Genomic DNA, 144179 nt, shown 5'->3' with positions numbered 1-144179 from the left:
TCACTAACATAGAAAACAAGTTAGAATTTAAGGTTTTTAATTTACTTCATTCAAATCAAATATGGATTCAATCAGAAATACTTCAGTATATTTGTAGTGTCCGCAACAATATAAAATCTGAGAGAAAACAAATAAGAGTCCTCAGTAAATTCTTTAATTTATGAAATTTACTCTATAAAATCATTCCTTAGAACATGTTTAATAGAATGAACATCTGTGATACCATCAATATTTTTTGAAACTGCATAACAATGTATAGCAAAAAAAATTTAATGGTCAATGTTATATGGTAGTTCCCATCTCAAAAAAAAAACACCCCACATTCTACAACTTTTGATATCTAATTTTCCAGAGTTGATCCTATGGCACATGAATTAGTCGATCAAGAAACATTCATCAACATTGATTTTAAAATAAATGACAATATATTAGATATGTAATGTATGATAACCTGTAGTGTCCACAACAAAAATATCTATGTATTTTCAAAATTTAAGAGGAATGAAATGTTCTGGAATGGACGTCTGCCACATTATGTCGAAGTTGGTTTCTAAGGGGACTAGATGTGCCTTTTGTTGTGAGTTGTAGAATCTGATCAGATTTACATCCGTTAAATCTAACTCACGGTCTTCACTCCAATTAGAATTCTGTGATACTGATTGGGAGTAAGACTCTTGACTGTCCCTCATTGTCTAAAGAAAGGGTATATATGTATTTCAAATACTTGTGAAAGCAGTTATAATTGTAACGGGACAGTTACAAATGATCCTTAACAGCAACAACAACCCCACCCTAATTTAAACAAAAGGCCCATGAGCCACATCACTCACTTGAGTCACATTGACCTGCCATTGTTCAGCTGATGTGAATTTTCAAAGTTCACTGGGTTTTAAAAATGATTGAAATTAAACATTTTATTCATATATAATGATTTCCATATCTAGTTACGGAATGTATAAAAAAAAAAACCTGGTTTGTAAATTGACAGTACACATTTTAAACACAGGGTGTCATACATGTATGCTTATAGTAGTTGTACAGTTGTTACCTGTATGTAAAATTGTTCGATTTTATTTTATCACTATCATCATCATAAACCAATTTAAAGTTGTCACTTAATTATGTGTACTTTTGTATAATATTCTATTGATAATCTTTTGTTCTAAATGTTCACACCTGTATAGTGGCAATACTCTAATATATGGGCAAAAAAAAATCTGAAAAATTGATAAGTTTCTTACACAAGAGAGAGAGAGAGAGAGAGAGAGAGAGAGAGAGAGAGAGAGAGAGAGAGAGAGAGAGAGAGAGAGAGAGAGAGGGAGAGAGAGAGTAAATAAATAATAATAAAAAAATCATTTTGATGAGGTAAACAGGTATATATTTTTTTAAACTTCACTGTAGCGTGAGTTATCTTTCCTTTTTATATTGACTTGCAGCTTCAGTTCCCTTTACTTCTTAGTGCATATATTTATATAAAATTAGCTACTGAGTTTTTATATTAATTAAATTAAATCAAATTACTTCCTATTAATTTTATGCTATATTTTTAAACATTTACACAGAAATGAATATGCATTCATTAATTATTTGGTAAAAAAAATTAATTTAATTTTGTTAAAACCTTCGGAAAGTTACAATTTTATATCACGAAACTTAATTCAACGTGAGGATTTCGATGTTGCGAAGTGCAGGCGTGTGGCGCAGAATTGTTTAACATATATATCCCATTCATAAACTCTATCTAAATCAAATTGAATTCTACTTATAGTTCAATTACAGGAGTCGGAAATTTTTCTGTAAAGGTTTACAATGTAAACAACAATCAGTGAGCTTTCGCTTTTCTGGCTTAGCTCAGTGGTTGTTGTTGGCGACTCGTGTAATCTCGATTGTATTTAGATCCGCTGTTATATTCTCCCTCACTTTGTTCGTCCGAATATAAATTAATTAGATGCTAATTACCAAAAAACAAGAAACTATATAGTATAAGTAGGATGGCAGCTCGCTAGCACTTTATTCATCACTCGTAATGTCCTTAAGAAATATATCGCAAACAAAACTACTCATGTTAATACACATCAATATATACACAGATTAATGTCATCTGATAAATGGTTACTATCCGCCATAGAAATATTGTAAAATTTACCTGTACGTAGAACTAGCGAGCGTGCTTAGAATGCCGCACAAACACATGTTCGCCTATTTATATGCCTTCACCACGTGACCAATACAAATGATATTCGAACCCGACTACCTATAAAACACCCGCATATAATTATAATTATACTGTACATGTACTCATTTGTTTCTATTTCTTGGGGGCACTGCATTGATCAGTGTATGTATGTCAGGTGTGCGTGTTTCAATGTGTTCATAATATAAATGACCGACACTACACTTTTCCATTGCAAGGCTCTATTTAATTTTTGGATCGCCGCGATTTTCACGCACCAGCGTTCTTAGTTACGGTGTGCCATCTAGCGGTGTTTATGAAACTTCCACGAACGATAACTAAAACTCACGATTATTCAGCGATTATTTTATTATTTATAAAACCGGAATGAAAATTTTCCACACTTTTGAAGTTTTAAAATGGTGATTGAAGATTTTACCTTAAGATATGTGTAAATGGCTCTTTATTTCAGTGTTGCTGTTTTGAGAATTTCCGTTTGGTATTCCCGACATTTTGTATGAATTAGTACACAGTAACAACTTTTCGATTTTTTAAATAAAAATTATACTGGGTGACAAAAAATGAAAATAAACAGATTGTCATATATTATGCACCCAACTATTTTTTTTCTAAAAGTTTGGCCCAATTTCGTAACATTGGATGTGCCGCGGAAATTCAATTTTGCATGATTCTTACGTGGAATAGCACTTAAAACACCAATTTAGTGTCTAGTTAATATTGTATAAGGTATTTTGAAACATGATGGAAATCTTATTTCCGATAACATAAATACTGAAAAACCGAAGTTTCCGATAACATTTACCTAATTCCCGAAAACAGGTTTCCGATAACATTTACCTAATTCCCGAAAACAGGTTTTTATCCCACCCGATGTTTTTAATAAACTCTATGTTCTCTTACTGTTAGTTTATTTCGATCTAACATTTAGTGTACAACTACATATGCCAGAAGTGGTGTTAATCAAATGTGAATTCTAAAATGTTCTAAAGAACTTTTAGTAAACCTGAAATCGCAAAACTTTTCCCAAATCAATAACATCAAAACCTACGACTTTTCAATACTTTACACGACCATTCCTCACGATAAATTAAAGGCTAGAATTTTTGACATCATAGACAGTTGCTTCTTCAACAAAAATGGAAAACGGAAATATTCATATCTATGATCAGTCATCCAAAAAATTACTTTGTTAAACACCACTTTGATTCCAGGCACAAGTACTCTGAAGATGAAAGAAAAAATATGCTCGAGTTCCTCATTTACAGTATCTTCGTGGTCTTTGGTGATCAGGTCTTTCAACAGTCTGTTCGAATTCCCATGGGTACGAATTGTACTCCTTTGTTAGCTGACCTGTTTCTATATTCATAAGAAGCAGCATTTATTCAAAACTTTTATGTGAGAAGAAAAAATATCTTGTTCTGGCCTTCAATTCGACATTTAGATATATCGACGACGTTTTGTCTATTAACAATAATAACTTTCATCGGTCTCTACAGCTCAGTAGCTAAGTACTTCGTTACTAGCTTGAAAATACGGATGTATATTTAATTGCTGTTATAAAATTTAGAAATTCATTTTAAAATTAAGGATTATCTCCCTCATGCATAGCTCTTATCCTTGGACGAATTTGGCTCCACTTGTTTGGCACGCTGTTTTGGGCTATCTTTAGCTCTAAAACTTCATAGTTATTTCGGATTTCAAACATTTCGGTTGAGCATCACTGAAGAGACATTATTTGTCGAAATGCGCATCTGGTGCATCAAAATTGGTACCGTATAAGTTTTACATTCATATGTCGATTCGATATATTCCTGTGAGCTCGAAATAAAAGACACCACAGAGTCGTCCGCTTCTGCTTCATACTTAGCTATTTTATTGAAAGTAGACATTAATGACAAATGACAAGTCAACTGTATGACAAAAGAGATAATTTCAGCTTCTCCATCGTCAACTTCCCATATTTATGTAGCAATATTTCATTATCACCTGCATATGGTGTTTATATATCTCAACTGATTCGATACGCAAAAACGTGTTCTGCGTGTGGTCAGTTTTTAAATCGAGGCAAGCTACGGACAAGCAAGTTGATGGTACAGGGGTCCCAACAGTCTCGATTGAAGTCATCATTTCGCAAATTATATGGTCGTTATAACGATCTAGTTCAATACAACCTAGCATCGGGTCAAATGTTGTCTCATGTTTCATACCGATTGTTAGGCCGTTCTTGGCACACTGGCTTTGACTACTTATAACTCCGTATAACTGATCAGGATCACGTCGGGGATGCTTACTCAGTGGCGGATCTAGAGGGGGGTTACGGGGGTTACAAACCCTCCTTTGGATTCGCTAAAGAGAGAGAGAGAGAAAGAGAGATAGAGAGAGAAACTATAGAGTTATTAAAATCCTAGGCGATGGAAATTGTGTATACAATTGTGCGTCAACATTTCTATCAGGTAGTGATAATTCATATTATCTTTTATATAGTTTGTATCTGTTATATTACATTTTATTCTTTAAAAATGAATTACTGGGAGTAAATCGGAATGTATTTTAAAACAGGATTCATTTTAAAATCAAGAGTGACAGATCTACGTCTGATAATTATACAATAACATTAATCCAAATTTGAATTTTGAAATACAAATTGATAGCATTCCTGTTAAGTTGTCGTTTAACTATGTTAACGTACCTTATAACAACTCTCATTTCAGTGGCGGATTTAAGGAGGGGCGCAGTCGGCGCCTCCCCTAAAATTTTCAAATTTAAGGTAAATCGTGGTATCTTGTTTACATAAATGTACTAAACGATAAAAGAAGCAATAATTTCTTCCACTCCCGGAGAAATGAATAACGAAATCTTTTTGATTTCTTGGATTACTTCATTGGGAGAATTTTTTTCCAAAAATCTTTAAAATTTGTGTCATTTTACTAATTTCACTTTATTAAGAATGATAGAAAATAGTAAAAATGACTTAAATAGGAAACAAAGATTAAGCCCTATAAAATCTGCAAAATCCAGAAGCTTCCGGGGCTTCGCCCACTGGGCCCTCACCAGGGCTTCGCCCTGGACCCACTGGGAGCCACACGGCGGCCCCCAAACCCCCTGCCTCATAAAGTGGCGGCCCGTAACCGCAATTCCTGGATCCGCCCCTGCATTTCCTCTTTAACCCCCCTTTGAAAAATTTCTAGATCCGCGCCTGTTACTCCTCCTAGGCACCTGATCCCACCTCTGGTGTGTCCAGGGGTCCGTGTTTGCCCAACTATCTATTTTGTATTACTAATAGTTATGAGATTGATCACTGTTTGTTATCTTCACCTTTCCTAATGGAGTATCTAAGTTTAAAAATGCAAATGAATACCCCTTCTTGGATAAATACAATTCTTTGCTGCTCTAGTATCACATTTGTTGGTAGATTATTACAGAATACATAACGCAATTTCTATTTTCGATGCTGTTCATTTCTGAAATGGGACTTGCTTTGAAATGCGCTTTTAGCTGTTGAAAGGATGATCATATACCTATTTAGTGTTACAATTAACTGCTGCATAAAACGTGTCTTTATCAATAAAAACACGTATCAACTTACCCTATGTTTCCCAAACATACAGCATCATTGAACCGACTGTCCGATACTAACCGAATAGTCGATAACGCGTTTAACCGTGTTAGTCCAGTCAAAATAGCCCCAAAAATGCCGAACCGGGACAAAAATGCAACAGAATGTTTGTTATTATAAATCAAATCTACATGTATCGAAGTAACATATATAAAAAATCTAATGATTTCTGACTTGGGGAAATATTATAAATTATCATACAAAGTTTTCGTATTTCAAAGGAAAAATAGTTGAAACCATTTTAATTTGGATTAATTAGGTTATGGTATTCATTATAACATACAAATGCAATACATGTTTTATCTTTGATATACTTTAAGAGAAATGTTTTACTGTTAGAATATTTCGTTGTTAACTATGAATTAAATAGACTTTGATGAATTTCTTGATTAATGTGAATTTTCTCTGTCAATATACAATAACGGACAACATTCTGTGCTGAATAGTTAAACAAATGAAATTCGCCCAATATCTTGTTCGAAACACACATATTTTCTTCAAATATATTTTATTATAATATCAAATAAATAGCAGTTGCAAGAACATTTAGAAACAGTAATCTGAATTTCCTCTGCAAAATGAAAATATTTTTCAAATCTTTAAATCTTTAAAATCCACTTTTTTAAAATTGCATCAACTATGATGTTTTCTATTACGTCAAATCTTAATGAACACTGTTGAGAAAAGTAATAACACCTTAGAGTGTTCGAGGTCATAATTCACAAGCAAGGTCAAACTCGCATGTTGAGAAGCAAAATATTATCCCCAGCGTCTAAGTATGAAAATGCCAAGGTTAACAGAAGTAAAAAGTTGCAAGGATATTTCCCGATCCGTTCATAATTATATTACAATAAAAATATGTTCAAACCAATGATAGTACCAAACTGATGATACTTTGCAGAATATTCCAGAAACTTGCAGTATACATCTGCAATGGTTTTAATATCACAAGATTTACCTTGTTGTAGAAAGTGGGAACAAGTTAAACTTCTGCAGAAGAAACAAGATGTGTTTGTGAAACACAAATGCCCCCGATAATGGCCAATTCCAAAGATGGCAAGGTCACAAGGGCAACTATCTTGGTACCAGTAGAAAGATCTTGTCAAAAGAAATGCTCATGTACAATAAGAAAGCTTTAATATTTACCATGTAGAAGTTATGACCAATGTAAAAAATAAAATGAAAGTAGGTCAAATGTCAAGGTCAAAAGGTTCAATACCAACGGAAAGGTCTTGTCACAAGGAATACTCATGTGAAATATCAAAGTTCTATCTCTTATTGTTCAAAAGTTATTAGCAAGGTTAAAGTTTTCAAAAAGTATGCCAAACTCCAAGGTAAAGGTCACGGGGTCAAAAATTACAGAATTACAGAATGACAGACAGGACAAAAACAATATGCCCCCCCCCCCCCCCCCCCCCCCCCCCGATCTTCGATCTCAGGGGCATAAAAAATCATAACTGAACAATACATGTAGCCTAGGCTACGTTCAAGATACTAGCAACTACGTAATGCTAGATACATGTACTACTAAGTTGAACATACGTCTAGGCTAACTCAAAGTAGGGATAGCACTAAGCGTACGATTTTGAATGCCTTTTTGTTATAGGTATAAATATCACTATTAAGATTCTCTCCATTTTTCCTTTAACATTCTTCCTGGAACACGAGGCTTTTGAATATAAGAAATATATTTCAGTTTTTGAAAGTATATTAGATGCAGATACCCGAGCCTCTTAATACCAAACGCGCTGTGAAGAGTCTTGAGGTATAAATGTACAATCATGCATCTCATAAACGTTCAAAAACTGAAACTCTTCTTAAAGTTTTTTTTTTGGTGGGGGGTTGGATTTTGGTTTTCGAACTAATATGCTTATTTAATGCATTTATAATCACGTTATGTTATAACGTATGGAATGTAAACTATTTGATTTTATCCCAGGTGAAAGAAATGACTCTTCACTCTTGACTTATTTAACTTTCTGAATCTTTGTGTAATGTATGCATTTCGCGTACCTTCTTTACATGCGGTCAAAAAGAAAACAATGGTAAAATGAAGTTGGATTTGCACAGATCCAAGGGTTGGACCGGTTGTGGTAGCTCAGTGGTATAGCGTTCGCTTCATAACCGGGAGGTTGTGAGTTCGAGCCCCATTCGATCCATGGCCATATCAGCCCTAAGACATAAGCATGGGTAACTGATTGCTCTTTTGCCAAACGCTCGGCATCTAAAGGTGAGAATCACGGCTGGTGTTTCGAATATGACTTTAAAACGGAGATCCCGTGTTGCTGCATGTTGGAACATTAAAGAACTCTCACTGCCATGGTCCTGTGTGCTAACCATAAGGTCTAACTTTGTGATACTTCACCTACAGCTGGTGTCGTGACTTGTGTGAAAATTCTCGATGAGACATAAAACAACCAACCAATCAAGAGTTGGTGAGAAAATAGCACACCAGTGGTATTGCCAATAAAACAGTCACGTGGTCAGCACTCAGCAAAGAGTTCTTCTTAAGTTGTAACATTTATGCAAGTATATTCAAGCGCAATAATTTAATGCACATTGTACATTTTCCCAAAAGGATCTCTGAAAAATAGAGAACCAATTTCAACTTTTGGATTTCTTTTTCTGTATTTTTTTATGATTATAAAATTCCATACTTTCCAATTGGCCAAAATCGAACAATTGAGGAAAGTTAAAACGTTACGTGCATTCGAGGTGAATTTGATTTCTCCGGTGAATTTGATTTCTTCAATATCGGGCCAAAAATGATTAGAGAATTTAAAAATTAATATGATTAATTTTCTTTTTGGCAACCGAATGCAAGCTTTCTACTCCGACTATCTTGCAATAATTGTAAGGAAATGGTGACTTGACTAACTACGTCTTGACTAACTACGTCTGTGACGAACCGGAGTAACGATCATAGGAATCTATGACAACCGCACGTCTCTAATCACTTTCGACTAAGTTTTGCGTTTAGCCGTATACAAAGATGACGGACCAGGTGTCGTTTGTTTCTAGGATCTAATAGCCAGTTTCGATGTTTTGAAAATTATTCAGTAGAATGATAAAACAATGAGACACACACACACACACACACACACACACACACACACACACACACACACACATATATATATATATATATATATATATATATATATATATATATATATATCTAAAACTTATACAGTATCAATTTTGATGCACCAGATGCGCATTTCGACAAATAATGCCTCTTCAGTGATGCTTAACCGAAATGTTATGCCTGAGGGAGATAATCCTTAATTTTGAAATGAATTTCTAAATTTTATAACAGCAATTAAATATACGTCCGTATTTTCAAGCTAGTAACGAAGTTCTTAGCTACTGGGCTGTAGAGACCCTCGGGGACTAACAGTCCACCAGCAGAGGCCTTGACCCAGGGGTCATAATGTAAAACTTATACGGTACCAATTTTGATGCACCAGATGCCCATTTCGACAAATAATGTCTCATCAGTGATGCTCATCCGAAATGTTTGAAATCTGAAATAACAATGAAGTTTTAGAGCTATTATAGCCAAAAACAGCGTGCCAAAAAAAGTGGAGTCAAATTCGTCTAAGGATAACAGCTATGCATGAGGGAGATAATCCTTAATTTTGAAATGAATTTCTAAATTTTATAACAGCAATTAAATATACGTCCGTATTTTCAAGCTAGTAACGAAGTACTTCATATATATATATATATATATATATATATATATATATATATATATATATATATATATTGTATTCCTCAAATAGCTAGAGTAACGTACTGATCTAAAAAAAAAAAACTTGTATGTATATTTACATTTTTAGTGTTTTTGCCTTTGATATCTCTACAAATTGTAATGATATAGCCATATCCTCATAAATACGATGTAGTTGTGACCGATGTGTGTATATGGATCTTGATAAATACAGGATGTCTATTTTAACACCTGGGAATTTCTACAGATATGAAGTAAAATGTAGATATAGGAAATAAATATCATTTTTTAATATATGAAAGCGTGAATTGCAACGCTTTGTTCCAACATACTTTTAATACATACCCTAAGTATGCCGCCCGGCGTAAAGATGTCCTTATGTATTTTTAAAATCAAAAGAATTTTATTTTGTAAATATCTCAATCCTGGCTCAAGACATTTAGTGTATAAGTACATGTACTAGTTGTTATTGTTATTGTCCAGCTTGAGAATTTTTCACTCATATATGGAGACGTGATCATTGCTGGTGAAAAGCTGCAAAATTTACGCCTATGTTCGGTGCCTTTGAGCAGGGAGGGATCTTTATTGTGCTGTGGCACGGGGTCTCATCCGAAAATACCCGCCCCCATTAGTCGCTTCTTACGACAAGTAAGGGGTACTGAGGACCTATTCTAACCAGAATCCCCACGGGGTTAATGTAAGTAGTGACTTTTTCTTTGTCACACGCCTGGCATTAGAAATGAAAGTCATGTGTCGGGATTTTAAAAACGGAGGTCCCATGTTATGATCAAGGCGTTGGCCAGATAAAGAATCTTCACTCTAACTGTTACGAATACGTATGTAAATAATTTTTTTCATTTTGCATGATGATTAACAATATTGAAATGCATTTCATGTTTGAATCGTACCCGTGAAGAACTACATAAAGTCAGACAAATAAGAAGTCAAACCGTGCAGGTCACGTCTACCGTTTTGTGGAAAATCGTGCAGACCATTAATTGGGGGGGGGGGGGGGGTGATGCCCGTGCATGCAAACCGTTATTTCAACTCATTCTATGTAAGTGGGGAAGTATAATTGCGTTTCAAGGTTTGCAATTTTATGCATAGATCATTGAACAAAAATTGATGCGCAACTTCATGAAAAGTTTTCCTTGATAATTGAATCTGACAGTCAATTTTCCCAGTTGCATGGCTTTAGTGAGACTGCTTTTTAAACTGTTCTAGGAGACAAAATGATTTGTTATTTACTGATTTTACTGTTTTCAGATGTACAAATCAATTTTCAAATTATTTAAGTATAAATAGAAATTAAAACGTTTGAAAGGTCAATGTTGATATTATTTTGTTTCTAATTACTTAATTTTCCTCCATATGGGCTTCCATAGCAATGAAACCGCAAGCGTAAAATTTCAATAAAGGTCAGTCGTAAATCGAAAGTAATTTTAAAATCAATCTGTCCGGTCATTCTGTCAGGTCATATCTTATAATGTATTACGTCTGCTCGTATTACAATCTAATGTGAAATTGTTTATATTTCTGAAGGAATCTAAATCTGAAATGGGCCTAGCAGACGAGAAGTGTGTCATACGCAACACGTTTATTTTTATGTACATGTACTTATGGATTCTTCAACAAACCTAATATTTTGATATTATGATGTGAACTAATATACCCCCGCCACATACCATGAAAAGTGCATGGAGCATGCAAAAATTGCAGTTTGTTGTGAAATGTTGGCGTGGTAGCCAAGTTAACGTTGTCTATGGAAGCCTGAAATGGTAACGGTGAATTTGTTTGGCATGCGATAAATTAAAACACGATATTTTCTACTTTCCCCGCTGTATATTGATATGTGATAGAAATAAATTCTGTTGCAATTTTGTCCCGGTTATATTTATTTTGACTGGACTATGTGGAATGGGCCGGCCATAATAATTGAAGCTATTTTGTTGTCTTCAATTACTTATAGTTATGTTGAATTATACGAAGATGGGCCTAATAAATAGAAATAATAAGTTCAATTATTGCAAAACATCAAATATTTCTAAACTAAATGTTCGAAAATATTTGCACTATCTTCAAAATATCAGCATACTTTTGAATTAGTTAAATAAAGAGTCACATTTTATCCAAAAATGGGTGTATTTTAAGAAGGATTTTGACCTTTTTAAAATCGTATTGAATCAATATTTATTTATTTATTGCATTCAACCTATCTTTGATTTGTTTAGGAATACGTTTAACAATTTGAAGGTCTTAATATCAAAGGATATATTAGTAAAATTGAAAAACTAGTTCACTAATATGGGGACACCACATTTATGCATCATTTAGTATAAAACTTCCACTTTCATACAAAAAACAACTACCACCTTCACCTCCTGTAATCAATACATGTACTTTTTACCTTTATCCAAGGCTTAATGTCTAGTCAGAGATTAAAACATTCAGTGCAAAGTACCGACTCCCTGATCATGTAGTTGTCTACCGCAGTGAAACTGTACAATGTAACTTAAGAGTTTGAGAAAAGCACAAACCTTCATGACTGGTTTTATTTTATACACCAAAACGGGTGGTGGATCAAAGGGAGTGTGGGTCCCAATGTTATGTGTCTGTGATAATACACGGCTCAGAAGTCATTGACTAGGACGTCATATATCATTTCAATGGCTTACATTACATGGTGATTTGGGAGAAAAACTCATTCTTTCTCTTTTAAAGAGCAAGGTACATTAAGGCCCAAATTTCGCCACAAAATTAGGATAAATTTAAAATGTGGTTTCACTTGGTTTAATCATTATGATTATGCACTAGGGCATTGGCCCTGATGATACATGTGAAAATTAGTGACGTAATATGTTCTGTGACGTCATTTTCCTTCTCTCCGATTGACATGATTTACCGAAATCGCCGAAATTAACCGTTTTTTATGCCTTTGAAACCATTTTAAAGATAGAACACATGCAACAACCACAAAGATGTTTTGTGTACAAATTAATCATGTTGAAAGTCAGTAATGAGCAAAATGTCGACTTGGTTGATAAATGTGCAGACTATTAAATTTAACGTTTAACCATTTCCCGCGTTCATCTGTTATTATATATACACGAGTTAAATAAATAAATGATATCCATATGTACGACACATTCAATTTTATAAGACGTCACGTAGTTTGAAGAAGATATTATGTACACGGAGATCCGGAATCTTCGATACGGTTATTTCCGATTCCAATTTTACTCGTTGTTTATGTTTGATATGGATACGCAATGAGGTATCAACACAATTACTGTCACACATAAAAAAGGTGAGTTCTATCAACTATTATCAAAGATAGTTTCTGATATGAGTTATTCTTGAGATCTAGCCCTCTAAATTGGTATGCATACTGAGCCCGTTATAATGCATAATTTATCTAGATACATGTACAGTGTACTGATGTAGGTTGTAGATGTGTAGATCGTGTCATGATGGGCCTAGTGTTGCATATACAATTTCAAATGATTGTATTAAGCAATATGTCAGACACATCTAGCCTAATGATTGCCCATCTATTAAAAAAACCCAAAAAACAACAACAACCCGACATCCGCGATATAGGCTATACATTTAATGCTGTATAGATCTGGGAGGGAGGGAGAAAAGAAACAACTTGTATATTGCAAATCCACGTAGATATAGTTATGCCAAGCATTTATGAATGTGTATTTACTGTTTATTAAACTAAATTATAGAATTCATAATGATTTTGGCGTAATGCACGTCTGCTACGGAATGAATTTTTAATTGTAAAATACTGTTAAATATTACATTCCTTAAATTCCGGTGCGTAATAGTTCAGTCGGTAACGTGGAGGTCTCAATTCTTCGTAACGTTAAGAAGAGCGCGAGTTCAAATCCTGTAGCAGAAAAAAAAATTTACCGTAAAAATTCAATGAATAGCAAGTCCAACATAAAGGAAATTCTATAAACTTCAAAATAAATTAGATTTAAGATATATTATTTCCATTATAAGATATATTATTTTCATTATTTACATGCGGCGGTACATTTATTTTTATGACATGCATGTTTCCCATAAAACGATTCTTATTTCACCAAATTGGCATTTATATTATAAAGTTGAACAATTCATTCATGAGAGGTCTTCATAATATATGCTAATGAAATATTCATATCTACATGTACCCTGCCGTAAAATTGAAAATATTGGTAGTTGATAGATGGATGATGTTGTATCTATTTAAGTATTACTTATTTGTAGGCTAAAAGATGTCCACATCCAAAAAAAAAAATACGATTGTATTGTGTGTTCGAAGAGAACGAAACCCGGTGAACGCCGATCATTGACAGGGATTGCCAATAAAAAAAAACTTCGAAAATTTCTTAAGAAAACATTTTTGGTAGAACCAAACGACTCTGATTGCATTTGTAATCGATGTCGACAGCTCCATTATGCATGCGTTTAATTTAGAATTACACTGAATTATAACAATCCAGTGTGTTTACAATACATATGATACATGTTACATGTAACTAATCACATCATTTTTCATACATGTAGGTGAGATGGGTGGTCGAGTCTGCTAATGCAAGGCTGAAAAGCTGGCGATACCTTGACAAAGTTTTGCCTAATAGCCAGATTCCAAATATAGGCGACTTTGTCCGAATTGTATGTGCGCTGATAAACAAGTTCAGACCGCCTTTGCGCAAGGACTCGATTGAGGATCAAGCCACTGCTGCTAAGATGATTTACTTAGCTAAACAATCTAATGCCGTTCAACAGCGAATTGAAACAGAAGGCCTTGATTCACGCGCGTGCAAGTGGGTTAAAATGAACGAGTTTAACGCAAACTTCCCTACATTAAGCGAAGAGCAATTGCGAAATATCACTGTTGGTGTTTACCAAATTAAATTGGCAAAATCGTATGTTCAGGAGCACATCGATGAAAGCGGTGGCTATGACATTCTAGTAAACTCTGATATAGAAGGTATGCTTTGTGTCAAAATTCAAAGCCGTCACATTTCATCCAAAAAATACGCCTGCTGGATAGAATATGACGAAGGGGTGGTGAAAGGTCACTACTGCAAATGTAAAGCTGGTTCCAGGGTAGTAGGAACACGTGCTCATGTAGCGAGTGTGTTATGGTATATGGGGTATGCTCGTCAACTAGAAACCCCATCAAAAGGTGTTTGCAACTGGGTATCTTTCCTTGATGATGCCAGTAACATACCAGAAGCAGTGGATTCATCTGACGAGGAGCCAGAAGAGTGATATATGAAAACATCTGATCATCATTTTGATTAAGAAAATGAAACCCATTAATGTTATTGGTATTTCAATTTCATTGATAAAAAATATATATAATATATTCCATTCTAATGTTAATAATAGTATAATGATAGTGATGGTATCAACATATATATATTCAAATAAAGAACAAAAAATGTAATGTACAGTTTGGTTTTCATGTTGTGTCCTTAGTAATTTTAATCTCTCTCTCTCTCTCTCTCTCTCTCTCTCTCTCTCTCTCTCTCTCTCGCCGACGTTATAGAAATAAAGTAAAAATATTGAACAATTGTTCAATGTGTTGTAATCGTACACTACCATTATTTGGAGACGGTAGTGAAATTAAGAATTCAAACATAACTCTCCGAAATTTCGCTGCATTTAGATAGATGAAGTACGTCAGTTGCGTTCATTTACTACAAAAGAAAATCGCATATTCCCAGATCTATGGAAATCGTGCAGCATGCAGAAAGTACCCTGAATAAGTGTAAGACAAAATCAAGTGACGAAGTCCTTGTACACAACGATGGCTTCGAAAAACATGTGCCGGTCATGGTCACGGTTTGATGATATCGTGGCACTTTTGCACGATGATGAATATTTACATGTAATATGAATGTAAGATCGAATGAAACTTAATTGGCTGTTTTATAATAATTTAATTATTTAGATATTGTTAAGTATAACATTTTCTACAATTTTACGTTCTGTAGTAATTTTCTTGAGATCGATTAGGTGAACAACGTGAACAAGCATACGAGTAAAACATTACATAACCGCCGATTTTCACCTGAAAAAAAAAACTATTTGGTAAACAATGCACACCCTTTCCTCACACCAAAAATCCTTGAAAAAAAGTGCATATCATATTCGACAAAATACGGTACTATGCTACACATCGACCTATTCTTCATGATATTCAAGCATAAATATGATGGTTTGATGAGAGAATCAGGAAAAAGAGGTTAGATTTGGTCATAAAATTTTCATTTATTTGTCTCAAATGAACAATTTGCATCTAGATTTTGAAATTTTTTCCCGGACCCCCACCCTCTTTAAGAGGGGACAAGCCCCTCTCACACTCTTCCCCTCGTCGCATCGCGACTCGGCCGTCTACTTTCAGCAGCCGGACTAGTCACAAATCAGCAGGACTAGTCAATTATAGATTCTAGTAGTTCTTTTCACTAGTATAGTGAAAAAACTTAGTGTCAAAAACTGATTAGATCTTACACCTTTCATTATTTTGACAATTGCTGGAAAATATAAATATCTTTGACTGACGGCATTATATATACTGATGCACTGTCATAGTGATTGACTTTGGTACTGTTAATAGACAGTCTCTGCTTCATTCATCATTAGAAACTGGCCGAAAAGGAATTGTTGAATGATTTATTAGACAGGGAAACCAAGGTTGTTTTCATATCTCCGACTACATCGGCATGTATCAAAAGGTAGAAGGAGAGGGGGGGGGGTCAAAAATATACTATCCTCTCCCATGCGGACTTCGGACGTAGTTTGAGACAATGAATATGATTTATGATTCAAACTTTTTTCCTTTGCGTAAATACTAATGCATTGAAAGATTTGTTATATAAAGATGATTGTCAGGAGCCTGTATATTTTTTTTTTCAAATAAAGAGTGTAAATAGATGCAAGTGTAAATGCTAGAACATTGAATATAATATCGACAAGATTATTTTTTGTTAGGTTTTTCATGGTGTTAGAGTCAACTCTTGTGTAGAACTTATCACATTGTTTGTAAATCTTATCACATGCTATAAGGTTCACATTCGATCCCATTGTCATGTGTGGAATTTAAAAAAAAACTTTTCAAGTTCGTTTTATAATATTTCTTTTCACATATATGTTGAATGAATTTCATGTTCTTTTTACTACATGTACAATCCAATGTAGCATTGGTTAGTGCGTGTTCCTTCGCTGAAAACATTTAGTGCGCTCGAAAAAAAAAAGAACAAAGTGTACATATACACACAAGAATAACTTAAGGTAACCACGCGCTACGTACATATATGATATTCATTTAATTTAGATTAAAACAATGCAAATTGGATGCAAATGTAAATACAATGTTAAAATTGAATAAATATATATGGGTTGGTCTACAATTCTTAGATACAATTACACTAATCGTCCTTCAAATCACAGCATCCGCCGCATCGAATCATCTACAATTGATTAAAACTTTCGGAAAAAATCAATTAAAACTTTTCAAATAAAAATCATAGTGCACATTTGTTTAATAAAACTTTGAGCATATGGCGACATGAATTGGATTATTTTCATATTGAGTTCATGATATAGCTTTCTTGTTCATGACGTCGCATAAAATAACGTCAAAATGGCACAACGTTATCGTAAACTATACTGTATTTACATATGTATTAGACATAAGTAAAGCTTTTTACGTAGACATCATAACCATTTTATGGAAGTATACACCATATGAAAGAATTTTGAGGAATATCATTTAATTTGGACGTGGGGCCAAATTTGGCCCCAAACGTACCTTGTCCTTTGAAACGTATCGCATAAAGAAATTTGTGTGTTTTTTTCTAGTTTTTATTAGGTTTTGAATTCAAATAAATTTTGAGAATTTTGAATTTTCTCAAAAACTCTAAATTACTAGTATTGTGATAAACCGTCAGTAAAATTCTTGCCTTTGATGGATAGAAATATATACCTCGGAAACAAGGTTTTCTGTCTAAGACTTTTCCTTTCCTGTAAATATTGTTCGCTCGGTGGAACCTATCCTAAACTCTTACTTATGGAGGATGCTATCAGTTATGTAAACGGTGGCCCTTAAATTGTCTAGTTGTATCATTTTTTCAAGCCTTTCAATTTGATAACACAACTAATTTAACTCCGAGTAACACACTCTATTTTCAATTTCTGTAATTCTTAGGAAATGGAGGAGTTACACAGGCTGATCACAAACAAGACCACGATAATGGAAATGATGGGCCTAATGTATTACACGAAGCCTGCAAGAATGCTGAGCTACAAACGTGTGAACTTCTTATCCAAACACACCCCCACCTTCTACACAGTGTAGATAATGATGGATGGAATGCTGCTCTATACGCCGCTAGAGGAGGAAACGTTAAAATTCTACAACTACTGGCAGATAATGAAGTAGACGTCAAACATAAAGACAATGAAGACTCAAACATTCTTCACGTGGCTTGTGTCTACCCTAACTTAGAAATGAGTCGTTATATCATCCAAGAATACCCTGACCTTCTACACAGTGTAGATAATGGTAGACGGAATGCTGCACTTTACGCCGCTCGAGGAGGAAACGTTAAAATTCTACAACTACTGGCAGATAATGCAGTAGACGTCAAATACCAAGCCAATGACGGCTGGAACATTCTTAAAGCGGCATGTCAGTACTCTAAGTTAGAAATGAGTCGTTATATCATCCAAACATACCCTGACCCTCTACACAGTGTAGATAATGATGGATGTAATGCTGCTCTACACGCCGCTAGAGGAGGAAACGTTAAAATTCTACAACTACTGGCAGACAATGAAGTAGACGTCAAACATAAAAACAATTACGGCTGGAACATTCTTACCGTGGCATGTGTCCACGCTAACTCAGAAATGAGTCGTTATATCATCCAAACATACCCCGACCTTCTACACAGTGTAGATAATGATGGATGTAATGCTGCTCTACACGCCGCTCGAGGAGGAAACGTTAAAATTTTACAACTACTGACAGATAATGCAGTAGACGTCAAACATAAAGACAATGACGGCTGGAACATTCTTACCGTGGCATGTGGCAACGCTAACTTAGAAATGAGTCGTTATATCATCCAAACATACCCTGACCTTCTAGACAATGTAGATAATGATGGATGGAATGCTGCTCTACACGCCGCTAGAGGAGGAAACGTTAAAATTCTACAACTACTGGCAGATAATGCAGTAGACGTCAAACATAAAGACAATGACGGCTGGAACATTCTTCACTCGGCATGTCAATACTCTAAAGTTAGAAATGAGTCGTTATATCATCCAAACATACCCCGACCTTCTACACAGTGTAGATAATGATGGATGTAATGCTGCTCTACACGCCGCTAGAGGAGGAAACGTTAAAATTCTACAACTACTGGCAGATAATGAAGTAGACGTTAAACAAAAACAATAAAGGTTGGAACATTCTTCACGTGGCCTCTTGCAAAGCTAACTTAGAAATGAGTCGTTATATCATCGAAACATACCCTGACCTTCTACACAGTGTAGATAATGATAGAAGGAATGTTGTTATACATCCCACTAGTGGAGGAAACGTTAAAATTCTACAACTACTGACAGATAATAAAGTAGATGTCAGAGCTGAAACTTTCTTCACGAAGTATGTAAATCTTCTTTGTTAGAAATGAGTCGTTATATTGTCCAAACATATCTTGTCCTTTGATGCAATGATGGATGGAATTCTGACAAACAAGTTCATTATAAAGGGGTTTAAACATTCTCGTTTAAAGTCAACCGTTCGCAAATTCTATGGTCGTTATAACGATCTCGTTTGCCAATACAACTTGTCACCGGTCGACAAGGGATGCCTTATGCAACCGATCTGGCCTAATTGCAACACATACAGAATACAGCGACACATAAGAATGTCCTACCAGAAGGAGGGAACATATAACACCCATTCCTTAGTCTCTACACTATTTTCACATTGAGCAGCGCATCCAATATAAAATTATTGTAAGAAAATACGAAGCGATTAACAACATTTCGCCAAATTACATAATTGAACTTAAACACATTTACCAACCTGGACGATCTCTAAGATCAGAAAGCAAGCAAACTTTAGTGAAACCAAACTTTATAACTTCCCCGTATGGCAACAGACATTTAGATGTGGCTGCAGCGTCCCCTGTAACTATTTACCATTGTATCCCCATTCGTGTTGATCAATGTACACTTTTAATTTGCATTTCGATTTACAGATTATCAAGTGCGTATATTACCATTCTACCTTATAAAATCCTAATAATGTATGTAGTAATATTTATTCAGATTTTAATTTTTTGTAATACATCTTATACTCTTCATTTGTATTATCTCTTAAGACATTCAACTTGCTTTTATTTCTTATAATGTTTCCATGTTTTCATTTTATATACGTTTTATTCATGTATCTTTACATGTTACAAATATTTAGAGTAATTTTACTAACTGTATGAGGCGCTTTATAAATATTATATCATAATAATGATAATAGTAATGATTTCAAACATACACATATGGTATGAATAACATATATTTGTATTACTTATTTTGTTCAAATGACGTTCCCTGTGTTTTGCTTAGGATTTCATATATTTTGTATGTATATACATAATATACCGTAAATATATATTGAACATGTTTTGAAACATGATGATCACAAAAAAAAAAAACGGAGTACACAATGTATGTTTTTGATAATTTGTTTTGCATGTTATTAATATAAATGAAATGTTCGAATTGCTCTGTGATAAATAAATATGTATTTTGTGTACATAATTTTCATGTTTTTCTTGTAAATTTCATGTTAAGTTACATGCAATAAATTTTAAAGCACCTCTCCAGAAAAAAAACCCACAGGAAACCAACGAAAACAATTTATGTCGGAGGGAATACAGTATTTTTGTACGCAACTACCGTCTCTAAGTACATGAAAAGGTGAAGATAACTAACAATGATCAATCTCATAACTCCTATCAGGAATACAAAAGTTTTGCAAACTGGGACCCCAGGATAAACCAGAGGTGGGATCAGGTGCAGAGGAGGAGTAGTCATCCCCTGTCGACCGGTCACACCCACTGTGAGCCGTTTATCTTGATCATGTAAACGGAGTTATCCATAGTCAAACCCCATATGCTAAGAACAGCCTAACAATCGGTATGAAACAATTATGTGTAATGATATGATATAAGCATGCACAAGAATCAGAGAATAACTACTTGCTAGACATTTTAGATGAACACTTAATTTAAATTAAATCCATTAGGCCACATCAATTTGTAAAATAGTTCTTCGGATTTTCAAACAAAAAAAGTGAGGCGAGAGGGCGAAATTATTTTACAAATATTATTTTTAATTTTGGAGATAAAAATTATGAGGCGAACGAATACAAGAAAGATAAATATTTTTGATTGAATTAAGTGTGATTTTAAAAAGCGGGCGCCTAAAAATAAAGATCTAAAATCATCAGATATCATTTGTTTACCACATAAACTTAATATTTTTCAACTTTGTTGATATAGTTTACAATAAATGAGAAGTATTTCAGGTTTCAAAGACTTATTTTCTTTATACCTAATACATGTACTTTGCAACATTAACTGATAAGGTCTTTTTGAAGCATTTTATTTAAGTTTCAGTTCTACAAACTTTCGATTCAGAGATATGCATATTGCTAGGGACACATCCAGTTTTGACATTCATTGCAAATGCAATATCCATTGCATCGCTTTGAGCATTTTCTTGAATTTTGATATGACATCTCCAAACCTTTTGTGAATTTGTCGTTAACTGTCGGTCCGGTTTAAAACAGTCATCGATCAGTACCCCTTGCTTGTTGTAAGAGGCGAATAAATGGGGCGGTCCTTCAGATAGGACTGCAAAAACTGAGATCCTTGTCACAGCAGGTTTGGCACGATAAAGATCTCTCAGTGCCATAAGCGCTGAGCATAGGCCTAAATTTTGCAGCCCTTCACCGGCAATGGTAACGTCTTCATGTGAGTGAAATATTCTCAAGAGAGACTTCAGTCAATATATAGGCTAATCAAACAATCAATCATATGCTATCAATGTTCTCTAAATAGTGGTATCGAATAGCGCTTCAAAAGTTTCATCGCTTCCAGTTCGATTCCAGCATAAGGAACAACTTCCAATCCAGTGTTATGAAGTATCGTACATATTTTAAAGATAGACACCATGAATAACTTAACCGTATTACACTGTTAGGAAATTTCTCGAGAGTCCGCGCTTCTGTCATCAATCTCTACCCAGAGTTGTCGTTCCTTGCTCTCACTTACACCTCTGTTAACGTCTCAAAATAAGCAATGTTATTCCACATGTAAATCCACTTTTTTTACGGCTAATAAAACTAAGAACTATTTTATAAAATATCTGGAAAATGTAGGACAAGCAACTATTTGTATATTTTTTTCCATTACTATATATTCTTCATGTACCTATTTATAGGCCTGGTGCAATAGAACTACCCAATATCTACGTTGCAACCCATATCAATGCTTCTTGTGTCACAAAAAGACTTGCCATCTGCTCAATATTTATTTATTTACGTATATTTTTGTAACTGAAGTCAATACCATACTTTATTTGAGCATACGTGTCATTTTACAAAAATCTTGTAAAACCCTTGAGACGTTTACAGAGGTGTAAGTGAGTGTAAGGAACGATAACTCTGGGTAGAGATTGTTCTGTCATTTCTCGGCATATACATCAAGGTTATTTGTGCGCTTGTTGTAAAAACTAAAAAAAATATTTACGGATATTTTTGAACACGCGGGCGGATATTATTTTTTGATAATATTATAATTTGGATTTGTTACAAATAGAAGCGGCGAATCCGACGAACTAGATTACAAATTGGCATGGCCTATTAAAGATACCTTTATAAAGGAGTACATACAAATATGGCGTGACATACATTCTGAAAGGTATAAGTGCACAAACACGTATACAAATACACGTGAGCACACAGAGTGAAATACAAAGCAAGTACTACCATTTGTCATGGTTTGATAAGAAAATGAAATATTTGAATTCGGCATAAACAACACTGCGTACACAGTTTTAATTTTAGTGAACATATTGTTCATGAACAGCACTTTACCACTTACCATGTTAACTTAATGTAAAACAATCCATCAGTACTATCCTGATGAAGAAAGTAAAAACAGGAATTTAAGCCAACTACTGTACTAGCGATAAGCATGAAAATGTACAACATATCTACAAAATGGGTACTTGTACAAAGTACGCATCAAATTGAACAGATGGAGTGAGCAAATCTATAAATTAGCAACTTCATAGGTATGAAGCACTTTTCATACATGAAATTGGCTCTCCTAAAGTAGAGCCATTATTTCTAAATGTATTTAGCAGAAACACAGTTGTCTTTCTCTCTGTTATTGAATTTGGAGAGAGAGAGAGAGAGAGAGAGAGAGAGAGAGAGAGAGAGAGAGAGAGAGAGAGAGAGAGAGAGAGAGAGAGAGAGAGAGAGAGACTCTGTGAGTGTGTATGAGAGAGAAAGATTACATAGGATGATTGTAGGGATAGCTCTGACTTGTTGAAGAGTTGGCGTTTATGGAGGAATACTACAGTTTTGCGGGTATATCCATGCCATGTTTCGTGCACTCTCTCCTCTTGTAGGCCTACCCCTTTACACCACATTAATGAAATGCAAGATTAGGCCTATTCTCTGCGTATTTGAAACATGTCGAAGATTTAAAGAGCTGTTTCGAATCGGAATACGATGTACTGTGATTCTTTCTAGGGAGCGTCCATTAGTATCTGATTGTTAATCGAAGGGTATTAGAAAGCGCCATATCTCACTTATAGCTATTATCTGCCGATTCAAAAGACTCGTTCGGTTTGATCAAACCGGAAGAAATTGAAGAAGGATTTTGAGAAGAAGAAAAGAAGGATTAGAAGGGAGAAAGAGAAGGAATGGGAATAGATGCTAGAGGAGGAGGAGGAGAAAAGTAAGTTGGGGTTTTGGAGTTGGGGCTTGGGTGGCGACCATTCATGCTCGGGTATGACCTAAAATTGGCGACCAATCGTGCCCACCCTCACGGCACATTCGGTCGCTCGGCGACGATACGTGCGGCTCGAATGGTCGCCGGGGACTAAACGTGCGGCACGAATGGTCGCCTGCCACCAAACGTGCCAAAACGACCAAACATGCCGTAGCAATGCACATCACCAACAGCTGCTTGGGAACTCCCGGTTGCATATTACACAGGTAGTGCATGATATCTCATAGTAGGACGTTGGAGTTTATTATGAAACTGTTCACATAAATCATGAATTGGGGGTCTTGTACGTCATAAAGAGTATATACGCAATCAAGAGGGTTATCAATGTCCCTAATATTCTGACACGCCTGCCTGATACAACGATTTTGTTGAGCCAACAATAACATGGGCGCGGCCATTTTTGACTAAGAAAGAATTAAGATATTTCAGAGGCTGTCCTAACTTTTAGATAATTCTTAGAAACTTTCTCAAGTTCGGATAGTTTCGTGTCCTAAGTGTATCTTAAGATGTTTCTTAGTCCTAAGATAGCTTCGTAAATATGCCCGCAGGATGGCAATTGAAAAAAAACCCAACTTATTCCTGGGTTTAGCTTGGCGATTTAGCGACAATTTCAGCTATTTATCAAAATGAATTTATTCAACGTCCGTGATGATTATCATTAATTTATGGGCCGTTTTCCATGTAATCGGAACACCCTCCTCCCTCCCCGAAATTTTGCCAATATATGAAGAACCTGAATCCTTCTCATCAATTAAATGGGAAAACATTACATATTCCATGAAATGTTTTTCTCCTCCTACTAGACCAGTATGATTATGGTATTAACCCACAAAATACACAGCAACATTGACTGGACTCAACCCCACCCCTGACTTTTTTTTTTATAGATCTGTCACGTATAATTCTCAGCTGAAGGCACTGGTCTGGGTAGAATGCAACAATCTAGGTAATATTAGTATTCTTTTTTTGTCTTTGATATTGTATTTAAGTGGATTTTTTAGCGAGACACAAATTTAGCAATTATCCCATATAAATGGTTATACCTGTATTTAGCGAGTACTAAATTTAGCGACTTTATAATCCCAAGATTGAATGTATATTGTTGAATTTTTCGCTTATATGGAGACGTCACCATTGCCAGTGAGGGACTGCAAAATTTAGGCCTATGCTTGGCCCTTATGGCCTTTGACCATGGAGGGATCTTTATCGTGCCACACCTGTTGTGACACGGGGCCTCAGTTTTTGCTGTCTTATCCGAAGGACCGCCCTATTTAGTCGCCTCTTACGACAATTTAAGGGGTATTGAGGACCTATTCCATATGCAGATCCAGGAATTTGTGAAATGGAGGGGTGGGTTCTAGCACTTGATATTTTAAAAACGTGCTTTTCACAGCCTCCACCCTTACCCCATTAGCATTTACACCTTTTGCTGGTGTACTTAACATCATGGGGAATATCCTGAGACAGTTTTATACATGAAAATGCTTTAGGTTATTTTCTAATTGTTTCCAGAGTTCAAGTCATTCTAATCGTCAGGAAATGGGAAAAAAGCTGATTTGAAGGTTGCTCTCAATATGCCGGGGGTGGGTGGGGGCTACTGGGGACCACCTAGGCCCCCAGAAGCTCTGAGGGTAAATAGTGCAAACAATTGCATTCTGAGCATTTCCTGGCACTTCTTTTCTTAAACAAAACTTTTATGTTGAATACATATACTTTTGACGAATTTTTAAGTGATACTTGTATCTGACGAAAATATCGTAAATTTATATCAGTGTGTCGTCTTATTCATCCTAGAATTATATGATATACTGGTGTTCATGAATTTATATCAGTGTGTCGTCATATTTATCCTAGAATTATATGATATACTGGTGTTCATAAATTTATATCAGTGTGTCGTGTTATTCATCCTAGAATTATATGATATACAGGTGTTCATAAATTTATATCAGTGTGTCGTGTTATTCATCCTAGAATTATATGATATACAGGTGTTCATAAATTTATATCAGTGTGTCGTGTTATTCATCCTAGAATTATATGATATACAGGTGTTCATAAATTTATATCAGTGTGTCGTGTTATTCATCCTAGAATTATATGATATACAGGTGTTCATAAATTTATATCAGTGTGTCGTGTTATTCATCCTAGAATTAAATAATATACTGGTGTTGATGAATTTGAATGATTCATTTACATGTAAGTGTCCACCTTTCATATCATTTTGACTCGAAGACTCCTTAAATATGAATAACTCTTAAACGTTTTGGTCCGCAAAAGGGGAGTGGGGGTCCGGACTCCCTGGACCCCTCCCTTCTGGATCCGCCCTTGTATTCTAACTCGAATCCCCATGGGATTATATTCCAAGAAAGATAACTATAAGGTTCACCTACGATACGGAATAAATTGTTGGCGATATTCGATTTTAACGATCTCGACACCATCACAAGTAATGCCAAAATTAAATCCTCGCTAAAAATTCAAGTGCAAAGGTTTCCCATCTTATGGTGTACCCCACCTATCACCACACGGGTAAACGCGTTATCAGCTATTCGGTTGTTATCGGATATTCGGGTGAAAGTGGTTTCTGACAGGGGAGTCTATTTGCTCAATAAGAATCAAATCACCCCCCCCCCCCCCGATTACTCCAATCTTCCAAAGAGTGTTGTTAATAGGTATAAATTACCTCTTTCCTGATAGTAAAAAAAACCAAAGGGCATGACAAAGCCTAAAGAGAAATGGATAAGAGATCAATTCAATAGGGAACATCTTCGTCCTATGGGTAGTCCATATGTATGATATGGTGACTGTAGGTGGAAAGGATAATGCTTTAGAGACCGGAAACCATATTTCTACTTCGATGTCCAGTGCGCTTGACCTTTGACCTTTTCACCCCAAAGTCGTTAGGGAACATCTTTGTCCCGTAGGTAGTCCATATGTATGACATGGTGACTGTAAGTGGAAAAAGGATAACGCTTTAGAGCCCGGAAACCATTGCGTCTACAGACGGACGGACGGACAACCCGATTACAGTATCCCTCGCCCCAAACTTTGTTGCGGGGGTATAACAATCGGACAAGAACCAGTCCTGTAGCATACTAACAAATGGTCAGTGAGTAAATGTGCCATGTGCATAACAAAAAGCCTTTTTTTTTGCATAGTTATTGGACTAAATTGCATTTGCACCAAATTGCATGTTATGCATGGTCGGAAAACATGTCTTCATCTGATACAAAATCACTGTTCCATCAAGTTAGGGTTTGATCACGATAGAGAACGAGGCGAATACATGTATTTATCCCTGTCCATCTATCTCGACTGAGTTTAATGTTAGTGCGTTTTGGCGCATATGTCAGCCACTATACATTCTATGTAGAAAGTAATATTGTTACATTTGATTTGTGGAATGGTCCTTGGTTGGTAGTACATCAAGGTTTAGTTCTTGATAGGTTACTGTGACATATACATGTATTTTTGCTCGGGTGTCTCTGATAAGGTGACGAATTTATGCCATTTTCTCATTGTATAGCCTTGATATTTCACGTGTCAAATCATTAATGACTTATTGTCTGTATTTAATAACATCATAGGGATGGTTATCGGTACAATGGCCTACTATTATTCGAAATGGCATGTCGAGAAGCTACAGTAGTAACACGTGAAATCATCCACGGTATCTGAAACAAAAATATAAAATTCGTATTTAATGAGGGTTTAGATTTCTTTTAAATGTTTTCAAAAATTCACATTTTTAGAAACAGAATTCTTTTATTCGATCATTTTATAACTTGACATCAGTCCAAACTCCCTCTTCGTAGGATGAAATGCCCCATACATGTACTACCTTACTATTTGACAGCTAATCACACATATACAAATAGACAGTGTGTATCTTGGTTCGAGTAGGTCTCCAGTGCCCCCTGTTTGTCGTAAGAGGCGAAAGAGGCGACTAAATGGGATGGTCCTTTGGACGAGAACGCTTAAACTGAGGTCCCGTGTCACAAAGTGTGACACGATAAAGATCCCTCCCTGCTCAAAGGCCATAAGCGGCGAGCATAGGCCTGAATTTTGCAACCCTAGTGACGTCTCCACATGAGTGAAATACTCTTGAGAGGACCGTTGAACAATATACAAACAATTAATTAAATTGTCACCAGAAAAATCTTTCATTCCTATTCGATCTATTAACTCGGTACCCAGCCGATGAGAATGACGCAAGGCAAATACATGTACTATGATTATAAATCTCTATTACTTCGTTCCGGACATTTAATAACACGAATTTCACGAACTGTCTATCACTAAAACACCAATTTAGGGTCTAGTTAATGCTGTATAAAGTGATTTAAAACACGATGGAAACCTTATTTCCGATAACATCAATTCTGAAAAAAAAACGAATTTTCCGATAACATTTACCTTATAATTATTGCCGATAACACGTTTCTACCCCACCCGGTGTTTTTGATAAACTAGTGTATTTCGATCTATCATTTCCTAAAGGATTATCTAAGTCTAGAAATGCAAATGAATATCCGCTCTTGAGTAAATACAATTCTTCGCTGCTCTAGTATCACATTTTAGGTAGATTTTTACAGAATAAATATAACGAAATTTCTCTTTTCGGTGCTATTAAACTCTTAAATGGGAATTGATTGAAGTGCGCTTTTAGCTGTTTAAAAGATGAGCAAATACTTAAGTAGTATTATAGTTACCGCTCTACAGAATGCATCTTTATCAATGAAAAACACGTATGAAATTACCCTATGTTTCCCATACATACATCATTGAACCGAATGTCTGATAACAACCGAATATCCGAGAACAACCAAATGTCCGAGAACAACCGAATGTCCGATAGCAACCAAATGTCCGAGAACAACTGAATGTCCGATATCGTGTTTACTCGTTTGATCTCCTGTACAGGACATGTGTTTGGTGACTGCAACAAAGAATTCAATATGGCTGAAAAACAGCGAGGCTGAAAATTTGCAGATTTTACACTCCGGTAGTCAGATGTTTCGACCCAGAGAACATTTGGTCCAAAAATTGGACAGTTCGGTCGAAATATCTCCGAAAATTAGGCCAAAGTATCCGATCCTAGTACGTTAACACTTATACCCCACCTGGATTTCGTAAATAATCTTTTCAAAGTCTATTCACCTTGTTCTTTTGGTCGTAGACACAGTTGGACAGTGTACTATTTATTGTGGTGTTAGTTATAACTGTGACATTTCATTCTTTCCATTCACTTTTACTATAAATAAGTGGGATAAGTTTACGAAATGCATCTTTATATGCATATATAACAGAATCATTTCCATGCCTCTGGTGGGATTTGAACCCGGGTTTCTAGCACACAAGTTCAGCACTCTACCAATCGAACTAAAGGGTTAACCCATTAGCCAGAGCTAGTAGGAATGCCACAACACTCACACTACCACACACACACAGCTATAACAAAATCGGAGAAAGGAAGGGGGGGGGGTAGGTGGTCGTCCTTCAATAAATGAATTAAAATATATCTTCGACAGCTGTACATACGCATATAACAGAAAATGGTGGTTGCTGAAAATGGGGACCTGTATATTTGCTTATTGCTATTTATACAAATGCAAATAAGATATAAATAAAATTGAAACCATGCACTGAGGTTGGAGGTTCACCACATTGTTGCTATATGACCACCCTTCTATGGAGCGCCAAATTAACATCGACTCAAAGTCTGAACTATTAAGTATAATCGACAAAGAAATCCATCTTGGTAGGATGGTTGGGCCCTTTCCCAATTCTCCAATATCTAATCTTAGATGCAACCCTGTAGGTGTACTACCCCAAAAAGATGGTGGTTGGAGATTAATAACAAATCTATCTGGTCCCATTGGCAATAGCGTCAATGACCATATTGATCCAGCCTTATGTTCTGTGTCTTATGACTCTTTTGATCACGCCATCTCCATGATTCAAAAATTGGGTAAGGGTGCTCTACTTTATAAGATGGATTTGTCAAGCGCATTTAGGTTGTTACCAATCCATCCATCTGACTTTTGTTTATTAGGTATACATATTGATGATAAATACTATATAAACAAGTGCATGACTTTTGGTTGCTCAATAGCATGCTCAACCTTTGAAAAAATTTCATCTTTCCTTCATTGGTTAGTTTCAAAAAGGACTAATAGTACAAATATTATCCATTACTTGGATGATTTCTTGTTTGCGGGAAAGTCAGATACTCCTAATTGTTCTAGGTTATCAAAAATATTTCAGTCGACCTGTCTGGAACTAGGCATCCCAATTAATGCTAAAAAAAAACACAGGGGCCGACAACTAAGCTCTCATTTCTCGGTCTGGGTATCGATACCATAAAACAAACTAGTTACATCCCTGAGTATAGGTGCATTGAACTTGGGTATAAACTTGCCTCCTTACTTCAAACCAAAAAGGTTACCTTAAAGGAAATGCAGTCTTTATGTGGGTCATTAAACTTCTTTGCCAAGGCGCTTCCAGGAAGTAGAGCATTTAATCGCAGGTTTTATAACGCAACGATAGGCATTAGAAAGTATCATTACTTTACCAGAGTTACAGCTGATTTGAAAGAAGATGTCAAGGTCTGGCTCAGTTTTCTTGAAAGCTATAATGGTCAAACACCATTCCCTTTACTAGATTGGTCTACTAATGAAACACTCAACCTTTTCACTGACAGTTGTGGTTCCTGTGGTGGAGGTGCCTTTTTCAACAATCACTGGGCAGTTATTACATGGCCTACCTCGTGGAGTCCTCAGATACTCAGGGACATCACATTCTTAGAGTTAGTGCCCATATTGACTGCCATTTGGGTTTGGTCTGATCATTTTATCTCACATAAATTACTGATCAATACTGACAATATGGCATTGGTTCACATCATCAATTCCCAATCTAGCAAATCTCAAAGAGTCATGTACCTTTTAAGACCTCTAGTACTGTTGTGTATCAAAAATAATATACAGATAAAATGTGCTCACATCCCAGGTTATAAGAATTCTATAGCAGATGCAATTTCTCGTTTTCAGTGGACAAGATTCAGAACTCTAGCTCCCAATGCAGACAACTTTTCGGCACAAATCCCTCCAGCATTATTGAATCTCTTAAACCTCAGGTAGAGGACATTTTAGCAGCAGCAGTTTCACAAAATACTGCTATAACTTACCAAAGGGGCTTGGATTCCTTTGCTTTATTTAGAAATAAATATGCTCTCCCTTTGCTCTGGCCTCCACCAGTCCACCAATTTGTCAATTATATAGCATATCTTTCTTCAAATTCAGTATCATTTTCTACCGCTAGGTGCTACTTGAGTGGCATTAGCTATCAACTTCAAATACAGGGGAAAGAAGATAATACAAAAACGTTTATAGTTAAGAAAATGCTTGAGGGCTTGCATAGATTAAAACCATCGAAAGATGTTCGGGCACCAATAACATTACCCATGTTAAATCAAATTATTGCTGCACTGCCAACTGTTTGCTCAAATTTGTATGAAGCTACACTATTTACATCTGCATTTGAATTGGCATTTTTTGGGTTACTTAGAGTTAGTGAATTGACAGTTTCTTGCAAGAAGGCAACAGTGCTATCATTTCGTGATGTCAGAGTATCCAATTCAGAAATTCAGTTGCTCTTAAAGGGTTCCAAAACGGATCAACTGTGCAAAGGTGCAACAATACAAAATGCATTCAGTAGTGAAACATCTACCTTATTTAATCACATGCACCAATATTTCTCTGTAAGGCCCTATGATGAAGGTCCGTTTTTCTGCCATCTCAATGGTAAACCTCTCACTTCATATCAGTTTACTGCAATTCTACACAAATCAATCAAATTTATTGGGCTCGACACTTCGACTTTTAAATCACATTCGTTCAGAATAGGTGGGGCTACTCATTTGTACCTAACGGGGGTTCCTGAAGAAGACATTAAGATCAAAGGTAGATGGAAATAAAATGCAATGTATTCTTACATACGGATATAATTGTTGTTTGTATAATGCACCTAGCAACGTCAAAATACTTTATGCTAACAAGTATACAAAGTTTGCAGGTGCAAATATCAAAGTATGGATAATTGGATCATCCTTAATTCATTACCCACATCATCATGCTTTCATCATTTATGCGGACCAGCACTTGCATCTACAGGCCCACAACATCTCATTAAAATGGTTTGGTAAGAGAGGCATGATTTGGGAGGACGTGGAGCCCAAGTTACGTGAACTCATTGGTCAGTTTGGATATCCCAATGTTTTAATGTTACATTGTGGGGGGAATAGCATTGGTACTATGTCATTGCGCCATCTCCAAAAGTTCATGAAACTTACAATTGTCAATATTCAAAACATGCTACCTAATTGTAGAATAATATGGTCTCAAATCCTTCCCAGAAAATATTATAGACATATGTTTTCACGTGAAGCTGCTGAAAAAGCACGGGCTCGAATAAACAGTTCCCTGTCAAATTTCATTTTGGCAAGAAATGGAGGTTATATTAATTACCCCGACTTAAAGCAATGTACACTAAAATTGTTTCCAGATGGTACCCATTTGTCTGATGTAGCACAAACTCTATTTTTGAATGGCATACAGGGTGGCTTGTACAGTATTATTTGTAAAAACGTCCAGATCTACCCACCCCCTTTGTAATGCAGTTTTGTCGTGGCATGGGCAAAATTTGCCCGCTTTTGGCGGATGTCTTCATGCATCTTTGCTACTGCTGCAGTTGCATGTCGACATATGGCCGAATTTTGCTTGAAGCGCCGCTGCAGGTTCTGTTATCTTCCAGGGTCTGCGGCCAATAATTGTGCTTCCGTCATTGTTTCATTGTCATTGAACATTCTACATCATATACTATTGATAAAGTCGATGTAGACCATTGTGTGTGAACTCGTTGATGATCATTGATATTTGCGTCTCAACTGCATGTTGACAATTTTATTCCTATACAGTATTGAACCATTGAACAGTCATTGATCATTGTATATATTCATTGCATTGTACCACTGAACAGTCATTGATACTTGTATGCATTGTATTATTATTAATTTCTCAACTTATCTCAAAGTAAAGCCATGACAAAAACTGCCAAAACATTGTTGCTTTATTCTATCGAAATAATGATTTCTTCAAACGAATTAATGATATCAACAATTGAATTGATGCGCGCTATACAATTCAAGCGAAGAGAGCAATGATATATATAATGCGCGCATTAAATCAATTGATGAGAGCAATGATTAAATTGATGCGCGCATTAATTCATTTGATGAGAGCAATATTTGATTTAATGCGCATTAATTGAATTATTGCTCTCTTCCATTGAATCAATGATATCTTTAATTCATTTGAATAGAGCAATAATTCTTTTAGAGAGAGCAACTATATAATTAAAGATATCTTCAATTCAACATATCCACAATTGAATTCATGATCTCTTTAATTGAATTGTTCCTCTCTTTAAAACAATTAATTTGCGCATTAATTCCATATACAAAAGCATTGTAAATAAATAAAGATATCTTCAATTTAATTAAAGAGATCATCAAAATATTTATATCGAGCTCTAAATTAATTATTGCACACATCAATTGAATTGAAGAGAGCAATAATTGGATTAATGCGCTCATTAAATCAATTATTGTTCTCATGAATTCAATTGATGCGCGCATTAATTCAATTGATGAGAACATTAATTGTATTGAAGCGAGCATTAATTCATTTGATGAGAGCAATAATTGATTTAATGTGCGCATTAATTCAATTAGAGAGAGCAATAATTGAATTGATCATTTCTTCAAATAATTGAAGATATCTTCAATTATTTGATTTTATGTTGTTTTGGCGCTCCATACACTTCCCCTTGGGAATACTCACTCTAACAAAACAAGAACGGTGGGGAAAGTCTCATCATTGTTAGTCATGAATTCCGATGTCGATCTTAATAAACAATGATTTGTTGTATCTTGTTTAGCACCCCTCTCGAGAATTTTTCACTCATATGGAGACGTCAACAACACCGGTGAAGGCCTATGTTCAGCGCTTACGGCCATTAAGCAGTAAGGGTTTTTTAGCGTGCCACACATGCTGTGACACATCCGTTTTTAAGGTCATCTCCGAGGACCCGTGACATTCACACATAATGCCGAGCGTTTGGCGATGGAACTGACACTAACTGTTTTAACAACTTAGGTCTATCGGGGCCGGGATTCGAACCCCGACATGTGGACGTCGTAATGCGGTTAACCTACAGGTCCTTGTGTACTGAGTGTGTACTGATTCCCCTTTTATAAAGTACCGTTTCCATATGAGTGAAAAATTCTCCAGAGGGACATTAAACAATATTCAATCAATAGAGTACAGTTTCCTGCATGATTTTACATGTAGTGATAATTGATTAGTAATATTTTAAGCGTACTTTTAAAAGCATCACTATTTGGTACTACAGGTGTATATGTAGATCAGAAAGTCTTCGTCGGCACCCGACCTTTTCTCTGACACAATTCAAGCGAAGAGAGCAATAATATATATAATGCGCGCATTAAATCAATTGATGAGAGCAATGATTAAATTGATGCGCGCAATAATTCATTTGATGAGAGCAATATTTGATTTAATGCGCATTAATTGAATTTTTGCTCTCTTCCATTGAATCAATGATATCTTTAATTCATTTGAATAGAGCAATGATTCGTGTAGAGAATACAACTATATAATTAAAGATATCTTCAATTCAACATATTCACAATTGAATTCATGATCTCTTTAATTGAATTGTTCCTCTCTTTAAAACAATTAATGTGCGCATTAATTCCATATACAAAAGCATTGTAAATAAATAAAGACATCTTCAATTTAATTAAAGAGATCATCAACATATTTATACCGAGCTCTAAATTAATTATTGCACGCATCAATTGAATTGAAGAGAGCAATAATTGGATTAATGCGCTCATTAAATCAATTATTGTTCTCATGAATTCAATTGATGCGCGCATTAATTCAAATTGATGAGAACATTAATTGTATTGAAGCGAGCATTAATTCATTTGATGAGAGCAATAATTGATTTAATGTGCGCATTAATTCAATTAGAGAGAGCAATAATTGAATTGATCATTTCTTCAAATAATTGAAGATATCTTCAATTATTTGATTTTATGTTGATTTGGCGCTCCATACACTTCCCCTTGGGAATACTCACTCTAACAAAACAAAAACGGTGGGGAAAGTCTCATCATTGTTAGTCATGAATTCCGATGTCGATCTTAATAAACAATGATTTGTTGTATCTTGTTTAGCATCCCTCTCGAGAATTTTTCACTCATATGGAGACGTCAACAACACCGGTGAAGGCCTATGTTCAGCGCTTACAGCCATTAAGCAGTAAGGGTTCTTTAGCGTGCCACACATGCTGTGGCACATCCGTTTTTAAGGTCATCTCCGAGGACCCGTGACATTCACACATGATGTCGAGCGTTTGGCGATGGAACTGTCACTAACTGTTTTAACAACATAGATTTATCGGGGCCGGGATTCGAACCCCGGCATGTCGACGTCGTAATGCGGTTAACCTACAGGTCCTTGTGTACTGAGTGTGTACTGATTCCCCTTTTATAAAGTACCGTTTCCATATGAGTGAAAAATTCTCCAGAGGGACATTAAACAATATTCAATCAATAGAGTACAGTTTCCTGCATGATTTTACATGTAGTGATAATTGATTAGTAATATTTTAAGCGTACTTTTAAAAGCATCACTATTTGGTACTACAGGTGTATATGTAGATCAGAAAGTCTTCGTCGGCACCCGACCTTTTCTCTGACACAATTCAAGCGAAGAGAGCAATAATATATATAATGCGCGCATTAAATCAATTGATGAGAGCAATGATTAAATTGATGCGCGCAATAATTCATTTGATGAGAGCAATATTTGATTTAATGCGCATTAATTGAATTTTTGCTCTCTTCCATTGAATCAATGATATCTTTAATTCATTTGAATAGAGCAATGATTCGTGTAGAGAATACAACTATATAATTAAAGATATCTTCAATTCAACATATTCACAATTGAATTCATGATCTCTTTAATTGAATTGTTCCTCTCTTTAAAACAATTAATGTGCGCATTAATTCCATATACAAAAGCATTGTAAATAAATAAAGACATCTTCAATTTAATTAAAGAGATCATCAACATATTTATACCGAGCTCTAAATTAATTATTGCACGCATCAATTGAATTGAAGAGAGCAATAATTGGATTAATGCGCTCATTAAATCAATTATTGTTCTCATGAATTCAATTGATGCGCGCATTAATTCAATTGATGAGAACATTAATTGTATTGAAGCGAGCATTAATTCATTTGATGAGAGCAATAATTGATTTAATGTGCGCATTAATTCAATTAGAGAGAGCAATAATTGAATTGATCATTTCTTCAAATAATTGAAGATATCTTCAATTATTTGATTTTATGTTGATTTGGCGCTCCATACACTTCCCCTTGGGAATACTCACTCTAACAAAACAAGAACGGTGGGGAAAGTCTCATCATTGTTAGTCATGAATTCCGATGTCGATCTTAATAAACAATGATTTGTTGTATCTTGTTTAGCATCCCTCTCGAGAATTTTTCACTCATATGGAGACGTCAACAACACCGGTGAAGGCCTATGTTCAGCGCTTACAGCCATTAAGCAGTAAGGGTTCTTTAGCGTGCCACACATGCTGTGGCACATCCGTTTTTAAGGTCATCTCCGAGGACCCGTGACATTCACACATGATGCCGAGCGTTTGGCGATGGAACTGTCACTAACTGTTTTAACAACATAGATCTATCGGGGCCGGGATTCGAACCCCGGCATGTCGACGTCGTAATGCGGTTAACCTACAGGTCCTTGTGTACTGAGTGTGTACTGTATATAATAGATTCCCCTTTTATAAAGTACCGTTTCCATATGAGTGAAAAATTCTCCAGAGGGACATTAAACAATATTCAATCAATAGAGTACAGTTTCCTGCATGATTTTACATGTAGTGATAATTGATTAGTAATATTTTAAGCGTACTTTTAAAAGCATCACTATTTGGTACTACAGGTGTATATGTAGATCAGAAAGTCTTCGTCGGCACCCGACCTTTTCTCTGACACAATTCAAGCGAAGAGAGCAATAATATATATAATGCGCGCATTAAATCAATTGATGAGAGCAATGATTAAATTGATGCGCGCAATAATTCATTTGATGAGAGCAATATTTGATTTAATGCGCATTAATTGAATTTTTGCTCTCTTCCATTGAATCAATGATATCTTTAATTCATTTGAATAGAGCAATGATTCGTGTAGAGAATACAACTATATAATTAAAGATATCTTCAATTCAACATATTCACAATTGAATTCATGATCTCTTTAATTGAATTGTTCCTCTCTTTAAAACAATTAATGTGCGCATTAATTCCATATACAAAAGCATTGTAAATAAATAAAGACATCTTCAATTTAATTAAAGAGATCATCAACATATTTATACCGAGCTCTAAATTAATTATTGCACGCATCAATTGAATTGAAGAGAGCAATAATTGGATTAATGCGCTCATTAAATCAATTATTGTTCTCATGAATTCAATTGATGCGCGCATTAATTCAATTGATGAGAACATTAATTGTATTGAAGCGAGCATTAATTCATTTGATGAGAGCAATAATTGATTTAATGTGCGCATTAATTCAATTAGAGAGAGCAATAATTGAATTGATCATTTCTTCAAATAATTGAAGATATCTTCAATTATTTGATTTTATGTTGATTTGGCGCTCCATACACTTCCCCTTGGGAATACTCACTCTAACAAAACAAGAACGGTGGGGAAAGTCTCATCATTGTTAGTCATGAATTCCGATGTCGATCTTAATAAACAATGATTTGTTGTATCTTGTTTAGCATCCCTCTCGAGAATTTTTCACTCATATGGAGACGTCAACAACACCGGTGAAGGCCTATGTTCAGCGTTTACGGCCATTAAGCAGTAAGGGTTCTTTAGCGTGCCACACATGCTGTGACACATCCGTTTTTAAGGTCATCTCCGAGGACCCGTGACATTCACACATGATGCCGAGCGTTTGGCGATGGAACTGTCACTAACTGTTTTAACAACTTAGGTCTATCGGGGCCGGGATTCGAACACCGACATGTCGACGTCGTAATGCGGTTAACCTACAGGTCCTTGTGTACTGAGTTGTGTACTGTATATAATAGATTCCCCTTTTACAAAGTACCGTTTCCATATGAGTGAAAAATTCTCCAGAGGGACATTAAACAATATTCAATCAATAGAGTACAGTTTCTTGCATGCTTTTACATGTAGTGATAATTGATTAGTAATATTTTAAGCGTACTTTTAAAAGCATCACTATTTAGTACTACAGGTGTATATGTAGGTCAGAAAGTCTTCGTCGGCACCTGACCTTTTCTCTGACACAATTCAAAAAATTTGCAATATTTTGTATTTACATAATTATATGTATATTTTATGCTGTAGAATCACGTGTATGGGTGTGTTTTGTGGTGTTCTTTTTTTTAAATAACGGAATTTTTTTTTAAATTGTTGCCATTGTCATTAAATATTTAAAGAAATTTACCGATGCATTGTCATCTGACCAGTACATATCAGAGACATGATTATATGTATTTGTATATATGTCTCTGTACATTTGGATATTGGGTAATTGGTTAATTCCCATCAAAAATAAGCATGTCGTTTCTCGGGGTCCAGTTGGGGTTAGGCTATGTAACAGTATACATGATATGAGAGGGGGTGGACAGGATGAGAGGAAGGTGATGGGAGGGGGAGAAAGAGGTTTAATGGGGAGGTTCTTATACTTCTTTTTTTTTATTACTACTTCGTTTTTCCTTTTTCACCACTAATCTGCATCAACGGATATACGTATTCGATGCCGTACCCATGGTGTTTTGACAGATAAAAGAAACAATTAACAAATACAGAATATAAAGAATACATTTGTAATATCGCGTGAGCCTGTTATATCTTATATGTATTATAACCGTTGCCGTACATGTGGGTACTGAGTAGTAAACTGGCATGCGATACGCTTTAGTACCCAAATGAAATATGCAATTCATCACTGTTCCGGGGAAGGGAGGGGGAGAGGGCCACCCCCAGTCCGCGCCCTCATGTAAGGAGTCAAATTCATGAGAAGGACCAACATCTTCATGGAACATTACAATATTTACGCTATGGAGTTGATGCGACTAGAAGTAAAAATCCTCGTCCGTAATGCCACACAAATGACTGTCCAGTGTACACTGGTGACTGTGTTTATATATATTCTGATTCATTGTCCTTATTATAGAAACTTCTTCATAACTGTAGTCATCTGCACCAATGTCTGACGGTGACCCAACGGACAACAAAACTGAGCCTTGTATCGCTTTCAGCGCTATACTCCATGATTAAAATATGCGCTGTTTATATTACAGTCATGAAATATTTAGTCAAAACAACTCGAGTGACATACTTGTATTGAAGTTATTTTTCTTTACATTCTAATAGATTATTATTGCAAATAAAGGGAAAAATCATAATCTAAACGCTAACACTTTTAAATGAGTATACCTACTTAGATCTAACACACACTGACAACTCGCTCGTAATGATTAACTTATAAAGAATGTACATTTTAGTCCTTTCCATAGCCTACATCATATTTATTGCCTATTCATTTAATGGAAAGACACTTATATACCTTTCTTAATTCATGCATGTGAGACACTCAAATGTAAACAAAACTTTATTCTTTTAGTTTATATAATACATGTACGTGAGAGAGAGAGAGAGAGAGAGAGAGAGAGAGAGAGAGAGAGAGAGAGAGAGAAAACACAAATCCCATACGCTTTAGTACGATGGTCGATAGCAGCCGTCACTTTACACCTACTGAAATATCAATATTGTTTGACAAGATGGAGAAAAAAAAGACCTTTGTTTTTAAGATGCTGTGAATTCAATAGATTATGTCCGGTCGGGTGAAGAAATAAGGAAAAAGTGGATATGCCTAAACAGCGAAAATAAGAAAAAGTTGGCTGTGGGATATTCTAGTCGAATATTGAGTTCATCATAAAGATCACATGTCGTAGTTTACGGAGCTTATCAATGATGTCCACATCCTCCATATAGTCTAATAGATTGTTTCTGTCCCTGAAACCACGTTCCCTCCGGATAAGCTACCTATCTCTAAGCACAACATAGTTCAGTATAGACTAAACTAAGACAAGTATCTGATTTCTAACAGTCTTAACATTATCTTAAGATATGACAGTTTCGTGAAACAGCTATGATGGATCTTATGACAAATTTTGGTCTTAAGACAGATCTTAATCGTAAGATAGTTTTGTGAAACTGGCCCCAGGTAACTTTGAAGGCGGTGCTTATTTTCTCGGTCTTTAACTTCGCTTAATCAATTTATGATGCAGAATTGTAAGGTATTTTATTTTTTACCGCTTTTAAACAGATTCCAAAAATTTCAATTTAAATCGTAAAGCATTTTCTTCCGATGTTTGGTGTTATCTTAGCTACATTAATCCTTCTAATTCTTAAATTCCGTCCCATTTTCCGTTTCGTTCCGTCTTCCGCGTTCCGTGTTTTAGCAGGTGGGCGGTAAATCTAATACTGCCGACTCCCGATGGTCCCGGATTGCGATGTTTTATAGATAATATTAAAACCGGCGAACACAATTACTTCATACTTCTCGGGAACAATCTTTATGTTCAAATTGATTCACACAATTAAAAAAAAATAATGATAAGTATAAATTCTTAAACTTGAAATGTCGCCTACTCAAAAGCGTTAAATCTAGTACTGTGTTGTAAATACAAAAACCGAAAACGAACACTTTTCATTCAATGCATGATTTTATAAAGGTACTTTAAAAAAAAAAAACTTTAAAAAAAACGATGGTGAATAAATCTTTATGTTTAACTAGAAGTATTTCTTCTTTTTCATAGTTTTAATGATTCCAAAATATACATGTAGGCCTATATAGTGTACTGACGACTCTCGACTCCCGATTGTCCTGGTTTGCGATCGATGATTTATAGATAATATCAAAACCGACGAACAGAACAACTTCATTCTTTTCGGGAACAATCTTTATGTCCAAATCGATCCACACAATAAAAAAGAAACACCCAATAATAATATTTATAAATTCTTAAACTTGAAATGTCGCCTACTCAAAATGGGTCATTTATAACCAATTTTCCACTTCGGATGAAAGTGAAAACCGTTACATAGCAAATTGAATTTATACTTATTATTAATCAATTTGGACATAAAGATTGTTCCCGAGAAGTATGAAGTAATTGTGTTCGCCGGTTTTAATATTATCTATAAAACATCGCAATCCGGGACCATCGGGAGTCCGTCATAGGAAAAACCATAACTAAAAATAAACACATGTATTTCCGATCTATTGTCACATTTTCCTTGTGTAGAAAGGACATCAGATACGGAGTATTCTCCTGTTGACGGTGAGTGTTTAATTTAATGAGTGTTTACTTTTTTCCCCTCTTAATCTAGATTAAACTCAATCTTCATAATAATCAACATAATTACCACCCACTGGTACTTGTTGAAGTTGTTGAGCTGCATATATAAATAGCCAGCCGAAAATAATTAAATGTGCGACTTGAAACTAGTATACAGTGGCAGACTTTAAGCTTCATTTTCAAATGGAAATTAAGGCATTTCTACAATATGAAGTAGATTTCTAATATATATACTTAATCCTGTTCACAATATATACAAAGAGGCAGTGATTTGAGCATAGTCTAAAATATTTTTTAAAAACTTTTTGGAATTTCCCATTACTAAATATAGTATTTTACACTGTCGATGTTACCACGCTGCCTGTGACGGTATGAAGTTTTTGATGGAGAAACTTAAAAATGAATTGTACGTTGATTTAGAATCAAGAGACACGTTAAATGTATATAATGCGTGCTCTTGCCTTGCTTTGACTTCATGAGAGGCAATATATAAATACATGTACCTTATTAAAATAGATATCAATGTCGGTGAGAATTTTATGATTATAAATTCTTGTAATTTCAATTGTATTAACTGTGCACTGTCTACATGCTCTTGGTTAAATGAATGATTAATGTGATTTGTTGACAAATATACAAAGTAATTACATAATGGCAATCTGATTAAAATAAGGTCTTCCCTTTGTATGGTGTAGCGACAACATGAGCATAAAGGAGCGGATCGGGGACCTGATTTTAATTAGACTGACATAATGGCGTATTCAAAAATAAAAAAAAATAGAATGTTTATTCTGATTAAAAAGGAAAACAACCTTTGGGGTTTTCTATTCTGCTTTTTCATACCGGTTTAGCAAGTTTATTTAAAGAGTTTCGCACCTAAGTTTGAAGTATTGTCAAATTTTGTGGAAGTGGAGAAAATTTGAATTAAAACACGTTATTTTAACTGGATATATGTATAACAAGTTTGAATTAATCGGATAAGTGTTGAACCATTACCTACATATTTATGTCATTTTACGTACTTGTGCTGAAAAGCTGAGGAGCTAACTTTCTTGATTAAAATACTTTTTATCCCATGTATCCTACGTAAATTCACTAATTTTACAGATTTAAAGATACCAGTCTGCACAATTAGCTCCACATTATTCTAAGATTAATTAAGGTCAGACATTTTTTCCAATATTAGAAAACTTACTGTTTTTCTGCACAGAAAGAAAAGAGGAAATAAACATAGAATTCCCACCATGAAGTAAAACTGCACAGTAGCTTTAGCAAGTGTTTCCTGAATATATACCTTATATTCTTACTGGTGTGATATTGTATAATGAATATTAAATATACATGTAATTTCATTTTAACAAATATTTCAACTTACGAACCATTCATGTATAAAATGATCAAAATCACTAAAAAAGTACCGAGAATGTAAAAATCACATTTGTACGTGTAAATACACTGTAGGTTTTTATGTACTGTTAGATAATCATGTATGTTACATGTATATGCTTAAAGTGGCCCTGTATTGGAATCAATTGATTATTTGATTGGATTGATTAATTGAATTTATATTGCTTAACGTCCCTCTTGAGAAATTTTCACTCATATGGAGACATCACCATTACCGGTGAAGGACTGCAAAATTTAAGCCTATGGTCGGTGTTTACGGCCTTTGAGTAAGGAGGGATCAACCTGCTGTGACACGGGACCTCGTAATGTGCCGTTTCATCCGAAGGACCGCCCCCAAGTAGTCGGCTCTTACGACAAGCAAGGGGTACTAAGGACAAGAGCTGCGTTCAAGATTGTAGCGGCTAGCCTAGGGGCTAAGTATAGTAGCTGATTTGTGCCATTTTACAATGTGTTGTCTTTTCGTTATTTTAAAGGGAAAAGTGGCTAATCTCATTTTCGTTATTTCGAGACGAATAGTTGCTAAATATCGTTTTGTTGGCTTTTTGCTCCGAAATAACGCAATAAATTGTAAAATGGCACAAATCAACCACCATACCTAGCCCCTAGGCTAGCCGCTACGATCTTCGACGCAGGCCAGGTACTCCAACCGAATCCCTACGGGAAAATAATCAGACACGAGATATGTGCTGTCAAATTAACATTTTCCTTTTACAACGCTTAAGTAGCGCAGGGAAATTAGATATAGTATGTTATAAAAATACGTTTGTATTCATCGTTTTACCATAGATCAAAGGAATGTCGCGTTCATTAGTTTCTAATACACGTGACGTCATGAAAAGATGCTCTGAACATTGATGGATGTCAAATTTGCACATAAAAGATAAATATATGGGTTTAAAATGTCATTTAAATCAAATCGAGACGTTGTGTTAAAACATTGATCATGTAGGTTTTCCGTGATTCCCCCAACTGGTTTTATACTCCCTCTGTATTTTGTGAATGCATGTATAACAATATCAATAACTGATAATAGAATTTTATAATCATAACAATTAATCAATATAGTTTGCAAACAACTTTAGAAATGTGACTGAAGAATATTTTTAATTCAAAAGAAAATTAATCATCTACATTCCGACATCGATACACATGTAAACAAAGATGGTTGATTGGTGGTTGTATATTCTTCAACTTCCCACTCGTGAAGTTCGAAAGGCTACAAAATTTATTAGGCCTATGCTCAGCCTTTACCTATATTGAGCACGGAGGGATCATTTACGTGCCACATTTGCTGTGAGAAGGGGTATCTACTTTTGCGGTCTCATCCGAATACCAGATACATGTACCAAGTACTTGTTTATTGCAGGATTTATTTTACAGTTCATTATTATTTTGGATATAATTGGGTGTACAAACATACAACCATCCAGAAAGTTAAAATGAATTACAGATATATAAAGTTGTCATTTTGTAATTTTCGAATTTACATCGCACCACTCACTGAATTCAAATCTTAAAACCATAAAATTGCAGTTCTCAAGACGTGAACTTTCCTTCATAACCCCACAAGAGTATCTAAACTGTAAATAATTTCCTCATTGTGTCCCGTACCAAGATAAAAATGTGAGTTTGGGACTCTACCCTGATCTGAGTGGTCCATAATCATGCTGTAAAGAAGCTGAAATATTCACTGTTGTGGAATTATCGATGCATACAGCAATGCCCGTCGATTTCGTGGCTAACTCCACCCGTTACTTGTCGATCGCTATTTTGCTTTGATTTTTTCTCCTACGTTGGTCTAATCTTCTGACCTCTGTCTTTGGCATTTCCGTTTTTTCATCAATTGCAGTCAACTACAATAATGCCCTAGGTTGGGTCAACACACAAACTTGTACAAAAGGTTATTAATTAGCCATGAATTACATGTACAGTTATTACCTCTTACATTTGGTAGAATAAAGAAAAACTTCAGCTATTTACCGACTGACCTTTTAGAAGCTGTTTTAGTGTTCTTTAGAATAGTTTGAGAATCTGCTATCTGGTGTCCTTGAGAAGAGTTTGAGAATCTGTATTTGTTTTCCGTGTCAATTTGAATGGCTTGAGAATCAGCTATTTAATGCCCTTTAGAATATTTCTGACAAACACAGACAGAAACAATACAGATACCCTATCACACCGGTAATTGTAGTTCCATATATTTAAAAGAATATTTTATTAATACGCGATTTTTCCCATTTCTTCTTCTTCCTTTGTCTTAATTTTCTTCTCCTGATTAGAAAATGTTGTATAATGTGTAGAAATAAACTAGTGTATACAAAGGAACTATTTTATGTTGATAGCTGAGGCTACTTCCTGAGGTGCACTCCGGCTGTTTACACACATGTGAAAAACGGGTGTTCCTAAAACGCGGATCAGAAAATGAAACGGAAGACGGAAACGAAAAACGGAAAATATTGTATGCCATAATGTTACGAGAAGGTCAGCATTTTGCAAAATAAAAGGTTTACCATGAACAAGGGAAGCAGACATTACAGAGAGAGTGGGAAGTCATCCACAGAATCCACTGTTTTACATACTTCATACTAATGCATATGTATTTTGAAACCATTAACTTAAAATGAAAAATATTGATAAAGAAATAAAACGATAAAAAAAAAATAATCATTCTGAAAAAAAAAAGATTTGAATTTCAAATTTTATTTTTTTTTCAACAATGTTCCCCAAACATACCTTCTTAAATCAAACTTGCTTTTATTCGTAATCTAGTTCTACACCTGGTATAATACATGTATGTATTTATGAATCACATCAAATTTTAAAACGAACGGGTCCGGTTTGTGTAAAAGGTTTTCCTCATTTTGAATGAGTTTATGTGAAAGTTTGTACATTTAGTCTACCGATATCTTGTGGATTAGTGTTGTTCCCGGAAAAGAAAGATTGAAATAGAACCAATGAGAACTAAGGTGAAGTTTACGATCCATAGTATGAGGAATTAACAGATATGAAATACATGCACATGTATCTAAAAGACTAACAGTCAATTTATGCTTGAATGGAATTAAAACGTCGTCTCATTATTGATCTAAATATTAGATACAAGTATTTAATTTAGATATAAACTGTTACAAGTCCTCCCTATTTAGGATTGGAGTGCTGCGGTCACAAGGTCTCTGTTAGTTAAAACAAATGATATATGAAACACAAGATGTTTATAACTTGCTGACTTAATAAGATCATGAATTGTCATTGTTACATGTATATACATTCCACACTCCTGAGGAAAGTATACACATACACGGCATTATGTGTAAATTTACATGTGAATGTTCGTTAATGACGTTTAGCCACCGGGGGCAGGGGATATAAATGCGTGTGTTCTTTCCATTCCCTACCCATAGGTGTCGCTGCTGGCTAACACATCTGTCAATGCCGACATTTCGAAGTTATTGTAAAACGCTTTGTAAATTCTTATACAAACGTAATCAATTGATCGTGCATAATTTTAAGGTAAAATTGTTTTACCGCTTATGAACAAATTTCCAAAATATTTTCTTCCAATTTTTGGTGCTATCTTAGCTACATTAATCATTCTAATTTTTAAATTTTGTTCCGTTTTCCGTTCCATCTTCCTTTCAGTTTTCCGTTCCGCGTTTTAGCGACACCCGTGAAAAACACGTGGATGTGAGGGTAGTCTTATTTGCAGGAAATTCGTTTTTTTTGGGTTTTTTTTCGAAAATGCCGCGGTGTTGTTTTCCTGGTGTCATCAAACGAAACATGTAACATAGAGCATTCCCGACTGCGTTATTTGGCATCAATTCTGCAAACTGATATTTAGTGATTTGTATGTTTTTCCTCTATATATAGTATAGTATATAGTGAAAATGATTATATTACCGGTGTGATCAATACCTAAAGACCCGTCCCACCCCCCAAAAAATTCCAGAGAAATATTTACATAAAAAGATCAGCACAGAAGAGGAGGTAAATTGAGATTGATTTTTCATCTTTAGATTCCATGAAATTAGAAACATTATAGGAGAATGGCTGAAAAGCCTTATTGATGCACCATTTCGGCATTTAGACTTTCATTGGAAAAACCCATCCCTAAAATGAATTCAACTTTCGGCAGCTCCCTGCTTCAGAGTTGCGCATGCGCATTGCAACTTTTTCTTTAGCTTTGAATCCTGAACGGTAAACAAATTCAGTCATGATTGCGCTAGCTATTTTCTTTATGGTATGTTCCTTTTTAATCATTTATTGAATTATAATGTAATGTTAACATGTTGTGTAAGTTAGATTTTATCCTTATTTTTTAATACACCGTGCCTTTGATCCCTCCTTTGGAAAACATTGATCAATAAAAATTTCTTTAGTAGATCTACCAGGGTATTTTAAGTTGTTTACCATTGGCACAGTCACACTAAATCTTTTTCTCTAATTTTGTCACTCAGCTTTTCCAGTTCAGCCATATACAATTCTAGAGACAACATTTTAAAGTGTTATTATTTTAACTGTACACTCTATTCAAGTTAAAACTTTAAAAAATATGAAATAGACACAACACACAGGAAACCACCACTTAAATGAATGTACACACATGGTTACTCTGTACTCAGGCCAGCAACATATTATCCAAGTCAATAAATTTTTATATCCCCCAAATTAAGTTTGGGGATATATTGAACTCACTTTGTCTCTGTCAATCTGTAGATTTTTTTTGTCTGGAGATGATCTTTGAAACTATTAATCATATTTTTTTTTAGAGCTTAGTAGATTTAATGTACATAACATTTTAATTTTTGAACCTCGTATTTCCATTTTGATAATTTTGCCAAAATTTAACACAATTAACACATAACTTCTTTGACAAGATTTGATGAGTAAAATCCTTGTCATGGCTATACCAAGAAACTTCTTCGAAAGCAGGCCTTTCAAAATCTGTCAGTACCTGGTACTTTTACCTGGGTGAAATCATGATTGTACCAGCGAAAATATTTGTGGGAGAAAAATTTGATAATATATACATCTTTATTTAAGAAATAAGGTATCATTTTAAAAATAGCCCAAATAGCTTTATGGTAGATTTTATCACATACCGACCCATATTTACATCCCTATATATATATGTTTGATAATGATGCCTTATTTCTTATATTTGTGACTGATTTATAACAAATCTTTGCGAACTATAATTTTAAACTCGTGAAGTGAATTATTTTTTTAAAACCTCAACGGTATAAATTGAATATGTTGAACAGGTCGATATCTTATGACGTCAGTGTGAAATTACGTTGATCGTTTATGACTAAACAATGAATTTATTGTCACGTGACGAACCCGTTTATACACAGAATTAAACACACAATTGTTCAAATAGTGTTATATAAGAGAAAACATTTGTAAATGTCAATATTTTTAATTAAATTGCTTCCACAAGGAACCTCCTATCAGAATTATGCCTTGACCCAGGAAGAAGGTCATTTTTGACAAGGTCACAGGGTACTAAGTAACGTATTAAAATATGGTGTTAGCCATATACTTTGAAATGAAAAAAATTGAAAGCTTATACTTGAGATAAAGGGTACTTTAGACTTAAAGGTATGTCCTGACCCTAACCCATAGTAATTCAGATAAGGTCAAGGTCACCAGTTTTATAAGTATAAAATTCATGCTATATCCAGAACTTTGTTGTGAAAAAAAAAACCTCAGAAGATTATGCAAGACATGAATGATACCTGTGATTTTGAGAGGTGTAACAACCCTGCACTATGATTGTTTTAACAAGGTCAGAAACAAATGTCATTAATACAAAAGTCAAGGTCTCAGAGTTCAGAGATATATCTTAGAAATTTGAAAGGACAAAACCTTGAATTGGAAGAGGAACATAAAGTCACGGTCATAGAACTGAGAATTTGAATGTTTTTTGGTCCATGACAATTTGATGCTTGGACTGTTGATGGATTTTCATACTCTATTCATTCCTTATAACATTTCTATTAGACTTAGGCCATGGGAATTTGGACAAGATAGCTGAGTTCTTTAAGCTGTTTTAAAGTGAACCTTTTCTGTTTACCTTGCAGGGTCATCAGTCCTTAATCCTTGAGACAGCTCTAGTTAGTCTTATTTTGGCATTTTATGATTGCAGCAATTGCAAGATATTGAACTATTGTTACATTTTTGTGACAGATGATTGAACAATCTAATTAAGATACGCTCACAATCGCTTACACAGAGTATACGGCGTGGATTTAAGAAAGTCTGATTTTAATTAGATTGATGATTGAAATACCGATTTTAGGTGAAGATGTTTTAATTTATTTCAGGCTTATGAGGAAGGGGACATGGGTTTAATTCTAAGAATAGCAATTTATATATACATTAACATGCCTTAGATAAATACATATTTAGTTTGCTTTGCATATATTTTTATTTTTTATGCACATTTTCCTTTATATTTCTCATGATATATTTAAAATATTATGTATGGATGGTGATGGCTGGGGATGAGTTATATATAATTTAGTATGAAAACAACCTAATTTTTCCAATTTCTTTATAACACAATTGAAGCTCTTTCTCTCTGCTTGCTGAAATCTTTACTTCTTTCTAACACTTTTTAACACTTCTACTGCACCAATCTAACACCATTATAGGTAGTGTACGGACAGTCTAAGACATGGGTTCAATTCCCATCACTACCAGAGTTGAATAAATTTTTGTATGACTTATAGCTTAATTACAGTAATAAATTATAGCACACTGCATGGCTTAATTTTTGCACAAAGAGAAAGAATAAGTTTAACCAGTCACTGTTACATTGTTGTTTTTCTCTATTAAAAGAATTTATTTTATAGTTTTAGTAATGAAGTAATGATGACTTATTTTATAGTATCGTTGTAACCGTATTTACTTTCTGGAATTTAATGAAAACAAAACGAATATAAGAATATTTCTATTTTAAGCATAATCATTGCAGTATTTTTATAATATAGATTTTGTACATTGTTTGAAAAGATCTTTTTCGTGCTGCATTCAATTCTTCATATAAAGGACCAGTTCCTTTCCAAGGGGAGATAATCAAGAAAAGGCAAAAAATAAAGTGGGGTCATTAAAAAAAATTCTTTTAAATAACCATCGTGGCAGAAAAGGTGAAACTTTTGTGAAAGCTTCCTGATATAATGTTGATTCCAAATGATCGAAAGCATCACCCCAGGAGTAGGGTAGGGTTACAATAGGGAATCAAAGTTTTACATTGGAATATATTGCAACAAATCTTAAACAATCTCCTTCCCAAAAGCAACTGGACCAAAAAAAGGTAAATCTTATGTGAAAGCGTCTTGACATAATGCATACTCTAAATTGTTCAAATAATGACCCCTTGGTAGGGTTGGGACACAATAGGGGATCAATGTCTTATATTTAGAAAACAAATTCAAAATCTTCCCCAAAAGCACTTTCGATCTGCAAATCAAAGTTGTGTTGACTAAATTATTTTGTATTTTAAATTATGGACCCTGGGTTAGACAGAGTTGGCTAAAATCAGGATTGAATTTTAAGTAATACTTGTATGCAAAAAAAGAATCTTCTTCATAACTGCAAGGCCATGCATGTTTGTCATATTGATATTGAAGCGTCCCTAAGTTGTATGGATTCAGAGACCCCCTAGAGTTATGGTAGGGTCATAATAATGGAGTCTCATTTTTTCATGGGAATGTAAAACTTGTACGGTACCAATTTTGATGCACCAGATGCGCATTTCGACAAATAATGTCTCTTCAGTGATGCTCAACCGAAATGTTTGAAATCCGAAATACTAGTAACTATAAAGGAGAAAATTCTTTTCAAAAACTTAAAAACAGCAGGGCTGAAGTACTCAGGTGAGCTTTGTGGCACATACACCTCTTGTTTCAAGAATAAACATTATAACTCATACTTAACACACAGGTTGCTCCTGACCTGAGGGTGTGTCAATACCCTATCATAAGATCATTGACTGAGGTCAAGGTCATAACATTTTGTGCATAGTTTTGATCCAATAAAAAGCCCCATGGTGGGTATTAGTCCTTCTATGACATCTCTGGATAGGATGAGGATCTTAAAAGATTAATCTGCTTCATTTTCCTGTATTTTAAGTCATTAAAAATTTTGTGTTAGTGTAAGGGTCTTCAGAGGCTAATTCATTGGGGTTTTGCTAGGATCAGAGTCTTAAGAGGATGAATGTAGGAGAGAAAGTCAGTCCGGTAGTAGATTGGCAAGGATTGAAGGACATTATCCATCCAAAGTCTGAGGTCCCTGTTCTGCTTCATTCTCTTGGTCTCTAGGGTATATTTGCTGAAAATTGTGTTAGTGTAAGGGTCTTCAGAGGCTAATTCATTGCATCGTGGGCTTCATTTTTAGAATTTCTTTTATTTTTATTTTCTTGTTGTTAACTTTTTGTTTGAAGTTATTTATTGTTCTTATTATTTGTTATATTTATTGTTCCTTAACCAAAAACTCAAGTTAGCTTTCTGATTATAAATTATTTGTCATAAAAAATGTGTATTTATACAAGCCCGTAGAGTAAAGGGCCCCCTTCTTTTTGCAAATTTTCAAGAATTATCTACTCTTGAAAGAGGACTTGATAGATACATTCCATAGAGTGTTGAGAAGAGAAAACTAATACTAAATAGCTATAATAAATATTGTATTTTAATTTCTTGCCTCAAAAAATTTAATGTGTCAATTTACTGCCTAAATTTCCCTGGAGACCCTCTTGGAAATTTCACATTTCTGGTATATACCCATGTTAAATCAGGCCATGTGTTGAACAAAACATTTGGAAAACAATACTGTATGGATTTTTATAATGCAATACTTAATACTAAACTGCTTGACCGGTAACTGTCAGAAGTTAAAGTATCAATATGATACACAGTTACTTACATGTACTTGAACATGTTCAATATTGATCGATAAATATTGATGTCATAAGTTGATTCAGCCTAAATGCTAACACAGGATCCACATGATAATAATAAAAGATTTAAGTTACATTTTTATTTCAATTAATTTATAGGCATCAGGTATATGAACACATAACATAGTTGGTCAAATTGATATGCAAATAATTCTTAATTTGGTTATGTATTGTATGCTTTTTTACCTGAAACCTTTGATAGGCCCTTTTTTTCTTTGACAAGTTTTTTTTCCAACGGTTTCAGTGTAATTTATTTTTTAAATGTTAACACTATTTATTAATGTGTTGGAATTTTTACATGAAAACTTCTTCTCTTGTTTGATGTATTGTACTTTTAACTTGATGTTGTGTATATTTTACTTGATAATCTTCCAAACCATAGACTTTTTCTGATGATAAAATTATGAAAACACTGTCTCCGTTTTTATTTATGAGGGCCGAAACCTTCATGGTGCCTTGCCTTTAAACTTCATTTTATAGACTTGCTTTATTTTAAAAAATGCTTTTTTCTAAGAAGAGTTAACCATATATTTTAAATTATTTTTGCACCAGGAAGGTCTCAGGAATAAATATTTGTTCTCTTACCTGACTGATGAGGCCCAAAGAGAGCATTTAAATATCAGTATTTTCAAAAGTATATTTCCTATTTCAAAACAAGCATTAAGAAGCCAAAGAGTTATGTATGGAGAGCCAAATTAACATAAACTCAAATAATTGAAGATATCTTCAATTATTTGAAGATGTCATTAATTCATTTGATGCGCGCAACAAATTAATTAAAGATCTCTTCAAATAATTAATGATATCTGCAATTCTGAATTATTGCGCACATTAATTGAATTGATGATAGCATTAATTCTTCAGCTAAATTGATGCGCGCTTTAATTGAATTAATGATATCGACAATTGAATTGATCGGCGCTACAATTCAATTGAAGAGAGCAATAATTGATATAATGCGCACATTAAATCAATTGATGAGAGCAATAATTGAATTGATGTGCGCATTAATTCATTTGATGAGAGCAATAGTTGATTTAATGTGCTCATTAATTCAATTATTGCTCTCTTCAATTGAATTAGTGATACCTTTAATTCATTTGAAGAGAGCAACTATATTATTAAAGATATCTTCAATTCAACATATCCACAATTGAATTAATGATATCTTTAATTGAATTGTTGCTCTCTTTAAAATAATTAATGCTCGCATTAATTCCTTATACAGAAGCATTGTAAATGATTTTAATATATCTTCAATTGAATTAAAGAGATCGTCAAATTCTTTATACCGAGCTCTAAATTAATTATTGCGAGCAATATTTCTACTAAATTGATGCTCTCATTAATTGAATTGAAGAGAGCAATAATTGAATTACTGCATGCATTAAATCAATTGTTACTCTCATTAATTCAATTTATGTGCGCATTAATTCAATTGATGAGAGCAATAATTGAAATGAAGCGTGCATTAATTTATTTGATGAGAACAATAATTGATTTAATGCGTGCATTAATAAAAGAATTGGCTTTATGGCCATGACCTAATCTAGGTTGTGTTAAATTTACCTAGAGAAGCCATTGTGCTAAAATAAACTTAATATACAGCACAACCAGCCGCAAGACATCTGACCTACTACCCGAATTGAATAGTGACCTTAACCTAATATCTGAATAGACCAGTAGGTGTGTCGAAGCTTAACTGGCTGCCCTGTAATCCCTCATAGGCTGCTTAGCAGCTGCAATGACAAGAGTGATACAAGTTTAATATTTATTAATTGGATCAGAAACAGGATGCAAATTTACATATATGGTGGAAAGGGTCGCATGCAAACTTTTTGTGGGGAACTGGGGAGGCGGCAAGTGTGCCAGTTTGACTACCAAAGTAGGGGCAACACAGGGGGCCCTATGTGGACATAGGTGCCCGAACCTGAACGAGTCTCCACGTTCTAAGGGAGGTAGAGATCTCTGCGCATCTCACCAGTCTCCTGCGTGCTACCTGGTTTAATTAGCAAGTGCGGAGCAAGCTTGTAGACCCTCCTACAGTTGTCGCAACATGCACCAGCCTGTAGCATCCCCTCCCTTAGTAGGAGGTGGATGTGGCCCCAGCTATGAACTAGCTGAGAGCCCCACGAATTAAACTTTAGCAACTTATGCAAGAAATTAGTATTTTCTATGAATATCCACTGACCCTTGACCTAGTTTAATGGTCGTCTGGAGGGTACACGTGAAATACCTGCCCCCTGATTTAGTAGTAGGTGGGAGGACAGCCGGTTTTGGCGCAGAATTAGTGATCAACTACCCCAACGCACTCCCCAGTCCGCCACAGACATTGGAACAATGTCCCCCACAAAAATTGATATTTGTATGTTTGTTTCCTTTTTTCTTCATGCATACTTGAAATTGGAGGCACTTAAACAGTGGGGTGGGCGACGTGCACCCTCGTCGTCGCCCAGGGCCCGCAGGCGCGAGGGGAGAACATTTATCTCTACGCTCCCCTCTCCGAACCCCCTGTGCACTCTCAAGCAATGGTTACTAAGACCAAGTTATCACCAAATTGACACATTTCGGTAATCGCTCTCAACTTGAAGATTACCTGCATTTCCTGTAATTTTCGTGGGAATATTTAAAACTTTCAGGATTTCCGACCAGTAATTAGATTGAATTCTGAAGTTGATCATTGCAAAAAGTGTAACCTCGAAGGTAATAAATTAACAAGGTCATCTGAATTCTGCGGGGTGGGCGACGTGCACTCTCGTCCGTCACCCAGGCCCCCTGGGAAAGCGTTTATCTCTATGCTACCCCCTTCGAACCCCCTTGCGTACTCTCAAGCAATGCATGGTGACTTAACCAAGAGGTCACTGGTATCACCGAATTGACACATTTTGATAGTGATTATGAAAGTTGTAAATTATTTAAATTTCCTGGATTTTTCAGGGGAATAACTAAAACTTAGGATTCCTGACCAAAATTAGACTGAATTCTGAAATGACCATTTCAAAATGTGTAATCGCAAAGGTGACGTAAAATTAACAACAAAGTGGTCGCAGTTCAGGCGGACTATAAGACTTGTCAGCTCTGAATAACTCCTATGATGGAAAGCAAAAATTGGACAAAATTTCCAAACACCAATTTAGCAAACCATCTCCCAGTCCTACTGAAGGAAAAGTACGCCCCATAACTGAAACTGGTATACCTCTAAAGGATTCCGATTGATTCTGGAGAGTTTCAGCAGAAAATTCGAGAATAATTTTGAAGTCTGAATTCCGTCAAAAAAGATCTAACTTCAAGTCCCAAATACTTCCGTAAAAACTAAGGTAATGATAGCAGAATGACACATTGCTAAATACCATTTTCGACGATTCCTAAGATAAAACAATAAACTGTAATGGATCAAACTTTTTCGACTGGAAATTCCTCATAAATTCGTCAAACTAATCCAAACGTTCCAGAGCCAGTGAGAATTAACCCAAACTCAGCTAAGAATTAAAATTAAGACCGATTACTCGAGCCAAAATACGAAAATGACCCGGTCCATTAACACCCCTAAGCCTCTACCCTCAAAGCCACACCTCTTCGAAAAAAGTTGGATAACAAAACATAACACTTCCTGACGTGGTTTCTCGACTGCTGGAACCATACAAACTCCAATAAATGCCTATTGAATGAATTATGGAAAAAAAAATTCAACGCCGAATACATCTGAGACAAAACAGTCAATTATTTACATGAAAATGGAATGGAGTGTGCTTGACTTAAAGTTAACCAAACAATAACTTTTGGTTAGGCTTGACATTGAGAATAAACAACAACGAACCGATCAACAATCTGCAAGTCCGAACTTAAATTGAGATTGTGGACAATTATCGGAAAGAAAAACTGCAATTAAATGCAACTAATGATAAGGAACTAGGGTCTCTGTGCTATGGAAATTGCTAAATATCCAAAGAACGACAAGGTGAGAATATACTGCGACTCGTACGCTGTGATGCTGGTTCTAGCACAAACCTGAAACGTGTGTACGAAATAGCATATAGCGCTCCACGTCACGTACGTTGTCGGAATCATCTGTAAACTACATAAAATAAAGAGGCAAATTGCTGAAATAGCAAGAATACCACGTAATTGCATAGGGATGTTAATAATAGATAAGTACTATGAAGTTAATAACTCTGCGTAAATTGACCGGTGAGGTCCTTGGTACAGGTCTAAAAGTATGATCGTGCGTAGTAAAAGCCCGTGAACCCCTGTGGCCGTGAATAGCAATGCCTACCCTGAAACTTGGGCCCAATAATGCCCAGCAAGTAAACCTAGCGAGATAATGTAGTGGTTGGCCACATTGCAAATTGAACCTCGTGGTAGGTTGAGGTCCGAGCCCCTGGTCATGCAGTGCCGACATGACACAATCAGGTATACCTGAACGTTATCCAGGTTCATCTGTGTATGACATGTAATTGAATAAATACAAGTAACGCGACATAATGAACTGATTACAGAATGGGACGAATTAAGAGTAAGCAAGCCTTGGAATTTGTAGCATGATCTGACTATCTGGTGTCCTTTGCTTGACCGACTCGCTAGCCATGCCTATGAAAGGTCATGAAACCTACGTTAACCAAGTACCTTGAATCATGAATGGCATTTTGGCCAAATAAATACAATCAAAATTGTGCCATAGGTTTGCCATTGGGATACATAATAATAGAGCACCAACAATGCTAGGTATATTAGGTGGTGTAGGACATGACCAGGATATGAATTTACATATGGCGGCTGCCAGAAGATACATACAGAAACTAAGTCTGAGTATGGTATCGCCCTATGGGCTATGTTGTGCGAGTGCTTTACGACAGCCGGTAGAATTTGAACTAAGTGAATATTAAGGAATATCAAATAAATGCAGCGACTCACCATGTTGACCTTGAGAAGGGATGGTAGCCTTCGTCAGAGATTAGACGACTATCGCCGGCTGAATAGGTACCTCCTGCCTTCAGGGGAGGGGGAGGACCAGCGTTGTCGTGCTTCACTGCCTGGCTGGTATGCCGTCCTGGTCTCGAGCTCCAGTCCCGTGGAGATCCCGGTCAGAAAGGTCCGTGTGTGGTGGCACGATAAAAATCGCTCCCCACAAAGCGGCCGAGCACAGGCCAAAATTGGAAACCCATCGCCGACACTGGTGACGATTCTATTCAGGTTGACCTTGAGAAAGGCTAGTAGCGTTCGCCCGGGATTAAACCTCCATCACCGGGTGAATGGGTACCTCCTGCATTTAAAAGAGGGGGGGTGACCATAACGTTGCCGTGTTTCACTGCCTTGCCCTCCTAGTCTCGGACTAAAGTCCCGTGGGGATCCAGGATAGAAAGGTCCACAGCACCCATCGCAGTTGTAACAGGTCGTCAAATTAAACCGCGGGTACGAGTCACAGGTGGCACGATAAAAATCGCTGAGGCTGAGGCTCCCCGCTAAGTGGCCGAGAAAACGCCGAACTCAGGCCAAAGTTTAGCAACCCATCGCCGACAGTGGTGACGATTCCATTGTTGGAAGAGATGTTTTATTGTATTGCTTATAGGAATTAGATAGGTCACAGTTCGTATCTTCACCTTGGACGAAACAAATCAAAATCCAATCGATCGGTATTGCTTCTATCTGTCCCTTTTTTCTTTCTTTTTTTTTTGCTTCATCCTGTTGCTGCACTGATAAAGGATTGTTTGGCTGCGTATACGATTGCACGATGTTGATAAATTAGCTCGATGGCAATGGATTGTCATTAAGAAAATCATTTTTCCCAACGTGTTGAATCTAAGGTTTGAGCAGAATGAAAAGTTAACTCGTTCCCCGTTAGGCGGAATTGTAAGAGGCAAGATAGTTCGAACCAGGTTTATTTCGTAAACGGTACAAACTGTATTAGCCAATCTTAATTAATTGTGGACTATTTGATATGTATCAAATAATCTTGATTAATTCAATTAAAGAGAGCAATAATTGAATTGATGATATCTTCAAATGATTGAAGATATCTTCAATTATTTGAGTTTATGTTAATTTGTCCCTCCATAATTATGTGCATGTATCAGATGCAAGTTGATTACTGCAAGTTACTATACTTGTACCTTATGAATATGTGTTTTGTGTGTTTATTATGCATTGATAGATGTGATGGCTAACTCTCTGTTCATCATGCAGTGCAATTATCTTTGTTTTCCTTTGTCATGTGCTTCTGTGATTTTTGACTTTGTCAATGTACATCATTATGCTCCTTTGGGGGCCCAAATGGGTTGAATAAATATTCTACAGTAATTCTTTGTGGTCATTATTGTGTTTATACATGTATGTCTTAATTTACCAAAATATCACAGGCACTTGACATATTTTTCTTATCTAAATTTCGGTGTACTCTGCATCATAAAGCTGGCCTTTGGGGGAAGGGGTTAAATCCCACAGTGCTCGATCGGTCTATGTATCTTTAACCACTTATACATTGGGTTAACATTCCAAGCAAGTTAATATCTTTGTTACCTTGAGTAACGCATTAAATATCATAACATTAAACAGTCTGTTGGAATTCCCATGGGCATGAATTGTGCTCCTTTGTTAGCTGACCTGTTTTTATATTCACATGAAGCAGAATTTATTCAAAAACTTTTACGTGAGAAGAAAAAATCTCTCGCTGTGACCTTCAATTCGACTTTTAGATATATCGATGACGTTTTGTCTATTAACAATGATAGCGTTCATTCATATGTCGATTTGATATATCCCTGTGAGCTCGAAATAAAGGACACCACAGAGTCGTCCACTTCTGTTTCATACTTAGATATTTTATTGAAAGTAGACATTAACGGCAAACTGACAACTCAGCTGTATGACAAACGGGATGATTTCAGCTTCTCCATCGTCAACTTCCCACATTTATGTAGCAATATTCCATTATCACCTGCATATGGTGTTTATATATCTCAACTGATTCGATATGCAAGAGCTTGTTCTGGGTATAGTCAGTTTTTAAATCGAGGTAAGCTACTGACAAACAAGTTGATGGTACAGGGATTTCAACAGTCTCGATTGAAGTCAGCATTTCGCAAATTCTATGGTCGTTATAACGATCTAGTTCGTCAATACAACCTCGGATTAGGTCAAATGTTGTCTGACGTGTTTCATACCGATTGTTAAGCCGTTCTTGGCACACTGATTTGACTGCGGATAACTCCGTTTACTTGATCATGATATGGGGCTCACGGTGGGTGTGACCGGTCAACAGGGGATGCTTACTCCTCCTAAGCACCTGATCCCACCTCTGGTGTGTCCAGGGGTCCGTGTTTGCCCAACTATATATTTTGTATTACTTGTAGGAGTTATGAGATTGATCACTGTTCGTTATCTTCACCTTGCATTAAATTAAAAAAGCAAAAGAGACGACTGAGACGGGGATTTGACCGTTTTCTTACTAGATGTTAGCCCTACTTTCACTTTGTGTGTGACGTCACAATTATGGTCACATGGTGTTCAGGGAGCTGCCTTTAGACTCGTTCCCCTAAAATTAGATATGTATTTCCGATTTGTTGTTCTATTTTCCTTTAGCTGTAGGGAAAATAAAGGACATTGGATATAAGGGGTATTCTGCTTTTGACGGTGAGTGCTTATGTTGTTCCCCTCTTAATCTAGATCAAACTCACTCTTGATAATAATCTACATAATTACCACCTATTGGTAGTTGTTAAAGTTGATGACCTGTAACTTTCAATATCCAGCTGAAATTGGGGTAAATAACTAAATGTTACACTTGAAACTAGTATACAGTGGAAGACTGTTTATACAAGCTTCATTTTCTGATGGAAATTAAGGCATTTCTACAAAATGAAGTAGAGTTCTAACATATATACTTCCTGTTCACAATATTTACAAAAAAGGCAGTGATTTGAGCATAGTCCAAAAATATATTTTTTTTAAGTTTCTGGAATTTCCCATTACTAAATATAGTATTTTACACTGTCGATGATTAGATTGTAAACACGCTGCCGCAGTGTGAATTTTTTGATGGAGAAACTTTAATATAATTTTTACATTCATTTAAAATCAAGAGACATTAAATGTGTACAATGCTAAGTGCCTTCCGCCTTGCTTTAACTTCACGAGAGTCAATATATAAACAGATATCAATGTCTACGAGAATTTTGTAATTACGATTTCTTGTAACATAAAATTGTATCAACTGTGAATTGTCTACATGCTCTTGATTTATGTGTTTAGTTAACAAACATAAAACTTAATTACATAATGGTACATGTAATATGATTAAAATAAGGTCCGCCCTTTTTATGATGCAGCGACAACATGAAAATATAGGAGCGGATCGAAGACCTCATGTTAATCAGATTGCCATATTGGCGTATTCATTGGAAAAAATAGAATGTTTATTCTGATTAAAAAGGAAAACAACTTTTAGGGTCTTCTATTCTCCTTTTTCATACTGGTTTACAAAATCTATTTGATAACAATTTCGCACCTAAGTTTGTAGTATTGTCAATTTTTGTGGAAGTGGAAAACATTTGAATTAAACAAATTAGTTTAACTGTATGTATGTATGATACGTTCGGATTAATTGAATAAGTGTTGAACCATTACCTACACAGCTATGTCATTTTACGTACTTGTGCTGAAAAGCTGAGGAGCTAACTTTCTTAATTAAAATACTTTTTATCCCATGTATCATACGCAAATTCACTAATTTTACAGATTTAAAGGAATAGATTTACTGATAACTGCAGAAATTAACTCCAAGTTATTGTTAGTTTAATTAAGATCAGACATTTTTCCAATATTAGAAAACGTACTGTTTTTCTACACAGAAAGAAAACAGAAAATAAACATAGAATTCCCACCGTCAAGTAAAACTGCAAGTGTTTCCTGAATATATACCTTATAGGCTTACTGGTGTGATACTGTATAATGAATATTAAATATAATTATATTTTAACAAATGTTTCAACTTATGAACCATGCATGTATAAAATGATCAAATTCACTAAACTAGTACTGAGAATGTAACAATAACATTTGTACGTGTAAATACACTGTAATTATATTTCTACGTACTGTTACATAATCGTGTATGTTATATTCTCAAAGTGGCCCTGTTTTTGGAATCAATAAATTAATTGATTGATGGATTTTATATTGTTTAACTCTTGAGAAATTTTCACTTATATGGAGACATCACCATTACCGGTGAAGAATTGCAAAATTTAGGCCTATGAGTAAGGAGGGATTCACCTGCTGTGACACGGGACCTCGTATTTTGTGGTCTCATCCGATTTATTCGCCTCTTACGACAAGCAAGGGGTACTGAGGACAAGGGCTGCATTCAAGCCGCTACGACTAACCTAGGGTTTAGGTATAGTAACTTATCTTTGCCAATTTACAATGTGTTGTCCTGATTTTGAAGGGAACAGTAGCTTATATTATCATTTTGTCGTCTTTTCGTTATTTTGAGACGAAAAGTCGCTAAATATCGTTCTGTTGTCTTTTCACCTGGAAATAACACAATGAAGTGTAAAATAACATAAATCAGCCACCATACCTAGCCCAAAGGCTAGCCGCTACGATCTTGAACGCAGGCCAGGTACTCTAACCCGAATTCCCATGGGAAAATAAAAAGACATGAGATACATGCTGTCAAATTAAGATTTACCATTTACAACGCGTTAGAGCAGGGACATTAGATGTAGTATGTTATAGAAATACAGTTGTATTCATCGTTCTACTATAGATCAAAGGAATGTCGCGTTCATTAGTTTCTAATACACGTGACGTCATCAAAAGATGATCAGAACATTGATGCATATCAAACTTGCGCATAGAAGATAAATGTATGAGTTGAAAAATGTCATTGAGACGAAAAACTGATAATCCAATTTTATCATCATCAAAATTAATCAATAGATATTGCAAACAAATTTAGAAATGACTGAAAAATGTTTCTCATTCAATAGAAAAGTAATCATCTACATTCCGAGATCGATACACATGTAGACAAAGATGGTAAATTGTTCTTCAACGTCTCACTCGTTAACTTTGAAGGGCTGCAAAATTTAAGCCTATGTTCATCGCTTAAAGACATTGAGTAGGGAGGGATCTTTATCGAGTCACATCTGTTGTGACCAGGGCGGGCGGTAAATCTAGTACTGCCGATTCCCGACTCCCGATGGTCCCAGATTGCGATGTTTGATAGATGATATTAAACCAGCGAACAGAATTACTTCAGACTTCTCGAGAACAACCTTTATGTCCAAATTGATTCACATAATTAAAAAAACCCAATAATAATGATTATGAATTCTTAAATTTGAAATGTCGCCTACTCAAAAGCGGTAAATTTAGTACTGTGTTGTAAATACAAAAACCGAAAACGGACACTTTTCGTTCAATGCATGATTTTATAAAGATACTTTTAAAAAACCAAACCTGTTTTTAAAAAATGATGTTGAATAAATTTTCATGTTTAATTAGAAGTATTTCTTCTTTTTCACAGTTTTAATGATTCCAAAATATACATGTAGACCGATATACATGTAGTGTACTGCCCGCGACTCCCGATGGTCCTGGATTGCGATCGATGATTTATAGATAATATCAAAACCGACGAACAGAATAACTTCATTTTTCTCGGGAACAACCTTTATGTCCAAATTGATCCACACAATAAAAAAAAAACAATAATGAAACGTCGCCCACTCAAAAGGGGTCATTTATACCCAATTTTTCACTTCGGATGAAAGTGAAAACCTGTACGTAGCAAATTAGTTTAATTACCATCCAATACGAGGCTAGACGCATTGCCTATAAATTTGGAACAAAAGATTCTAGGTGTGATTGAAAATTTCCCGGGGGAGGATTAATGGGGGCAAAAAAAAAAATGACATTTCGAAATTCCAAGGGGGTGTTCTGTTATTTAAGACAAAATCTATTGTTAACAAATGTGTTTATTTATTTAAATATTATATATTTGTATCTAAAATCAAATACATGTATCGAAAATTGGGTTTGAATTTTCTTTCTTCCCCAGCAAAACAATATCTAATAATAATTTTGAAGGACCAATTTTACAAAAAGAAATCAATTTATCTTGATTTTTTAATGATTAAATTTACATATATTAAAGCTCAGAATTTGTTATATAACTGTTAATTAATGAAACAAAACATTGTTAAAAATCATATATCACTTGAACAAGATCACACACATTATGAATATTTTCTATCATTATAAAAAAGAGTTAAATACCGTATCTTTTATTTTATTTTTATTCTTAAATATAATTTTGTTTTCGAAAAATAAACGTACATTGAAACAGACCAGAACAGATAATTTAGAACGTTTGGCTAAAAAACCCATAACAAATCGGGAAATATGTAAAATGGAGTGTTTTTCCAAGACAATTAGTAACAGATGTGTAATTAGATTCAGAAAGTCATCAAATTAAATTTCAAACTTCCTCATGTAATGCAGATTCAAGTTTGTTCAAATCATGGTCCCAGCGGGTTGGATGGGGCCACAATAGGGGATCAAAGTTTTACATACAAATATATAGGAAAACTCTTTAAAAATCTTCTTCTCCACTGAGCCAGAAAAGTTGAGATTTACATGAAAGCTTTCTGACATAAGGCAGAATCAAGTTTGTTAAAATCATGCCCCCTAGGGGTTAGGTGGGGTCACAATAGGGATCGAAGTTTTCCATACAAATATATGGGGGAAATCTTTAAAAATCTTCTTCTCAAGAACCACTGAGCCAGAAAAGCTGAAATTTATATGAAAGCTTCCTAATATAGAGCAGATTCAAGTTTGTTCAAATCATGACCCCAGGGGTTTGGATGGGGCCAGAATAGGGGATCAAACTTTTACATACAAATATATAGGAAAAGTCTTTAAAAATCCTCTTCTCAAGAACCACTGAGCCAGAAAAGCTGAGATTTTTATGAAAGCTTCCTGACATAAGGCAGATTAAAATTTGTTCATATCATGTCCCCTGGGGGTTAGATGGAACCACAATAGGGACAAAGTTTTACATACAAATATATATAGGGAAAATCTTTAAAAATCTTCTCAAAAACCACTGAGCCAGAAAAGCTGAGATTTACATGAAAGCTTCCTGATATAAGACAGATTCAAGTTTGTTCAAATCATGGCCCCCGTGGGTTAGATGGGGCCACAATAGGGGATCAAAGTTTTACTTACAAATATATAGGGGAAATCTTTAAGAATCTTCTTCCCAAGAACCACTGAGCCAGAAAAGTTGAAATTTATATGAAAGCTTTTTGATATAGTGCAAATTCAAGTTTGTTCAAACCATGGCCCCAGTGGTTGGAAGGGGCCATAATAGGGAATCAAAGTTTTACATACAGATATAACGGAAAAATCTTTTAAAATCTTTTTCTCAAGAACCACTTAGCCAGAAAAGCTGAGATTTACATGAAAGGTTCCTGACATAAGGCAGATTCAAGTTTGTTAAAATCATGCCCCCAGGGTTAGATGGGGCTACAATAGGGGATCGAAGTTTTACATACAAATATATGGGGAAAATCTTCTTCTCAAGAACCATTTGTCCAAAATAGTTTACATTTACATGAAAGCATCTCAACATAATGCAGATTCAAGTTTATAAAAATCATGGCCCCTGGCGGTATATAGGGATCAAAGTTTTACATGCAAATATATGGGGAAAACCTTTATATATGATTCAAGGTGACTCAGGTGAACGATGCAGCTCATGGTCCTTGTGTTTACTGAATCCTCTCAATATTGTATCTACAAAAGAAATTTCTTTATATATCATAGACCCTTTATACCTTAAAAACTGATTGTTACAATTATAATACCATGCAACACAATATATGTATGCATATACATGTATATATATTATACTACATGGCTAACAACACTTGCACATGATTTAGTGTCAATAAAGAATTGAATTGATATTCTTATGATTAAAAAAAAGCTCTGGTTAGACACTTTCTATGTATCTGGATTACATGTATTTAAAACTGAAAAGATGAATTTTTTAATTTACTAGTTTGAGTGTGTGTATATTAGTTCAACACGGATTTTAATATTTATTGTTCAACTACCGTAAGTTAGTATTTTCTGTTACAATTTTCTTACAATTATTAATTGTAAATAAATCTTATTAATCGTTTAATTGCCTTTGTTTGTAAATTCTGCCTCTGTGTTATCAAAGGTAATTATAACCCTAACAGTATGATCTATTTGTAAACCGAGGCAGGCTACTGAAAGATAAGTTGATGTTACAGGGACTTCAACAACCTCATTTAAAGTCTGCATTCCGTAAATTCTACAATTGTTATAACGACCTTGCTTGCAAATATAACCTACCATTGGATAGTATTTTGGCTGACATGCTTCATACCAATTGTTAGGCCTTTGTTTTTATACCAAATTTGACAACGGAATATTCCGCCCACCTGATCAATACATAAGGCTCATGACGGATGTGACAGGTGATGCTTACTCCTCCTTTTGTTTCTCGGAGACTGGGTTAGGTTTCTCAGTGACTAGGTTATGTTTGTAGTAGTTGGACATTCTGCCACTAGTATTGATATGTTATTTGTAATTCACGTTGTGTTTTTTAAATAATAATAAGTTTTATGTAAAGTATTCAACCCTTTAGATATGTCCAGGAAGGTTTGAGTCCACTTTGAGTGAGGATAGTAATTAAATAATAAATAAAGGTTTAAACCTTTAATAAAGTTCAACAATTGTATGATAAATACCAAAATAATAATCCCGGGGAATGAATGTGGCTTGAGAGAAAAATATAACTAAATAGGGAAAATAAAGAAATAATAATAAAAAATACAGGGTGAGGCAACTCCTGATATTTACCTTGTTGCAAGGTTTAGCTTAGCAGAAGCTGCGAGCACGGTTGTGCTCGGGTTTAGATACCGTTCTTAACAATAGAATAAAAGAAAAGGTTGCTTGTAGATTATGATTTGATAATAAATGTAGAAGTTACCAATGAGAAGTTTTGTAATAAAATACGTTTGAAAATAAAATATAAATCTCTTCCTGCTTCATGAAATAAACAACTGGAATACGAAGATAGGAATTTACGTAGACAAGTAAGTAGAAAATAATGAAATAGAGATAATATACACCAGTACTACCACATGTTTCTCTGTGACTGGGGTATGTTGTTCAGTGATGTGGTTATGCTTTTCAAAGATAGGGTTCTGTCTCTCAGAGACTGGGTTATGTTTCTCAGTGACTAGGTTGTTTCTCAGAGACCAAGTTTTCTTTCTCAGTGATTGGGTAACCCAGGGACTGGGTTATGTTTCTCAGGGACTGGGTTATGTTGTTCAGTGACTGGGTTATATTGTTCAGTGACTGGGTTATGTTGTTCAGTGACTGGGTTATGTTTCTCAGGGACTGGGTTATGTTGTTCAGTGACTGAGTTATGTTGTTCAGTGACTGGGTTATGTTGTTCAGTGACTGGGTTATGTTTCTCAGGGACTGGGTTATATTTCTCAGTGATTCGGTTATGTTTCTCAGGGACTGGGTTATGTTGTTCAGTGACTGGGTTATGTTTCTCAGGGACTGAGTTATGTTGTTCAGTGACTGGGTTATGTTGTTCAGTGACTGGTTTATGTTGTTCAGTGACTGGGTTATGTTGTTCAGTGACTGGGTTATGTTTCTCAGGGACTGGGTTATATTTCTCAGTGATTCGGTTATGTTTCTCAGGGACTGGGTTATGTTGTTCAGTGACTGGGTTATGTTGTTCAGTGACTGGGTTATGTTTCTCAGGGACTGAGTTATGTTGTTCAGTGACTGGGTTATGTTGTTCAGTGACTGGGTTATGTTGTTCAGTGACTGGGGTATGTTTCTCAGGGACTGGGTTATGTTATTCAGTGACTGGGTTATGTTGTTCAGTGACTGGGCTATGTTTCTCAGTGACTGGGTTATGTTTTTGAGTGATTGGGTTAAGTTTCTCAGTGACTGGGTTATGTTGTTCAGTGACTTGGTTATATATTGTTCAGAAATGGGGTTATATTTTTCAGAAACCGGGTTAAGTTTCTCAGTGACTGGGTAAGGTTTATCTGTGACTGGGTTAGGTTTCTCAGGGAATGGGTTAGTTTTCTCAGGGACTGAGTTCAGTTTCCCAGTGACTTGGTTATTTTGTTCAGTGACTGGATACATGTATGTTTCTCAGTGACTGTATTAGGTTTCATTGTGACTGGGTTAGGTTTCACAATGACTGGGTTAGGTTATTTAGTGACCAGATTATTTTGTTTAATGACTGGGTTTTGTTTCCCAAGGACCATGTTAGGTTTCTCAGTGAATGGGTTATGTTTGTCAATGACTAGGTTAATTATGTTTCTCAGAGACATGGTTATGTTTATAATAATAATAATAATAATAAGACCTTTATTTAACCAGGATTACATATTTAGCGATAACGCTAGTTTTCAATATGGTCCTGCATATAACATACATACAGACAGATATTAGTAAAATAAACACAGATTAAAAGAAGTAGAATACATATAAACTTAAGAAATAATTATGAATGTAAGATAAATAGAATACAAAATGAAGCTTAAAAAGTATGGTGATAATCTCTAAGATAATTTCTCTTAAAACACGCAACACTCGTTGAGTTTCTTATGTTTTGACTCAAGGCATTCCACACTGTGCTCCCTGAAATGCTGAAAGATCTTCTATAATATTCTGTTTTTGCCCTGGGCATATACAAAATATTTGAATAAGAATTTCTAGTTTGCCTCTGACTGACTTCTGATACATATTTAAAAACATTTAAATAATCTGGCATTAAACCATGTAAAACTTTATACACTAAAATGACTTTTCTATAGACAAAGTAATCTGATAGAGGCAACCAGTTAAGTTCTGTAAACATGACATTAGATGGTGTTTCAAAATTTCTGATGTTAAGAATTACCCTTGCAGCTCGTTTTTGCAATATAAAAAGCTTATTCACATTTTCAGCATTTCTTGGATTGCTCCATATAGTACAACAATATGTAAAATGTGGAAAAATCATAGTATTAAAAATCTTCAGCAGCGCATCGTTTGACATAAAATATCTTATTCTTCTTAAAATGCCAATTCTCTTGGAAATCTTGTTCATAAGTGATTCTATATGACTTTTCCAAGACAAAGTTTCATCAATAATAATACCAAGTAATTTTGACTCCTGAACACATTCTATGACATGGTTATTTATCACTAAATTTAATTTTCGATACTTTGATAATTTTTGTGCCGATCCAATAAGCATACATTGAGTTTTAGACAGGTTTAAGCTTAATTTATTTTCCTTAATCCACATTATACTGCGCTGAAGATCTTCATACATCTTTGACTCAATATTTTCCACTGACTTATCTGTTACATCTTGTGAAGTATCATCTGCATACATATTTACATGAGAATGTTTCAGTGCTTGTGGATAGTCATTAATATACAGGATAAAAAACAATGGGCCTAAAATAGAGCCTTGCGGAACTCCAATGGTTACATTTCTTTCCTCCGATAAATTGCCTTTCCAAATAACTCTCTGTGTACGATTTGTTAGATATGATTTAAACCATTCAAAAGTATCATTGCATATGCCAAATGACTTGAGTTTGTGTAATAAAACCTTGTGATTTATAGTGTCAAATGCTTTCCGTAAGTCTATAAAAATTACACCAGTAAGTTTACCTTCATCAATATTTTTAAGCCATCTATCTACTAGAGAAATAAGAGTACTTTCACATGAGTGTTTTGGCCTAAAACCAGACTGACAATCTGTAATTAGAGAATTTACTGACAAATACTCATAAAATGAATTAAAAACATGCCTTTCTAAAATTTTGCTCACACAAGGTAAAATGGATACAGGCCGATAATTATTAACTAGACATTCATCCCCTGATTTAAAAAGTGGTACAACTCGTGCCTTTTTCCAGTCATCTGCACAAGTACATGAAGATATAGAATAGTTGAAAATATATGCAAGAATATCACATACACTGTTTGATGAAAGTTTTAGAAGTTTGACAGAGATACCATCCAAACCTGTTGCCTTTGATGCAGACATACATTTTATCTCATTTTCAATAAATTCTGCAGTTATACCTGGTATTGTATAAGAATTTTTAGGCATTTGTTCTTCAACTGTAGGTAAAGTGTCATCAAAATGTTTTCCTAGCTCATGACCAATGTTACAAAAGTAATTATTAAAACATTCGGCAATATCCTTTGTATCTTTAAAAATTACGTTATTGTCCTTAAGAAATATACAGTTTGTATTCGTTTTCTTAGATGGTAAGAATTGCCTAAGTTTGTCCCACATGTCCTTGGGCTTGTTTTCTGCCTGGGAAATTGCTTCCTCAACAAATGCATGTTTTGCCTCCCTGATCTTTTTCGTCACCCTGTTTCTTGATGCTCTGTATAGGTTCCACGCGTGATCATCATTACTCTGTGTCGCCTTTTTAAAGAGGTGTTCACGACAGTGCATTTCTGTAAGTATGTCATCGTTTATCCATTCTTCTGAACGTGAGTTAATTCTTCTTTCTTTTAGAGGAATGTGTTTATCCACCACTTCAAAAAATTTAGAATAAAAGAATTGCCACATAGTATCAATATCCACCATTTCATATATGGGACTCCAGTCAATAGTGTTTAGTTCTTCTTAAAAACTGCTCTCATTTAAGTTTTTAAAATTTCTATATTTAATATGAACGTGACTGTTTGCACCGGCTCTAATTTTACCATTTACAGCGTAAATCAAGTTGTGGTCACTTAATCCTATTGGGAATACTCCTGATGAAGAAAACTTATCCGGACTATTTACATAAATATGGTCAATTAAAGTACTGGAGTCTTTAGTCTCACGTGTAGGGATTTTTATCAGTTGCTGAAATCCAATGTTTTTCATGATAGTCTTTAAACGCTTTGTCTTGTACTCATCCACATTGAAATCGCCCATAATTAGAATATCTTTGTGTTCTGCTATTAGTTGTTCAATCCGCCCCTCAAACTTCTCTAACCAATCTACTGTGGAATCTGGAGGTCGATAAGATAAAGCACAGGATGTCTTAGTCGACTGCCCAATAGAAATCACAAATTCAAGCATTTCCAAATCATCCATGATTTTTATGTTTGTAATGGTAAATTTTTCTTTAATGTAGACTAATATTCCACCCCCATTCCGGTTTCTATCCCTCCTCAGAATTCTGTAACCATTCATTGATATTTCAGAATTTTCTATTTTGTTGTCCAATTTACTTTCAGTCAAGGCCAGAACATCAAATGCACCTTTACGTAGCATTATTTTGATTTGATCCAATTTACTTAAAATTCCTCTCACATTCAAGTGTGCATATAAAATTCCCTTAGGTACAGTTTCCAAAAATTTCTCAAGAGATAGGTCAACATTAAAGCCAGTTGAAATTTCACTTATACAAGAGTCACACAGCCATTCTACCTGATTAGGAATTTCCATGGTTTGGGTTGTAGTTTTCACTACCTGATTACATCCAATACAGTGCACATTTATGGTCTGTTGAGCTCCTTCTGGTCCTGGGTTTAAATGGACATCGTTTGATAAAAGTAGACATAAAAATCCTATATAGTGAGTAGTCCTCACAGAACTTCTTGATTTCGTTGAATGCTCCATAGATAAACTTCTTGTTAAAATTTCACGTCCAAAACAACATAACTTTGAATTCAAAATAGGCCATCTAAATCCTGGTGTATAAGTAAAATCCTCCTCTAACTCTTGGAAGAATAAAACGGTAGAAATTTGTTTAAAAGCCAGATAAACTAGGAGAGGTGTTAACACACATCTGACCACGGTGGCCATCTTGGGAAAAAAAAAAAAAAAATGTTTCTCAGAGATTAGGTTATGTTTCTCAGAGACTGGGCTAGGTTTCTAGGGGACTGGGTTATATTTCTCGGGGACTGGGTTATGGTGTTTAGTGACTATATTATGTTGTTTAATTACTAGGTTATGTTTCTCAGTGAATAGGTTATGTTTCTCAGAGACAGGGTTATGTTTCTAAGGGACTGGGTTATGTTTCTCAGAGACTAGGTTATGTTTCGCAGTGACTGGGTTAGGTTTCTCAGTAATTTCTGTGGAAACGAGGGTTATTTATATTCGGACTTTCCTAAGGAGATAGAAAAGACCGAATATAAATGACCTCCTCGTTTCCACAGAAATTAGTTTCTCAGTGACTAGGTTATTTTTCTCCGTGACTGGGTTATGTTTCTGTGACTAGGTTAGGCCAATTCTACTTAATTAGTAGATTATCATCCGGGGTCATAAAAAATATGGGGTGGATGGGGGATTTTATTTCTTAATTTTTATTTTCCGAGAAAAACATTAATGACAAAATGCATCACACAAAGTGTTCATCAAGTTAACATTCAAAGGATCCTTGGTAGAAAATATAAATCCAACATTCTGTGACGTTAATCATTCACTCATGTCACTAGGAAGCAAGTTTGTTTGAAATCGTAATTTTTGAGAAAATAAAAAAATTCGGAGTAGGCCCTTTTTGAAGGGGCGGGCGGGGATGATAATCTATCAATTAATTCAATTCTAATATTGACCTTACGATTCTCAGAGACTGGGTTATATTATCTAGTGACCAGATTATGTTGTTCAGTTACTGGGTTATATTTCTCAGGGACTGTGTTATGTTAGGGAGTTCAGTCTGACTTTCGTGACGTTGTAATATTTGATTCAATGGGCATAAAATTGGCAATTTTAAACTCCAGATGTTAACAAATAATATTGCTAGTTTCCGTATTCATGTTGAAAGAGCTATTGGAAGATTGAAAACTTTTCATATGTTGTCCAATGTTATGCCTCTAATTATCAAACCTCTTGCTGATCAAATGTTGTTTGTTTGTGCCTTTCTTTGCAACCTTCAAAAGCCCCTCCTCAAAAGTGAACACACATAATCAAACTCTCAATTCTGTTCAAACATCTTGTGTATTTATTTTGACAACTTAAAAACCTTTTTATGAATAAAACTTGTACTAAAATATTCATTCGCTTTTCACATTTTTACAAAGGTCATATTTCTGTGGAATCATCTTGGTATTCAAATATACACTGCAACTTCAAAGATAGTAGGTTTTGATATAGCCAATTTAATTTTTGGTGAACTACCATATCAGAATCAAAATGCACTCATTACGTTTCTTATTGTCTTTACCAAGTAATACAGTTTTTAGCTGTTTAGCAAGGATCCAAACATTGGAGGTTTTTTGAACCACTTGAAAACAAATTATTGTGCTGATAAATTATACTGCACTCAAAATTCTTTTATGGGCTAATGGGGTACTTCTGCATTACTGTTTGAGGGCTTTGAACATGTACTGCATAAAAAACAGTTGTGACTTTTCAACAATAATCTTGAAAATCTGTTCATCGTAATATATGCGATCAACAAAAAAGCCTTTCTTTGTATAGAATACAAAATGACACCACTGTTTTCGACAAACACTCATTTGCCCTTGAATCTGAATATACCATGAAGTGTCAATTTTTAGTCGTACATTTTCATTTCCATCAAGAGTAACATTATAGTGATTGTCCATGTAAGCTTCTTTGGGTAATTTGTGTTGATGAGTGAAGGAACATTTAATTTCTAAAGATCTTCACCACAACATTTGCAACCATTCAAACTATCTGGAGAAGCCCCCAGATATGGATTGGTGGAATCTATGAATAAATTACAGAGCTTTATTTCCGCTTGCTTATGTTCATTTGTACTTATCAAAATAGAGTTGTCTAGCAACAGGTTCATGTAATTTTCCAAATGACAGAGAAGGTAAACATGGTTTTGAAGTTTTCCCCATAATTGATTTTGAAATATAATTTTCTTCCTTGTCTGTAAATCTAAAATGCAAAATGGATCCAAAATTTAAAGCACCAATTCTACCAACTCTATGATTCTTGATTTTCACTTTGCACTTTAGTTACATCTTCAATATGAGAAATTGTTTAAACACAAACAATTTCCTCAAATTTGCATTAACTGAACTTATATCAAATGGACCCTTCATATCTTTACAAACTTCTGTCATTGTAGGTAATGAGAAATTATCACCACTTTCATAACTTTTATCATAAAGGGTCTGCAGAAGCAGAGCCCCTGTACCTGTGCAAAGTTCATGGAACTCCTTTTTAAGGTTTCCCCAGGGTTTTTGTACAGGCACTCTTGGGTCATACACAACAGAAGTTGCGCCAGCTGGCATCGGACTTGTCTGGTCTATCCTCATATCAATATCCTTGATCTTCTTGGGGTTGGACTTTTTTTCTGGGCTTATGCCACTGACATTGTACGTCTGTACCTACTTCAGTTCCTCTGTCCCTGTGTCTTTCACAAAAACTGGACAGAGAAAACAGGAGTGTTACGCAATGCTTGCAAGTTCCATTATCTCTGGAAGAAAAGTAGTAACAAGTACAATGTCAGCAACTTAATTTATACATGTTCAAATATTGATATCTTTATTTTTATAGGACATAAATGAATACAATATGACAAATATGAATGACTTAATGAATTTCGAGTCAATAATTTGATAGATGATATGAAGTATGTATGAAGTTTCAACGATGAATTCAAGGCACTCAAAATATTGAAAATTAGAATTTTCTCATTGCATGAATTATGTAAAACTTATACGGTACCAATGTTGCTGCACCAGATGCGCATTTCGATAAATTATGTCTCTTCAGTGATGCTCAACCGAAATGTTTGAAATCCGAAATAACAATGAAGTTTTAGAGCTATTATAGGCAAAAACAGTGTGCCAAAAAAGTGGAGTCAAATTCGTTTAAGGATAAGAGCTATGCGTGAGGGAGATAATCCTTAATTTTGAAATGAATTTCTAAATTTTATAACAGCAATTAAATATACATCCGTATTTTCAAGCTAGTAACGAAGTACTTAGCTACTGGGCTGTATCAGTACAAATTTATCAGAACGAATATTGATGTTCAGTTTATATTTTTAGTTCACCACAATGATATTCTAACACAGTATACCAATGGCAAATTGAATTGTTTCATTTCTTTGAAATCTGTTTGTAGACTCATCTCTTAATCTGATCGATTAGCAATACATTTCCTGTTTCAAAAATGTACAACTGTGTTACTTCGAATTCCAATATATTTATGATGTTTCATATATCGTCTAAATCTCGTCCCCGTCCATCCAGCCGCATCATGAAATTAGCCAACGTATTTTAAATGCTGTTGTTACCTTGTATTATGTCTCTAACGCCAACATCATCCAATGCAGACTCTGCGAAATCTTTATTTGTGTCCATTTACTCAGCCGCGCACTTCCTAGGGTTTTCAGCCATAATGAGTATCGTTCACAGTCAGATCACTCAGGTACTGTTGTGTATTTTGATTAAATTGTTCAGACAACTTAATTTCCTTTAAATTCATATAATACTGAAGGAAAGTAGTTTCAAAACATATCCTACCACATACTGAGTCCTGTGAATTCTATAAATCCCAGTTTTTGGTGAAAAACTATCGCACGATCGAAAAACACAACATTACATATCGAGCATGCGCACTCTCCTCCATCTTGATTTTCATAAACTGATTTGAAACGGGGTACCTATACCATCCGTGATGTTTGTTTAATACCTGTATCTTGACTTCTTTCGGGGGAGTTTGTTAATTACATGTACCCCAACAACCGAGCTCGTTTTTGAAGCCATGCGCGTACACGTGTGAATTATGGAAGTATTTTCAGTGCAAATTACATGTACTAATTATAATATTTTCTTTTTCACATACATTGTATATACTAATGCATGAAAAAATAAAATACTATGTATCATTTGTCAAAATGTAATAGTATACCGAGATGACTAGTCAATATCCATGCGTCATGACAAAAAGGGCAAGCATTTAAATATCATAAAAGATGATACCAAACATGTATTTTTTCTACTTTTCCATGTTCGGATGTATGTATCATATCCAATTTTTTCCCGTAACTGACTTGCACTTCGTAATAGCTCATATAACAAGTTTGGGGAAGAAGTATTTTCAAGTCAGCTATGGCGCAAATCGTGACATGCAAATACTTTCTAAGTACCGGTAAACCTCGGGATCTTTGTGTTCACAGGCTGAACGGAGTAGCCCTATCTCGTTCAACCTGTACAAATAAAAGGACAGAGACAAAGTTCTATTCAACTACTCTTTTATTAAAGAAACATTTCATTATTATAATCATTGATTACAATCCATATTACACAATATACAATAATAATTACAAACATTATTATAAAAGTTCACACAACAATTAACGAATCCATCTGACAAATTAAAAAGTTATTTCAGAAATGTGCAAATATACTCAATATCTTACCTGTATAAATGAAAGGGCAGAGACAAAGTTCTGTTCAGCTACTGAAGAACTCTGTCTCTGTTCCTCGCATTTATACCCCGTACATCCTCTAACATTCCTTACCATATTTGTTATATCTTAATAATCTGTAATATTGACATTGGCTTTTAATTCAAACTCAAAGCCAACACAATTATTTCCTTGAAAAACCTATAATTTAGCGTTGCATACTCAACTTCACTTCTAAGATTTTACATAAACTTTAATTTCTTGTTTCTCGTAAATAATATATACAAATGCTTGACCTCTGGTAGGTTATTTGTTATACTCTGATTGGTTATATATAATTATACGTTTCCTCTGGCTAAAATCACTTTCACCCTTATTACCTTGCAAACAAGCTATAAACAACCTCACGATGAAGAGTTCGTACACTCTTGTTCAGCATCTTACTGTTGTTTTTGTTTCCCATTATTATGCCAATGTCCATTCATTCATTATCCTTTCCCCATATATCAGAATTCTATTATCTGTTTGATACATTGCACTTTTCGTTATGATATATCCATGTATCTGTACCAGTATTACTGTACATAATGTGCATATGTATTTTGATTTTGTTTATGTATGGTTGCTGCGTACATTAATCATACAATACAATACAATGCAATACTAAGACTTATATAGCGCTTTAATCAATTTGAAATCTCCAAAGCGCTGTACATAAAAAGCATACAATTCAAAGTAAAAACAGCAATGTCCGACATTTAAAAAAAAGATGGTACATGCATATGATTGCAATACACTGAGAGTCTTTAAAACAGTTAGTAAATAACCCAGAATTGTCTTTTAGCTAGATATCAAAAGGAATATTAAAAAATGAGTCTTTAGGTGTCGCTCAATCATGTCCAGAGATTTGACTTGGCGTAATCTGAGTGGTAAGGCGTTCCACAGTTTTTGGCGCGGAGTAGTCAAAACGCCTGTTTCCGTGAGTCTGTGTTCTTATTTGTGGAACATTTAGAAGTATTCCATTTCCTGAATGTAAATTTCGTGGAGGGCAAAACGGGATAAAGTAAGTTGGTCCGGTTTTGTGGACAGCTTTGTATCTGTGTACAAGTACTTTGCATATTATGCGGTACTGAACTGGGAGCCAGTGCATGTTATACAGTACAGATGTTATGTGATCATGTTTTTAATACGAGTTAATTATCCTTGCTGTTGTATTCTGTACACGTTGGAGTTTGTCTGTGGTCCTGTTTGGTAAGCCAAGTAGCAATGCATTAGCACGGTCAAGCCTTGATGTTACCATAGCATGCATTAGTGTTTTGCAGGTTGTTTTGTCAATAATGTGTCTAATCCATCCAATATTCCTTATTGGTAGAAACAGGACCTTGCCATGTTAGTCACATGTTGATCCATAATGGGGGATTTATCAAAGTAAGATCTTAAGTTCTCAACTATTGGAAATGATTTGATGACACATCAATCGAAAGTAAGGCTGATGTAAGACTAACCACGATCTCTGTTTCTGGGTGCATAAACGATGAATTCAGTTTTGTCACGATTCAATTTCAACATGTTTGAAGACATCCACTTGCTGATATCAGACAAACAAGCTTCAAGTCTTACTTTGAAAACATTCCAGTTATCAAGTGTTTTGCTCACTATAAAGACTTGAGTGTCGTCGGCGTAACAATGGTAAGACATATTGTGTTTCCGGCATAATTCACCAATGGGTTGTGTAAACATGCAATACAATTTCGGTCTCAAGACCGAACCATGAGGAACGCCGATTGTCGTAGCTCTTTTGTCTGACTTAACATCTCCGATTGCAACACACACACTTCTGTCGCTGAAATATGATTTGATCCACCAAAGCGCTGTGCCTGTTATACCCAGTGTACCATCCAGTCTGCGCATAAGTATCGGGTGATCAATCACGTCAAAGACTGCCGAAAGATCAAGCATGACAATTGTTGTCGAGAGCTGCAGCGATATCACAGTGGACTCTTAGTAAGGCGGTTTCGGTTGAATGACTTGTGCTATAGGCTGACTGTCTTGGGCCGATGCAAGAACACTAAGAGCCTGGTCATTAAATTCAACATCTGCAATATATGTGGCGTTAGGATCCCGATTATTATTAAATCATGTAAAAGTTACGATAATTTCATGGGAATATACGTTAAGTACTTCTACAAAAAATGCATTATGCTTTGTTTAGACTGAATTTATTCAGAACTGTAGAACATGCAATTCATTGATTTAATCTACATATCTTTTTTTTACTTGATTGTGAAATAAGTACAATCCGAGGGGGGAATCGTAAACATCCCCACTAAATAGATCACCTTGCGTTCACCGTGCGCTCACCGATCACTTTACACTCCGTTCGCATTCTGCGTTCGCTCACCGTTCTGTGTTCACCAACCGTTCACCAATTTGCGTTTACCGTTCGCTCACCGTTTCCTCACCCTGCGTTCACTGTCCGATCACCGTTCTTAGGGAAAGAAAAACGTTTCGGGGACTATAAACCTCATCAAAATAAATGGCTCTGTGGGTATTACCGGTCAAGACAGGCTTTTTGTTTTTTAAATTCTCTGTTTAACGGGAAATGCCGACCCATTTTTGTAAACCTAAAAAAAAGATAAAAGAGGTAAAATTTACTTTTTAAGTACTACTCCACGTAAGAGTCAGACAGGTCATATAATAGGCGTGGTACATGAATATCTTAAAGCTGAGAAATTTTTGTTTGAAAACTTTTATTTGAGTGTAATATACCATCAATGGTAAAAATTTACCATGTCTTTCATTTAGTGTTTGACCCCAGGTCTGAAACTAAATGCACAATCTTGACTCAAAATAACTGAACATGTGCTATTTTCAGAATTCAATAAATCATATTCCCAAATGAATATTAGAAAGTTTAAATTTTTAGGTTATTCCTATATTCCTACTCAATCCTGAGGAGTATCTAAAATTTTGTGTAAATTATTGTTGGCATAGATATCGACTTCTAAAATTTTACACAAAAAACCCCCACATTATTTGCAGTACGAATTATGTCCCTTTGGTACACAAAACGTAAGTGGCGGTTAAAAATCAAGATGGCAGCATTCAATGATGTCTGCTCTGCAACTGTATTTTGATAGCCCCTGTGGAACCTATCACATATTTACACAGGAAACAGCTCTAATTGATTTGAAAGATTGTTCAAGAGCAATTCTAGGACATTTAAGATCGTGCAATTTGAGTGAGAAGTTCGTGAACCTGGCCTACTTGTCATCCATTCTGCCCTCTGGCATTCGGATTTAGATCAAAACGTTACTGTATGTGCCAACCACAGATTCAGTCACGGAATCAATATGAAACCATCGCATAAATGGATGTCCTGGTCATCCTCTCTATTCCAAGTGTAAGCCACATAGAGGCATGAATCTGGATGTGTGTTTTGGCTCAACTTGAATGAGGAAAGTTATGTAGGCTTGACAGAGGTGAGTGTTTCTAACAAAATTTAACTTTATCTTTAATAATACCACAATAGTTTAAAGATTAATTTTCATTTACTATTAAATATACATACATGTACAATATACATTTTGTGTTTCCATGCCTCAAGGAGAATGATTTGCAGGAGGTATTATTTGCTTTTAAAATGTATTTGGTACTAGCAACTGATCAAGTAGTTCCATATGCTATTGTTAGTATTGGTGTATATTTGTATACTTTCAGTGGAATATATTCCTGTGTCAAAGTTCAAATGTAATGGCATCATTTCACTGTATTAAACAAAGATTTTATTAAACTAATGCAGGGCCCTTGAGGCCATATAAATCATAATTAGTAATAAACATCAGAGGAAAAGACAGGAAAATATCCAAATAGATATTATATGATATAATAAGAAAACAAACTGTAGTACAGAAGTTTGTAGCATTGAGGGATTACATGCAAGGTGAAGATAACGAACAGTGATCAATCTCATAACTCCTATAAACAATACAAAATAGACAGTTGGGCAAACACGGACCCCTGGACACACCAGAGGTGGGATCAGGTGCGTAGGAGGAGTAAGCATCCCCTGTAAATCATTTAGCAGTGGCAATGAATTATAAAATTTATATAATTACCTTCCTGTATATATCATCACATGATAGTTTCATGTACAAGTAAACTGTATTATATTTGTATATTGGTGTCATTTCACTGTAATAAATATATAATGCAAATATACACACAAAAATGAATTTCTGACACATGTATACTTTTAATAAAGTAATCAAATTATTATTTTTTTTACATTTTTTTTTCAAGTTAAACAGAGCATTTTTTCTAGAATGATTAGTGAAAATTTGCTCATCTTGATTAATATTAGATGATCTTCATTGACATTATACATTATCCACATTTGTTTTCTTTTTTTAATGAAGTATAAAAAATAATTTGGCAATATAGATCTGTCACTTTGAAATAGAGGACATTTAATCAAGGGAGGAATGTAAATCACGTCACACATTCTCTAAATTCTTTTATTTTTGTCCATCAGTGTTAAAAAAAAATTCATATCTTTCACAAACAATTCTACAGTATATCAGTGTATATGACACATAATTTCAACATATCCTAATATCTTTTCTGTTGCGTGTAAAAATATGTTCAGGTATGTGTAGACTGAGCATTGTCAAAATATCAGAATTTGAAGGATATTTCTTCAAACTAGAAACCTGCAGATAATGAACTGACAATCTGCTTACCTCTCTGATTTTGATTAATTATTACAAATTTTACTAGGACCTTTAGGGTATTTTGCCTCTGGAAAGTGGGAATGTTAAAATTTATTTCCAGTCTGAATATAAAACTCTAGCTCCTACTCATTTGCTATAAAATTGTAATGTTTTTTACTTAATTTTCCTACATTACTCATTATTACATTATAATTAAAGAAACCAATAACAGAATAATATATAGATCAGTTAACTTCTTCTTTAAATAATTTATGTGACAATTATTGCATGAATTTGTATTGATTATAATTTTTCACGATTAAATATTTTACACTTAATCACAGCTAGGGACTTAGCCCGTTTTGGGTCTGACCTCCATGATATCATAAATATAGAGTCTATATTTATGGTATCACAGAGTTCATGCCCAAAACGGGCTTAGTCACTGTGCACTTAATCTGCACAGGGGCAATCCCTTGGTTTTGTGAATTCAATTTCTGATATGTCATGACCATTTCAAGCTGGGTTGGGGTCTTAATATGGGGTCAAAATCTAAAATGTTAACTCTCAACATTCTTACTAATAATGCAAAAATTGAATCCGCCCTAACAATTTTTGAAACTTATATATATATATATATTATATTTTGGTTTGAATTAATGATTAATTATTCTGACTAAAGGGCAGCTAAGCTTATAATTATATCTTCTTGTTTTGCAGCTAACAAAGAAAGAACAGACATTTCCAGTATAAGGAAACTGTATGAAAAATTCTAAGAACAATCGTGTTTGATGTCAGATTTTGTCCGTCAATGTCAATATGTACTCCAAATCTAAACTGATGGAATTGTTGCCTGGGATTAAAAAACACCAGACTGATAAAACACATTGACATACATTTATGCATGGTCTTGATGGAAGGTAACAGACAGTTCAGACTACAACCCATCACAAAGAGAAGATGGACAAAACAAAACTGGTTCATGCTGTTGAATTCTTCAGTGATCTTACCTTTACACAAATGGTGCCATATGGTACAAGGAACATTACTTTAGATTCTGGACAGGGAATTACTATACCCAACTCCTTTATAAAACCTCTACAAAGTTACTGCTCAGAATCAAGATTTACACCTCTTGTTATCCGGAAAGGGTGTCCCATACCAAACCATATTATACAGAATAAATTGTGTATCCTAGTTTGTATTTGACCAATCAGAGACTAGACTACGAAAAGAATTAAATTATTTTGGACTATATAGTGTTTCACAAACACATATTGTTCCTTTAAGACTTCAATGTCATATCAATCTCATGCAAGTGTATCTTAGCCTTGATGATACATATAATGAGGTGAAAGGTTCCGATCAAAGTTGTAAAGCGGTCATTTTAGAAGAACTAAAGAAGAAATCTAGAACAATAAAAAAAAAATTCTAATTCACACGATCTTTAGCTAGGTGATACTGCATTTATTAGACATTAACCTGTGTATGGACCGGTGGATATAAGATAATTATAGTGAAGTAAAAATCAGACATTGAAGTTTTGAAGTCTTAATTAAAATAAAAGAGGAAAGTACATCTATTATTGTTGATGACATGAGGCTTTGTTGTGATTGTGTCTTGTTTGAAAGTGGAAGATGTATACTGAATAATGCATAAGTGTGACATTTCCATATATAAGTAAAATAGTTTTGAAATTTTATTAAAATATCCTTTCAAAGTGAACTAGAGCCTGATAATTATTTCGATGAATGTTGATGCAACTAAAGATATACAATTATTGCCAATATAATTTGTGATGCATGTACAATGTACATTTAGAAATCATGCACATTTGTAAAAATAATAATAATTAAAAAAATACATTGATTTGATTAAAGTGTATCGTTAGGCAATTAGAGTTTTTATGATCTGAGTACAATTGTACATGTACAATATATGATACAAACGAGATTTACTTGAAAACAATGTGAAATTCAGGTTTCCTGTCATTTTAGCTCACCTGAGCATCACAAAGCATTCTTGGGTGAAGGGGATTCAAGTTTGTTGAAATGAAGGGACATGCCCATTTCAAAGGGGAGATAATCACAAAAATAGGGTGGGATCACTTAAAAAATCTTCTCAAGAACCACTAGGCCAGAAAAACTGAATGTTTTATGAAAGCTTCCTGACATAGTGGAGATTCAAGTTTGTTAAAATCATGACCCCCAGGGGTATGTTGGGGCCACTATACAGGATCAAAGTTATACATGGGAATATATAAAGAACATCTTTAAAAATCTTCTTCTCAAGTAAGAACAACTGGGCCAGAAGAGTGGAGATTTACCTAAAAAGTTCCTGATATAAACGGTAGAGGTTGATTCAAATTTGTTCAGATTATGGCCCCCGGGGGTAGGGTGGGACCACAATAGGGGCTCAAAGTTTGACATGCAGTTATAGAGGAAAATCTCTAGAACCACTAGGCCAATTTCAATCAAACTTGGAACAAATCATCCTTGGCTGAAGGGGATTCAAGTTTGTTCAAATGAAGAGCCATGCCTCCTTCAAAAGGGAGATAATCATAAAAAGGCGAAAATAGGTTGGCGTCATTTAAAAAGCTTCTCAACAACCACTGGGCAAGAAAAGCTGAAATTTATAAGAAAGCTTCCTGACAAAGTGGAAATTCAAGTTTGTAAGAACCATGACCCCTGGGGATGATTTTTTATTCAATAGAACTACTAAAAGTAACAATATTTTTCCACTATTATATTGACTTCAGTTGAATATGTCAATAGAGCAGTTTTTATTTTTGTGTAAAACATTTACTCCTTTTGCATGGATTCCGAATTTGAAAAGAAATAATTGTGTTTGTTTCCATGGCAACCGACATTCTCATATGAAATTTGTAGTATTTAAAATCCTAGCATCAATAGCAATAAGTTATCAAGATGATATACTTAGATTACAAAGAAAATTATATTTAAAATTGCAATGAAATATGCACCTTTACTGGCATATCATGACAAAATGCATCAGTTTGTTTCCATGGAAACACAGCTTAGAAGACATATTCCTTAATATGTCTCATGTTAGGTGATAGCACTAGTTCCAATGCATGTTGAACAAGCATCCATATATTTCAAGTTAAATGCGGGAATTTTTATCCAAAATTCAAATTTGCCTCTAAAATAGCCTGTTTTTTTAAAGAATGTATCAAATACACCTATTTTCCAGACAGAAATAATACCATAATAGAAATGTTCAAACCATTAACTAAATATCAAACTAAATAACAAAAATATTAGAAAATATTATATAATGATGATTTGAAATGAAACCAAACTTAATCCAGCATATTTGAATAAAAATTGTCATATTTCATTAAAAAATGGACTTATCTATTTTGTGACCCGAATGCTATGCACGTGTTACCATGGCAATGGAGTTGCATAGCAACCACACTTTGATGGTTTTACATTACTCATGTGAGATCATCAAGTTAATGTGCCATTTAAAAAAATCTGTGACAGTGCGTGCCGGATCCCTTATCTAAATGTTTATGTGGTTACAGAGAATGGCTGTTAATGAGAAATTATTACAATTTTAAATGCTATTTTTAGTAACAAGTATGCATTTATACAATTTGTTTTCATTTACAGGCATAACTGAAGTAAAGGATTTTATGACTGATAGTGTTAGATCTATCCAGTCTTGGGTTTTAAGATTTTTTAACTGAGAAAATGTTGAAAAAAGGGAAAAATCCGATTTTGACTTATTATTGATTATCTCCCCTTTTCAGGGACATTGATCAGATATTACAATTGACATTAACATATTTTCTTTTATATCAACAGTTTCTTTAAACTCTATATTTCATTACAATAAATTCATTTTAAAACATTTATATCAAATTTGTGCATAATCTAATTTTTAAATCTCACTATTATACCACGAAATACTTGGATAATAGCTATTGAATATGTCTTAAACTGGGTGATCGTTACTATGGAAACCAAACAGGTGTAAGAAAAAAATGAGGTTATAATTTCGCTTCTAGAGGCAAAAGGTATCACCATGCCAAGTTTCATCAAAATCGACGACCATGATGTGCCACTCCCTGCCTGACTCTTATATGGAGTTGTACTGAAATAACCGCCGAACGTCTATTATGTGATGCTTTCAAATAAAATTGGGATCGCTATATACAGTACTAAAGAATCATGCAAACTTTTGTTGATAAATGAATTCGTTAAAGCTGTATTAGAGCTTCTTACTGATTATGACTATTTACCGTTAATGAGAACTAGTTTAATGACGTTTCCGCGGGAATATTGAGGATCACATGTACACTGTACATGTACATCAAAATCAACGTTAGATGCATCAACTAAGCAGTTTGCTGCAGCAAAATTGAGAAGGCACGTTTAAATGACACTGTTGGGTTTGTTATTTCGGATCTCTTAGAAGATTCGCACAAAATGTCACCCTCACAATATCTTGGATCGAGAGTGAAAACACTGACATAGATCCCCAAACACCTGTCAGTGTGTTTAAAAATTATTTTGGGTAAGCCATTTAATACTTATATAATCATACGCTTTATTCTGTGAAAATCAAATTGTTAAAAGTATATTGTGACAATTCTTTCACATCAATATGATTTTGAATTCAGTAGAAACTTTGAATATCTTTCGAAACACTTTCATTGTAACATTGAATAGGTATTGATGTAGACTCAGATTCGGTTTACAGGTTTAGGATTAACAGATTTCAGATACAAATCCATGTCGGCACGGGTAAATGAATTAGAGTCTGACCAGGATTCCAAAAATAAAACTGCTGCCCAGGGAAAGAATATATTCGATGTATCGAAGGCCGCAACTAGAAGTTACAGACATTATCCTGCACAAAGGTAAAATACGCAAAACACAGAATTTAATACATTACAAATTCATATTGAATGAGGATGAACATTTTAAATGAAAATTTTAGAACAAAAAATCTATAGATTTTCTTGCAGAAAAGAAATTACTTCCAATGATATGTTATACAATGGTATCATCTCAATGCTAAGGAAGCATAACATTGGGTTCACCCGCCACCAAGTTCAAAATGTGGGCAACCACATTGTGTCTACGTTGACTGAGGCATTGTGGTACCTAGATCCACATCAAGAAAAATTTCGTAAAAGAGGCCTGCAAATTTCCAAGCTCTTCAAAGAAATGTACGGCTACCGTGATCTTAAAATGTAACATAAGAAATTTCTATTGGTACGTATAAATCAGACTTAAAAATTATATATTTATGTCTTTTACAAATAATGCACAAAATACTAGAGATAGTTACTGTACGGTGCAGTAACTTGTACTAAAAACTTTAATGTTTTTCAGGTGTTTTTAGAAAATGAGGAAAACTTGTCATCACTTCTGATAATGCCATGGTCAATAAATCCCCAGTGTAAAGAATTCTACTCGTCTGTTGAAGATTTGATTTCTTATTTCAAGAAATATGAAGAATATTTATGTAACTGAAACAAGAAGATGAAAGAGAACCATAACAGCCCTGCTCCAGTGCGCGATTTTAAAGACAACTGGATGTTTAGAGTTGTTGGGTCTGTTCGACAAGTGACTGTAGAGTATGAAGCTTTGGACTTGTGTGTGAAAGATATGGCAGAATATCAAACTATTGATTTCATCAATTTTGAATCTAATGATAATTAGGCAAGAAGAAAATGTATAACACATTTAGGGTTAGCAAATTATATAACCTTATTTTCATTCCAATATGGAAACTATCTCGGAAATATGAATGTTTTATGGAAACTTTCAGATTCAACTGAAAGAGATAGAAAGATGCAAGTACAAGTTGTCAACAAAGTAAAACAGAACATAATAAAGTTTTCTACAAGAAAGATGCAAAAGGGTTTTACAAATCGATATAAAACCTGTACTGGCCAACAATCGGTAATTTTAAGGAATATGTATATGTATCTTAATGAGTTTGAAGATCAGGCAAATTCTGCAAATGCTGCAGAGGTTGATGAACGCTTTATGAAGTTTCTGTTGGAAAGTGAAGACTGTGATTTGATTTTTGAAAAAATAGACGCTCAAGCCATTCTGGAAAGAACTGAATAAGTTTTTTGATGAAAATGCTGCTGTTCATGAAAGGCGATCAAATGACAGGCTTTACTAACCATATGCCATTTCAGTGGAAGATCTCAAGCACCAAATACTTGAGAGATTACCAGAGAGTTCAAAGTCTTGGCTTAAATTGAACTTTAGTCCAGGACATGTGTACGACACAACAGCTAAATATTACACTGGATAATACATTGTTTGATTTGCAGTACAACAAAGATTAGTCCAATTTCAGCATCTTGACTTTCATTACTGTGCTATACTACTTTCAATGCTGAAAGAATTTGCTTGCCAGATGAAAGATTATTCAAGTTTCCTATGTATGGATGACAACGCCATTGTTCCTATGGGTGAACCGCATCATCCAGTTTCAACTGAAGTACGTGCTCACCATGATGGTCTTTAAGGTGAGTGCATGAAAGTGGTAGCTTTAGACTATGACTTCCATGTAGGTGGGATAATTCCATCTATCTGTTTCATGAACGATATTACGGAAAATCCAAAAGACCCATTTTACAATGGACTTCTTTATCTTACTGTCAAAGACAAGGTTTTCTAAGCCTCATCTCCACACCGATATTCCACTGAAAATATGTCGTTGATGCGTACGTACTACTCTGATGAGCATGTGAACCTTCGAACTCCAGTGCTCATCCGTTACACTGATGGTGGACCAGATCACAGGACAACATATAAAAGTGTGAAAATGTGTGCTCTGATCGAGTTCATTGCTCCTGACTTGGAAATTATAGTATGTGCACTAACAGCTCCATGTGGAAGTTATGCAAATCCAGCAGAACGAACAACGAGTCTCTTCAATTTAGCTTTACAGAATGTAGCATTGGAGAGAGATGCTATGTCCCCAGACTGTGAAATGCAAATTAAGTCAGCACGCTCACTTAAGAAGCTAAGGAACTTGGCACGTAGAAATCAGGGACTTAAAGAAGAGTACCCACACGCAGTTGGTGTATCATCGAACGTTTTAAAAGAAAGATTTAAGCATCTCAGGTGGAAATGAGAACAAATATGTGTACTGGAGGCAGCTAGTCCAAAGGAAATGAATGCATTGGTGGAGAAATTGAAAGTCCTCGTTGAAAATATTCTGTGTGATGCACATTTGTCAAATCTACAATCAAAAGCAATTGATACTTTTCTTGAGTCCCATTCCCGAAGTCGTCTTCACAGTTTTCAGGTATGTAAATATATCATTTAAAAAAAAACATTCTCTACATTTACACATCAGTTTAGGTTTCAGTGTTACATATATGTAATTATTATGTGATAAGTTATTTTAAGATAACGAAGTGTTTGGCAGACAGGTGTGAGTATTGTGTGCTAAATCCTCCCCGGCTTCCAGAGGATGTCTTCCGTAACCTTCATTCTGTGCCAGATCCAACAAATGATGAAAATGGACAGTAAAAATGTCTTAATGGGACATATACACGATTTGAGCTAAAACATAAAATTTTATTTTTCGATATTTAATGTTTGTAATGCTTAATAAAGATATTTATAACGGTCACCAACAATTTGAATGTCAGTTGTCGAAGTATATTGGAGATACAGAGCTCACAATTCTTTGTTATGTTAACAAGGCTTGTGCCATGTTTTGTTTACATAGGTTGAATATGCTAGTAAGTCTGTTTAGAACAGATTTTTCAATTCATAAGTTCATTCTGAAGACAATTAAATAGTGTCTAGTGTTTAGCACAAATCATTTTCTCTTAAACATGCTAATTTCCATTAAGCAAACTATATGTTAAGAAAAACATGGCACGAGCCTTGATTACATAACAAGGAATTGTGAGTGCTGTATCTCACTTGTAACTCAACAATTGATTTTTAAATTTTGATTGACCATTAGAAATACTTTAGTTAAGCATTGTGAACAACACAAATCAAGAAATAAGATTTCCAGCTCAATCGTGTCCATGCCTTTTTAAGGAGCTGTGTGGAACAAAAACTAATGACATGGAGAGACCTAATCTGAAAGGAAAACCTGGAGATTCTTCTGAAAGAGACAATAAATTTAAAGCTGTATTGGTTGGAAGAGCACATAATTACATGTAGCTTTGTATCTATTCAGGATAATATGTTTGTGTTTTGCAGTGGCAACTCTTGTAATTACTTGTAGCAAAGGTTAGGGGATTTGTGATCTGCACAGAGTGTGGGAAGAGCAGGGTTATCTAGGAAGACAGAAAGTTGAACAGAACCGAGGAAAGAGCAGTGGAGCGTGTTGAAGATGAACTGCTATATCTTTGTTGCAATCCTTTCTTTCCTGATGGACAGTGCCAAGATATCGTTATCCACAGGTAAAATATTAATTGTTCATCTCCAATTGAAACACAATATTATGCAGGTATTAAAGTTTTAGAATGAATTCATCAATCAAAACTCTGAAGATAAACAGTCAAAATCAGGTTACCATTTGGTAAATTTATGTAGTTTCCTACTTCATTTGATTTTATTAACGTTTTATTTTCTATAGGGTCAACGCATGTTTTTTTATGCAAGATGCTTTCATTGTGGAGACTCAGATGTCAGGAATTGTAAAGAATTGGGAAGACATCAACAATATTTTGCTATTGTCCGTCCCATATGCCAAGCATGTCTGCTTGCAGGAAAACAAATTTCCACACGGAATGCCAAGAAGCGAAGGAACTGATTTAATACACTGTCAGTTATGTACTGAATCCAAATAAATGCTAACAAGTATTGTGTGGATCTCTATTTTTAACGTTTTATTTTATTTTATTTTTTGGAAAAAGACCCCCTTTTTTCCAATTATATATTTTATTGACTCGTCTCAACACTTGTAGAACTTTTTTATTTCTATTTTACCCCCTCGACTCCATTTTTCAAAGAAAACATTCCGTTAAAAAGAAAATTAAAAATGAACTCTGGCCTCAACAGGGAATATTACTCCTCGTGAATACCAGAGCTTACCTCTGGTATGTCCTGACCTCCCTGTTTACCGTGCTTTTACTTCTGTATTCTCTATGATATTTATGACATTGGTCATTGTTCGTCATTATCACACTTTTTCATGATAAGTTCAAATATATGCTTTCAGATGAGGTACTGCAATCATGGCCTCAAAACATCTGCTACCCGAACAGCAAAACTTTGTTCGACTATCATTAGCCTGTGTGGACGAGATTCGAAAAGTGTTGGGGGATATTTTACACTCACAGATACCATCAGAAAATCTCCTTAGGGAAATCCAAGCAAACACGACATTGTTAACCGGACATCAAAAGCTCACTCCAGAACAACTAAAGCTTTGTTATATCCCTGGTCCTGTTGTTCCAGACTATCGATGTTTTGATATCACCTTACTGTACAAGCTCATCCGGTACCTGTGTTCAACATTACAACCTACTCAAGGGTGGGGTAAAAAACCTCACCAGACAGATATTAAACTCGGGGATGATATCGAACGGCTCAGACTCTTTAGAAATGACGTGGTTGCACATGCGCAATCTTCTAGTGTACCTGATGATGTATTTAATTCCAAATGGAATGAGCTGAGAGACGCTTTTAACAGAATATATGGATTTCCCCTATTAAATAGAAACAAAACAGGCATATTAGATCACCTCGCATGCATCGAAAAAACTGACTTCGGTTGGCAGGAATACGAAAAGAGCCAACTGCGTTTGGCGTTGGAACATATTAAGCTTACAGAGGCTCCAAAACTAACATTAGAAGGCGATGAACGAAAATCATACGGAGAAAGTTCATGTTTTGTGGCAAGGTATGGAAATGTAGATATGTCTAATAACTGGCCTATCACGTGGCAGATAATTAGAGGGAACACAACAGAGCAGTTAGACATTGGCACAGAGAGGTACAGGGGTAGCTCTAGTCAGATGCTAGTGATTGCAAGAGTCTCAAAGGAAGATCAGGGAGAGTATCGGGCGACTGTATCACGTGAGGTGAATGGAACTCACGTGCAAATTCCCAGCAATTCCATCTACTTTACGGTTACAGGAGGTAATCATTTGAATAATCATGGGTCAAACTGTTTAAACATTACTAATCATTTATTATTATCACTGTACATTTATATAGCGCCTTATATAGTCAATATGATTACACTAAAGCACTTTAGAATAAAACAAACTAAAAAAGAAGAATAAATACATACAAAAGACACAGAAAAATATTAAATTGGGGTTAACATAATAACTAAGAGTAGACAAAACTATAAAACGAGTATCTAAGACATAATCGAAATTAATTGAAAAGACACATTTTAAGACACTATAAGGTTTTTCAAAGAAGTGTATCTTCCAGATTTACCGATTTTGGAGATAGAAAAGGCAATCTCTGAAGACGACAGAATAACCATTCATTATAACGTTAGTGTCGACGATCAATCACCAGCTGTGCACAGCATTCTGTGGACAAAAGATGGAACACGTTTAGATACAAATGCAGATAAGTACAGTGGTGGACAATTCATTGACAGGCACTTTACGATACACTCTCCAACGTCGACTGATATTGGTCAATACAGTTGTGAAGTTTTCAATGCCGTGGGATCCGTCACAAAATCCATAGATCTGAGTAAGATATAACATGTATGATATTAGAATTATATTTTACCTGAACAACTAAAGATGACAGAGAGTGATCAATTCCTTTGATGTTACAGGGGTATCCAACGTCTCCTTTAAGATCAGCATTTCAAAAATGCTGTATCGTTATAACGATCTTATTTACAAATATAACCTCCCATTGAGTCAATACTGTCTGAAGTGTATCATACGAATTGTTAGGCCACCCTTTATATCCTAATTGTGACTACGGATTACAGTTTACCTGATCAAGATATGGGGCTGGCCACAGGGGTCACTGGTTGGCAGGGGATGCTTTCTTCTCCTAGGCACCGAATCCCACCTCTGGTTTGTCTAGGGGGTCCTGTTTGTCCTAATTTATGGAAATTGAGATTGATTGATTTTTTTTTTTATCTTTAACGTTTCAGCTAACAGATCAGCTAATAAAGGAGCATATTCCGTGCTCAAATCTGTGATGAACTTTTATCTAAATGTTATATCTTTATTTGAACGGAAAAGATACTAGATGCATTTTCGATATCAATTTGCGAGAATGAAGTACCGCCAATATATTTTTTTAAATACTACCTGTATTATTATACTTAAAATAGATATCCCTTCCGTATCCATTGTTGGGAATCTCCAAGTAACTGTTGGAAATGCAGTCACCATTAAAGGTATTATTCAGTCTTGTCCAACACGAGTATCGGCAATATGGCAGAAAAATGGAAAACTTGATTTGGAAGACTTCGAAAATCTAGACATTGATGACTCCAAATATCTTGGAAGTAAAAATGACCCAGAACATCCGATACTAGTAATACCGAAAACAACGCATGAAGACGAAATATATTACCGTCTTGTTGTGTCCAATGGGATGGGCCAAGGATCAAGTAATGCTATTTGCCTGGAACTCATAGGAGGTAAGTGCAAATTTCTGTTCGGAATGATACCCTTCCTTTTACATAATTTGTAACAATCACATTTACAGGAAGAATTTATTCAAAAGCTACTACATCAGAAGAAAAATATATTTCTGTGGCCTCTCAACTGATTCGATATACAAGAGCCTGTTCTTCGTATGATCAATTTTCAAACGAGGCAAGCTACTGACGAACAAGTTGATGTTACCAGGAGTTCAACATTCTCATTTAGATTAGGATTTCGCAAATTCGATGGTCGTTATGACGATGCAGTTTTCCAATTCAACGTGTTGCTGAGTTAAATGCTTCCTGACGTCTTTCATACCTATTGCTTCACCGTTCTTTACACACTGATTTTGGTTACGGTTACTTGATCAAGATGTAGGGTTCACAGCTAGTGTGATCGTTCGACAGCGGATGTTAGTTCTCCCATGTATCTGATTCCACCTCTGGTATATCCAGGAGTCTGTGTGCCAAACTCTCTATTTATGTTCTTTGTAGGAGTATTTGGATTTATCATTGTTCGTTATCTTTACCTTTTAATTATATCATAAAATATGTCTTATGTTTAGATGTTCCGTCGTTATATGTTCACCATGAAACAAATGTTTTGGAAAAAAGTGTTACGTTGGTATGTAAAATGGCCCTGCCTATCAACTCCCCGGAAGTTTCGGATGTCTTTTGGACAAAGGACGACATAAAGATTGACATTCTAGGAAGAGAAGGAAAATACTCAGGAGGAAGTATTGTTGATCCCTCGCTAACTATCAAAACTGTGAACTCAAACGATAAAGGCAGATATCAGTGTTGCGTATCGAATCTCATGGGAAAGATGAGGAGTGAAAAAATTCATCTAGGTAAATCAAATACATGTAGGCATTTATCACTTATGCAGCCTTCTACTCGTATGATTGGTACTTCTTAATGTGTCCCTTTCATATTTGTGAATATACTAATGAAGTAAAATTCTTTTAAAGCGATTTAAAGCGACTCCGTTGATTCATTCCATTATATTCACAATTAGTCAGAATTGTAAATTTAATAACGAATGTGGTATGAGAAATGCAAATTGGAGAACACAATAGCTTTTGAAATGACAAGTTGTTTATGGAATAAAGTTATTTTTTATCAAGTACATACAATTCTTTATCTCTTAGTGCAAAAATTCACCTTTGACCCTTTATGGTTACAGCTTATAATCAATGTATGGATGCACCATTTTAAAATCAGTTGACGTAGTAATACAACCCTGATAAAAATGTATAGAAAAATAAGCGACTTTAAAATCGAATTGGATTGAAAGAAACTTTGATGTGCGTGACCAGTTTTATTGTGTAAAAACGCAACTTGGCTCAAAATGAGGTACCAATTTTGTCAAGCATCGAATGTTTTCTCTGTAATTTTTACAATACATCAATATTTAGGGTTCATGGCGGGTATGAAAGGTGAAAAATCTAGCTAGACACTTGATCCCTACTCTAGATTTTGTATTCTAAATACAAATCCTAAATAAGATTCTTTGGACTGATCACTTTTCGTTATCTTCCCTTTTTCATGAAGATAAAATTATTCTCTAGAAAAGCAGACTTAATTAAAAATATATATCACTGTCATCCATTTGAGGATCGAAAAATATTTTGTTATATCTGTAAATGCTTGACATCAGAAATCGTAATTCCGTGTTAGGTGTATTATTTTAATCTAGGGAATCAGAAAACTTCATCATACAACTTTACATAAAAGAAATTCAATGCCAGTCATCTCTTTATTTTGATAGGTCTACCTACAATTGAATTTGATAATCCAGACTTGGATGAACTTCACGAAAGAGTCACCTACAACGCTGCGATCAAATCCATCCCTGTTGCTCTCAGGGCTGAATGGAAAGTCAGACAAGAGCCTAGTGGAGATTTGCAAGCACTTGATACACACAATCCGTTACACAGAGGGTCTACAGTAGCCTTGCCTCGTCCAAGGCTAGTAGTCAACAGATACACAACCGAACAGCTGCAATCATTTCAGCTTGAAGTTTTCAATTTCATCGGAAGTAGTAGAAGGGATACATATGGTAATTGAGTAACATAGTCATGCAAGATTTTGAAATGTATACTAGCCACATGTATTACGTTTCTCCTTCTTGGGAGCCAGAAGAGTTTTTTACTTCGCCTGTCTCTGCTCACTCTATTCACCCGTCTTCAAACTGGAAGGGTGTTTGATATGTGTAATTTTAAACTGAATTTTCGCAATGTACAAAGCAATTACATATACGGTGACAAAGTGTATCAGTATTGCCATGTGATAAATATCACCCCCGACAAATCGGAGAAAAAAGACAGTGTTTTTCAGATGTAATGTGAATGCAATTGTAGAAACGATTTTTTTGTTTCCTCAGATAAGATTATGGACAGTTCTGAGTCAAATATAGACCAAGGTAAGAAACCATGCATTATAGGTCGATAACAAAGAATTAAATACTAATAACTACATCAAGCAATATCAATGCTACAATTTATATCTTCCTATAACTAACAACTAACTCTATTTTTGAACCTTAAAATCAATGGGAAAAGTAAAATTCCGTATTTTAAATGTTGATATTCTGTTTTTATATAATTCTATGAAGCAGAATTTATTCAAAAACTTCTACGTGAGAAGAAAACATCTCTTGCTGTGGCTTCCGTGGCCGAGTGGTTAGAGCATCGCCCTCAACATCACACGGCCTCTCACCTCTGTCGGCGCGGGTTCGAATCCCGCTCGCGCCGGTCAGTGAGAAATTTTCCCAGTTTACTTTTGGAAGGTCGATTGTCTCCTCCCAGGTACATTGCATCTTGGTTCTCTCTTCCACCAACAAAAACTGGGCGGCACCAGATAACTGAGAAATGTTTGAGTGTGGTGTAAAACATCAATCAATCAATCAATCAATCTCTTGCTGTTGCCTTCAATTCGACATTTAGATATATCGACGATGTATTATCTATTAACAATGATAATTATCATTCATATGTCGATTCGATATATCCCAGTGAACTCGAAATAAAAGACACCACAGAGTCATCCATTTCTGCTTCATACTTAGATACTTTATTGAAAGTAGATATTAACGGCAAACTAACAGCTCCACTTTATAACAAACGGGATGATTTCAACTTCTCAATCGCCAACTTCCAATATTTATGTAGCAATATTCCATTCTCACCTGCATATGATGTTTACATCTCTCAACTGATTCGATACGCAAGAGCTTGTTCCGCATATGGTCAGTTTTTAAATCGAAGCAGGTTACTGACAAACAAGCTGATGGTGCTGGGGTTCCAAAAGTCTCGTTTAAAATAAGAAATTATATGGTCGCTATAACGATCTAGTTTCCCAATAAAACCTATCATTGGGTCAAATGCTATCTGATGTTCCATGCCGATTATGAGGCCGTTCTTGGCACACTGATCTTGAATACGGATAACTCCGTTTACCTGATCAAGATATAGGTCTCACGGTGGATGTGACCGGTTGACAGGGGAGGCTTACTCCTCCTCGGCACTTGATCCCACCTCTGGTATATCCAGGTTTCCGTGTTTGCCCAAATCTTTGTTTTGTATTGCTTTTAGGAGTTATGAGGTTCATCAATGTTCGTTATATTCACCTTTCATTATAGTGGTTTCAGATCCCTTGAGAAAATTGTACAACAAAAGAGGGTCCACCGTTCTGTTTGCCAACCTCACTGACAAACTCGCAAAGTCAATTCCAGAAGACAAACTTGATGTACTCAAACACATTCTTCTTGGTAAGAAGAATATTTATTACATTCAACCCCATCTGCATGTGATGATATCTATGATCCAATGGAAAAAGTTTTAAACCTCTTCTGTTACACATATACATGTATGTCAAATCAGAACCATAATTGTTAATAAACTTGGTTTTAGTTCCTTTCTGTACTGATAAAATCAGCCATTTCAGTACCAAAGAATAAGCATTGAAACGACCAAAAAATGCGATTTGTATCTTTTCTGTGTGTTGTTTTCCGCCCCATCCGATAACGTTTAATTCATGTAGGTACATTAACAACAATGGTTGAAGTATTATGACTTTTGACCTATACATGATGCTGGGGGGGGGGGGGTTCCATCATGTTAATGTAAACTTCGTTTTTGTGTTAATTTTCGAAAGATTTAAACGGCTGAAGATACGATTGCAGTGATATGGTACTCCTCAAGAATAAAGGAATTACTTACGTTGACCTAAAAACCAAAGTATCAATAAAAAACGACTGCAGTATTTTTACAAAGGAAGACCTATCCAAGGTTCAACAATTTCAAAAATAGCATCCAGTCCTTTTCCACAATTGTCAATCTTCCACATAGAGATCAAGTGAGTGGCTGCCCAATGTCTTAAAAATCCCAAAGTTAATACCAGATGAGCGTTATCACTGAATTATTCATCTGTCAATGAGTGGTCTCAGGTGAAGGTAAATCACTGCTGCAAGACATTTGTACACATAACCTTATGACGAAACATCTTGAGTAGAACAATATTCTTGCAAATTAACACCATGACTTCAGGCAAAGGATGCATTGAGAGAACTAATTGTTATTTTGAATGCTATACCTTGCTGCCAATCGATGTTACTCTACTAAACGTCAGCAAAGTTTTTAACAAAATATTCAAATAAAAATCTCAAAAGATGTTCCACTATGGGACTGGGGATACTTTGTTTATTTGCATTAACAGTTTCTTGAGTAGTCATGGCTAGATAATGGTAATTAACCACCACTCATCAGACCCAGTACCAGGCAACTCTGGAGTACTCCAGGGGGCAGTTCTTGATCCACTACCCTTTCTCATATACAAGAACGATCTGCTAAAAAGAGCAAAATCAACCACAAAGTGTTTGCAGATGAGAGTTTTCTCTTCAGTAGACTCGATCATTAATCCAATAACAGGATCTGAAAAAAAGATCTAAATTTCAAATGATATAGATCATTTAAAAAACAACTACAACCCTATTCCATTTGGTCGTTTCCAATAAGAGGGAATAACTCAGTGCCGTATTGTCAAAGAAACATACGTTTCAACAGTCTCGATTGAAGTCAGCATTTTGCAAATTCTATGGTCGTTATAACAATCTAGTTCGCCAATACAACCTATCATTGGATCAAATGATGTCTGACGTGTTTCATACCGATTGTTAAGCAGTTCTTGGAACACTGATTTTGACTGTGGATAACTCCGTTTACCTGAACAGGATATAGGGCTCACGACGGGTGTGACCGATCGACAGGGAATGTTTACTCCTCCTAGGCACCTGATCCCACCTCTGATGTGTCCAGGGGTCCATATTTGCCCACCTATCTTTTCGTATTGCTTGTAGGAGTTATGAGATTCATCACTGATCGTTATCTTCACCTTTCGTACAACGAATATGTTTATACAGCTTCTGAAAAATTCTGCTGACCCATACCACAACTGTGTGAAAAACACTATTCAAGTCAATATTGTACTATACCACGCTTGTATGAGATCCCTGTACAGTCAATGATATTGACAAGCTAAACCAAGCAATGTATGCTGTAGGCAACTGCAAGCAGTACCATCAAATGATTCAAGACATAGAATGGCCTACACTTTAACAATTCAGAGCAGAAAGCAAGATGATATCGATATATGTTTGGCCCCGTAGACATACAAGCGTTCGATTGCGATGAATGAACATCCATTACCTATCGTAATGTTGCACCGAAATCGAGCATGATACGCGGCTATTTTCATTGTAAAGGGAGAACCCTAACAACTAAGCTATAACAACTACTATTTTCGATGTTATATAAACTTGAATCCATAATTGTTTGCAGTTGCTTCTGTTGTACCATCTTTTCCATTTATTTGCTATGAACACTCCATATTATTGATTTATTCAATCTACCTTCGTGTTCGATGAAATACAAATGACAGGCACGTACAACTATTTGATTAGGCACATCGTATTTCGCATTATAAAACCATATCGATTTGTGTAATCTTTGTCTAGTAAACATTCTGACACATCATTAACGTGTCCATTTGATTTGAAATTTACAAATTTGTGACAACCACATTCAAATAAATTTGCAGCTTTCATTTGTATTTTTTCGTTTATACGTTGCCCCTTGTCTTCACTTGTTTTCATTTGAATATGCATCTTCTTTTTAGGGCTCAGTGAAGTTGATTCGGAATCAATAAAGAAGGTGAAATCTATCAGGGAACTGTTCATACTTCTTCAGGAGAATAAACTCTTCACACAGACAGATGTAATATTTATGCAGTATTTGCTCAAACGGATCGAGTGTAAAGATTTGAATGAGGAATGCATAAAATATGCTAGGAAGCAGATAGCGCTATGCTTCTTTGAAAAATTCCCAGGTACCATTTTTATAAGTAGTGTATTGCGTGATTTCTGAAGCATTATTTTTGAATTATGCTTTTATCTCTCAAGATTTTAATTACATATCATCTTCAAAAAATAAATGAGAATAAGCCTAAGGGATTATCTGAAAGGTCACCAGGTATTACTTTTGTCAACAATGCATTGATCAATCCGTGAAAACATTACTTTCATGTTTTCTTCATTTGTGCAAAACATTAATTACAAATGTTTAAAAAAAATTTAGAATATACTCATTTCGCTGCAGACGATGGTTCCAAGCATGTACAGATCCACGTGGCAGGACATTTTGAGGTATACTTACAAGAGGATATTCAGAAGATCAGAGAAACAGTCGTCGCTATTCTGGGCTGCGAAGATAGTGATGTTGTGATAGATGGAATTCGTCGTGTTAACAGCTTTTTTGTAGTTCTAGCCATCAAGGAAATATTCGTCAACAATATTGTACATATGGATCAACAACACATTCAGAAACTCTGTCATTTCAAAGTGGACTACTTTATTTTGGACAACGAAAAGTATAGCATGGAAAGTCTTCTGAAAGGTAAGTATTGACTCGGGATATCAAGAAAATTAGGAGTTGTTTTGTTATGTAATAGATGTGAAAAGGTGCAAGTTTCTTACTATTCTTTAAATTGTAGAATAGTGTTTTATGTTCTGATTTTGTCCGAACACTATTTGCTAATTTTTGGGGGATGAAATTTCATTCCATGATTTTGCGTAAAGCCAAACATTTATGCATTCCAGTGGCGAATCCAGGAATTTGATAAAGGGGGGGGGGGGGCAGTAGAAGGCTGGGTTTGCCTTGAAGCTTTGCACTGATGGGGGTGCAGTTGCCCCCGGAAGCTAACGAAATTGTGCCAATAAAAGAGTGGGTTCTTTTTCATTTAGATAATGATCATATAACGTCTACATACGTATATTTTGCTCTTTTGTGGGCGTTTATAATTGTAAAAAAAAAAATCAAACGGGGGGGGGGGGGGGCGCCCGGCGCGCCGCCGCTGGATCCGCCTTTACATTCATCGTATTTTCATAGAATAAAAAGGAGTTAGTCTTGCTACAGAATTGTTGAAAATAGATAAGCATTTCGATATATAGTCGATGCTCCTTTACTTTGAACTATATATATAGTATAAAAACACTCTTAGTGAGCAATGAAGGTTGTACGTTGGTTTCTTCACCGATATGTAATTCAATTTGAAATGATGATGATGATAGTAATAATAATAATAACTAGACACGATCTTGTTGCGAGCAACAAGTAGGTATTCCGTCCGATTTCTGATGAGATTGAATAAGATCTTCACTAAATAATTCGATTGACGAAGAACAACAACAAATAGAAGGAATGAACACCCACATTCTTCATAACAGAACAAAAGCAAACCCATGAAAGAAATGAGATCCATTAATTTTTACAACTTCAGGCCCCAGGACCATGTAACAAACTCAGACTTAAGTCAAAATTTCAATCGCATGTAAAACATTCATTACTTATGAACTGAAACTCTTGATTTGCAGACACTAGAAATTCAATGAAACAATATTGAATAGCAATTTTATTTTGGAATGATCGACTTCTCAATCATTTTATCACAATATTCAGATTTTGACTTAAGCTTAAGATGTTTCATGATCCTGGGGCCAGGTACTTTTTTTAGAATTCTCTTCCGGTTTCTCGCAAGTCCTTAAAACGACTGAAAATTCCACACTTAGCGTGAAGATGAAAAATGCTAAATTTTGGACAACTTCTGATTTGGAAAAACTAACTTCCAATGAAAATGGAATGGCTTGATATGTTCTGTAAGATTCTATTATGAACATCTAAAATGAAAAAAAAAGGCATATTTTATTACTACATCCGGTGATCGACGGTACACAGCAGCAAAATTAGAAAACGTATGTCACGTCTACAAGTCACCATCTGTCATCCTGGAAAGTTCCATGACGCAATCTTTCATCATTTATATCAAAATCGTATGAAAATCGGTCGACGCATACCTGAGAAAATGCTCGAATAACAATTAGAAGAAAAACTCAATGATCATTTTGTTGACATCCCATCTCTACATATTTCTTATTAATAGGTCGAAAAATATCCGAGGAATCGTAGTAATAAAATCGTTAGAAAAAAAGTAGATGTATGCTTTGCGCTCAGGGCCATAGCTTTGACGACTTTTTTTTCGTGCCAACGCTTGTCGCGACACAGGGCATTGTGATTAAGGTCATCTTTTATATGCTGCTTATTTTACTTCTTTGATTTATGTTTCTTCAAGATTTTTAAACTTAAATTTAAAAGATATCAACAGGTGTAAATGCAACACCATCAATTCAGATATGCTCATGACCGTAACAGTGAGGGTTTCTGAAGGTGCCAACGCCTTCTGCGACACAGGACTCTGTTTTGAAGGCCATCTTTTATACGATGTCTGTATCACTTAGATAACTATTCGTTATTTTTACATTTTCATTTAAAATGAGAAAACAAAAGCTGTAGTAAAGGTACCACACATTCAGACCTATGCTTAGTGTTCATACCAATTTTTCATGGGGTACGTAGATCTGATTTTGAAGGTCGTATACGAAAGTCACCGTAATAGTTACTTATTTACGAGCGTTTAGCGAAAAAGCAATCAAATGTTTAGATTTTCAGCTTGAAAAAGAACAATCACTCCTGATGACATGATTTCATGACATTCCAAGGAAGAAAATTGTCAAGGTCATTAGGAACTGATTCGCATATTTTCAAAGATTGCTCATTATTTACAATGATATTCTAGCCAATTTTTTATCTAACATTGTACAAAATATTTTTGATGAGCAGCACACTTTTGAAAATTTTCATCTATGAAGCAATTTTCAAGTATACCTAACATCAACAGTTGTAAACATTGTTCAACACACACAAGTTTGCTCCTATAATAAACTTAACAAACTATATTTAGCTTTTGAGATATTTATAAAAATGTTCTACTTCTTACGTATGTTTTCCAGGGATTGGCCCCTAAAACTTGACATCGTTGTATATGCGTTAGACGGTCTGATATTTTGGAGAATGTTCCCCTAAAACAAAGGGGGTATTTAAAGACATATGAATCACTATATCAATACGAAGGCAGAGTAGCAAAGCCCCGGATGCGTAACCAGGATGTAGTTTACCCAAGATTAAGCAACGGTATAAATATGTAGATGTTACGTGGATGGCTAAAATGAAGAGTGAAATTATTGGCAATTGAAAGAAATATCATTGACGTTTATTGATTGATTGATTGTATCTTGTTTAACTTTTTGACTCATATGGAGACGTCACCAAGACCGGTGAAGGGCTTTAAATTTAAGCCTTTCATCGGTCAATATCTCTGTTTTTGGTCATTACGCATTTTACACGATGACTGCATGTGGAAAGGATATATGATAATAAATTTTAGGGACGGGTTCCTGAACTCCGTGAAAGAGGTTGTAAGATAAAATTAGGAGATGGCACAGATAAAATGATCTCGCTTTGTAGGTGACAAAGTGATCTCCTTTAAAATCGTGAAAACATAATCATCACATTCAATTATAGGAAGATGTGATATCTTGACAAATCTAGGATTCTTTTGAGGACCTCAAAACATCTTTGTTCAAAGGGTGGTGAATCACTCAAATTTCCCCAAAACGTACACTGAAAACAGACACATGCACAAATATATATTATGATTTGAAATTTAGGCTCAAAATATAAATTACTGTGTCTCCACAAACATTTAAGTCAAAATAATGGCAAGTTGATTAAGGATAAAAAGAATCCCGCTTCTCTACGATACACTTCCTTGTATTGAGGTACACCAAAGACGAGTCGAATATACCAGTCTACCAGTATAATTTTAATTCAGATTGGGATATATAATTCGTATCATTTTTCTTTAACTGTAAACAATTAAGTTTTAACATTCTGATCACAATCTCCATTTAAACAAATTGATTATAATATCTTATTGAACATGAGGGGCTCATTTTTCACTTTTCAATGCAACTTTTAGATTTAGTTTGATTAAAATTACGAATTGAATTACAGATGTCAAGTCCCCCAAACAATGTTTCTTCAATGATCTCTTCAACAACATATGTTTATTTAAAAAACGAAGGGTAGTGTGTTCAATTTACGGTCAGAAACACAACCATTTTTATTTGAGGCCTTAATTATGCTTTTAAATTTTCAAAACTCCATCAATATGCAATTGCAATATGATATATATTTTGATCAGTTACAATTGTATCTAATTCACAAATCTTTATACAACACAATTCAGTTAACTATAGCACAGACTAAAACATGTAAAATAATCAAAATTGCACAGTCAACTTTTCATTAAGGAGAGCTTATAATTACAAAATTATTTACTTTAGGTTAAATAATACTCAGTGCACACTATGATCCAAACTTGGCCAAACTTGAAAAAAAAATCCAAGTAATATGATCATGCAAAATAATTTCTTCTCCTAAATTTTTAGAACAGCTTCTGGCTGAGATCACAGCTCAATTTTGATTTATGAGACTTAACTGTTTAATTATGTTGCGAAATGTAATACTATAAATGAAACAGCAAAGGTCTCTTACAGACAAAATATAGTTAATGTATAATAAAACAATAGTTAATTACAGTGCCGTGCAACGTAATCCTAATTGTGATTCAATAATTGATTTTTTGTACACGTTGTCATCTAATTACATGGATGTTTCTTTAATTATAAGTTTCACTTTGTAATTGGAGTAAGTAAATCTAAATCAATTAAAAAGATCAGAAATTTATGTAGGTATTTCATTCATAAAAGGGGAACAATTTTAAGAAATGACTTAATGAAAATATTTACTGCTTGATGTATCAGTAAAGGAAAAAGTATTGATGTACATCCATATGTATTGTCCCGTCACATTAATATATAATGTGTTAATGATTATGTATCATAAATGCTTGCATAAATAAACATTAGTAATACATGTATGTGGTTACAGAAACTCAGAGCTATAGACTGTCAATCTGTAAATTAGTACGAGACCTGCACCACTCAGGAATTTGAAATGTTTTCTACTATGATTTTATATTAAGACTGCCATTTTTGCTACAGATAAGGAGAATCTATGGTCCCTACATGATCTGATAAAATTCTTCTAATAAACGCATTGTCCCCTGGTGTCTTATCCACATTTGTTACCAGATTTAATATACATGTTATATTGACAATTACAATCCTGCATTAGATGCAGGGAGGATCCTGTTAAATATAATGCACTCAACTTGTCCCTTGATGACCTTTGCAGTTTTGTGATCAACTTTTAAAATTATCACTGGTACATTATATGTTTTGGCAATGGTATACATGCATTGTACTACATCTAGTCATGTTCTAATTTCATTTTATTGTTGTTTTCCCTCCACTTTAAAACAGTCCATAATTGGTCATTAAATCCTATCATATAAGGAAAAGTTGGAATTTTTCATTTACATATGTACCAGACGATAATCATACAAATACATGCCATGTACTTTTCATTAATTCTAATTTTCTTAGGTGTGTGCATGCATCAATGAGTTTGATTAAGAAAATTTTTACATTTCAAAAAGTTATGAATGGGTAGTATACACCCCTGGTCACCACAATAGATCCAATCAATAAAATTTACTTTCTTTATAAAATAAATTCACTTTATTTATACTGCTAAATCAGGAAAAAGATTATAATGTTTCCACCAAAGAACTATCAAGTTTAGAAGTTTTGAGATACTTGTAATGCATCTTTCTTTGCTTGTAACATGCACATTCACAGATATATATATATATATATATATATATATATATATATATACCTCAAACATAAAACAGACTATAGTATTCTCTGCTTGAAAATGGTAAATTTTATGCAACATTTCAGTGTCTGATAAATTGAACACAATCCCTATGCAACATTAATATTTGATTATGGCATTTTGAAATAGAAATTTGACCTCAATTTTTTTTCCACGATAATCAAGAGTTCTTTCAAAGTTGTCCTAGGTCCAAATCTTAGCTGATGGCGTTAGGAAAATAATGCACTGATACGTAGATCTATATATTGCAAAAACAAATAGAGCACAATATACCATAATTTCTAATTGATACTTACATTAACACTGGACTTCTTTAAAGCACATCCATATCCGGTAGAACATTTACCGGGTCTCAGGCAGCTCGCGTTGGATTCTCGGAGCAGCGAGATTATATTTCATTCGATAATCTCTGATTTTGCGCTATACGTAACACCGATAAAGATTACGTTGGTAGGGGTGTATTAGGATATTTACAAAATACATTTAATAATTTTACACAAGTCTGTGAGTTTATATCCAAAATTATTTACCTGAGAGTCGTGAACTTTTCTTTCTAGTTAACTTAAAATTCAGTAAAACATTCAGGAGAGGAAAATCCACTATCTTCAGGGGGAATATACACGACTTCACATATCAAATCCTGATCGCAAGTTAAAAAGCAATTTGTTTACGTAAAACCACAAAACATATATATAATCATATTTTATAATTACGACATCTTTGACAATGTTTTCTTTAACTGAAAATTAAATTTTACCAGGTCGGATTTAGAAACCCTTTGTCTGTTTGGGGGTTTTTTTTTCATAAAAGGAAGAAAGCAGGGAATATCTGTCCTGTCAGAATCATCTTTTTGTTTCTGTAATTCAAGTAAAGTTTCAGCTCGCAAAAAAACTTACTTGTATACATATGGTTTCTATTTGGTTTCAAGAACGGAAACTTGCCGAATCCTAAAGTTTCCGCAAAGTTTCAGCTCGCGGAAACTACTTTTATATATGCGGTTTCTAATAGGTTTCCTCAATGTTTCCGTCGAAAATCGGTTTGCATATAACAAATAATTTAGATTACCTGTTCTTATATTCCTATGAAGAAGAATTTTTTTGATTTATTCTTTTATGAAGATGCATACAACGATATCTTATTTCAAAACTACAAGTATACATATGATAAATACATATCAAAGTATATTTACAGTCAGTACAGATTGATTATTTGCTTAATATTTCATTGTAGCTCTATTTTTAAGAGAGAAAAAGAAAGAAAGAAAGAAAGAGCAGATATATAGAAATTAAGATAGATTTATAGGTTGTAAGATTGGAAAGAAAGAAAGTTATTGCTGTGCACCTTCAAGGAATAAATATTAAGACATTAGTGAAATTAAAAACTTATGGAATGAAAGGTGAAGATAACGAACAGTGATCAATCTCGTAACTCTTAAAAGTAATACAAAATAGATAGGTGGGCAAACACGGACCCCTGGACACACCAGAGGTGGGATCAGGTGCCTAGGAGGAGTAAGCATCCCCTGTTGACCGGTCACACCCGCCGTGAGCCCCATATCCTGATCAGGTAAACGGAGTTATCCGCAGTCAAATTCAGTGTGCCAAGAACGGCTTAACAATCGGTATAAAACACGTCAGACAGCATTTGACCCAACGATAGGTTCTACGAACTAGATCGTTATAACGACCATAGAATTTGTGAAATGCTGACTTCAATCGAGACTGTTGAAACCCCTGTACCATCAACTTACTGACAAAATGTTACAGGAGTGTCAATAGTCTCGTTTAAAGCCAACATTTCGCAAATTCTATGGTCTTTATAACGATCTAGTTTGCTAATACAACCTATAATTGGGTCAAATGCTGTCTTGTGTGTTTGATACCGATTGTTCGACCGTTCTTGGTTCACTGATTTTGACTACGGATAACTCCGTTTACCTGATCAAGATGTATGGCTCACAGTGGGTATGACCGGTAGACATGGGATGCTTACTCCTCCTAGCCACCTCATCCCACCTCTGGTGTGTCCAGGGGTCCGTGTTTGTCCAACTAGCTGATGGCAGTTATGCGATTAATCACTGTTCGTTATCTTCACCTTTCATAAATATTAAGTGTTCCCCAAGGATGTGATATTCCTAATAATTACAGTGGAAAAAACACAAAAACCTAACACGTACAGACGTAAAATCCCATACCACATATCAAAAGTACTATTTTAGCAGTTTCGTAGGTCTATGATGTGATGGACAGACAGCGTGACCCCTACATATTGTTATTCTCCATAGACGGTATAAATAACTTTTATTTCAAATAATGATATTTCAAATAATGATTTAAGAGCATTGTGAGCTTCACGATTAATAAAATAATACAGTACCTTAATGCACCATTATCAGACAATTGATAAGTCTAATAAGAATCAAAAAATGTTTGTTAAATATGTATACATTTTCCCCTAGTAAAAGATATAAAATGATATGATATCAGATCAGAAAATCAGAGGGAGTATTAGATATGACAAGCAATGAAAGTATTCTACTGCTTTCAAATGACCGATACAACACCTTATACAAGTTAAGTTTGCTAATCATCAGATAAAATATTCTTTACTGATATCGACTGAACATGTTGTATATGCAAAGTAGAGAGCTCCCTAGTTTTTAATCTAAAAATTATCACATGATATCTGTTATTGGACGCTTACTCCCCGTGTTTACCCAACTATCTATTTTGTATTGCTTATGGGATTTATGAGATTGATCGCTGTTCGTTATCTTCACCTTTCATTTCAGCACAAATAAATGCAATAATAAAAGTTGAAGATAAATCTCTGGAATCATGTACAGTGTACAGTTCTTGGTAGAAGTTACTCATTCTAACTTATGGGTAAATAATATTACTAAAACTAGCTACATGTATCTTAGTTGATTGTTTGGAAAGAATTAGAGGGCTTTCGACCGTCTGTTGGTTTAGAAAAGTGAAAGAAAGTTCCTAGTATTTGAAAAAGCTCTTAAAGCCTGTAACATGGGGTTTTGTAAACAGGTTATGACTCTGACCTTAAACTCAATCTCATGTGTGCTTAAGGTAATTTTCCATATCACACCTTAGTATTGAAAACCCTACAGATTTCTATCAAAATTTGCATGTATTTTATTGAGGATGTATATTGACTAAATTCCAGAAGAAAAATATGTTTAGCGGCCTTTCCCAGAGTACAGTCACTTCTAAAAATAGAACATATCACTTTAAAACAAGCAGTGTTAATATACATACATTTTAAGGCACTGTCTTTATTTACACGATAGAAATATGTTTCTTTCATATGAATTGAAGAAAATGTATTGCATTTGAGTGTTTTCAATAATTTTTCATCTTCTGAACCATGTTCGTGGTTTCAAGGTGATGAAAATGCACGTATAGTAGTCAAATTGTGTCTAATCATAGCCTACCATATCCGCAAATTTGTGTTTTCAAAAACCTTCAGATTTTTCATAAACATTTCAATATGTTTTACCTTTACACTGGAACAATCATTTTACATAAGCAGTAGATAGAGTATCGGATAATTTGAGAGCCCATTGATCCCCTCTAGTTTAAAAACCTTGTAAAAACGCATATTGGAAAATAGTGTCTAAAATCCCATCTCTGCAAACATGTTTCATTCATCATTTACATGGTTAAATTACCATTTCAAGAAATATTACAGGATGGTTTTTAAAAAACAGTTTAAAACGTTAAAGCTTCAAATAGCTAAAAACCACTTTCATTGATTGCCGTAAGCTTTAGGGATCGGGCTTGAAGTTAGAAAAATCCTAACTTCACAATGGAGCTTACTAAATCCATAGCCTACGTCACATGAATACTGACATGACGTCACAATAGATGAAAAACTAAAATTATGTCGCCAAATCTAGTTGGAACAAAGTGATGTAGATCAGAATGATTTTTACATTTTTAACGTTCATTCAGAGAATGCTAACCTACGGTCAAGTTACAAATTTTGGGAAATTCGAATATTTTAAAATACCCGAATTCTGCCTTCCTCGCCCACTTGGTAATTTTTAGTTCCTGCTAGTTTTTAACAATACGATACAGCCATGTGATGTGAGTGTTAACAACATGTAATTACCGTGTATATTCCGATTTGTTTTAATCAAAACATCTGTAAAGGTCATCTCCGGCCAGAAAAGCGTTTTAGATAAAAGAAAATTTACATTACAACACTCATGATCGATACTGTACGTACAAGAACACAAACGTACGACACCTAGGCCTAGAGATAGGGCCTAAATGTGTGACAAATCTGTCAGCGTATGATCTAAATTGAACACCCTGAAATCATTAGACACAACAGAGATATGCACATACATTGTACATGTATATGCACATTTATTATGGATTCGGAGGGCCTCGAAAGCGATTTTTTGTCGTGTAAATAAAGATAAAAAAAATTGCAAGGGGGGGGGTGTTACAATGTCAATATAGCTTTAGATTATGCATATATTTTATTTAGATTATGACAACATCGATCGTATTCTTTCAGGTTTAAAAGAAATCATAGGGAAAACATAACAAAAATATGTGACTGTCAGTACATGTAGCAAACAAAAATTTGCATTTTGTTGAATAGGAGATTCGATATTTGTACCCATCATTAATGATCAGAAATCACACAAAAGAAATGGCCTACAATAGATACATTGAAAGTTGGCAACACGATTTAACATCATAATCTGTAATATTTGCAGAAATCTCACGGGAATTACTGAACGACTGTGTGCCATAACGCAATGTGCATGAAGAGTTTACGACTTCGCGATGTAGGCCTATAGAACTATAAGCATTTTCTCCCCCGAGCGTTGTCCTGTATAAAACCGGCTTGTTTGTATTATTGCGATTCGTATGTTGTTTTTTAATTCTAATTTTTTTTCTTTCAAACAATCAGTCCTAATACGGTCTACAAAATTCACCAAAATACCATCGGGTTCGTTGAATGTGTGATTACGTTCGTGACTCATGAATAACGTTTCTAACGTTAGTTGACGTGGTCTGGAGAATTGTATGAAAAATGTAAATATTTGAAAAAATATGCATGATCTTGACCTTTGACAAATTCAAGGTCAAAGAAGTAAGAAACTTCAGCTGATTATCTCTCATCTGTCATAGTATCGATAACGAACAGTGATCAATCTCATAACTCCTATAAGCAATGCAAAATAGATAGTTGGGCAAACACGGACCCCTGGAGACACCAGAGGTGCGACCAGGTGTGTAGGAGGATCAAACAACCCCTGTCGATCGATGAAACCCGCTGTGGGCCCTTTCACTGCAAAACCGGGAGGATCCAGATTAGAATAGGTCCTCAGTACCCTTGATTGTCCTAAGAATTAGCGGCTTTCGGATGAAACCGCACAAACTGAGGCCCCAAGTCACAACAGATGTGGTACGATAAAGACCCCCCCCCCCCCCCCCCCCGCTCATAAAAGGCAACAATGGTAATGTCTCCATATGAGTGAAAAATTCTTGAGCGGGAGGATAAAGATATACCAGTAATTTTTAAAATAAGTATATCATCAACGTATGGATCTGCCTATCAATGTATTTGATCAGTCAACAAAAGGATGATTACTCCTACTAGGCATCTGATCAAATTTCTGATATGTCAAGGAGTCCACGTTTTGGGGGAATTCATCCGAAGAACCGCCCCATGTAGTCTTAAAAACTTGACAAATGTGCTACAGCATTGCAAGAATGACAAAATTATACATTATGGAATTTGACAATTTTCTATTGGAGTAAGGTGGGGGGGGGGTGAAATGTATCCTACTAAAGTGTAAATAATGAAGTGATGAAAATATAAAGCCATTTTATCTGATTTTGTTTCTATAATTTCTATTGTGATGTACATTTGACCGACTACATAACGTCTACATGCCAAACTTTAAAGCTTCAAAAATCAAGTTCAATGTGGGTTTTTCCCACTTTCATTTGGACACCAGTTTCTTTGTTAATCAATAGTTATTACCTTTTAATTGGTCAATCGCTCAGTATATTCACTAAGTCTGAGAAAACAAATAACAAATTAAACAATGCCATACTCTGACATCTAAAACTATTTTTTTTAAAAATGGCACTCTGAAAACAGCACAATTTTATTTATTGTTTCCTCTTTGCTATATCTAATTCTGATGAAACTACTCCTCTATCTCCTGAAACACCAATGCATAGCATGACGACATCAACAATAGTAGTATACTTTATATAGTTGTAAAAATCCCTTTGATCTGTTATCGTACATAGTTGTTGAATATCTGAGAATGACCCCGATGGCAATGAAATAAGATGTGATAAAAATTTATTGAAATTATTACATCCCCTATGAAAAATATGGGTAACATAGCTAAGAAATTGATAATATTCTGACGCAGATTTAAAAATCACACTAATTTTGGTTTCGCATTTAACATCTATTGGATTTGAAAAATGCACTATTCCTTTTGCTTAAACGCAAACACTAACGCAGACAAGCTCAGTTGTGTCTGAAACATAGATTAAACTTGGAATCAAACATTTTATTTTTCAATTTTATTAATTTTTCTATACCTCAACCAATCGCCCCAATTTCAAATTTTGAGATTCTGTAATCCAATTAATACAAATAAGAGATTTGCCTTTTATATCTAAAACATTAGGGTTCAAATGCTCTGCATCGAGTTTAGAAATAATGAGTGCAGGCATGATCCTACACCAATGTCACATATTTCATTGATATAATTATTTGACGCATTGTATGACAAGAGAAAGTCTAAAGTATATAATCAGGCCTGTACTTTACTTCTGCTTTAAAAAATATATTTCACAATGGTTAGTTATGAAACTACAAATACAGAAGTATTGAGTATGATTTCTCCTTGGTTGAATTTCACAGGAGTTTGCATATACCCTTTTTTCATGCAACCTAAAGCTCTTCGTGTAGTACGTGTAGAATTTTATGTGTTGAAACATACCATTTTTTCATGCAACCTAAAGCTCTTCATTTCTCATTCTATCTAGTATGTGTAGAAGTTTATAGAAATTATCGTATATCATTTTAAACGCAGACTAAATACTTTTCTCGAGCTATGTAGCACATTTAAAATATAATGTGTTGACAGCCTAAAGCCCTACTTTTCTCGAGCTATGTAGTACATAAAGAATTTTATGTGTTGACAGCCCGAGTCCATGTGTCAGGTGCGAAAGGTGAGAAGCCTCACAGAGAAGGCGTCAGGAAGGAAGCCACAGTCAAATTTGTGCAATATGTAAGTACCACCAGTTGATGTTTTTCAATGTTTTACATAGAAACACTGTATACCAATGTTTGTCCCACCCTAGATTCAGACCTCTATCCTGGGGATCCTGAAATTTGCAATTTTGTAGCGGCCTTCCCGCTCTACATCACTAAGCATTTATTTATTTTGTAAACTTGTATGGTTGTTTTCAGAAGATCTTTTTAAAAATGGGTATATTTTTGGCAGTTTTTGCCCTGAACCTAAGCGGGCAAGAGTCGTGAAATTCACAATTCATGTTCCTCGTGTCCAAATGATACTTTATACCAAATTGGAAAAGAATTGGAACGGCATTTAACAAGAACATGAAATGATCAATTATTTACGTACGACAACAGACGCCGACAAATTGCAAAAGGTCAACTAAGTTTACTCAGGAGACCTAAAATTGATAAGCAGTGTGTAACTTACCATCACACCAACAATCCAATATTAAGTATCCCTTTTCGTAGACAACGAGAAGATCACTGGACCAGGACCCTAGGCACTGCATTTCCATATGGATGCAATGATAATGTATATGATGTGGAAAATTTGACTAGTCCATCAGGAAATAATGTGATGGGATTCTTTCCCAATATTCAAAGACGGAAACGCAGTCATGGACATCGTTCATATAAATGACCAGGTATAAATGATGTCATGTTTGATTCACTTTTGCCTTACGTCAACAGACAATTAGGTTCGCGTCATATTCGTACAAAACTTTACTCTGTTCCATTGAGAGTTTTACATACGTTATTTAAAGAAGCCACAGTTAGTCTATACTTGGATTTGTCAACACCTGAATATAGACTGAAATCTATGATTATGGATATTGCCAATCACAGGCTCTTTAAACCAGCATGGGTCATGGATGATATTCCTTCCAAATCATGCCGCCAGTTTCTTAAGCTCAAATTTACAAACAAAGGAATAGATGCCGTCAAGATAAGCAACATTCTTCGTCATTAAAGGGTTCAGTCGTGTATTCCAACTTATTTCAAGTCCAAGTCTACACCCTGTATTTCCTACAACTATACGTCTACTATTGCATCCAAACTTTTCAATTATAAACAAAATTTGCAGTGCCTAGATATAGACATCTTATACGTAATCCACCAACGTGATCTTGTTCTTCATCTTCTTTCAACTATAGTCCAAGTGGGCATGTCATCACTGGTGATGTTGATATAGTTGAAAATGAGGACATCAAATCACTTATTCTAAAAGGTCCTAAATACAGAGAACATCGGTCTTTCAGTTGGCGACAGACCTTCATCTCTATTATGAATTATCTCGACGATTATGCCAGACGATGGGCTAAATATGAAAAAGAACTTGATACATTATGAGAATTGGTTAAAAGCATAAGAGGAAAATTTAAATGCCGCATTAGACATATCAAAACAAAAGTACGTACTATCTATCCTTTTCTGTTTAGTAAACCCGAAGTGATAAAAGAATTAAATAGGTTACATGAGGAAAATGCTTTGGTTCCAGCTGACAAAGCTTGTAACAACATTGTTTTTGTATCTAAGGTTCATTATTGCAACTGTATTTTAAACGATCTTGACATTAATTTCACTTTTTGTAATCGTACTTATACTCTAACTGCCTTTTCAAAACATGAAATTCTTCAAAACCATGCTTCAGTTTTAAACTCATTTAATATTCCAGTCATTGTGTCGAATGAATATGAGTTACCGTACCTATACTGGATTCCTAAACTACATAAAAACCCTTACAAACAAAGATACATTGCTGGATCCTGTAAGTGCTCTACCAAACCCCTATCTTTGCTCCTCATGAAAATATTAACAGATGTGAAGGATAAACTTCAAACTTACTGTGCGACTTCATATGCTAGAAGTGGTGTCAATCAAATGTGGATTTTAAAAAATTCTAAAGAACTTTAAGTAAACTTGAAATCGCAGAATTTTTCAACACATATGACTTTTCAACACTTTACACGACCATTCCTCACGATCAATTAAAGACTAGGCTTTTTGACATCATAGACAGTTGCTTCTTGAACAAAAATGGAAAACGGAAATATTTATATCTAGTGATCAGTCATCCAAAAAATTACTTTGTTAAACACCACTCTGATTCTACGCACAAGTACTCTGAAGTTGAAATAAAAAATATGCTAGAGTTCCTCTTTGATAATATATTCGTGGTCTTTGGTGATCAGGTCTTCCAAAAGTCTGTTGAAATTCCAATGGACACGAATTGTGCTCCTTTGTTAGCTGACCTGTTTCCATATTCATATGAAGCAGAACTTTTTCAAAAACTTCTACGTGAGAAGAAAATTTTTTTGCTGTGGCGTTCAATTCGACATTTAGAAATATCGACGACGTTTTGTCTATTAACAATAATAAATACCATTCATATGTCGATTCGATATATCCCTGTGTGCTCGAAATAAAAGACACCACAGAGTCGTCCAGTTCTGCTTGATACTTAGAGATTTTATTGAAAGTAGATATTAAAGGGATATGATGCTGAGGTGAAAGTAATTAGATTCTTCAGAAATCATTTTAGCATAGAAAGGAGGTTTCTCATGTTTAAAAAATGACAATTTTTATATATCTTTATGTGTTCCTTTCCATGGAAACAACCCCTGAACCTGACAATGTTGACAAAAACACAAAAGGCTAAAATTTAGCAGTTGTAGATCCAAAAATATGTGCAACAAACAAATTGTAATATGAATACATTTAATGACCATCATACAAACAGCCTACGTGCAGACACCATGATGTGTAAACATTTTCTACGTAACAATAAAACAAATTACCCACAATTCAGTCCGAATTTCCTCAGCGCCTCAAAAAATTGCTTTTTGAGGATAGAGTTTTCTAGGACTCTAGTCAAAACCATTTACTGAATGTAATTAGATTTTGATTATTTTACTGCGATTTAAAGATGGTATCCATAGCTACAGGACAAACTGAAAATATTGGATAAAAAGATATGATGAACTGAAGGTCATCTGAGGTATTATGATACTTGGGGTTACATGTATTATAGATGATCCAATGATAATTCACAAGACGCAGACAGTACTGGCTACATGTCAGGTAGAGGTATATATGTGAGCAGTACTACATGTACCTATATGCCAACAAAATGTTTAGTCCTCGGGTAAAGATATTTTTCAATTATTTTTGTTATTTACGAAATATCGAAATACCATACAAACTTTTTATTGATACTCTGGCATAATAAAAAAATAATTTAAAAAAATTGCAGATTTTTGTTTCCCCTAAGTTTGTTATCGTTCAATTTGGCTATACTTTTAAAATTGTGCAAGATTATGTTTGACGTAATGCGACTCCGTCTTTCATCTATAGTTTGAATAGAATACACATGTCTAGAAATATATAATAACATGCGGTACCGTTACATCTGTCAAACTCTGTCTGCTGTCAACGTAAACATGGCGTCGAAAATCATGCGCTTATGTCGTTACCTCACATTTGCTAAAAACACGTCATAACGGCATTCATACAAAATTATTTAATCAAAATAAGGCCCCAACTGTTATGATTTCTGGTTTTGTATTTCGAAAACATTACTTTAGTTAAAGTCATCATCAATGTATGCCACGACAATCATGACCTGAGTACCTTAGTTTGAGTTGCGCAGTGACTTCAAAAACATCACAATCACATCCCCTTAACGGCAAACTGACAACTCAACTGTATGACAAATGGGATGATTTCAGCTTCTCCATCGTCAACTTCCCATATTCATAAAGTAATATTCCATTATCACCTGCATATGGTGTTTTCATTTCTCAACTGATTCGATACGCAAGAGCTTGTTCTGCGTATGGTAAGTTTTTAAATCGAGGCAAGCTACTGACAAACAAGTTGATGGTTCAGGGGTTTCAATAGTCTCGATTGAAGTCAGCATTTTGCGAATTATATGGTCGTTATAACGATCTAGTTCGTCAATACAACCTATCATTGGGTCAAATGCTGTCTGACGTGTTTCATAGCAATTGTTAGGCCGTTCTTGGCACACTGATTTTGACTACGAACTAATATTGGTGAATATTGGCACAAGTTGGCTGTTAAAATGCACGAGCTTGCGATTGCGATTTGACAGCCAACGAGTGCCAATATTCACCAATATAAGTTTAATAACCCTTTTATTATATAGCTAAAGTACTTAGTTATCAAATTATATCCCTTTTCACTCAAAATACTCCAAAATAGACGAGAATTCATCAATATTGGTATCTAAGGTGAAAGTGTGCAATATCAGCGTGCATTTCTTAACTGCTGAATATTAAACCCGTCATTGATGCATGAAGCAAACCGATTTTGTGAATGGGGACATCATAATTTATGTACAGTAAAACATTTTGTGTAAGTAAATATCAAATACCGGCTCTGTCAGATTCGGAGGACTGTCGTCTGCCATTTTGGCTTGTTTACGTCTTTACGGTAAGGTCAATATTGAACGCTTATACTCGGAATGTTTTGGGCGCACACAATTTACGCAATGCAAAGTTAGGGTTCAATAAATTCTCAGGATGTTGAACGCTAACATTTTTTAGATTTTACGCAGATTTTATAATAGACTATTCATTAGCTATATAATAATTGTAAATTATTAAATTAGGAATAACAATATATCTTTTTCATTCAGTTTATTTTTAAAAGCACAAAACAGAACACTTCACTTACCTCAACACTAGCATAAATTGGTCCATGATAACTCATCGGGAAAAATTCATCAATACGACAGCTCATCCATAGGACAATTCTTCGATACAAATCATAGAATGGACATCTCATAGATACGTCCGTCTGTCCGGCTGTCTCTCTGTCACAAAATCTGGTGAACGTTTCCCCTCCTAAATGGATTATTGGATAGACTTGAAATTTTGTACAATGCTTCATTGTCATTTGAAAATGTGCATATTGTAGGGAAAGGAGGATCCAATTATTTTCCTAAATGTTATAGTGGATCTAAGAGGGGTGGATGATGTAAATTAGTTTGTGAACACTTCTCTTCCTATATGGGGTATCGGATGGACTTGAAACTTTGTACAATGTTTCATTGTCATTTGTAGATGTGCATATTGTAGGGAAAGGAAGGTCCAATTATTTTCCTAAAAGTTATAGTGGATCTAAGAGGGGTGGAGGATGCAAAATAGTTTGTGAACACTTCTATATGGCTTATCTGATAGATTTGAAACCTTGTGCAATGCTTCATTGTCATTTGTAGTTGTGCAAATTTGTGGGACGGGAAAATCCAATCATTTTCGTAAAAGTTATAGTGGATCTAAGACGGATGGAGGATATTACAATAGCTTGTGAACGCTTATCCTGTATGGGTTATCAGATAGACTTGAAATTTTGTACGATACTTCAATGCCATTTGCAGATGTGCATATTGTAGGGACAGGAGGATCCAATTGTTTTTCTTAAAGTTATAGTGGATCTGAGGGGTGGATGGCGTACAATAGTTTGTGAACACTTCTCCTATGTAGTTATGGATGTTCATAATGTCTATGTTCCTGCTCATGATGTCTCCTCCATACAATGCAGTACATTAAGGGGAGGAGGTTTCATTTGGAACACTTCCAATTTTGGGAGCTGGGGAGACATTAGTTTTTCATAAAACCAATATCTAGTTTATATAATTTCCATTTTTCTACCCTTGAAGAAAGTGAATATACTATAGAATATATGTTTTTGTTTCTTGGGAAGATCGATTTCTTTACCACGCATACACTTACAACCATATCCGTTTTGGATTATTTTAAAACTTCTTTTAAAGAGAATGCCGGGTGCAAAACACCCACAACACACGACAAGGTCTATGTCAACCTTCTAAAAATATCGTGCACGAATCATTGGCTAACATGCGTTGATATAACTTCCAGTAGTCAATGGAGTAGCGGGGTTGTTCGATTGACTTGTTTGAAAAATTTTGTAATGACCGATGAAGGACGTTCATTCTCTCTCTCTCTCTCTCTCATTCTCTCTCTCTCTCTCATTCTCTCTCATTCTCTCTCTCTCTCTCTCTCTCTCTCTCTCTCTCTCTCTCTCTGTGTGTGTGTGTGTGTGTGTGTGTATTTTATCATTATTCAATAAAAGTGACGTATATGACTTGTCGCGTCGGTGAGTTTAACTTCCGATTAGTTGATTTACGGTGAGTTGTACCCTTCGGTGAGCTGTCGTTCGATGATCTGTCCGGTACAGGCACAAAAATCACACAATGTACACATTATACTGTGGTGAACACGTATAAAAACATAATTATTGTATCACGTTTATGGAATCCAGTTGGTAAATTCCAGTAGCCTTTCCCCTACGGGAAAACAAAACTATATAGTAGATCTTCCCCCATGGTAGGATTACTCCCCCCTCACGTTTATGGTTTTGATTTTAGAAAACTGACTATGGAAAGGCAGTCGGGCTTTGTACAACAAATATTGATATTGCATGGATTTGAGTATCGAAAAGTATATGCTGCCGATAGTTTGAATGTAGATACATATACATGCATTTTAATATAGACAAATTTTAGAGATATGCTTTACGGTATTGGTACACATGTATAAGAAACACACACACACCCTCCCACCCACACACTCACACACCCATACACACGCATATATATAAATAGAGAGACAGAGGAGGAGGAAGAGGAGGAGGAGGAGAGAGAGAGAGAGAGAGAGAGAGAGAGAGAGAGAGAGAGAGAGAATTAGCTAGTTCACAATTGTAATTTGCATTCTCATTGAAAACATGCTCAAGGGTAGGATATCTGTATTTTCGAGTACAATTTATCTATAGAGAGTACATGTACATTATTAATTTGATTTGTCGGTATTTCTAATGTTATATCCATGTTTGAACACATATAATGAAAAGCGCATATAATTATTAGAAATTTTGATCATGAATAGAGAAATTTTACGGGCCTCCACGAGGCGGTCGGTATGGATACGCAAGTTGAAAGTAGCTGTGCGTTTCAACTGCGCTATTCTAACACATCGTTTGTGAAGTAGAAGTGTTTCTTAGCAAAGAATGTGTCCATGTATTAAGAAAAACTTATAAGTCAGAACAAAAATAAAGGAAGAAAACGCTTCCCGATAACCATGGTAACGCAAAGTCTGAACTGCGGAACAAAAGGCATTATGTAAAAAGAAATATTGGATGTACCATCATTTTACGTACCTTTTATATTCTCATGAGGATTCATTTTCAATGTTTTGAAATAATGAATGTGCAATGCATTATCATTATTGTCTAAAACATGTTTACTTCGAATTTTTAGATGAAGCAAATGGTTTGAGGCCGTTCTTTTGACACTTTGGTCATTTTTATTTGTTTGTATATGTTTATCATTAGGGCACCTGCAAAACCACGAAACGAAATCGAAACGAGCCTAGGCCTACGTAGGAACGAAACGAAACCAACCTAAGTCAGGGGTGGATTCATGTAACATTTCCAGGGGGTCCAAATATTTTAGGTATAGCCCGAATTTCCCCAGGGGGTCCAACATTTTGGGGTGCAGATATATAGTAAAAAATTGAAATTTCAAAATTCCATAGGGAAGGGGGTACTGCGCAAAAGATTTTAATACAAGATGGACGAAATATTAACCCTATTCTTCGTTTTCATTTTTTAAAACAATCTAGGATCTTTTGGGATACCAGATACGTGTAATATACATGTATGAACATGATTGATTTTCTATTCTGTGATTGATTTGCTATTTTGTGATGTTTAGTATTTTGTCTTAGGTATGATTGATTTGCTATGTTGTGATGTTTAGTAATTTGTGTCATCTGTGATTGATTGTTATTCTGTGATAGTTAGTATTTGGTGTCGGCAGGGAATGATTTGCTATTCTGTGATGCGTAGTATTTTGTGTTAGCTATGATTAATTTGCTATTTTGTGATGTTTATTATTTTGTGTTAGCTATGATTAATTTGCTATGCTGTGATGTTTATCATTTTGTGTTAGCTAGAATTAATTTGCTATCTCATAATGTTTAGTATTTTGCTTTAGATAGAATTGATTTGCTATTCTGTGATGTTTAGTATTTAGTGTCAGCTAGAATTGATTTGCTATTATGCAAGGTGAAGATAACGAACAGTGATCAATCTCATAACTCCTACAAGCAATACAAAATAGATAGTTGGGCACACACGGACCCATGGACACACCAGAGGTGGGATCAGGTGTCTAGGAGGAGTAAGCATCCCCTGTTGACCGGTCACACTCGCCGTGAGCTCCATATCCTGATCAGGTAAACGGAGTTATCCGCAGTCAAAATCAGTGTGCCAAGAACGGCTTAACAATCGGTATGAAACACGTCAGACAGCATTTGACCCAATGCAAGGTCGTATTGACGAACTAGATCGTTATAACGACCATAGAATTTGCGAAATGCTGACTTCAATAGAGACTGTTGAAATCCCTGTACCATCAACTTGTTTGTCAGTAGCTTACCTCGATTTAAAAACTGACTATACCCAGAACGAGCTCTTGCATATCGAATTAGTTGAGATAGATAAACACCATATGCAGGTGATAATGGAATATTGCTACATAAATGTGGGAAGTTAACGATGGAGAAGCTGAAATCATCCCGTTTGTCGTAAAGTTGAGTTGTCAGTTTGCCGTTAATGTCTACTTTCAATAAAATATCTAAGTATGAAGCAGAAGTGTTAGCTGTAATTTATTTGCAATTCCCTGATGTTTAGCATTTTGTGTTAACTGTTTTTGATTTCCTATTCTGTGATGTTTAGTATTTTGTGTTAGTTATGATTGATTTCCTATTCTGTGATGTTTAGTATTCTGTGTTAGCTGTAATTGATTTGCTATTCTGTGATGTTTAGTATTTTGTGTTAGCTGTGATTGATTTGTTATTGTGTGATGTTTAGTATTTTGTGTTAGTTATGATTGATTTGTTATTCTGTGATGTTCAGTATTTTGTGTTAGCTGTGAATGATTTGCTATTCTGTGATGTTTAGTATTTTGTGTTAGTTATGATTGATTTCCTATTCTGTGATGTTTAGTATTCTGTGTTAGCTGTAATTGATTTGCTATTCTGTGATGTTTAGTATTTTATGTTAGTTATGATTGATTTGCTATTCTGTGATGTTTAGTATTTGGTGTCAGCTGTGATTGATTTGCTATTCTGTGATGTTCAGTATTTTGTGTTAGCTGTAATTGATTTGCTATTCTGTGATGTTCAGTATTTTGTGTTAGCTGTGAATGATTTGCTATTCTGTGATGTTCAGTATTTTGTGTTAGCTGTGAATGATTTGCTATTCTGTGATGTTCAGTATTTTGTGTTAGCTGTGATTGATTTGCTATTCTGTGATGTTTAATATTTAGTGTTAGCAGGGAATGATTTGCTATTATGTGATGCTTAGTATTTTGTGTTAGCTGTGATTGATTTGCTATTCTGTAATGTTCAGTATTTGGTGTCAGCAGGGAATGATTTGCTATTCTGTGATGCTTAGTATTTTGTGTTAGCTGTGATTAATTTGCTATGGTGTGATGCTTAGTATTTTGTGCTACCTGTGATTGATTTGGTATTCTGTGATGTTTAGTATTGTGTGCTAGATGTGATTGATTTGCTATTTTGTGATGTTTAGTTTTTTGTCTTAGGTATCATTGATTTGCTATGTTGTGATGTTTAGTAAGGACAAGGGACGTTATTGGCTATATACCGCCGAGATTTTTTTTTCATTTTTTTAACTTTCATACTATGCTTAATTATTCTTTTTATTTACACAACTAGGATGTTCTTCTAATCCCACTTACATGAAAATGGCGTAATATTGTATTATGACGCCATGAATATACGCTAAAGATGAGCTGTTTAGCGGAATCTGTTGATTTGAAATAAATTATGAATAAACTTTAGCAAAAACTAATACTTTTGCATGCAACAACCAGATTTATATTTTGCATGTTTAATTATCCATTAATAGTCTTCTTTCATTATCAATATGGTGTCGGTTGTTGGCTGCAAACAATATGAATTTTAAAAAAGAATGAATGCGAAATCGGCTGTTTTCGATACACAAAGTCAATATTTTGCATGTTATAGAACTGAAAAAAAAAATTTTCATGCAACAACCAGATTTATATTTTGCATGTTTAATTATCCATTAATATTCTTCTTTCATTATCAATATGGTGTCAGTTGTTGACTGCAAACATTATTAATTTTAAAAAAGAATGAATGCGGAAATCGGCCGTTTTCGTTACACAATGTCAATATTTTGCATGTTATAGAACTGAAGCAAACTCTTCCATCATTTAACCTCATAAACTTTTACTTTCTTTGCGATTTAATAAATACATGTATGTCCAGTCAAACAATTAATGCGTTACCTAGTTTGCCATAAAAACCTGCACCCAATAAATGCAGATGATGTCTGCCTTTCGAGTCACGGAGGCGGATCAAAAATTCACCGCATGATGAATGGAAATTATTCTACTTTCGTTTTTAAAGGTCACGGGAATAAGTTTGGACGTCCTGTCTTTTCAAAATAAGATTATTTAAGAATAAATTGCATTAAAAAAAATAATAAAATCAAAGACACACCTTTAATAACTCGAATTTATTTTCTTTTTACAAAAATCGGACCAAAATTCGTTCATTTTCGGCAAAAAATACACGAGGTACTGATACGTTATATCTCAAGAGCTAGATAGTTGGGATGTCTGTTACTTTTTTCGCTAAATTTTAAACTATCTTTTATACAAATATATCAAATATAATGCGTTTTTTTTAAAAAGCAGTTTTCTTACATCATTTTTACGTACATGCATGTATGTATATATGATGCATGTTGAAATTAAATATTACTACATTAGTAATTAGATATTGATTCCAAAGGTTCTTAAATCGGTTTAAATTAAAAATAAAATAACAGCAAATCATTATTTATATCTTCCAGCGAGATGTGGTTTCTTTAAAACGTCGAAAACCTGTGATCGATTTGAAACTTCGACCATTGTGGTGGCAGATTTTTTTTCTATATCGCATATGATTGATTGATTGAATATTGTTTAACACCCCCCTTGAGAATATTTCACTCATGGAGACCTCACCACTGCCGGTGAAGGGCTGCACAATTTAGGCCTATGCTCGGCGCTTATGACCATTGAGCAGGGAGGGATCTTTATCGTGCCACACCTGCTGTGACACGGGACCTCAGTTTTTGCGGTCTCATCCGAAGACCGCCCCATTTAGTCGCGTCTTACGACAAGCACGGAGTACTGAGGACTTACTCAAACCCGGATCCCCACGGGTTCATATATACATGTTTATGTAATAGATGCACATTTACAGGTACACATATATAACAAAGGTAATTGGGCAGGATGAACATGTGTATATATACATGTATAGATATAAATATTCAGACACCGTAGTATTGAGGAGGGGTTGCCCCTCCACTTTGAGGGGGGGGGGGGTGTGATGTTGACCATTCCCTTACTATGGGAACTTGACCAGCCTAATGACACTTCAACTTTTATCAATCTTATAAAATATATTATATATGTGTTGTGATGATTGTTACTAAAAGTTTATATTAGTATTGATGTACGCCCCCTCCATGATTAGGAATACTGGAGTATAACCGTAAGGTGATGTAGACCTCTCTCTCTCTCTCTCTCTCTCTCTCTCTCTCTCTCTCTCGTCAAGGTGTTCTGGATAGGCCTGACCCGCACATTGAAAAAACGGAAATACATGCATGATATTTATTAAATTCATTTTTATAAAAGGTTTGTTGTAGTTACATATGCTGTCTCTTGGAAACAGACACGTAGCATCATTTATCGGGGGGGGGGGGGGGTGTCGAAGGATAAGTTGGTAGTTAATTATCAAATGAAAAAAACCTTTCTGCCTGATCTTCGAATTCTTAAATCGTCGGGGGGTGGAGGGTTATCCTTCGCTACATGGGTTCAATTAATAATTTTAAGCCTATTTTTTCTCATTCAATACTACTATCAAGAATATGGGGGGGGGGGGGGGGGTCATTCAATATATCCTTATTCGCATATGAAAATAAGTGCCTGGGAAAAGCAGTTACATATACCACATTGTCTATACATGTACTCAAACAACTCCCCAGAGTCCGTTCTAGATTTGGACTGAATGTCGGTGCATGCAATGATATGCCCACTGACTGATGTATTTTCATTTATCAACGATGAACACTATATGGAGAGAGAGAGAGAGAGAGAGAGAGAGAGAGAGAGAGAGAGAGAGAGAGAGAGTTGGAACTACTTTGTTGACCATTTAGGGGAATGTAAAGATATAAACACGGACACATTTTTGTGAGGCTTTTAAATACATTGGACGCATTTTTGTGAGGTTTTTAAATGCATTTGCTATATGAAATATACCATCTGAAGTTACATGCATATTACTTGACGTGTTTTACTGTACCCAAGAAAATGATATCCCATTCATGCAACATAAATTTGTATCGTTTAGCATATGTACATTTACCACACTTTATTCAATATATTTTGTAAATACCCACAGCATATTTTATTCGAATGTACTGTAACATGTATATTGCATACAGACCTGTTATATAGTCCTTGGTGTACATGGCATAACACGTAATTTTATCCAACTCAATCGACGTTTTTAATCAAAGTGTTAATATTTATGACCAAAATAAAAAACCAGGAAAAAGAAAATTCAAAAGCCATTTTATTTTCCATATTTCATTTGAATAGGCGGACATCGAACAGCACCTTCGAAAATATGATTGCGTTCTACTGAACAATTTTTGACAAATACACGCATTATTTTCCTCACTCTAATTAACACAAGATTCTTCCGCAAAATGTCTATGACCACGATAAAGTTACATGTAAATGAATTATGTATTTTCCATAGCATGCCAGTTTTCAATTGTCTTTGATCTCAATGAGTATTTTTATATAAAAAGTTAAAATTGTAACTTTTAGAAAAATATTCTAGAAGAATCAGGGGACTGTAAATCCTATAAGGTCGATGACGTCGTTCCGAAAAAGCGACCGTCGGAAGATAGCGTCAGAGTTAACAATGCAATATTGTAACGTTATTTTCTCAATATCAGCAACAATTAAATGGTACATGTTATATATGAATGAAACGAGAAAATTATCACCTTTCTACCTGCAAAATATGATCGGTTTTTGAAGCGCGGCCAATTTTGGCCAATAACGTCCCTTGTTCTTTGTGTCATCTGTGAATGATTTGCTATTCTGTGATGTTTAGTATTTAGTGTTAGCTGTGATTGATTTGCTATTCTGTGATGGTTAGTATTTTGTGTTAGCTGTAATTGATTTGCTATTCTGTGATGTTTAGTATTCTGTGTTATCTAGAATTAATTTGTTATCTTATGACTTTTAGTATTTTGTGTTAGCTAGAATTGATTTTTTATTCAGTGATGTTCAGTATTTTGTGTTAGCTGTAATTGATTTGCTATTCTGTGATGTTTAATATTTAGTGTTAGCAGGGAATGATTTGCTATTATGTGATGCTTAGTATTTTGTGTTAGCTATGATTAATTTGCTATTCTGTGATGTTTAGTATTTAGTGTTAGCTGTGATTGATTTGCTATTCTGTAATGTTTAGTATTTGGTGTTAGTTATGATTAATTTGCTATTCTGTGATGTTTAGTAATTTGTGTCAGCTGTGATTAATTTGCTATGGTGTGATGTTTAGTATTTTGTGGTACCTATGATTAATTTGCTATTTTGTGATGTTTAGTATTTTTGGTAGCTAAGATTAATTTACTATTCTGTGATGTTTAGTATTTTGTGTTAGCTATTATTAATTTGGTATTTTGTAATGATTAGTATTTTGTGTTAGCTAGAAATGATTTGTTATTCTGTGATGTTTAGTATTTAGTGTTAGCTGTGATTTATTTGATATTCTGTGATGTTTAGTATTTTGTTTTAGCTCTGGTTGATTTGCTATTCTGTGGTGTTTAGTTTTTTGTGTTAGCTGGGAATAATTTGCTGATCTGTGAAGTTTAGTATTTTGTGTTAGCTGGGATTGATGTTCTATTCTTATATTTTAGCTGGGGTGATTTGCTACTCCCTGAGAAAATGATTCGTTTATTTCTATGTTGTTTATAAGGAATCCAACTTAGGGATGTTGATTACCAGTAGTCATTACTTTAGTATGGTATTGAATTGAATATCGGGTGATAAGGGAAATGTCATTTGATCATAGCTTGTTAGAAAGTCAATTTTCAATGCCACATTTAGTTATATAAATCAAACAACTGATGTACTGTTTGATTGATATTTTGTGGGCCTTCTAGTTTCAGAGAGACGACCATACGAGACAAAACTTATACAGTAGCATATCATTTGACCCTGCCACCTTACAAAGGCCTTTATCTATTCATTCTATTCGTTCTCTGAAAAGAGCGCAATCTGAGAGGAAGAACCTAACCGATGATTATAAAGAAGCTGCTGCAATTGAAGAGATTTCAGACGGTATATCGGAACATGGAGGGTGCATAGAGTGTGTTAAGGTAATTCCAGTAATCTGGGGTGAGGAAATAGAGGAGGGCGACCACATTGTCTTTGCTGAAGCATTATATGATCATCATGGAATTGTCATTTCGAAAAAGAAAGACGGTAATGAAATTGAGATAGTGGAAGCAACAAATACCATTTTCGGAGCAATTGCAGGTATTTTTATCGGGAAGAAAGCGCACGTTCAAAGAACCATCAAGACGTTTAACTTTACAATCGATCACATAAGAATAGTTGTGTACAGAAAACCAAAATTTTCCAAACAAGAAATCGTATGTCGTGCCAAGACGTTTATCAATAAAGGTGAGCCAAATAGGAAGAATTTTGATTATAATATATTAACGAATAATTGTGAGCATTTCGCAACATTCTGCGTCACAGGAAAGAGATTCAGTATTCTGGTCAGAAAATTCGTAATGATTGCATCAATTTTCGTTCGACGTGGATTTCTAGGAATCAGTGATGAAAAGCTTCGAAATGAGAAGGAATTCGAAAACAATATCATATGCAAACAATGTTATGAAGTCAACAAGAAGCTCTTCAGTGCAGAAATTACACCGATATTGCGCCATGATGACGTAAATCTAGGTGATGTCATCAGATATTCCTATTGGAATCTTTGGCACGATGCTGTAGTTCTGAGGATTGTCAAGAAAGATAGCAAGTTTGTGCTCTGTGAAATAGCTCATTATTGTTATTGTGGCCCCTTCTCTCAAAGAGAAATTATCAGAGAGGAATTGAAAATTGATTTCAAGGGCAGTGTCAGTGTTCTTCATTACGAACCCCCGAATTACGATGTTTACGACCCGGAAGTTGTAGTTCACCGGGCAGAACAACGAATGGAAGAGAAATGCTTTGTCTTTTTCTCCAATGATTCCAGTCACTATGCTCGCTGGTGCAAGTTAAAACTAGTACGGCAATCTTCAATGGTGATGGAGACTGCGGTGTAGAAGGTATCGGCGTTAGAATGTGATTTAGAATATTTTTCCATGCATGATTCTACTGCACGATGTGTAACTGACATTCGGTACATGCTATTTTGTAGATTACGGTGTGTAGATGTATATTGTCTGTGAGTTTTATATGAAGTGGGTTTTTTTCTAATGGACATACATTGTATTTTCGGCAAAATTAAGGGCACAAGAATTTGATATTTTTATGTAATTGATAGATTTCCGGACTTTTTCACCATGCTTGAAGATATTAGACTGATTTTAAGTTTGTAGGTGTGTATTATGATTATTTGACTTTCTAGGCTGTCAATCCTTTGTTTGAAGAGTGGATCCACTTTTTCTTTTGTGGTTTACTTTCTTTCGTCTTTTTGAACCCATGCTTTATTTCACAGTACTTGATGAGATATCTCACCGGGTACGAGTTAATTCTTGCACTGATTACCATCTTTGATTAACCCGTCCTCGTTTAAGAAGAATTACGTCACCCATCATCACTTCGCGCTTCAGCCCATTGGACAATAGGACTTGATCTGATTTGCTCCCTAGAAAACATTAATTATGTAACTTGCAGAGTATATACAACTGTACTTTTGTAAATTTAGTGCTATGTATTTTGTACATATTTGACGTTTTCGTTTATCCTGATATTGAAATGAAAGGTGAAGATAACGAACAGTGATCAATCCCATAAACTCTATAAGCAATAAAAAAAAAATATAGTTGGGCAAACACAGACCCCTGGATACACCAGAAGTGGGATAAGATGCCTGGGAGGAGTAAGTATCCCCTGTCGACCGGTCACACCCACCGTGAGCCCTATATCCTGATCAGGTAAACGGAGTTATACGTAGTTATAATCAGTGTGAAATATATTTTTTTTCCAGGTGTTTACATTGGCATTTTACTGTTTAATTTCAACAATGTGAACTTTGCACTTTGTTAATTGTCTGATTATTTGTTAAAACAACGGTTAATAATGCGTAACAATTGTTTTTAAATGTCAATTTCTGATACTGATAAATTGTTTTGATTTAATGATCAATGTTATTAACTTCTATCACTGAAATAAAGAGTTCAATATGGTTTGTTTTGTATATCAAGGAGGAATGATGATGCATAAAAAATACATTTTCTAAATCTTTATTATATCATGATACATGACAGTCAGAAGAAGACATTTTGATCACCTTCCAACATCAAATTTTGATTAATGAAATGAATTATGGAAATACGATTAACTTACCTAAGTTTTGTCAGTGGTATATTCAAAAACATGGTTTGCAAATGTATTTACTGTTAGTCCCCGAGGGTCTCTACAGCCCAGTAGCTATGTACTTCGTTACTAGCTTGAAAATACGGATGTACATGTATATTTAATTGCTGTGATAAAATTTAGAAATTCGTTTCAAAATTAAGGATTATCTCCCTCATACATAGCTCTTATCCTTAGACGAATTTGACTCCACTTTTTTGACACTCTGTTTTTCCCTATAATAGCTCTAGCAAGTTTATTGTTATTTCGGATTTCAAACATTTCGGTTGAGCATCACTGATGAGATATTATTTGTCCAAATGCGCGTCTGGTGCATCAACATTGGTACCGTATAAGTTTTACATTTACAAAATGTAGCACAATTTAGAATAACATATGTATTTATGAAACGTAGCACAATTTAGCATAACACATGAAATAGGCTAAATCAACTCATCTCCTCTCCATCCTTGGCAGATTTTGAAATTTCTGTGTTGTGGCAAATAGCTAATCAATGAAGCAGAGGTCCTACAGTACATTACTAATCTATCTAGCTTTAAAATGAGCCATTCTTTTATATTGTATATTACTAATAAGCTCAGCATAAATGTGTAATGTCTTATTCTACTATGGCCATTATCCAACAAAAATTCAAGTGTTTGATTGAACATTTTGAAAATAATTTTCAGCGTATCATGTTCTATGTAAAATCCCACCACTCAATGCAATTCACAATATTTGTTTCTTCTATCTGGACATTGTTAAATCAAAATAATTAAATCAATCGAGGTTGAATTCACTATAGGTGTAGTTGAAAGGAGTGGGACATCGAATTAGGCAATGGTTAAGTAAATTGTTCTTCAATAATTTACTTTACATAATTCAAGTCAACAACTTATTCTAAGATGAGTTTTTAAAACACTTACAATCCGGAATATAGAAACAAAACAACTTATCATAATTTATGTAGCAATAACAACTAACATAAAAATATATAACAATAACAAAAATACCCTTCAAAATAATTGCAGTTATTCATTTGTATAAAAAAAACAACCCAGCAACATTACAGTTGATCAATTAGGCTTGGACAAAGGTTACAAACAGTCAACAAAACAATCATCAAACAGAGCATTAAATTCCATGTCCTTTAAATCAATGAATGGGGGTCAAACAATTAACAGTATTTTGTTCTCAGAATCTTATTTTTACTACCCTTACTGAAACTTATATAGCAAACTATAGATTTACGAAAACTTTGCCATAAAAATCGTTGATATTCTGAATTTTTTTTCCATATTTCAACATGATAAGCATTAAAACCTCGATTTCTGACGTAATAATCTTGGCTTCATTAGAGTAAATCGTAGATACTGTTAACTTTTCAGTCATATAAGAAAGACTTTGATACTTTCATTTTCTGTGTATGCTTTTCATTTTCTGTGGATACTTTCATTTTCTTTAGTTAAAACTTTGATACTACAGTTAGCTATATAATTTTGATTAAGGTCGTGTGCTATAATGAAGCCATTGCTGAATCGGACACATGCTATGCCATATTCATATTGTGCCGCTGTTGTAATGTTTTACCATAATGAATGTAATTGAGTGGGGTCAATCAATACATTTCTATTAGATCAAACACAGTTGGATCTACGAATTTATAACGTATCGTGTGATTGGTCCGCGAATAACCCCGAAACAATTCGGATGATCCCAGGACTAAGCAATGTCTTTGCGAACCAAATTCGTACTCTATGACCTCCCTTTTGGCTGCCAGTGGAAGAGATGAAGCCCTGTCCGATAAAAGCACGCAAAATTGTGTCAAATAAAAGAGATGAGATGGGTTTTGAGTTGAAGAGACTTGTAGTATGACATCTCACTGACCTGCTGCTCGCCAAAATTCCTTAGGTAACGCTGTAATTACTTGGAAAATGTGCCCCGAAACGGGGACCCCCTGTTTGCTTACAAATTTTTGCTTCATACCTTGTGTATTTTATTATACCGGTAGAAGGCTAATCTCTAAAGCTTACAAAAAGCGTGAGACGATTACATGAATCGAAAGAAGGATGCGATAGATCGGGAATTTACACATTTCAGAGAAATTAGTGCCACCAATTTTTTTTTTATCAAAAAATGGGGGGGGGGGGGGGGTAGTAAGAATACTCATGTTATAAAGAAGAATACAAGAACCTTGCTGAAGCAGATTAGTCAAGTCATGAAAATGTTTGGGGAAATAGCAGGTGTAACATTTTGTATACTTACATTTATTAGATGTACTCTATGCTGATCACTGTCATTCTCGTGTTCCTCTGAACATTATGCACACGTGATCTTTTATACTTGGCTTTGATGATATAGACTATGACAATGGCCAGCACCAAGGCAGCAGTAAATCCATCTACCCACCCTCCAATTTCACATTTGTCAAATATACAGAAAATCGAAAATCCAGTCATCCATCCTCCAATTTCAGTTCTGTCAAATATACAGAAAATCATAAATCCAGTCATCCATCCTCCAATTTCAATTCTGTCAAATATACAGAAAATCGTAAATCCAGTTATCTATCCTCCAATTTCAATTCCGTCAAATAAACAGAAACTCCTAACTCTCCAATTTGATTTTTGTCAAATATACAGAAAATCGTAACGCCAGTTATACACCCTCTAATTTCAATTCCGTCAACTATACAGAAAATTGTAAATTCATTTACCCACCCTCCAATTTCAATTCTGTCAAATATACAGGAAATTCACAGAATTACGTTTTCGTGTGACTTTGCATACTCAAAGAAAGTGTTATGGTAAAAAAAAAAAACCAATCAACTTCAGATCTAAAGTTATAATAAAACGTACCATAGTGTAACGAAGCCCATTTTATCTTCGTATTACAGCCCAACCCCTTCTCCTATCGTCAAACCATGATAGGAGAAGGGGTTTATTAAAGATCTATATATATGTATATATAATTACAATGTACCTCCTGGTTGATAGTTAATTCATGTTATACAAGAGTATAGATTTTCGTTTTTACAGTCTATAGTGTAATTAAGGTATTCAATTTAGATAAATCCATGAATAAATAATTACAGAAACCAAATTGATATTCCAAACCTTATAGTAAAAACATTTTCGTTTTGGATTGTATTAGTATAATGAATTATTTTTTAAAACTCGTTTTGAAGATAATCATGCTCTAAGGGATGCATTTTCAGAGTGCAAACCATTCACAAAATATTCAGATATAAACCACCGTGAATAGACATACCCTTGATGAAATCGTTCCCTATAGCGTAATCAAGTGGATATAAGAAATCATGCAATTTCTACTAGACATATTTCTATTAAACGCATCGAAGATGAACGTTATCCAATAACGGGTACATTTAAAGTTAGAGTACCGGGGACACTAAACCATTGTTCTCAATCTTTGTTTCAATATTATTAGGATCATTGACATGTTTTTTATTGGTGACCTCATTCTTAACAATGAGATAGCCCGTACTGAAGACGTTAATAATTATTGATATCAACTTAATACACGCACCGTAACAATAAACGAAGGAATCGTTAAAGAATGATTGTTTACTCGAAACCGCATGTATATATAAAGAATAGCCTTTCTTGGCCGTCGTAAAACTTATTATTTTAAAGCTTTTTAAGAAATAGTCATTGAGATGTCAATTCATAACGATATCATGTAGATTACAATACAGATTGCATGATTTGCCTTTGATAGTCATGATCATTTGGAGCTCATCAGGGGCGGATCCAAGAATTCTGGTTAACGGTGTGTGGAATTTTTTCCACAAGCAGGGGGTCTAGGGGCCGCCCCAAGGCCCCCAGTGGGTCCATGACAAAGCCCTGGTGGGGGCCCGGGGGGGGGGGGGGAGGGGGCGAAGCACCCAGAAGCTCCTGAATTATACCGAGCGAAGCTCGGACGGGCCGAAGGCCCGTCCGCGAAGCAAGGCTCTAAAGGTAACACGTATGTAAAAGAAAAAAGTCAAAATCAGCAAAAGAAAAAGAGATAATCTCTATATACGTTCACTGAAATTTTCGTGATCCATATGGGCGCCGCCATTTATTTTTTCATTACCTGTTTCAACAGTTATTCGTGTTTTATTTTGAATGCCAATAATAGAAGACTCTAACGTGCAATTCGTAATTTAAACACTCAGTTTGTTCAAAGTGAATAATATAATTATCATTGGTACAGGTTTTAGCAAATAAATACATATAAAACCGTAATACGACTAAATAGATGAACGAGTTCATGAGTTTCTTTGAATAAGAATATACGATAAAATTACGGTTACTTTTTTACCATTTTGAATTTATTGGTTAATTTTGTTTGGTTTTAACGGCCTTTATCATTGCATACGGAATGTATTATTGTTGTTTATAAAATTTGTTTGCTTTGAAAAAAGATAAAAAAGTCGAGGCTAAATGTGACGTCACAATGCACAGTTTACGTCGCCTTGCGTTTTATTTCCCGCGTTCAATGAATAGGCGGATCATGTAAAACTGTTGTCCCCATATAAACTCCTTAAATATTGAGATGTTACTGGGTGTTTAGCGCAAGGAAATTTCATTCAAAATATATATTTATAAATGAATCATAATCTACCGTACTTAACGGATTTATGATTACACTCGGGACACGGAGTTACGTACATGCTTCGCTCGGTCTAACGGTCACACCGTATATATTAGTGATTTTAAGAGTGAAAGGACTCGAGCCACGAACACCCTGTAATGGCCTATGCTGGGGTGAAATCTAAAGTCTCTTTTGCTGATTTTTTCTATCCTTGATTTCCATATATACTATTTATCCAATTCACATGTCACCTTAATTTGTGAAACCGGATGTTGATTACTTGAAATTAAACGTCAAACCCATACATGTATTTGATTTTTTCCCGGATTTTACCACCTCTTTTTTCACTTTGAGGCAATAATTTTTATATTGCGTATGTTTCGCTCTAAGATTTAATTCGATTGAATAAAAATTGGTAATGAAAGGTATTCTTTCCAATGAAAAAACCTCGCAGCGACGTTCTAGTTGCTATCGAAAAATAACTTTTTTAAAATATCGCGAGAGGAAGAGGAATAGTCGTCTGAACAGCTGACATCAGTATATGTGATGCATTGTGATTACTGCGGATACAGGTGCCAATTAAAATGCTTCATTATGTTGATTCCTAAAAATTAGATACGCGAGTATTACAGAATTTCCATTCTACAGCAAGTATTACCAATTATATAGCCAGGAGTTAACATTTTCAACCAAATCTTTTAAAGTTTTGCACCTCGAATCAGTACGCTACGCGGGGTTATCACTAGGCCGACCACTCATCGGGCCAGTGATATATGTAAGTGCATATGAATTGGAAGTGCGGGAATAGTAGTAAAAACTTCTTGTACATTCCACTTTTATTTGAAAATGATAAGTAATCTTTCTGTCTGGGGAGAAAACAACATACAGTATCCCTCACACATAGTCTTGCTCATTTACATAAAGCGTCTCCAGTCATTCTGATATATTTCCAGTTAATACATTCCCGCACATGAGTTTAGTCATACATCTTCCTTGCTTACATACATTTGTTTTGTCAATTTGAAATGCGAGTCTAAATTGTTAAACGTAGTGCATTTTCTTTACTTTTAATTACAAAGAGAAGTAAATATGTATGGTTTCAGGCATAAATACATAATTTAGAAATTTCTTAATTTATTTTTTTAATTAAAAAAAGTAGTTGTTTTCTCAAATGATCATTTTACACATTCAAATGACGGTTTTAAGGAGTTTAATTCATATTTGTAAATATGCAAGGGAGGCTACTGTAAGTTAAATAAGTGGCGGATCCAATGGAACGTACACACAATTTTCAATAGAAAATGGAGGACAAGAATATATAAATGGAATTTAATAATATTTTCATAGTATAATATTACCCCTTCATTTTTTTAATCAAGACATCCAAACCTGTGATATAGATCTACCATAATATAATGATTATTGTACCAGTATCACATGCACTGGTCAGGGTTGAATAGTGCATTTCAGTTTAAAAGTACGTGTAACATATTGTGTTTATATTTCTACCTATCCATTTATTATTGAATAAGAAGAGAGCGATGCCTTAATTGAAGGTCTAAGTTATTTATTATTATTTTTTTTTTTTTAGAATATTATTATCCCAATTTTTTTACCTCATTCATTTAAAATTCTGCACTATTACATGTACATGACTTTATTATTATTCCTAATGAAGCAAAATCAAATGATTTACATCCAGTGTTTTTCACACCAAATTCAGAAGCTACGATTATGCCTTACTGATTTGGAAAAATTATCAACTTATTTTGATATTAGGATTTTTTAAATATTGAACTCCTCCATAAATAAATGTGTGGGTAAATGGGTGCGTGCGTGTGTGTTTGTGTGTAAGCTATTGGAATTTTGTAACTATAGATTTTTAAAGAATTTTTCTTTTTGCTACTTATTCATGCGACATGGCATGCATCTCGATCATGAAATGGAAATTATACAAGGTAATCTTGATACTGTGCAATATTCACTTTATGGGGATGCCATTAACGCAATAGTAGGTCATACGTAAAATATTTGTAACATATTTTTTTAAAAGTGCAAATAATTTTGACATGATTTGGGGGGGGGGGGGGGGGGATTTTGACAATTTTTAAGGGGAAACAGCCTGAATAATGTCTTAATACTTAAGTATGTATGAATAACACTGACATAATTTACTTCAGCATGCATTTGGAGAGGGTTAATATAGACAATGCCTGTTGTCCAATCCATTTGTGTTTTCTGCATATTAAGATTGATATTTTGATTTATTTCCGTTTCCAAATTGATTTGTTACAGATGCCTAGAAAAAAGTCCTATAAGTGTTTTAACTGCCCCAGAATTACGAAACAAACTGATATATGTTATATATCAAAGATTCATAGGAATGTAATAAGCAGACTATCTGGAAGAACGCCTAGTCACCGTGATTTTCTGTGTGACAAATGCAGACATATATGCAGGTCCTATGTACAGAAATACGGCAAGTCAAATCCAGAACTTAAGAGGAGTATTCTGTCATCTATAAACCAACCATCATTTTTTACGTCCCTCAGTCCTCCTTCTGTTCAATTGTCATTCCCATGTACAGCTAGAGGTCACTCTTCTTGCATACTTAAGATATTTATTTTAATTCATACAAAAACTTTACGCGGTAGCCGAGAGGTTAGATCGTTCGCCCTGCATGCGGTAAGCCGGGGTTCGAATCCCGGCCGCATCAGACCTAAGTCGTAAAAACGGGTAGTGACAGTTCCATCGCCAAACGCTTGGCATCAGGGGATGTCCCATGTCGCAGTAGGTGTGGCACGCTAAAGAACCCTCACTGCTTAATGGCCGTAAGCGCCGAGCATAGGCCTAAAATTTGAAGCCCTTCACCGGTCTTGGTGACGTCTCCATATGTGTAAAAAATTCTCGAGGGAGACGTTAAGCAAGATTACAGTCAATCAATCAATCAAAAACTCTAATATATTATGTATAATACCTTCTATTTAATGATAAGAAAGGATGATATCGAATTTGTATCTGAATACCAATAGTACATAAACAAGTTTTTAAATGATTAACCCAGCTAGTCTGCAATTCTGCATATATTTGCATAACAATAAGATATCATCAAATGATATCAATATATACAAGTCGCCGTTTTATACGTTTTAATTTTCACCCACTAATAACATTTCGCTTAGAATTTCTTTCTTTTATTTCTTTGTTTTATCACACGGAGGTGCACGGGGGCACAAAGGAGGCACAGGTGACATCCACGGAGTTCCTCCACGGACTTAAAAGTCTACTTTGCTCAGAAAAATAACTTCAGATGTGCCTACAATTTTAAAGGTCAACCGTGTTTTATATAAAAAAAAAAATTGGTTCACGAGGGGGATGTTTAAAAAATCCATTTTCCTAATTAGTTACTATAATTACTCAAGTTTAATCAAAATTATAGAGTTGTCCCTCTTTTTATCGTCAATTATTATCAATTTAATGGAAATTGATACAAATAGATATACAACTTTAAAAAAATAAAATCGTCTCTGAGGTAGACGGTAAAACAATATTGTTTGCTGTGGTCCTTTCACCGCATGGGATTTTGATTTTTGATCACGATTTTTCAATTGTGTCCAATACAGCGGGAAAAAAATGTAAAGTGGGGGGAGGGGGCAATATATCTCAAATCTAAACGTCGTGATAGAAAATCTACAAGTTCCTAGTATTTTCACAGTTCTGATTTACAATCAGAATAAGCCCCAAAAATATATATTAACCTATATGTCCATTTTTGGGGGGTGTTTTACACTATGATTCTCATAACGTCAACACCATGACGTAAGCATCATGACGTTATTTAGTTTTCATGCTGAAAAACAATACAAAGTTTAAACGACTGTACAACGATAACTAGAAAAGATATTGTTATAAAATAAATTGTTCTATGACCTATAAATCTTAGAGCATCAACTGTGAAAGTCTCATTTATTTTTGCGAAAGGGACAACTTTAGTACTTTGTGGCTCTAGTCCTTTAACCATATAACTAGCCTTCATAGGTGAAGTTACACCCCCTTTTACAAACAGAAACACACCTTTATCACCACTACTCAAATGAGACAAAATTGATCATCAGTAAATTTCTTTCTAGTCAAACTTATTTGCTCGCCATTGAGCTGTGATTTGAGTCCATCTATTTGTATTTCTTGAAATTGAATCCCCCTACACACACCTCATAGGCGGATCCAGGAATTTGTGAAAGGGGGGGGGATCTAGCAATTGATCGATCTTTTAGCTACTTTTTAGAATCTCCAACCCCCACCCATTTACACCTTTTTTGCTTGTGTACATAACATTTTAGGGAGACCTTGAGACAGTTTATACATGAAAATGATTTCGTTTTCACTACTTGTTTCTCACGTTCTAGTAATTGTTATCCCTATATTCCGATTTGATTTTAAATCTTTAAAAATATATATATATTTAAAGATTAATCTCAATAGGCCAGAAGCTCTGCGGTAAATGGTGCAAAATCCTGCATTCTGAGCATTTTCCGGCTCTTCTTTTTCACTTTAAAATTATCTGCTTCTTAAATGAAACTTTTATGCTACATATACTTTTTAAGAATTTTAAGTGATGTTTGTATCTGACGAAAATATCGTAAATATACATATCAGTGTTTCGTCTTATTTATCTTAGGATTAAATGATATACTGGTGTTGATAAATTTGAATGATGCTATTACATTCAAGTATCCACCTTTCATATCATTTTGACGCAAAGTCTCGTTGAAATTGAATAACCCCAAATCTAGCTTTAAAAAAAAAAAAAATTTCGCAAACGTTTTCCTTTACAAAAACATGAACAATATCTTTAGGCACACAAAATTTTTGTATCATTTAATTGTGATGGAAAGATTAGACAAAGTTATAAAAGAGAAAAACGAATGTGCGAAAGGATTTTTAAGCAATAGGACGACTCTCGAATTTTGGGAGCCAAATAGAACCCTTATCATACAGTTCTTTTGACAATAATAGTATGAAAATTGACATACAGTAAAGTAAAAGAACAAAATTAAAATAATCGATCTTTTTAAAAATGTTCATAGTTTTCACTTTAGTCATTGTAGTAGAATAAACCTTGTGCTTCGTTCACAAGAAGAATTCCATTCGCATTTTGAAACGTAAGTTAATGCGAATTAAATCTCAACCGCATTTACACGGAGAATGTGAACGCTATTGAATTCGAATTAATTTAATACGCATTATTTTACTTCGCATTAAATTTGATGCAAAGTAAAATATAATGTGCATCCGTATGAACGAGGCATTAGTTCGAAAAGTGAACACAAAAATTTATGAAATATTACATAAGATCCAGGAATGGCCTCAAGTTACAGCACTGATGTCACGAGATTTATGGAGGGTAATCGTGTTCAAAAATCCAAGCATGTAATCTTGTTAATCGAAACATGCAACCGTGTTAATTTCTCAGTTTCAACTATGTGTGTTTGTAACTCAGGGGGTGTAAGTTATGTTTCTCAAAAATGTATACCTCAGTGTTGTACTCTTCATTTGTGTAATCATTTGATTTCTGATTTGACATTTCTCTTTATAAAAATGCCTCATTGTTTCTTAAGTTATACGCGGTCATCCCTACAGTATTTCCGTTTGTAGACTTAGTATTTACATAGTTGTACCTTACAACATCGCATCTTGCACGTTACAAGTTAACAAATGTCAAGTTTACATGTTTGTCGAATTTCGATATGACCATATATGGAAAGACAACGGAATTTCACGATTATTACCGAGAACCGAAAGAATTCCCCATCTGTAGGACTAAGCTATTGCGCATGCGCCAAAATTGAAAACGCATGTGGATCTCGAATTTGTTAAAGAGACACTACAGCTCATTTTCCACATTTTAATAAAGTGTTTTTAAAACCATGTATTGATAAAATGATAAATTTCATATCGATACTGACAATTTTGAACAATTGGGATGCATCAATTTACTCTCAACTGCGCTTTGAAGATCGTTCGGAATTCAAAGGTTTCTTCATGCTGACTCGGACTTTTGAATGCTTATTTACATCACGTGGTTTTGAATGACAGCAAAGGTGTTCTGTAGGAAATTATTTAAATTCCCCTTCAAGGGGGTCCACACTCACCTTTCAAGTATAAGATTATTCCCTGCTCCTTATAATAAGTAATTATAAATCATTATTTCAACAGAAACCTTCCATGTTCCCACTGACCGATGTTTTTACAACTAACACGTGTCGTGTTCAGATAAAAATAGCACTTACTTTTAAACGTGGTGTCTTCGCAGCTAGTCTCAATGGCAGATTTGGGGGTCCAGGATCCCCCTCCCTTTTTACCCCACAGGTTGTGAATGAAAATCCAAATTTTGCACCAGACTGGCCGATTACTTTGGCTAATCTTTGACTTTCACACCCCTCTTCGGAAATCCTAGATCCGCCACTGAGTTACATGTGTTTCTCCGAGCTCTTTGTTTTCCAACGGTCAAACTGATACCAAGGTAAATTTTATTTCACGTATGAGTTTTATCTCATTCTAATTTTACCTCTTTTCTCACAGAATCTGTCAAAATTCTAGATCTATCAACTACACTTTCTCTCTCTCTGGACGACATGCTGCACTGTTTACTGTCTATGCGCATGCGTCTGAAGACTGAAAGGAGGAGACTCGATATTTTGTGTATAGGCCATCAAAAAGTATTAATTTTTACGTTAAAACGATAATTTTTAACTTTAGATAAGTGTTATTTTCGCAAAGTTCATATTTTCAACAATGCAACAAAAATTGAGAAAGCGCTGGGAAAATTGTCATTTCATGATTTTTGCGCAAAATGACCTGTAGTGTCTCTTTAAGTTTTTATATAAAAAGACTAATCGACATGTGTCACAGTCTCAAGTTCTCAACGGTACGCATTACACACAGAAAATGATCTAAGAGGTTACAAAGAATGGATTTACACCAACGCATAATAATAAGCATATAATTTCATGATGTGCATGTGCACAGACATGTAACGTTTATGTATGGATAAAACCATCCAACATGCTAGTACAAATATTTTACACCGGTTAAGGTAGCTCATTACACTAAAATTTTATTTAATGGTTCGTTAAAACACCTCTTATGAAGTGTGATTTCACCATCGAAAGAGTGAAACAATCTCTCACTTATTTTTTATGATTTCTTGTGATTTGTCCCGGAATGATAAAAAAAAAATGTTTTCCTTGCAAATAAAGGATTCTAGAGTCCAAATTTCGCTGTGATTTGGTGCATAATATGGATATCTAATCAAACATGCCTAAAAGATTCAGATATAAACGTTCTAAATTTTTAGAATAAAATATTTATGAAAAATAGCATCCCGTCTCTGTTAAAGTGTTCCTCTTTATAAATTTTGTGGGAGATGAAGTCTCAAAGAAGTTGTTTGAGTGGATAATCACATTTGATATCCTTGATTTCGTCCATCTTATACTCAGGCACATTAAAACAGAAAGGGGACATTTCTAATTTTCATAAAATTGATTTTCCGTTATGTTTACGTGCAAAGTTATTTTCACATAGAAACTAAGGTATATTGAATTACATCCCCCACTACATGTACGTTGTAGTAAATAATGAATTGAAGGACTAAGCCCCCTCCCCCTCCCTTAGGCTGTTAGTTTGGAATAGACAACATATTTTATGGGGGTTATTTTTTGGGGGGTCCCCCTTTTTTGCTAGATGGTCAAGAATTTTAGACTTCTCCTCTGCCCCCACCCCCCACCCCCTTTCAGAAAAGCCACGCCATGTGGCCGATACTCTTTGTCATTCTTTGTGCAACAAAAATTAAGTTGAGTTAAATTTCTGACAACTAATTCCTTACATATTGCTACATATTATAATGAAAAAATAGGTACGTATTTTGATTTATCTTTTCCCTAGATATGATTGAAGAAAAAATAGCCTACCAAACTAACATGTAATTTCAGTCCAGTTGTACCTCGTAAAATTCGTAATGTAATTAGATATGTATGGTATTTTAGATTTAATAGATAGAACTTTATTATGATTAATTTTTCGAATTTTTAAAATACGCTAACATTTATTCCGGAAATATATTGTTCATTGGTGACGTTTCACCCAAGTACGTACAATTTCGCAAGAATACCCCTTGTGCTCTGCCCGTACACCCCTACTAACGTTATTGTTATTTAAATTTACACCACGTGGGTTTTTTGACCCATTAAAAGGTTAGAGGTGAGGTCAAATTCCGCAGTGAAGGAAACCGGAAATAAATCTGCCAAAGCTATAGTCATTTTCTATATACTGTAATAGACATGTATCATCAATGCAAATTAGAAAATTCAATTTAGTACTGTCATACCAGCGATGATTGTGAAATAGTGAAAAGCTCAGGAAGTTAAAGTCATTTAAAGATTTAGATTGTAGTTTAACTGATAATTAGTCTTATTGTCGTGTCATGAGGGGGGGGGGGGGTCTTTTCTTCTTTTGTTCGGGGGGGGGGGGGGGGCAACGGGGGGGGGGGGGGGGACGGTAATAATTCCATTGTTTATAACATATGCAAATAAAGAAATTGGGGAGACTTATTTCTTCCATTTTTCATTTATATAGTGGTATTTAGGGTAAAGACAGAACTGCAAACATATATGCATGTATTCATGGAGAATTTGTATAAAAAAATTATCTTTGGTAGTAAGCTTTTAACACCCCCTCCCCCCTCCGAATTAAGAAATCATGAATTTTTTCGAACTTAGGAGAAAAGTTCCCCCTCCCCGATTTAGGATTTTGTAGAGTGGGCAAGTCACAGGACAAAACAATTTTTTTTTCTCTTGTCAAGGATTTTTAACAAATTAGGTTATCTTCAGCATTGGTTACAAAAAGAGAATATTTTGCATTGAAAATAGAATTGGTGAAGAAAATGTGCGATTCCTCCCTTATAGTATAATTGCGACTCATATAAACTGCACAAAATACTATATCACATTATAAGTTAATCATCAACGTCACAGAAAAAATGAAATTGATGTTATTGTTAGATTCTATTACTACACTTCTATAGCATGCTATTTTTAGATTTATTCCTCTTTAAAGATATCTCATAAATTTTATAAGATATCTTATTAAACTTACAAGATATCTTCTAAAGTTTATGAAATATATTAATTGTATCCTTTATAATTGGATATCTGATAAAAGATGATAAAATATGGTATATAGTTTATAAGTTATCTTCTAAAACATATATCTTATGTCTTTTAAGATATCTCAAACTTAATAAGATATTTTATAAGATATCTCAAAAATGAAATTTTATAAGACATCTTGTTAACTTTATAATGTATCATATGAATTTACTTCTATAAGATTATAAGATATATCAAAGTTTGAGCTATATTTTTTTTTAAATTGTTTATGAGATATCTTATAAGATATGTAAGATAACTTATAAAGCTTGTGAGAAATCTTATAAAACATTTAAGATATTTTATGTTTTATAAGATATCTGTTAAACATTATATCATTTGATATACAAGATATCTTATAAAGCTTAGGAGATATCTTTCATAATTTATAATATATATCTTAAATATTTTATAAACTATATATTATATGAGATATATATCTTATAAGATTTGTTAGATATCTTATCAGAAATAGAAGATATTTCATAAATTATATATGAAATCCTTAAAGGAATACCCCGTAGATACATTATATAAATATGGCGTGCCATACACCTCACTTAGGAAGAAGCTAGATTAGCAGGATTTATACAATTATATGAATGTATACATATTTTCTATATATCTTAAGAAATATCTGTGAAAAGCCTAAAATGCATTATCATAAATTTAAAACTTAACGTACTAATTTTACTCTTTATGCTAAAGCAATTCATCAGTAAATGTGAATTATTACTACAGTTGTGCTCTGCAATGCATGCATGCAGGTAGTTATAGTTATACAGTATCAAAGTTGGTTAAGAAGTACTATGTACAAGTTACTACTCATAAATGGAAATTCAATGGTTGAAAATTTTCCACATTTATTGAAATATACATAGTTTTCTTATCTATATGTATTGATCTGAAAGTAAGACAATGTTACACCACTGTATCTGCAAACAAAAAATTTGTCTTAAATATTAAAGAAATTAAACCTTTAGAGTGGAAAATTTTTACAATATGTCTATATATACATAAAATCAGATGATGAAATTTTATAAAATTTAATTCAATATCAGTATACATGTATATAACAATTTCTTCAAAATTCTTGGAAGTTATTTTTATAACTTTAGTCTGTGACATGCACTTTAGAGCATCCCAGATTACAGGATTTGAAGGTAAATCCTTAATGTAAACTGATGAATTCATTTAGGAATGTGCACTGCACACCACCTATTTCCTCAAAATGAATCTCTGAAAGAAAAAAAAAATTCACAATGATCAATATAAGCTATCTAAATTTTATTTTCCAGTATGAAATATGAATACTGATTGATTGTCTTAATTACTCCTTCTAGATATCTATTGTTTCAATTTAGTATCAATAGCATTAAAGACAAGAGGCCCATGGACCACATTGCTCACATGAGTTACCTTGGCCCATATTGTTCTTGTATATTTGCATGTAAAGCTTTGATCCTTGTTGTGGCCCCAACTTACCCCCGTAACTATGATTATTACAAAATTGATTCTGCACTATGTCAGGAAGCTTTCATGTGAATGTAAATTTCGTTGTCCCAATGGCTTCTTGAGAAAAAGATTTTCCCTATATATTTGTATGTTAAACTTTGATCTCCTATTGTGGCCACACCCTTCCCCGGGGGGGGGGGCATAATTTTAACAAACTTAAATCTGCACTATGCCAGCAAGCTTTGACATAAATGTAAGACTTTCTGGCCCAGTGATTCTTTAAAAAAAAAATCAAAAGATTTTCCTTATATATTTGTATGTGAAATTGTGATCCCCTATTGTGGCCCCATCCTACCCCTGGGAGCTATGATTTTAACAAATTTGAATCTGCACTATGTCAGGGAGCTTTCATGTAAATATAAACTTTTGTCTTACTTTCTGGTCCATTGGTTCTTGAGAAGATGTTATATTTTCCCTATATATTTGTATGTAAAACTTTGATCCCCAATTGTTGCCCCATCCTACCCCCGGGGGCCATGATGTTATCAAACTTGAATCTGCACTATGTCAGGAAGCTTTCTTGTAAATTTGTGCTTTCCTGGCCCAGTGGTTCTTGAGAAGACGATTTTTAAAAGATTTTCCCTATACCTTTGCATGTAAAACTTTGATCCCCTATTGTGGCCCCATCCTATCCCTAGGGGGTCATGATTTTAATAAACCTGAATCTACACTATGCCAGGAAGCTTGCTTGTAAATTTCAGCTCTTCTGACCCTGTGGTTCTTGAGAAGACTTTTAATGAACCCACCCTATTTTGTGATTATCTCCCCTGTGAAGGGTGGCAAGTTAGGCTAAAATTAACACTATGGTTCTGGAGAAGAAGTTGAAAAGGTTGTACAGATGGACTGATGACAGCAAAAAGTGATCAGAATTGCTCTTTCAAGCTTTCATGCAGCTCATGTGAGCTAAAATCAATTTGGAATTTTTCTTTGCTATGTGATTTATCTCTACCTACACTGCATATACACTATGCCTATTGTACCAGAAAGAAAAAAATTAATTATAACTTTACATATATATTTTATGATATTTTTTCAAAATAGATATTTAATATAATTAACATTTTATAGAAGATAAACAAAAATACCATAATCACAATTTGAAACTAAAGATTGTTTATTAGGAAATACAAATGTCTCCCTGAGCTCCCCAAATTGGAAGTTCTCCAAATGAAACTGCCC

The 144179-nt window shown here is 34.7% G+C and overlaps 2 protein-coding genes across 12 annotated transcripts in view; both read left to right on the top strand.

The window, feature by feature from the left end:
- The window catches only part of LOC130046538 (uncharacterized), a 248343-nt gene extending 227903 nt beyond the window's left edge, over positions 1–20440 (top strand). For all 8 annotated transcript variants that reach the window (XM_056144042.1, XM_056144043.1, XM_056144039.1 and 5 more), the window contains one exon: positions 17762–20440. In XM_056144042.1, the coding sequence (XP_056000017.1) occupies positions 17762–18921 (1160 nt within the window). In that variant the 3' untranslated portion in view covers positions 18922–20440. The remainder of the gene's footprint in view (positions 1–17761) is intronic.
- A 38679-nt stretch (positions 20441–59119) lies between these two features.
- Positions 59120–127510, top strand: LOC130048042 (uncharacterized). Of its 4 annotated transcripts, none has more exons than XM_056144033.1 (16): positions 83433–84646; positions 84755–85004; positions 85125–87063; positions 88006–88183; positions 88360–88547; positions 88945–89867; positions 90171–90443; positions 91045–91356; positions 91929–92213; positions 93134–93424; positions 93749–93787; positions 95006–95134; positions 97540–97749; positions 98019–98315; positions 110831–110916; positions 125256–127510. In XM_056144033.1, exons 6-16 carry the CDS (start codon positions 88961–88963, stop codon positions 126423–126425), a joined length of 3999 nt encoding a protein of 1332 aa, XP_056000008.1. In that variant the 5' UTR covers positions 83433–84646; positions 84755–85004; positions 85125–87063; positions 88006–88183; positions 88360–88547; positions 88945–88960; the 3' UTR covers positions 126426–127510. The 4 variants fall into 4 exon arrangements, with proteins under 4 accessions (XP_056000011.1, XP_056000008.1, XP_056000009.1 ...); XM_056144034.1 differs by having other exon boundaries at positions 87981–88183; XM_056144035.1 differs by lacking the exons at positions 83433–84646; positions 84755–85004 and having other exon boundaries at positions 85103–87063.
- Positions 127511–144179: the final 16669 nt, after the last annotated feature.

The sequence above is a fragment of the Ostrea edulis genome, chromosome 7 (genome assembly GCF_947568905.1).
Source record: "Ostrea edulis chromosome 7, xbOstEdul1.1, whole genome shotgun sequence".
NCBI lineage: Eukaryota > Metazoa > Mollusca > Bivalvia > Ostreida > Ostreidae > Ostrea > Ostrea edulis.
Note: the sequence above shows the minus strand (reverse complement) of the source record. Positions and strands in the feature narration are given on the sequence as shown.

Coding starts and splice junctions, on each gene's coding strand:
- LOC130048042 (XM_056144036.1), top strand. CDS start 88,961: ATGGCCTCAAAACATCTGCTACCCGAACAGCAAAACTTTGTTCGACTA. Junction 89,868..90,170: donor CTACTTTACGGTTACAGGAG/GTAATCATTTGA, acceptor TGTATCTTCCAG/ATTTACCGATTTTGGAGATA. Junction 110,917..125,255: donor CAGTCAAATTTGTGCAATAT/GTAAGTACCACC, acceptor TGGGCCTTCTAG/TTTCAGAGAGACGACCATAC.